The 120,123-nt window shown below is 32.5% G+C and overlaps 4 protein-coding genes and 1 long non-coding RNA gene across 8 annotated transcripts; 2 read left to right on the top strand and 3 right to left on the bottom strand.

Moving 5' to 3' along the window:
• Window positions 1-3,779: 3,779 nt before the first annotated feature.
• On the top strand, window positions 3,780-50,800 carry LOC126743568 (aromatic-L-amino-acid decarboxylase-like). 2 transcript variants are annotated; one of them, XM_050450718.1, is made up of 11 exons: window positions 3,780-3,941; window positions 17,881-17,962; window positions 18,037-18,157; window positions 31,535-31,648; window positions 37,871-37,973; window positions 38,024-38,170; window positions 38,371-38,519; window positions 44,789-44,928; window positions 44,981-45,141; window positions 45,196-45,465; window positions 50,462-50,800. In XM_050450718.1, the coding sequence occupies exons 2-11, from the start codon at window positions 17,883-17,885 to the stop codon at window positions 50,599-50,601; spliced, it is 1,425 nt and encodes a 474-aa protein (XP_050306675.1). In that variant the 5' UTR covers window positions 3,780-3,941; window positions 17,881-17,882; the 3' UTR covers window positions 50,602-50,800. The 2 variants fall into 2 exon arrangements, with proteins under 2 accessions (XP_050306675.1, XP_050306674.1); XM_050450717.1 differs by lacking the exon at window positions 3,780-3,941 and adding an exon at window positions 12,158-12,174.
• Window positions 50,667-70,905, bottom strand: LOC126743566 (spermine oxidase). 3 transcript variants are annotated; one of them, XM_050450715.1, is made up of 11 exons: window positions 70,742-70,905; window positions 70,465-70,689; window positions 64,830-64,988; window positions 64,625-64,770; window positions 64,378-64,569; window positions 57,852-58,109; window positions 57,671-57,793; window positions 57,500-57,610; window positions 56,775-56,999; window positions 51,081-51,208; window positions 50,667-50,917 (listed from the first exon to the last, which is right to left on the bottom strand). In XM_050450715.1, the coding sequence occupies exons 1-10, from the start codon at window positions 70,798-70,800 to the stop codon at window positions 51,108-51,110; spliced, it is 1,599 nt and encodes a 532-aa protein (XP_050306672.1). In that variant the 5' UTR covers window positions 70,801-70,905; the 3' UTR covers window positions 50,667-50,917; window positions 51,081-51,107. The 3 variants fall into 3 exon arrangements, with proteins under 3 accessions (XP_050306672.1, XP_050306670.1, XP_050306671.1); XM_050450713.1 differs by lacking the exon at window positions 51,081-51,208; XM_050450714.1 differs by lacking the exon at window positions 50,667-50,917 and having other exon boundaries at window positions 51,007-51,208.
• A 5,701-nt stretch (window positions 70,906-76,606) lies between these two features.
• On the top strand, window positions 76,607-85,775 carry LOC126743569 (3,4-dihydroxyphenylacetaldehyde synthase-like). Its single transcript, XM_050450719.1, has 3 exons — window positions 76,607-76,747; window positions 76,938-77,292; window positions 84,732-85,775. Exons 1-3 carry the CDS (start codon window positions 76,668-76,670, stop codon window positions 85,728-85,730), a joined length of 1,434 nt encoding a protein of 477 aa, XP_050306676.1. The 5' UTR covers window positions 76,607-76,667; the 3' UTR covers window positions 85,731-85,775.
• A 1,695-nt stretch (window positions 85,776-87,470) lies between these two features.
• On the bottom strand, window positions 87,471-88,608 carry LOC126743573 (uncharacterized). The gene is made up of 2 exons (XR_007662926.1): window positions 88,414-88,608; window positions 87,471-88,348 (listed from the first exon to the last, which is right to left on the bottom strand). It is a non-coding gene; the product is annotated as an uncharacterized LOC126743573 (long non-coding RNA).
• Window positions 88,609-91,998: 3,390 nt separating this feature from the next.
• On the bottom strand, window positions 91,999-113,750 carry LOC126743567 (aromatic-L-amino-acid decarboxylase-like). The gene is made up of 5 exons (XM_050450716.1): window positions 113,438-113,750; window positions 105,326-105,560; window positions 94,540-94,828; window positions 94,077-94,202; window positions 91,999-92,873 (listed from the first exon to the last, which is right to left on the bottom strand). The coding sequence occupies exons 1-5, from the start codon at window positions 113,515-113,517 to the stop codon at window positions 92,092-92,094; spliced, it is 1,512 nt and encodes a 503-aa protein (XP_050306673.1). The 5' UTR covers window positions 113,518-113,750; the 3' UTR covers window positions 91,999-92,091.
• Window positions 113,751-120,123: the final 6,373 nt, after the last annotated feature.

Below are 120,123 nucleotides of genomic sequence, written 5' to 3'. Positions count from 1 at the left end.
AAAAAGCAGACTTGCGGGAGCGGACTTGCGGGAGCGCCTTCGTAAGACATGACTTGAGGAAGCTGGGCAACTTTGTTTTTGCTGGTGCAAGTGATATCGGTTAAATATTGCAAGGTCTGAAAGCTAAATTGCTGGAAAATTCCGCCAACCCTGGCGGTAAATTGATGGAAAATTCTGCAAAGAGGGAAGAAAATTCTGTCATCCTGGAAGTTAAATCGTTGGAAAATTAGGCAAACTTGATAGAAAACTTTGCCACACTCAACAATTTAAAAAATCAGCGTGGGAAAAAGCTAAGGATTTAAACATTTTGGAGAACAAGCAAAAATGAAAAGAAGAAATTCTGGAAAAATCTTGTACAATGGAAAAGCGGATTCTTTCATTAATTGATTTCATTTCAAACAGAATCTAGGAAGTTCCAAACAAAATCGCAAAATTTGACAACATTGGCGACCTGTATTCAGCAAGCCGTAGAAAGACGACTCTGTCCGGAGGACTGCAAGCAGCAGACAGAGGAGAAAGATGCTAAGTTGTTAAGAACTACGATCGACGTTGATACTTGGCAAAATGGGGATCTTATAATAGACCAAGAGGAATATCTCAATATCTAAACAGTTCTAACTTAAGGGAAGATAAGAAGCCAACTTAGAAGAAAATTGCCAAATATTTTCCCAATGTTAAGTCATATTGGGGAGTCACAATGGAAGTCCGTAATTTTGAAAGATGGACTCTTCCTTCAGTAAACAGTTGACCACGACGGTAAACAGAGAAAGAGGCAAATCGTTGTGCCTAAATGTCGGATTTTGGAGTTGCTAGAGAAAATCCATGTCAGTATGTTAGGAGGACATCTTGGAGTAAGAAAAGTGACGGAAAGATTTCACTGGGTCAATAGCAAGGCAGACGTAAGAGACTGGTGAAAGAAATGCATCGTATGTGCAAGAAGTAATGAGTCGCATAGAAAGCAGAAGGTTTTAATGCGCAAGTACAACATGGAAAGTGCCTTTAAAAGGATTTCTATTGACGTTACCTGTCCGTTTCCCAAATCAGACGCAGTGAATAAATACATCATGATCGTGATGGACTACTTTAGCAAATGGGTTGAGCCATACCCTCTACCAAACCAGGAAACCTCCACTATCGCCGACGCTTTAATAAAAGAATGGATCTGCTGATTTGGTGCACCTTTGGAGCTTCAGACCAATGGCGAAATTTTTAATCGAGCTTGTTCCAGAAGATCTGTATCAAGAAAACCAGTACTATTGCATTACACCCGCAGTCAGATTGCATGGTGAAACGAACGAATAGAACCATTAATCGGTATTTGGCTAAAGTAGTTTCTAGCCACGAACGAGAGTGGGCTAGGTTTCTTTATTTGTTCCTGCTGGCTTATCGATCGGTCATCCATGAAAGCACATGAGAGTCTCCGGTTCAAATGGTGATGGTAAGCTAACTCCGTCTCACATACGATCTCTGATTTGGTTGCCTGCCAGGAAGCGATGTTTCCGGGAAGAACTACGTTAGGAGCTACGTAGAAGAATGGATGTCAAGTGCGCATTTCCATTCAAGATGGCAGTGATCGAATGAAGGACGTATATGAAGTTAATGCGAAAGACCTGAAGTACAAGAACGTTGATTTGGTTTGGCTTTATGACCCTAAGAGATGGAAGGGTCTGTCACCGAAGCTTTAAATATCCTGAGATGGGCCATACAACGTGCTGTAAACTTTCAACGATTTTCTTTACAGAAGACAAAGGCCGTCAAGGCGTAAGACTCGAGTTATTCATTTTAACCGACTAGCTGCTTATTTTGGAAACTAAGATGACGCTAAGCTGCGCCAAATCCAACCAGAGTAGGATTTGACATTCATGGCCAATCATTCTCGGCGTGACTTGTGAAGTGCAGCAAGTTTACTGCTCCAGCTGAGTATGCTCTGGTACATTATATGATCAAATGTCTAAAGGAGTAGCTGAGGTTTTCCGAAGAAATTTCGGAAAATTCCAAGGGCTGCGTCGATCTATCCCCAGAGATTCGGACAAGCACTCAAGAATATAGATGAAGAGATTGGTAAAAAGATCTGCTACATAGTTACCACAGAGGCGTCACATCAGAAGATAACTGGTAAGGACGTTTGGAACGCTTTATATTTTCTAAAGGAAAAGTTGTTTACCGAGGATCTGAGAAGTCTAGCCATGCCCAAACTGAAGGATGATTGGCAGCATGTTAGAAGAGATCTTCAGGTCTACAGGCGTGCAAGTTCTGGTGTTCGAGACGAAATGAGCTTAGGGATAGAGCAGTGTGACGATCTTGCCATCGCCGCAAATACCAGCTGATCTTCGTCATTCCGGAATGATGTAAGTGGAAATATCGCATGCCATCTCTGAAGACTCGTGGAAGGTTAGTAAAAAAAAAGTCCGGAACAGTGGTCTGACGAGTATATAAGAAGCCGCGTCGCCGCCTGGAGGCCACTTGAGAGTTTAGTTCAAGTTCAGTTTGGAATATTGGCGCGATATTTAAATCGGACATAAATAGTAGTAATACGATGTAAGTAAATATTTGTAATAGTTGTAAGTAATCGTGTTTAGCAGTGTAAGTAAGTAAATAAATCAGTCAACTTTTTTGTGCATCAAGTATTAAATTCCCACCTTCACGAATGGTCAAACTAGACTAATTCACATCTTCTCCTGAAGATGCTGATGCGAAATACACACAATAAAATAAAGAGTTTTGGTTAAACTTTCCGTTTTACAGAAGAATTAAAGAATATTAATAATTACCAAATTTTGAAAAAAGCGTGCGAAACTGTATAAGTGTCATTGCGTATTTAATTAAGTAATTCATGTTTTAATTTAAAAAAAATTTCTTGTATATTATTGATTATTAACCTTAATGAAGCGCTTCTGATTTAAGTAATTAAGTTAAGTAAGCTGCCATTTAAACTTCCCTAGTATCTGTCTTGAAATTTTTGATGAATGAATATTCCAAGCCAAAGTATTCCAAGAAACTTGGCACATCATTATTTTCAGTACACATACTAGCCTTAAAGAAACATAAGATTAATGGTCATATTTTGTTCTAAACAATCTTTGAGTTAACAATTCTATTAATATTTAAATAATTTTTCATTTCTATTTATTTGTGTTTATTTGAAGTAACTTAGAAGTTATAAAAGCTTATTTATTAGCTTAAATATTAGGCTTTACTTTAAACATACTGAGATACACCTCTGCCTTTTCCTTCATCCCTAAAAGGCTCTTTTTTACGTCCTTCTCTCTTTACTACTAGAATTACAAATGACCATTCTCTTTATACAGCACATTAAAGTGAAAGCATTGAGCTTAAAAATAAGGCGTATACGGGTTGAATCATAAGCCACCAATCTATTTTTTAAATTGAAAAAAAAACTTAACCTAAGCTAATGATTACATTCCTTTTAATTATTACAAGACGTGTGCGTTGCCCATGCATAATTTCAAACCAGGACAAGGTCTTGCTTACTGAAACACTCACCAATCTATATCTATTATAAGTATTATATTTTGTAAGTAAAAGACTTTTAATACCTATAAATTGGTATATATGAAAGTCAAAAGAAATTATGTACGATTAATTATTATACGTATTTAGGTGCCTGGTAAAATCGCTTCAGTATAAAGTTCTGTGCATGGGGAAATCCTAAATGAATGAAACCACTTCTCTGACGTCACTGGCCCATAAAAACCCCATATTATCAGAATTTTTATGCCCGGTATATGAGGAATCGATGGATTGTCCCCCTCCCTCTCCATCGTGTTGCTGGCGGAGATTTCAGCATCACTCCACTCCATTTCATTACAACAGATTTATTCGTCCTGCTTGGCGGGAGAGTTTTTGTTGGTTATCAAAAGTTCTTAATTGGTTTATGTGCAATAGTATTTACGCGTTGTAGAACAGTACTAAATTTGAAGGTAATTAAAAAGAATTAATTTAATATTTTAACAAATATATGTTTTTTACTTATTACCGGAGGTCTTTTAAAAGTAGTTTACTATACAGGGTGTGCATGGATGGAGTTCGCATTAGGTGTATATTACAAAAAAATATAGGACATTAAATTGAAGCTTTTGAGGATTAGTACTGCTTGGTTTTAAGTTATAAAAAAATTATAAAACTTTTAAATAATTTTGTAAAATTTTGAAAATATTAACTCTCTGTGACTTTTGTCTTTTTACTTAATATTATCAAAGTTCTTGTAGTCTGTAGATATTTCCATTTTTCTGTGCTTAAAAAGTAAAAAGACGACCTGCATATGCATATCCATGTATATCGATCACAAATATAAATTGGTCAAGATTGATAGGAATTGAGATTGTAAATTTATAAATCTAAGTTAATAATAGTTAATAATTAATAAGTTACTTCAAATAAATTAAGTCGAATTTTTATTAGATTTAGATCAATCTTTATCAATGTCACATGAAGGTTTGAAAGCTCATTACGGTGACTTATGTTTAAAAGAGATTTTATTTTTTTGTGATTTTAAAATTTAGATACAGTGAACCTCTCTTGAGCGGACACTCATGGGACCTTCAAAAAGTGTCCGCTCAACGGAGATGTCCGTCCAAGGGAAAAAGGCCACACAGAAGCAAAATTAAACAGCATTTTATTTTTTTAAACAAGTTTAATATTAATTATTTAATGACAATAAGTATATAATTAGGGTTACAAAATAATTATAATTATGCAAAAAAATAAACTTAAAAAACAAACCAAAACAAAAACTTATGAAATAACAAACCGAAAATAAACTAAACTAGTACATACATACATATAAAGATTTTTGTAAGAAATAATATGTAAATATTTTGGAAAACATGTACAAATTAAGATCATTGTTTATGTTTAAAATATTCTAATAAATACGTTTGTCGATTTTTTTTGTTGAGCAAAGTATCTTGGAAATGAAGATCAAGCTTAGATAGTAAATCTAGAGCAGATAGGTCACCTCTAGCCTGAGTGAAGCGTTTTAACTGTTGCGTCATATTAAAAGCCTGTTGATAGGTAGTCAATTCCTCTTCTTCCTCAACGTGTTCCTCTTCTGACTTATCGGATGATACCACTACTTCCTCTTGATTCGAAACCTCCAGAGGAAGGTCATCAATTTGCTCCAATATTAAATCATTGTCTACATTAAAAAATTCGTTGATATCATTATTGTTTATCATTCCAAAATTATCCTTATTCCTCAACATTTGAGCTAAAAGTGACAATGGAATGTCGTCTTCATTTTCCCAGATTTCCAGGTTTTCTGCTCTATTTTCTGAACTATAAGAGTGTGTAATGCCAGACTTAATAAAGCAATTTTGAACCGTTTTCTTTGTCACTTGGTCCCATGCAATGTTCATAAAGTAAATTGCATCTAGGACGTGTATTTTTCTGGCTAATTCTTGGGCTGATTCAGCAGTATTTATGGCTAATAAAAGTTTTTTAATATTGATTGTCCTATAAAATGTTTTAAAACTCTTAATAATGCCCTGATCTAAAGGCTGTACAATAGAAGTGCAGTTTGGAGGCAAAAAAATCAATTTAATATTTTTCAATCTTATATCCTTTGGCTGACAATATGCATTGTCGAGAAATAATAAAATTTCTCGTTTTTCACGCATCATTTTTTTATCAAATTGATTTAACCATTCGGCCATTAGTTCACCGGTCATCCAAGCTTTTTTATTCCACCTATAAGTAACTGGCAATTCTTTCATATTAATATTTTTAAATGCTCTTGGTTTGGCCGTTTTTCCGATCACTAGAGGTTTTCCTTTTTGTCCCTCCATATTTACACAAAAAAGTATAGTCAGTCTCTCTTTTGAAAATTTACCTCCAATACATCTTTCTCGCTTCAAATTCTGAGTCCTGTTTGGCACTGCTCGGAAAAATAGCCCAGTCTCATCAGCATTATAGATATTCTTGGGAGCATAGTTCTTAATTATAGATGGTACTTTCTCCCAAAATGTCGTGACATCGGCAGAGTTTACACTTGCGGCTCCCCACTGATAGTTCTAAAAGCAATATTGTGCCGGGTACGAAACTTTTGCAGCCAACCTTCTGGTGCACTGAAAATTCTATACCCCAAACCATCAGCGATTTCTTTGGCTTTCGTTTTAACAATTGTACCTAAAAAGATAATAGGCACATGTAAAATATACAGTAATATGTGTAATAATTGAAGTATGTTACCTGATAATGGAATATTTTTGCTTCTAGCTCTAATGAACCACTCATAGCACTGTCTGTCAATATTTCTGCCCTCTTCTCTTAGGAAGCTTCTTTTTTCATTCACATTTATATTTTAGTGTATTATAACTTACTTAATAAAACATCCTTATTTTTAATAATCTCAGCTGCCTGTGTTTTTCCTATTCCAAACCGTTTTGCTAAGTCGCGTACGCTTAGTTTGTCTTTATTAAAAATCTCAATTACGTCAACTTTTTCTTTAAGAGTTAGCACTTTATGTTTCGACGACATATCGGTTGTTACGCTAATAACGTCAGAAGATACGACAATAAACTAAAGCCAAATGCATTAACAAAACAGTCAAAACACAAAAACATCTCAACAAACCGGCGCCATGCTAGGAGTACCGTCGTATCGGGGAAAACCCAGGCGTCCCAGGCTCTGGCGCCAATGCAACCTCCGATTGCGTGTTTAAGTTTTTTCTGCGTCCGCTCAAGAGAAGGTTTAGCGGTTCTTCGGATATCGGACCACTTTTAGGTGACCGCGTCCGCCCGAGAGAGTGTTCGTTAAAGCATATGGGAATTTAGTGTATTTTCAATGGGACCAAAAAAATGTCCGCTCAAGGGAGTTGTCCGTCTATTGGAGGTGTCCAATAGACGGAGGGACACTGTACGGTTTGTACGGACTGTAGGTACTGTACGGACACACGGGAGGTTTCACTGTACCTATTTGATTGGAAAGATTAAACAAATAATTAAATTGAAAAATAACTTCTTGAAAAAAATGAGAAATAAATAGTGTATGCATAAAAGAAAAAATTGAAAATAACAGTAAATATCGGATTTCTGATAAAAAAACCTCATTTGGATTAAATTTCTTTTTTTAATATTTAATATTAATAATTAAGTGAAATATATAGGGTGTCCCACAAATAATTGTAAATAATTTTTCAGAGCAGATTCCTTTTGAAAAAAATTAAGTTGTTTAAAATGTTTATGTGTAATGTGTAATTTTTTTGAATTTTGGTCATAAATTTAGCATTTACCCTTTGTTTTTAACACAATGTGAAAAATGTTTTTTGTTTTATATGGCAAATCTTAAAATTAACCTTTTTTTTTAATTATCTCATTAACTTTTTAGGCTTAACATAATTAAATTTTTTATTTGAAATATGCATTAAGCAAACAGTTTTGCTTAAAAAGGGCATACTTTAAAAATCTCGCTAATAACCCTTCGAGATATTTACATTTAAAGTTTTCAATGCACTCAAAATAAAATTTAATATTCCTACTTCAGGTTAAAATATTTGTTCAGTAGCCTGTATCTGACAAGATGAGTTATTATAAATATCATTGTCACTGTCACTAAAGTCTTGTCAGTTACTTTGATGAGTGGTTATAAAACATCAAAATCGCAGAATTAGTAACATTATCTATTACCTTTTTATTCTTATTGTTAGTTCTGTTAGTTATTGTTATTTATTGTTACTTATTGCGTATGCGCAAAAGTCGAAGACCTTGGCCCGCACGAAGTCCAGACTTTAACCCATTGGATTTTTGCATATGGGGATACATAAAATTAATTGTTTATGAAAATACAATAATTACAAGAGAGTGGTAAAAATATTAATTGCTGCTGAATCTTTTCTAAATGAGTAATTATTTCCTAATATTCGGATATCTTTCAGTAAAATAATTTTAAAATGTATCAGATAAATGAAAATAATATGGATCACTTACTGGCAAATATTCATAATTTTTATTTTTTATTTATCTTTTGTATTTTATCATTCATTCGAAATGTAATAAAGCAATATAAATAGTTCATGAACGCGTTTGTTAAATGCTTTGAAAACTTTAAATGCAAATATCTCGAAAAGGGTTAATGCCATTTTTGAAGTATACCTTTTTAAGTAAAACTGTTTGAACAATACATATTTTATATAAAAAATTAAATTATGCCAAGCCTACGAAAATTACGAAATAAAAAAAAAAATCAAAATGTTGCCGGTGGCGCCCTCTATGACATAACTTAAAAAAAAGGTTAATTTTAAGACTTGCCATATAAAAAGAAAAGAATATTCTAAATTTTGTTAAAAACGAACAATAAATGCAAAAATAAAGTTTATCACCTATATCTTGGTTGTCTTTGATATTCCTACTACGAAAATTTAGTTTAACCTCATTTTTTTCTTAAAAGGAATCTGCTGTTAGGATATTTACCATTATTTACGAAACACCGTGTATATAAAATGAAATAAACGAGTTATATTCAGAATTAAATAAGGAAAAACTTTTATAAAATATTAAAATTTGAAGAATATGAAAATGATGAAAATGTTATATATTCTTTGATTTTTCTTTTCTTTGATTCATTTAATTATTACTCTATATACACTCACCGGCACTAAAAAATAGAGCAATTAACATTTTATATATTTTTTCTTTTTAAATTTTTTATTTTTTTTATGTTTTGTGATTTATTGTTCTTATAACTTACATACAAATAAAATAACCTTTTTAAGTAATTTTTTATAATAATCAACTTTTTATTTCTTTTTTAACACTTCGAAAACATATTAATTGGTTTTCTAACGAGACCTTATTGAAAAATTAAACGTATTGCTAGCAAAAATAAGCTGAGTAGCATTTTTAATATCAAGTATTTCCTCCACGTGTTGAATCATTGCTTGCATTCTTCTTGGTGTGTCTCAAATCAAATGACGAATGTCTTCTTAAGAAATGAGCCTTCATTCCTCTAAATTTAGCGTATTTAACTCATTTAAGTTAAAAGAGACATGACTCTTCACACGTAGTCTTCGCGCAAGCAGGTTCCAAACATGTTTACTTGGGTTCGCATCTGGATTTAACGTTGGCTACTCCAAGATGGGAATTTCTACATTATTTAAATAATCCTGAGTAATTCTCACTGTGAGGGGTCTGGAGTTATCATGCCTTAGACATATATACAATTATTTCTAGTAAAATCAACATAATGGACAACAAAATCTTGCAGAATTTCATTAATGTACCGAACGGTAGTCAAGGTCCTCTTGAAATGATGTGCCAGTCTTTGTGTGAATCTAGAGAAATTCCATTCCATACCAAAAATGGATGCTCTTTACCAAGTAGGCTACCGCCTACCCTAGGACCACGGAAGATATATTCTGCTTCTGCAAAACTTTCTTGTGGGATTCGCCATACCCTTTCAAGACCATCCGGAGATGGTATGTGAAATCTCGACTTATCCGTAAACAAAAGGCACCCTCATTCATTTTCACCCCAGTGTTCATGATTCGTGGTAAACTGAAGTCGCGTAACACGATGACGTCTAAGAAGCTCTGGACCTATCGCGGATCTATGTCTAGGTTAGCTTCATCAAAATTGACGAAAAACAAATAAAAACACAAAGTCACGGTCTCACAACATGTAATTAAACGGGCTACACGTGTTTCGCTCTAGTTAGAGCATCATCAGGCCTAAAATTAAAATACTACTTAAATAAAACTAAAAACTTACATAAAACAATAAAAAACCTTTAGAAGCCATCCACACACTTCACAGTTCATAAATAAACAATAATTTTAAGGTTATAATTGTACAAAGCAAAAAATAAAAAATTAAAAAGTGGAATGCAACAACATAAACTCAACGAGCATCGAATCCGGTACAACAAGGTTATAAGTATAAGTGTAAAACCTATCGGCTATACGGACCTAATGCTAAAATAACTTAACACGATAGCCAATGTAAATTGAAGAAAGTGATTACAAGGAAAATGTTAAATGATACTTAGCTAAATTAAATTGTTGAAAATTAAATTAAGTTTAAAAGTAAACACGTCATTCACACACACAAGAACAGGACTCTTTTTAGCTTTTGTAATTTCTATTTTCTCCAGAAGGTCAAGCTTCTTACCTTTAGGGCATTCATGAAGCATTTCAGCTCCCACCCCCGGAGAAAAATTATGAGTAGAGGCCAGCAAATGATTCGCAAACGCTGATTTGGTATCACTGACATTGGTATTTTTAAATTTTTCAAAAAGCGCTACGTGTTCTTTAATGCGTGTAGAGATTTCTCTTCCAGGCTGGCCAATGTATACTGCGTTGCAATCGTCACATTTTAAAGAGTAAACTCCCGATTTAGAAAGGATGCCTGCTAATACTTCCACTCTACTGACCAAGTGGTTCTTTAAATTATTGACTGTCTTAAACGCGATTTTTACATTTAGGTATTTAAAGAATCTTACTAAATTTACGGAGATAGAACCAAAAAAGGTCAAGGATCTAAAGGAACTTATTGAGTCGTTATTATGAACAATATTGTAGGTCAATTTATATTTATTTAAAAATTTGTAGTAAATTTTGTCTATTAAATGAAGGGGAAATCCGTTGTTGAGAGCAATATGTTTTATAATATTCAATTCTTTAGCGAAAGCTTCTTTTGACAAGGGGATATTAAACAATCTATAGAAAAATGAATTAAAGAAGGCAAATTTATATGAGTAGGGAGAATTTGAAGAGTACTGAATTATATTATCGGTAGTAGTGGGCTTACGATATATTTCAAAAATAAGTTTATTGTTGCATTTCTTAACTAGAAGGTCAAGAAAAGACAAACAACCATCTTTTTCTTCTTCGACTGTGAATGAAATGTTAGGGTGTAAGGAATTTACGAAACTAAGAAAATTTGGTAGGTCTTCCTCCCTGCAATTCCAGATTATAAAAATGTTCTCTTCTCTTCTGTGAAAACTATTTCTCTTTCTAGATGACTCATGAAAATCTCGCTTAGCAGAGGGGAAAGAAAAGAACCCATGGCCAAACCTGAGACCTGCCTGAAAATTTTATTGTCAAACTGGAAAAAAATTTTGGTTATGGTATATTAACGTTGAAGCAGGTATATTAAGTTGAACAGCAACATAATGCTGTCTTCTTCTGACTTAAATCAACGCAATCATAGTAGCCGGTGTTTCAAGACAAACATGCCTGCTGTTAGTCCCAAAATAGCCCTAATCAAAAATAGTCCTGCTTTTAGCTCAAATAAACGTAGCACTTGTAAACAACTTGCTGAACAAAGCAAGACTTTCATACATTAAAGCAAAACTTTGACAAAGGTCAAAAGAATAAAAACTTTTGACCAACTATGCAGTTTTTAGTGATAAAATTTCAAATTACGAAATTTTTAATTTAATATACTTTTTATTAAAATCAGTTTTTTTTGTTCAAATAAACGGATGATTGCTGCTAGAAATTACTTAAAACATGTTGTTTTATTTGTGTTTAAGTTAATAGAGCAATAGAACATTACAAAACATTAAAAAAAAAAGCTTGTTTTGTGTTTAATATTTTTCCGCTTTTCGTGCCGGTGAGTGTAGTTAAAAATTAAATTTAAAAACTATTTTAGGGTTCTATTTTTTTGATCTTTGCAGATATTTAAAAATCACTTAAAATCAATCTCTGATAGACAAAGAAAATTAACACTATTGACACTATTTATTACCTCTTAAATATAAAAAGATCCCGTCCTTTTAACATATACTAAACATTTCGACAAGCTCTCTTTACTTATATATTAGTCTACTGCCTATCAATAGAATATGGCAGAAATGTCTATTGATGTTTGAAAGATTTCTCCTAAACTGATCTTAACCAATTCTTCTATTTATGGGAGGAAATCATATTCATATATAATCATATTCACTTATGTCCAGCAGTGAACGACTCTAAAGAAATAAAGTTAAATGTGACTCTATAATTTTTTCGAGTACTAAATATGCAAGTTTTAGTTGTTTAAAGTAAAAATGTTAAAAGTATTGGCATTAGTACTTTGAGATTCTTAATATATGTATATGTAAAAATAACTCTAAATAAACCACTTTTAAAAGACACCCACTGTACTTAGTATATATTATTAATTTAATTTTTTCTTTTCTTTATTTCGGATAGCAGCTATTCTACAAACATGGATGGTAATATGTTATCCTTTTCTATTACACTGTAACTCTACAATTTTAGGCTTGATTGCGTACTATTAAATACTATCCTGCGAGTTAATAGTGTTTAACTGCGGCCTTAATGGCATTATGTACAGATGAGTAACACTATACATATACTTATTAGCTCCAATTGTATCATATTGTTATGTTACTTATACTATTATTATGCATTTATTCCATCTAATTCGCACAAATATACGCCAATTGTAATATATGAATGCAATTTGTTATCGCGATACTTTATAGAAACAAAATAATTTAAAAAAATTACCATTATAAATAAAACAATTTGCAGAACATTCACTATAAGAAAAATAATCATAGGTTGGATCTCTGTTGAGTTAAGTGACCTTTTCTTTTACAATTTTTTTACGTTTTTAATTATCAATACACTGATATTATATATTGAAATAGGCAGCAAAATCGACGAAGCTGAACTAAAAGTAGGCAAGCGCAGACTAGGAGATAGAAACGAGAGAGGAGATACATTATTAGAAGTTCTTCACCAAAACAACCTCTTGGCAATGAACACCTTGTTAAAAAAAAATCTCAACAGAAAATGGACCTGGGCAAGTTCGGATGGAAAAACCAAGAATTATTACATGCACATAGATTTCATAATTAGCAATAAAAGGGATATTGTATACCACATAAAATGTTAAATATATTCTCATCGGGCAGCGCTCATCGGCCAGTATGAGCAAAAATAGCAGTAAATCAAACTAAAGAAGGAAATGGTTGGAAGGAAAAACTACATAAGACGTAATACGCCAGAGACAACACATGAATATGAAGATGAGATAACAAGCTTATTAGATTACAATGACAAGATGACAGTCATCATCCATGAAACGATAATCAAAAGTGTGAAAACTGCAGCGGAAAAGTGCTTCCCGAAACAAAAAAAAGGTCAGAAAATAAATCAAAGAATAAAACTCCTAATGAAGTAGAAGAAAGAGATTTAAGGCCATGAAAAATATAGGAACATAAATAAAAAAATAAACAGATAAATAAGAAAACACAAAAGACATTAGAAATGTTATAGAAGAAAACAGAAGTTTAAAAGTCCTAAAAAAGGGACGCGCGATAGGATAGAAAACAATATATAAGGTAAAGAATAGGGAAGGGGAAATAATAAGAAACAAGATTGGCATTATAAAAACAGAAATTTTTTACGAAGAATTATATTCATCTTTTATGGACAATTATATTTCAAGATGCAAAAACAAATTTAAATACTCCAAAAAGTTTTAAATCAAGGGTCCAAAGATATCCCGGAGATAACCAAACAAGAACTGTCAAGTATGCTAAAATATGTGAAATGCAATAAAAGCCCTGGCGAAGACGTACTTATAATAGAAACCATTAAGAAGGGTGGTCAAGGCCTTATAAAAGCCCTGAAAATCCTTTTTAATAAATGTCTCCTGAAAGGGACGACCCTTCCACAATGGGAAAATGCGATACTTTCCATTTTACACAAGAAAGGTGACAATGCAGCAAATTAGAGACGTAATTATAGATGATAAGTCTTTTGAGTCATATACAAAAATCATGACTATAACTGTCTGACTAGGAAGCTAAAGTTCCCTCTTTCGAAAGAGCAATTAGGTTTTCCCATAGGACATAGCTTTCACATCAGCTAAGGTTCTTATCGAAAAAAGTGTCGAATACAACAAACCACTCATATTAACATCCGTCCACTTCGAAAATAGACGGAGAAAGACTAAATCATCGATGCTTGGCAGTTGACATCATGTCAGATATATTCAAGAAGTCCAACTAATGAAAGTATAGAACAAATTAATGTAAGCATATACATTTTTAGGACACGAAATTAACATTGGACGAGATAACCAAACACACAAGAGTTGACGAGGGATACGTTTAACATGGGCGGCTTTTGGCAAATTAAGTACAGTTTCAAGAGAAAAGTCTTTAACCAGCGTCATCTCTATATTGACATCAGGCATGAGAAAGTTAAGGGAAACGAAAAAGAATTTTCTCAAAATACAGGTGATGGAATGAAAAATGGAAAGAGCTATGCTAGGAATCAAACTTTCTATTTAAATCCCTAATCGAATTATATGAAACAAAATAGTAGTACGAGACGCTGTTGAGACTATTCTACATCTAAAATGAAACTGCGCAGATCACGTGGTTAAAATGAGAGATGGTGGATGGGCGAAAAAATTATAGAAAGGGGACCGAGATCCGAAGCTTTTTGAAGTAGAGGCAGACCATCCACACTCTAAACAGATTAAAAAAACGGATTAAAGGAAACTGGTTCCAATATACACAAGATCGAAATACGTTGCAAAATTTGAGAGACTTTTATTCAATAGTTTGTGAATATTAATAAGGCACATAAACCTTGATATCATTCATCATGAAAAAGTTCCAGAACATCTGTAACTGATTCTTGATTTATAAGAATATTACTGTCTTGAGACCATGATGCAAGGGGATCAAAGTAAATTACATCGAATTCGTTGAGGCTAACTTTTAGTCCATTTTGTTATGAATAGTGGTGTATAGTATCTAAAGAATCATTTAAGGATTCAATCCTTTTTTTCAAAATCTTATAAACTTGGGTATTGTCACAATAAGCTAAATTACAAAAAAATACTGAATAATTTTTTTGAGATCATTGATATAAATTATAAAAAGTAAGCGATCTAAAATAATAAACTGCACCAAAATCGTTGGTTAAGATAGCTATTACTAAGTTTGAAAACCATAACATTTTAGTTTAGAGTAAAGTAAGCGAGTATAGAACGCTTTAGAAAAGTCCAAAAATAAAAGGATACACACAAGACTTTCATTAGATGCAGAAACAATTTTATCTAGCACTAAAGCCAATCCCGATTATGTATTATATGCCTTTAAAAATCTATATAGCAAATGAGTGGGACACCATGTATAATCTTTGTCATAATATAAAACATTTTATTGTGATAAAGTGATCGAATACTGATAGATTGACCTCAACAATTTTCAAATGGCAACTGTAAACAACAGAACATAGAGAAATGGTGGTTTCGCACAAGAGGATAGATATTCTTCTGACGGAGCAATTAGCATCCTCTTGCTTGGCAACGAAAACTGTTGAAACTAATTTGACACTTCGACAAGCCTAATTTAACCAATCAAAATAGTAGAAGGGTATAGCCAAATTAAGGCGGGAAAATCTTAATTTTAATTAAGTACCTTCAATTTTATTTAAGACGAAATTCCATAATTATATTATTTAATACTTAAGGAAAACGCCTACTCAAAAAGGTTACTGATAAATATTTATATTTTTACAGCTCATATTTTTTCGGTTAATTAACAGTTGTATAACATATTAATAACTCAATATTTTATGGATAATATAAGAAGAATTATAAAATATATACGAGTATGCTTACACATAGGTGTAATACTAGAATTAAGAAATACTTGTGGTAGGCTCGTGGTAACAGTGGCTAACAAATTGATCAAATTGATATTGTAACTATATTACATATGGTATATTTACAATTAAACTTTTTTAGCCTACATTTAAATGCGAATCTTAAACCGGCTTATCATGAACCACAATAACTGTTCATTTACAAACAGTTTTTACTTCATCTATTTTCAATAAAATCTGCAGAAGAAATTCCATTACCCCCTAATTAACAACTGAAAGGATTAGTACACATTCTTCATGCCTACCCTAATGTATCATTTTGAATCCTTCTTTTGATATTTCTTTACGAGTCAGGTAAAAAAGAACTTTTATTAAAAATAAAAAAAAAGACTTAGGCACTCTAAATTCAATTATATACCTATCTCTTTATTACCATTAGGGTCAAAGGAGTGAACATATTTATTACTGGGTTTATACCAGACAAATAACTGAAATTGCAATATCTGATCCTATAACATCTATAGATACAGGAATACACAAAGAATTAGAAAAAAAGTTTGACCTCTTGAAGGTCTCTGACCTCCTCAATATGTTAAAAAGGATTTATGGATGATTTCAGGACTGGCATACTAGGCGTTGACTATAAAGTAGAATAGTACAATTTTTTTTTCAGGGGTGAGTATGGTATATTAAAATATGCTACAGGGATCCATTTTTGAAAGTAAGGATTTTTACATGTATGGTCGAACCATTGATCTGTATTCAGAGGTAGATTCTATAAAGTTTCTTGATTTACACATTAATGGAATTCTTAACTCAGGAAAAATCACATTTTGAGTTTTCAATCAAGATTGAGCGGTAGGTTCATATACATATACATAAATTGTGCTATGCCATAACTCTTATTTAAAATAGTATTATTTTGGTTATGTCCAATCAATAATAAAATGTGGCATTATTTGTGTACAAAAACTATTAGACCTATGCTTTGTCTATATCTTAGGTCGTTATTTCTATGCTAAAAACCTTAAGACTGTTTGTTCATTAGATTTTTGTTTACCAGATATCTAAAACCAAACAGCTGAGAAAAAGGAGGAAAATGAGAAAAAAAAATATATTGAAGTGAAAAACAGATTCAAAGACAATAGAAAAACAAGAGGTATAGCTGAGAAAATTTTAATTGCACTCTTATGTTGCACGCGAGAAGAAGGTGCACAAATGTAATTCTATCACTATGAACTTTTTGCCTACGGGCATTTGTGATGCACACTGGTATGCAAATTTAGTTTGCTTGGCTTGAAAGATTTTTCATGTTAGCTCGATGTTCTCCAGTTAGATTTCCTTGATATTTATATTTCAAGGCTTAAAACTTTAAAGCAGAAAGATAAAAAGGTAGAAAAACTCATAATAAAGCAATTAAAACATCTCGCGTATACCAATATGCTGACGACAATCAATTGTATATCAGTGTTGACAAAGAAGAACTACCTGAATTTATAGAAAAACTTAATAACGATTTAAATTCCATATATTCTCACTCAGCTAACAATGGACTAAAATTAAATCCTAGTAAATCGGCAGTTATGTTTTTTTGGGCCTAACAAGGACTGGGTTAATGTTATAATAACTTCAAATAATATTTTTAATAAAACCATTGCCAAATGTAGACAAAAATAAAAATTTAGGTATTATTGTTGATGACAGCCTAAACTTTTTTCAGGTTGTGAAGGTGGCCCAAAAATCTTTCTGTGCACTGAAAAAATGAAGTTAACGGAATCGCTTGTTTGATCACACTGCAATTATGGTCAGTTATTGACCTTTTCAGACAGTTTATTGACAGTTTATTATCGGTTTATCTAAAGTAAACCAACCACTTCTTGATATTTATTTATTGGGACAGCCATTTAAAAAAGTAGTTGTAAAATCGCAAACATACTTTACGTGTTTCAGTTCAGGTTCCATTATCATTTCAATGATCCACCCTGTTTATCAATTAAAATAGACAAATATGTTAAAATCAATACATAATTCAAGGCAACAATTATTTTCGCTTATCGCATGCATCGATTACATTTTACATAATTAACTTAAATTGGGGGACATATAATTATATAAATATGAAAGTTTCTTAGAATCATTGTTGGTCATCATTATTAAATCAGGTTTTATCGTTACTAAACCAGTAGTAGTGACGACGATAAGTACTATAATTAAATAATGCCGAACATTAAAAAATAAACGATAACAAAATTACTGCGTTATAATAGTCCCGTTTTACATTGCAGAAATGGAGGCAAATCAGTTTAGGGAGTTCGGAAAGGCCATGATAGACTACGCGGCCGAATATCTAGAGAATATAAGGGACCGGTAAGTGGATTATTAAAGATGAACTGAAAAGCAAATTAGATTCGTACTTTTGCAAAATTGAAATCGTGTTTCAGTCGAGTTTTACCGACGGTGCAACCGGGGTATTTGAGGCCCTTGATACCAGACAGCGCCCCTGAAAAACCGGAGAAATGGGAGGACGTGTTAAAGGACGTAGAACGGGTCATTATGCCTGGGGTAAGTGTGTAAAAATTGCATTTTTAAAAACAGCGGTTAAAGGATATAGCAAAAGCCTTTCAATGTTCTAAGTGCACATGCCAATTAGTATGTTTAAGTCACAAGTTAAGAATTTCCGTAAAAATTGGAGAAGATCATACTAGTTTCGATAGAAAAATTCAATTTGAAAGAAAAAAACTCATAGTTACAGTTACTGACGTTTAATTCTCCTGCCAGCTTCTTCAGAGTGTAGTCTAAAACAATTAACGGCTGCTACTATCCTATTAGTAGCAACCTAAAACAGATTGAATCCAGAAGTATTTTATCAAATAGCTCAATTCTGAGGGTAATTAAAAAGGAACATTTTAATATAAATATAAATAAGATATAAAAACTGTTATATAAAAGTTGCATAATAAAAGGCATAGTAAAAAATTATTAACCTTGCCGTTTATTAAAATTTGCGTTATTGTATGGTTTTCAGTACGAATCTTTGGTTCGATCAGTTGTAACAGTCTTTTAGTATTGCGTATTTCATTTGTATGATTATTTTGTGTGGAAAAATGGCCCATGTTTCTGAAAACAATGAACTAATGAACAGATTAGGTGCACATACCTATGGCTCAACCTGAAATGTTATAAATCCAGGAAGACATTTTAGAAATGGTCGAAGACGACTCAAGAATGAATACTACAGCCATAGCAGCTCAAGTTGAAATTTCTTTTAGTAAAGGGTGAAATAGCATATGACAAGAACAGTATTATCCTTTTCATTATTAACGGTTACATTATTACGGGTATTGCAACCTGAAGATCATCCTAGGAGAGTTATATTTTGTCAGTGGCTTTTAGAACATTTCGGCAGAAATTAAGAATTTTTAAAATTAATTTTGTGTACAGACGAGCCTACATTTACACGATATGGAGTGCAAAATTTCAGTAGAAAATCCGCATGGTATAAAAAGATCAAATTTTCAACCCTTATTTAGATTTTCTTTGACACAATCTGCCATAATCATTAGAATATATTCCTCTAAATGTGAGACAGAATATGTGGTCCCTACATGTTAAGGCTCCAACACATTTTAGAGAAGAAGTTGATGAACATCTAAATAATGAGTTTCTGAATAGATGAATAGGGCACAATTGGTTTCCTCGTTCTCTAGATTTAACGCCTTGCGATTTTTTTCTGTGGGGCTATTTGAAAAAGTTAGTGTATCATGATGAAGGACTAAATAATTTGGAAGAATTACAAGAAGGCACTGAAAATGTTTGTAATTTAATTCGTAGAAACCAGCATTTTATTTTTAAATTTAAATTTAAATTTCATTTTAAATTCGCCGAGCAAAATTGTGTGTTAATAGAACAAATATGAACAATTTTGACCAATTTTTGTAAAATCGCTAACCATTTAACTTAATAAAGATTAAAAAAAAATTCAATAATGTGAAGTAATTCTCATATTATGCAACTCTTATATAGGTGATTTTCGTTATATTAACGTCTTTTGACGAGTTCTACAAGGTGTAAAATAAATGACTTAACGTTTAAAATACCCTGTATATAATTTGTACTAAAGATTTTATATAAAGTGAATATAAAAAATCTCCCTTTCATAAACATTATTTTTTGAGGAGTTATGTCATAAGTAACCTTTATGACACTAGATGCACGAAATTTGCGAATTATAATTCTCTACAATTTGGGTGCTATAGTATATTCAATTTACGTAATGTATAAAAATCCTTATTTTAGAATAACAAGGAAGAATATTACTAGAATAGGTTAACAAAATAGTATAGTATAAATTAAAAACAAAAAGATATTATTTTAAAAAAACTAGGGCCATACTTACAAAGAAAAACTAACGATAGCTTCTTTTTAGACAAAATATTCATAAAATTACTAGAGGTGAATAACAAAATGGCAACTCTCTAAACTCAACTTTATTGACCACAAAAATGTGCAACTTTTGTTACAACAACAACTATTCTTATTCAAACGATAATCTGTCTCTTACCCTTTTCAATATAGTCATGGTGGTAAACCACTTAATGTAAATCACTTAAAACGGATAGTCTCTAAAACGGATAGGAATTTTCAAGAAAAAGATCAACACTAGTTTCAGGCAGTTATAGTATCTGGCCACCTGCCTCATCAAAGGCATGTGAATTCTTGTAATAATGGAAGTGCTTGAAATAAATCCTGATATTATTCCAAATAACTTGTCAAAAGATTAATCTAAATAAAATAAGCTTATTTAAGATCAGCTTAGAGGTCTATAGATTTGGTTTAAAAACTCAGGTTATACTGGCGGGACCAACAAAGGTATTGGGTGCGGAAATCAATGTATTAATGAGGTTAAGTTACATATTAAAAAGATAACGATAGCGTTTCTTGTACTCCCTCTCTCCTAACTGTACAGTTTGACCTAAATTGAACGTAGATGTGCAGCGTGTTATATTTACCCTTTCAAAGAGACAATTGCAGGTGAGAATCGGGGATTGAATAAGGCATTGTCGTTCTCTTTTTTCCTCAATACTCTGACATTCAATTTCTGATGCATGAGCAGAGACAGCGAATTTGGTTGTCTCTGGCCGCTAGCATAAGTATGTTATTGACACTAATTCCAGGCACTCCGATTTATGCCATAGAAATATGTAATCAAAACGTTTACAGAACTTGTTGAACTGTTAGATATCTTGTTTTCTCCTTTTGCAATTTCTTAATTTGTTAATTAAATTTGCTCGATTTGGTTTCATTCTTTTGCTTGGTATTATTAGCTTATTTATTATACCTCCCATCACGTTATAGAATTTATACCGTTTTCTTCAATTTTGCTGTTATATAATAATTGTTTTTGCTAAGTATATTTTGATATTCTTTGCATCTATTTTTATTTTCTTGAGTAGGACAACGCATTAATTTATTAAACAGCTGTTGTTTTTTTGTTGGCTGAGTTTACCAAAGAATCAGTGTTCCTTTCTTTGCTTTTAATTTCCCTGTGTTTGATTTTAATACTCGTGGTGCAAGTTTCTAAACAGGATGCTAGGATTTCTATAAAACAATTATCTGAGATATTTGGGTTCGAATTATATACGTATGTTTGATCTATATTTTAATTTTTAATATGTCACTTAGTACCAGATTTGTCATAAACAGTATTTTTGTTCGATTTATTTTCAGCTCTATTTTGCTTGCCTTATTGTTTAGCCTTTCTAGCATTAGATGGGCTTGAATATTCTCTGATAGCAACATGATGTCATCTGCGAAGCAAAGGTGATGGAATATTTCTCCGTCTAAGTTTATCCCTGTATTATCCTCGTTTATTTTATTTAGCATACTATCCAATAAAGCTACGAATAGTTTGGCAAGAGAGCGTGTCTTCTTGCCTAATCCTCTCTAGATTTAAAATTTGTCTGTATACTGATTTTTTATAATATTTACCTTTGCTATTGCAATCTTATATATACAGAGTGTTTCACTAAGCTATATCCCGGGAAGCGTATTGGCATTCTCTACTACGATAGGACGCAGGCCTAAAAATTACAGCGTCGAAATGCAGTAGAAGATGCCAGACATAGTACGCCGAAAAACGTTGGTCATACTCTACTGCGATTGGACGCATATCTCAAAATTTGAGACGTCGAATTGCAATAGAAAATGCAAAAATCGGCGTAATGTTATATCATACCTAACTACAATAGGATGCAAAAAATTTAAGACTCCAATTTAATTATAAAAATGAATGCTGTAGCGAAAGACCTGTTGACAAAGTGATTTTCATCTTGTAAATAGGGACAGTGTTTTTGGAAATCTTATTATTAAATAAATTTAAAAAAACAACTAATTTACGCTAAAACGATTTTTTTTTATGTTTTATTATAAAATGGTCACATAATTTGTTTACAAGTAAAAAAATATTATACCTTACTACAATAAGACGCAAAAAAGTTAAAGACTCCAAATTAATATTAAAAATGAATGCTATAGCAAAACACTTGTTGACAAAGTGGTTTTCGTCCTGTAAATAAGGATAGTTTTTTTTGGAAATCCTGTTATTAAATAATAAATAAATTACCCTTTTTTGTGGCACAAAGCACAGCGAGTTTGCTTTTCTTGGTAAGCAACCAGATGATTCACTCGATCATATTTGGAAAAAGCATGTGCTTCTTTTGGAAGTTTACTTGTCCTTCCTTCCGATTTCTTTTTGAATGATTCCAGTATTCCCACCGCAATGGACCGTCTGAAACTAAGATGATCCATTTTTCCATCATTGAATTTGTGAAGACGTCACGAGTTTTGTAGAGCCACATCAACAAAATGACTAAAAAGGGGGAAGTACCATTTTTTGCCTCGAATGGATGTTCTGTATAAACTTATGTTTTGGTCTGCCCTGTCTACTCCGCCCATGTTTTCGTTATATATTTTGATAATATGCGGCTGTGGGACGAGAATCACCTTGTTATCTTTCTTAGAAAATCTTTTGACTTGGGTAGTTGGAAAAACCATAGAATAATTGGAAGCGATGTTGACAATACTATTGTCATGCCACTTGCAGACCATAATTTCATTCTATTCTGTTGTAGCATAGTCAAAATTACCAGGGCCGTATCTGGACCAAAATTTTGGGGGGGTTAGGCCAGTGACATTTGAGATATTAGGGATAAAAAAAACCTTAATTTATAAATAGGTTTTACTAAAAGAAGATACCAGTTTAAACTAAAAAACACATTTAACAACGTTAAAATTTTAAAAATAGTAATTATAATAACAACTGAATATTTCTTTGCTTTTCCCTCGCAAAACGATTTAAGACCTCTGCGGTATCAATTATAATATTTCTATGCACGCTTAAAAGGGCAAGTCCTGTTAGCCGCTCCTGACCAGTTGAATTGCGCAAATAGTCTTTTAAACGCCTTAGCGATGAAAATGATCGTTCTGATGAGGCTGTAGATACAGGTAACGTAGACAGAATTTGCAACAGAGTATAAATATTGGGAAACAAAGATGGATTACATGCTGATAATGCATCAAGAGCATTTTTTGGCCTTTCTGCTTAAGGCAGCTTAATCCATTTTTGTTTCCACAACTGTAGTTCTGCAGATAACGTATCTAGGTCCAAAAATTCCTCATATGGTAACAAGTCTTCCATTTTTACTATGTGTGCTTCGCACATATTTGGTACTAGACAATATAACAATGAAAGTGATTTTTCGTGATTTGCAAACCTGGCATTGCATTAGAACGATTCTGCTGTCGTGAAACTATTCTAGGCATTTTTATGCATTCTTCATCATCTATAGACTTTATAATAGCTTCAGATTTTTTACAAATATTTTTGAATTCTTGATCTATATTCAGTCTCATATTCCTGACCTGACTAATAACAGTATTCACATGCTCAACAGCGCTAAATAGATGAAAATCCACAGTCTGGAGAATTCTGCATAACGGTAGAGTAAAAGCAAATAAAGTGGACGCTGTTAACATACTGATAATAAACTCACTGGTCATAATAGCTCGAAGGAACTGCAAAGCTTTTGAAGAAGTCCTGACATTGCCATGCCTTTTTATTTTGGAGACTGTTTGTAACAATATAGCTATTTTTGACTTTGACTTTGAAGTTTCGATGTCTCTTACTTGTTTTAGTTCTTCTAATGTTTCAATAATGGGTTTAAAAACTTCAGTAAGCCTAATTAGTCCATCATGATTTTCCACCCACCGAGTTTCACACATGGATGTTAACTTACTCCATTTACTATTTGGAACATGTTCTTTAATTTTATTTTTTAATATCTCAGTGCGCATAGCTGATATTTTTATAAAATTTGCAATAGATTTTATTGTTCCAATACGATTTCTGATACTCTGAACCTTACAGGAATGGGCAAGAGCTAAATTTAAAGAATGAGCACTACAGTGCACATATATTGCTGCTGGATATTTTTCTCTAATTATAGCCTGGACACCTTTAAAACTTTAAAAAGTAAACTAAAAAAAAGAGTTATAGTTACCAGTCGTTTCAATTTTATTTTACATTATAAGATTTTCGGGGGGGGGGGGGGGGGGGGGGTTGAACCCCCAAAACCCCCCCCTAGATACGGCCCTGAAAATTACCACGTAGTTGTTTCTTTATTTCACTGGCTGTCACTATTGGGCAATTTTTCGGTAAACGATTTTCCCGAATTGTTCCAGTACGTTTTACGCCTCTAGATTTTAATTCAGAAAGCAGCGGCAACGACGTAAATAAATTGTCAAAAAATATGTGGTAATTTATGTGTTTTTGAAAAGCCTTTAAAGCATCTACGAACTCAAGGACAATACTTGCGCCCATTCCTAAAGGTTTATATTCATCTGACAGTTTAGTATTTGAGCCTTGATATGGCTTAAAACACTCAATATATCCTAATCTGTTGGTTCCAGTACATATTTTATATCACCAGCGAATGGGTTTCCCACGAATGAATTGTTTCGTTGGATGTCTTCCGTAGTAGGGCACCATCGACTCGTCTACACTGTGATGCTCGGCTGGAGGGGCCATATCCATAAACTTTTTATTCAAAATCTGTCATCAGGCACAAGATTAGCATTGTCGCAACAATGTAGATTTTGCATTATATGACGATACCGGTTTCTTGACATTAAATTAGTGACCAAGCTATTGTTAGTATCAGGAGAATTTTTCCAGTACATTTCCCGACGCGAAAGACAATTGTAGCCACTTAGTAACAATATTCCATTAAAACAACGCATTTTATCGTTTGTTACATCAGCATTACGATTATTAATACTGGCGTACAAATTTGTGTAAGTGACCAGCAAGTTTATCATTTCATCGTCAAAAAATAAAAAGAACGTGTCCACTGGCAACCGTTGTTGTTTTGGTATACAAACAGCCTCTCAAGTAGTTAAATCAGAAGTGATGTAATTTTTGGTCCACGAAAATTCATTTTTTGCTTTCGCTGGCTTGGACATTTTTTTCTTTTTACAAGACGAGATAATGGTAAGCTATCTTCACTATCGGAGTCGGATGTACTCTCAGGATCAACATTTTCAAAATTTACTTCAGCATTATCACATATTGCGTAGTGCTACACAAGTATTTATAAGATCACCAACAAAGTTTGGTGAGTATCTTGCCACTCGCCTTCTCAATAAACACCTAAATCATGTTTTTAAAACTCCAATAGCTCTCTCAATAACATTTCTTGCAGCAATTGTGCATGACTACGACTCGAGACGTGTTGAGAATCACCTATTCGCTAGGTATCGAAATCTACTTCGAGTAGTCGTGACCTTCCGAGTCGCCACCTATCGAGAAGTTGAGAATCACATAATTCAAAAATAACTATATACCCTCTACTTACACTTTATAAGCGATAAATAAATACTAACACGTTAATTCCTGTCTAGCGTGCAAATAAAATCACAGCGTTGCCGCCAAATGCAACAAACGCACCAAACGCCGGCAAAGACATTTAAGATATCTGGCTTCTGGATATCTTTTTATGTCATTTAAGATATCTGGCATCTTCTACTGTGGTTCGACGCTGTAATTTTTAGGCCTGTGTCCTATCGTAGTAGAGAATGCCAATACGCTCCCGGGAATTGTCAATCTGACATCATTGAATTTTTTCTTGATATTAAAAAAGTGCTTACGTGAAAATGCTAAAAAAGAGTTTCTACTACAGTAGTCTACAAATATCTTGTAAATTTTTATTAGGGAAGTTATTTGGCTACGTGCTTCGTACTTAAGCTTACGTACTTCAGTTAAAGCAACAATAAACAAACATATAGTCAGATATATCTACATTATATATTTGACAACCCTATATAGAGTATGTACATATTAAAAAAAATAAATCAATTAAGGACATTGTTCTTTTTGATTCTCTCGTGGGATTTTACAGAAGTTACAAGTTGTTGTATCACAAGTAACACAAACCCACTTCACATTTTAATTTATCGCAAAGTATTTAATTAAATATCTTAAAGTAATATAATATGATTATAATGATATATATAATAACACGTTTATAATGGACTATTAAGATACATTTTTATTTCCTAAAGTTAACATTTTCAATATATTTAAAGTAGAATATGGCCTTCGAGGGCCTCAAAAATTAATCTTTAATATTGAACACTCAATACTACGATGATGAGGGCTTCTCTAAATTGTTAAAAGTAAACCCTTTCTTTCCCATAAAATTAAGTAGCATGGATTTAGGCCTTGGTTGCTGCGAGGCCATTAACCGGGCATATAAAATTTGCAATTTGTTCATATAGGCCCCGTTCATTGGAATTTTATTTTAGGTAATTTAAAATAAACCATTTACTTAAATGTATTAATTAAAATATATAAGTTAAAATAATAACTTTATATTCTCTGCAATAAATTATAAAACTTTTAATAGGCATATGGAAAAATTGTAAAAAACATTATATCTGACTGTGCCTAGTTATTGATATTTCTAGGCCGTTTAAAGTGTGGTATATCAGTAAAGAAAAAAATGCGGATCTACTTACGTCTTGAAGGTGAACTGCTTTTAGATTAAAAAATTCATACATAAACATAAAATAAAAATATCATAGATTTATTGTCACAGTAATTATATTCTATTATGTAATATAGATACCAGTGGTGTCACATCATAGAAGGCAAAGAAGGCTTAGAAAACTTAATAAAATTAAATCATATGCATTTTTTAGGGTTTTCTTTCAAAACCAATTTTGTACCTCAAGAATTACGAGTGATGAATCTATGGGTAGATAAAACCAGAGCTTTAAAAATAAGTGAAAAAAATCATTCATAATTCTCAAATATATTATTCATTTAATAAAAAATAATATAAAAATATAAAAAATAAAAATCTCTAGATCTAAAGTATCAAAATTAAAAATATTTATTTAATATTAACAAATTTTGATGTTTGGTCCTTATAAGGGCATCCTCAGACCATCAAAAATATAGTTTTATCGATCTAATAATAAGAATTAAAATACTTTTTATTATTTCTATAATTTAAAGTGTAGTCAAAAACTTATCTTAAGCATTTTATCAGATTTGACCTCAAAGCTAAAAGACGAATATCAGATACGAAGAATATTTGTACCTCTAGGATATTTTATTTAATTATGATGGACGAACTTAGCAAAAAATTAAACCGGATTTTTTTTTGTAGTTTAAGTTATAGCAAAAATCCTTATAAGTAATTTTTATAATTTTTTGCAATTCTATTATATTTCAAAACCAATCTTAGACAATTACGTATAGTTTTAACTTAAAGCGTAACCGATTTCTAATAAACAGCTTGTATTAAAAAAATTGTTGTGTCCCAATCATTTTTTGATTCAGTCTCACATTTATTAGGAATACATTTGGTCAAGGATTAAATCATCAAATTTAAAATGGTTTTATTTGTCACAATTTATATTACAATATAAAATTACAAAATATTAATTTTTCTTATCTTTGTTGCCAAGTCCTATTTGTCAACAAAGCTGTTGATTATACAAACCGTTACTCCATGTTAAGCCTTCACATAACATGGGTGAGAAAGCCATTAGCCTAGAACATACACCAACTGTGAATGCCTTAAAAAATGCACCTTACACTATCAATATCTGTTGCAATGAAATACAGAGACAACTGAGCTTTATTTGATATCGCTTGAGAGGCAAACTTAGATTGCACACACAGATTGGAGAGTTATTTTCTCAGTAACAAATCTATTCTTAATCTAAGACTTGTAGCTGTAGGGCACACATTAATGTTAAAAAAACCTTTAAAATGTATGATAATTAGAAATGTATAGGCATTTTCATGAGGTTTTGCGTTAAAATTAGAGGAATTGAAAGGAAATAATATTTTTTTAACTAAAGAATTACCTCAAGAATTTCTTAAGTGGTAGGATAAATTTAAATGAGATTTAAAATCCTTAATATAAACTAGTTTATAGTTTTGAGTAATAATGAATGTGGTTATTGCATAGGTCACCCTTTTAAATTAAATCTAGATAATGTGATCAAATAAAGACCAAATTATCCTAAATTTATCATTTGTTATTTTAAATTGCACTGTATATGTGCACAGTAAACCATCTAAATTGCTTTTAAAATTCTAATATCCACGCGCGGCCCCGAGCGTTCCCTAATTGGCGTGACGTCAAAAGTTAGTTCGGTTCAGGTAGGAAGCCATATTATAGCAAGTATTAATAATTGGTGAGGGTGTTATTTTTGTTTTTCTTGTGCTTTATTTGACTTAAATGATGTCAATTTATTTTAAATTTTAAAATGACTAGTCAGGGTTAGGTAAAAGCGAATAGATTATCTGATAATCTAATGAGAGTAGACTCCGTGATGAATGCAAAGTTCCAAGACTAATGCAATTTCAGTAAAACAGTAAAAATTATAGGATAAAAAAATAAAAGTTAATTAATTATAGCGTATATTTTTTGCTGTATCACCTAGCCTACATTTTTGCTCTATTTTAAGTCTTAAACAGCTGAAAAATCGCGTTATATTGAACAGCAGGGTCTTCAAGTTTTAGAGATTATAGAGCCAAAACTCTTTAAGATAGAGAAAATAGTATCTTATGTATCAAGTCTTATATAATCTCTTGATCTACATGTCAAACTTTTATATCAAAAGTTCTGTTGTTAAGAGTTAATCTAGAAAAGTGAAGTCTATTTTCTCTATCTTGAAGAGTTTTGGGTCTATAACCACTAAAAGCTAAAAATAGACCGATCTATTGCTTATAGATTCAAAAGGGTTAAAATGAAGAATGGCCTGAGGTCCACCAACTTATTTTATATAGAAAGTAAAAGTATAATTATATACATGGTCTGGTAATCAGAATTTCTAAGATTGTCAAAATATTATATCTATCTACGTTTATCTATTACGTTTTTAAAATTATATTTTTACCTATCATTGTTCATATTTGGTACCGTGTACTCAGGTACGTGTGTGTACTAGTGCTTAAAAAAATAGACATATTTACTTCTCAGGTAAAAAAGAAACATTTGATAATTTTGTAATGTAAAGGATTTATTTTGTTGATATTTTTTGCTTACTATTTATTTATTTGTCGTCCTTATAGATGTACTGTATATTGGGGCGCTATATACCAATAGTGCTTTGAAATGATGATGATTCTTTTTTTAACATAAAGCTTAAATACAGGGTGTTTCAGAACTATGGGATCAAACTTCTGGGGATTGTTCAGTGCAACAGAAAAATCCATTCGAGTATAGGAACCCATGTTCGGAAATGCGGCACTACGCCACTACGGCCCTAAGACGCATGAAAATTTATAAAAAACATTAATTACGTGAATAGGATCTGCTGCATTTATTTTTACCTTTTGTACATGATACCATAACAACAATTGTTTAAAATCAACGCTTATCAATGTCAATTCTCAATGTCATGTTTAAAAACTTTATAGCTTAAAATTTTTAAACATTTATTGCTAATGGAAAACTTTACCAATCAAGAATTGGCGGATATGCATTTGGCATACGGAGCAACAACCTGCAATGCTTGAGCAGCATCGCGGTTGTATCATGAACGTTATCCCGAACGACAGCATCCTGGATAGAAAAAGTTTATTGCGATTCATCGGCGGCTCGCTGAGAGAGGCATGTTTAAGACCAAGATGCATGATGCTGGTGTTGCTCGAACCGTAAGAACGGTCGAATTTGAAGAAGAGGTGCTTCAGCGAGTTGCCGATGAACCATCAAATAGCACACGTGACGTCGCTAAGAATATGAATACGAGTAACGCTTCTGTCTGGCGGGTACTACACGAGCAACAACTCCATCCTTCCCACTTCCAGAAAGTTCAAGGTATGACTACAGCCGATTATCATCCTAGAGTTCTTTGTCGATGGCTTCTGGATCACATCATTGCACAACAAAATTTTTTACGATATGTTTTGTGGAACGATGAAGCCTCTTTCACAAGAGACAGTATTTTTAATAGTAGGAATAGCCATGTTTGGGACGAAGAAAATCCTTATGCAATTTTTCCAAAAAAACATCAGAATCGTTGGTCTGTCAACGTATGCGCAGGCATTGTTGATGATTATTTAATTGGGCCATACTTTCTACCGGAACGGTTAACAGGACCTATTTATCTGCGTTTCTTGGAGGAAATTCTCCCAGAACTCCTTGAAAATGTTCCACTAAACGTTAGACAGCAAATGTGGTTTCAGCATGATGGAGCGCTGGCTCACTTTGCTGTACAAGTACGCGAGTATTTGGTTCAGCGGTTTGGGCACCGTTGGATTACCAGAGGTGGAGCAGTTTCTTGGCCTCCTAGGTCACCCGATTTAACGTCGCTCGATGTTTTCTTGTGGGGACATGTAAAGTCTTTAGTCTACGAAACTCCAGTAGAATCAGAGCTAGACTTAATTGGACGAACAACAGCAGCATTTGAAATCATTCAAAACGAGGATCAAATTTTTAGTGTAGTCCGCCGAAATCATGTGCGGCGTTTAAATCGGTGTATTGAGGTTGGAGGAAGACATTTTGAACAATTGTTGTGATGGTATCATATACAAAAGGTAAAAATAAATGCATCAGATCCTATTTAGGTAATTAATATTTTTTCTAAATTTAAACGCGTCTTAGGACCGTAGTGGCTTAGTGACACATTTCCGGACATGGGTTCCTATACTCAAATGGATTCTACTGTTGCACTGAACAACCCCTAGAAGTTTGATCCCATAGTTCTGAAACACCCTGTACAACGATTAGCAGGCGTAACGCTTGATGGTCGTGCAAAAGAATGGGTTAACTAACAAGTGACGTCACAGCCCGTATCGCTTTTGCGAGCAGCGTTTTGCTGCAAAATTCAAACTTCAAAATAATATAAAAAGATATTGAAAGCTGATTGAATTTTGGGTGGAATTGATTTGAGTTTTATCATCGGATAGGCTATTAAAATAGGTGTTTTCATTTTGTCTGAATTACAGAGTTTATTATATTTAAAATAATATAAATAAAATATATACATATAAAATAGTATATAAATTATTTAAAATGCTTCGGCAGTTTTATGAAGATTTTCTTTTCACAATTATTTAGCCTTTTACTGTAATACTTCTGAAAATACGATAAGTATGTTTATAGAGCTTTTAGTTGAATATAAAGGCATTTCTTAATGAGTCATTTTATACATGGTCGATTCTTGATCATTTTCCAACTCAGCGCCAGGTCTACGATGTATTAAAAGGCTAAAATGAAAATATTAATAATAGATCAATAACACCTCGAATAAAATATTTTTAGTACTAATCGTAAAAGTATAGCTTCTCTAACGCTCACCAGCCGCCATTGCTGCATACAGAGTGTAATCAATGTCTTAATTTTTTTTTATTACTTGCAGGTAACTCACTGGCATTCACCTAGATTTCACGCCTATTTCCCTACGGCCAATTCATATCCCGCTATCGTAGCGGACATTCTTAGTGGGGCCATTGCTTGCATAGGATTTTCTTGGGTAAGTATAAGTTGTTAGAGACTATTTTATATTAAAAAATTCTCCTCCTAAACGAGTCGCATCCTTACTCGAAATACTCCTCCATCATTAAATTTAGCTCCTTTAACAATCGGCACGCTCGAGAAAATCCTTTTAACGGACGGAAATGTGCCGTGGAAAGTCGGGAGCAGGCTTTTCATTTTATAAAAGGAGGAATTGTTCCAGGAGGGGACTTGTTGAGTCAGTCGAAATCGATATATCACTTGTGTGCTTTTGACATATTAATGGGATACACTAATTAATTACTTTTTGATTGAGTGTGTAATATGTCAGTCCGAAAAAAAATTATATAAATAAATGTTTAAATAAAAATGGTAATTTTTAGCCTCTCGACCTCTTTTATGATATCCCATAGATATAAAAAACTATATAAGATGCGAAAGAAAATCATAAATAAAAAAATATAATTGAAAGCTTATTATTCTCTGTTTTAAAGATCTGATTAACCAAAAAATAATATCTGATCCCCTGGCATCCCAGAACAGCGATAGGTGCGATTGATGCTCCTCTTCATGATCATTATGAATGATAAATAGAGGGCTATTTGTCTGTTTTATCATTAGTTAGTTTATTACTCTGAACAGGCATATTTTTAATATACCATTTTTTTTGGCATATATATATATATTTTTTTTTTAAATTATTTTTGGGATTAATCAATAATCTCGAATATCCTTCAGCTTTATTTTCCTTACCTCAATATATAAATAGCAATCGCTATACCCAAGTGTGCTCTTTGCTGCCTTCCACTAGTCTCTACAGGTTATTTGCTGAGCTACTTAGTGCTGCTTCTCTCAAATATTTGGCATCTTTTTTTCCGTGCTTTCGTTCAGTTTTAGATTTCTTATTGCACAGTCGCCTATTTCTGTACCTATTCTTCTATTCCTATTTCTATTATCTTTCTTCAATTTTTAGATTATTTCTATTCCTATTATAATGAACTTTTTGCTGAATCTAATAATATCTCGAAGACAGCATGGCAAGTGATTAAGAATAGTATCAACAATTCGGAAAACAAATCGTTCCAAACAATCGGAATATTTTATTAACGAAAACGGTTCTAATTTTAGCGATATGCAGGGAGCCAAAGAACTTTTTAACCATTTTTTTATTGAGTCTGTAAACAAAATTGTAAATGATAGGAATTTATCCTTAACAAATAAATCGCCAAAAACATTAAATAATAAAATAATTTTAAATGAATTATTTTTATGTTCGTATGATGAAAGTGAAATACGTGAAATTATCTTATCTGTCACTAACAGAAATATAATGTTAGATATAAGGATGCTCTTTATTTGCCAAAATTTAACTTTGTTTATTTTAAAAAGACTCCCTTTTATGAAGGAATTAGCTTATTTAATCAACTTCCTGCTTCGTTAAAACAAATAGGTAACTTCAACATATTTAAAAATAGATTAAAACGTCTTATTATAAGTTCTGTTGTCTATGATATCAACGAATTTAGCAACATGCTAAAAGTCACTCCTGCCTAGTCAGTATCTGTACTTTGTTTGTACTGTTTGTTGGTACTTTTGTGGTTATTATAGTTTTTAAGTTTTAGATGACTGTAATTAGGTTTTTTTATAATAGTTTTTATTAATAAGTTAATTAGGATTATCAGTTTCTTTCTCCTGACTTGTCTTATTCTATTGTATATGTAGTATCAAATGACCAAATAAATCAGTAATCAGTAACAAACACATTAAACAAGTTCTTGAATTTTTGGTCACACCGATTACATATCTGTCATTTGAGGAGGGGTATTCTATCGGCTCTGAAGTACTCTCTTGTTGTCCCTATCCATAAAGGAGGTGATAAGCATCTGATATCCAATAATCGAGAAATTACACTCTTATCGGTGTTTTCGAAAGTTTTTGAAAAGTATTTCTCTAAACGTTTGGGGTCTTTTCTACTCAAAGAAAAATTTTTTTTAGTAAATACCAGTTTGAATTTACGACGGGTCGCTTTACACAAGATGCAATTTTGTCCCTATATTCATATGTTTTGTCTAATTTGGAATTAAACAATAAATGTGTAAGCCTATTTTTTAATTGAAAAAGGGCGTTTGATGTAATAAATATTAACCTAATATTAGATAGATTTAATGACTGTGGTATGCGTGGTCTTGCCAATAAATGGATTAAATCCTACCTGACCGGTAGATATCAAAAAACGATATTAAAGAATGGAAATGTTTCAGTTGCGTCTGAGTCCGTACCAGTTGTTAGTGGTGTCCCACAGGGTAGCATTTTGGAGTCTATTATTTGTTATATTTTTTGATAGCATCTTGAACCAATCTGGCAACCATAAAGCTGCGTTTGCAGATGATGTTGTTATATCAACGTCGAGGTAGTTGACCAAATGATAAGTATCAGTAGCAGAAACAGCCTAGTGCTTAATGAGTCAAAAACTAAAATGATATTTTTTAGTTTTACCGATTTGAATAACAGCTTGTTTGTTAAAATGCATAACAAAACCATAGAACAAAATAAGGTTGTTAAGTACTTAGGAACATTAATCGATGAACATCTTAGTTGGTCTTATCATGTAGATATGGTTTTAAAGAAATTATCAATTTATGCCTATGTGATCTGGCAGTTACGTAATAAAATCGATATTGGCCTGATACTTCTTTATTACTATGGTTATATCCAGTCATGTTTGTCATATGGCATAATGTGTTGGGGTAACTGTTCTAGAAGTGGTGAAGTTCTTACGGCCCAGAAAAAAATAATTAGAACTATTTTATTTAAGCCTTATACATTTTCTTGTAGAACACTCTTACCAGACTTGAAAATTATGCCATTTCCTCGGTCATGCATATAAAGCGTAACCTGTCTGACTATTCTTTATCTAAAGGTACCCACTATGAAGGGTTAACCTAAAATTGGATTTACCCAAACATAAATTAACCAAAGTGGCAAACAGCCCAGTAGTTTTACCAATTAAATTATACAATAATCTTCCCATTGAAATAAAAAAAAATTGAGAACGTTAATAATTTCGAAGCTTCATTGAAAAGAATTTTAATTAAAAATCCCTTTTATACGGTAACAGAATATTTAAATTGTAGCGTCTCATCCTTACTCCCATAATTCGTATTTGTTTGTGTGTTAAAAGCTGTAGTTTTCTTATATTCTTAGTTCCTTAGTTAATTGTAGATATTTTATGACATTATCCGATACTTATTTGTATGAGTCTATGGAAATAAATATTTGAGTATTGAGTGTTGAGTATTCCTATCTATTCCTGTTCTCTAGCATTATTGTTGTACATTTGTTGTTTTACATTTTCCCTACAAAAAGTCTGTTCTCATTTATAATAGATTTTATGAAAATATTTTTTTGTCTATTGGGTTAGATGTTGTTTATCTGCTCGGGAATTAATTCCTCTGCATGCAATGCTTACCTCAGAGCAGGTTCTGGTCCAAAGTTCGGAGTAACAGATCCTCTTTTTCAGGTTCAACTAACCAGCTTTCCCATTTTCTACCACTTCATGGTGTTCTGGAAACAGTATAATTTTTATTATCCTTTTTAGTTGCTTTAGGTATTACCATATCAGCTTTGACGTCATGATTTTAGGACTGCCTAGTTATCCGATTAAATTAAGGTAATTCAGGCTCTCATATTATTTTTACGCAGTCATGTATTTCTGAATGCCGTAGACAGATTTCTGAAAAAGTGGAAGATCTATTGTCTTTTCCAAAGTTTTCTCAAAATATTCGAGCTCCGTTGTCTTCATTAGTTTCGTTCCATCTGTGTTCCATCAGATCCTCATGATGCTACTGACCACTCTTCTTTGTCTGGCAATTTAAGTTTGAAATGGCATAAGTAAAAGTATTATTTAGGAGCCATTTGATTTTCTATTGTCTCAATCTTCCAATCTACGTAATTCTGCTGATCTAGATCGATTGTCACCGTTCAGCCGTATTTAATCTAAATCTTGTTTCTCCTTAAATTCGCGTAGTGCAGCAGTTAGAGATTCAGAAAGTCTTTCATGTTTCGACAATTATCTTCAATTTGGTTGTAACCTAAAACCTTCAATATACCCAGAAACCTCTGATCAAGGAAAAAACCAAAATGTCCAATTTGGCAGAGAATAAAAAGAGCCAAATATTTATCCAATTGGAGATAATTTTTACCCTTATATAACCTAAGAATTTCTTGAGTTACGATTTTTGAAGCTTTTCGTTTAAGTTGAATCCAGACGAAAATGATTCTTTTTTATACGCGATTGGGAGAAACAGATAAAAAAATGAAACCCCGATGAGTGTGTTGATCTCCCTGATTGAAGTGCAATGCTTAAAAATCGTGATATTCTAAATAAACCAAATCCTACAAAAAGATATGTAGAATAATACACATTTAGAAAATGATTTAAAAAAAATGTTTAATAATGTCTTTCTCAAGAAAAGGCATTTAATTAAACAAAGGGTAAATGAACAGAAAACGCGATTGGCAATTAAGATATTTGCTCTTTTATGGTACTAAGGATTTCAAATTCAGGCCAAGAAATAGTATTTTACTTAATAGACTTTATTTTTGGTACACCTCTTGAGAGCAGTATTTCTACAGCCACTCCTATTCAAATCAGGTGTCGCTGTAGATACTGACTTACAGTTTTTTAACAGGGCTTCAAGAAACATGGCACAATGTCAACAAGAAATCAAAATATGACCGGCCAATTTCCACTTAAGTTTTGCGATGATTGTTACAATATCGTCGACGCCAGTTCTTCTGCGTATTTCTTCGTTTCTAACCCTATCTCTCAACCTCACACCAAGCATCGACCTCTCCATTTTACGTTGTGTTATTTGTAGTTTTCTCATACTTAGTTTAGTGAGAGTTAGTGTTTCTGCGCCAATATGTCAAAACCGAAAGTACACATTGATTAAATGCTCTTCTTTTAAGGTGAACTGGAACATCATTTTTAAATATATCACTGAGTTTACCTATATCCTTCTCGGCAGTTCGCTAGTCTGGTTATCTCTGCCAATTTTTGTTTCGTGGCCGAGGTAAACGTACTTATCCACGATCTCAATTTTGGTCTGATTGAAACACTAGGTACCAAGTTTGTCTGTCAAAATGATGACACACTTGGTACCCGATACGGTATTGCCAGGCACAAATAAATAATTAATATGTCTATTTTCATTTGTATAAATTTGAATTTCTAATATAAATTATCCTTTTAAATATACACGAATACACACAGATCTAGTACATCACCGAAAACATTATATCTTCTCTGCATTCTTGATACGAGAGTAAGAAATCCATAATTGGTATGATAATTAAAATGTTGTCGAACACGTTGACTAGTTACTTGAGCATTAAAATTCATAATGACGAATCCATTAAGCCGTTAACAGTTTCGTAATAATAGAAATTCACGCAACAGACTTGGTTTGAGTGATACTAAATGCCTAAATATTATTATCATACTCTACAGTCTAGACAAGAACAGTAATCCTAAAGTAATTTTTAAGTTCAAGCTCCTACAATGTAGCAGAATGAATGCTGCTAATTTTCTGCGAATATACTTTTGCAATTTATGAGAATTATTAACAATTTGATTTACTCTTGCTGATTATATAGATTATCAGCAATTAATAAACGAGTTTAAGTTGTGACTCATGAGTGAATAGCTTGGAAACTATTGGATCTTAATACCATCACTGTGAGACATCAGAAAAAACAGCAAATTTGCTAGAGAAAATTGAAATTTTATTAAATTGAAAAGGATAAATAAAAACATTTTGCAATCACTTCAAAGTATTTCTTCCAACTTCCATGGTGATCAATCAATCTTATTAAAAGCTTTAGAGTATTCTCCATTGGATGGAGACTTAGAGACATCGCATAGTTCTCTAAGATGAAAAAGAAAATATATAATACAGGTTATAATTATACATTCTGCCATTAAACAGATCAATAAAAGCATGCTTTATCTTAAAAGAAATTAAGCATTGATGCCTTTTCATGGAGTATTAGTATTACGTTATTATCCAATTTCCACTGAGGGATGAATACATTTTAAAAACACTATCACAACATGAGTCACAAGCTACTAAAACTGGTTAAACTTCAATCGTAATGAACCTGGTTATTTTCTTCTGATATAAAATTGAAGTTCTGCACTCTTATTAATATTTGCAGTATAAACTAAAATTTATTCTAGATCTCAAGTCCAGCATGTACAGAATTAGAGGTGGTGATGTTGGACTGGTTAGGCAAAGCTTTAGGACTTCCAGAAGAGTTCTTAGCATGTTCTGGAGGCAAAGGTAAATATATTTATCCCTTTTGACTGATTTAATACGATCAATGATTTTAGGTGGTGGAGTAATTCAAGGAACGGCTAGCGAAGCCACTTTAGTAGCCCTTTTAGGAGCCAAAGCGAAAATAATGGCGACAATCAAGAAGGAAAAACCGGAAATGAAAGATTCAGAAATTATATCAAAATTAGTCGGGTACACTTCAAGTAAGTTGATTATTACATTTTTAATTGGGACAATTTGCATTTTCGTGGTCAGTTCTCTTTGTTTTGCTTAACGTTACAAGAACAATGACTTTGACCTGAAATTGGTGAATGGTCGTGTTAGTACACCGCTTGCTGATTTTGTCATATTAGATGTTGAAAAAAATTGCTTGGTAAATAAATGTTTTTAATTTTTTTTTTAGTGCAAAGCCATTCTTCGGTAGAGCGCGCTGGATTATTAGGTGGAATTAAATTAAGAGCATTACCAACTGACAATGAAAATAAAATGAGGGGTGAAACTGTGGAATTGGCTATTAAGGAGGATAGAGAGGCTGGGCTTATACCATTCTTTGTAAGATATTGTGAATTAATGATCATATTAAGGGCCAAGTTTCTTGAAAAGCATTTAATCTACATTTTGTGTAATGTGGCAACCGTTTTTTTTTTTGCTGTAATTTATTATGAGGTTGGGGAATTTTTTGTCATAAAAATTCCTACATAAAAATTAATTTATATTATAATTAAAAAATATTAAAAATTAATATATTTTTTTAACTAGTAACTTTCACCATGTTAAACAACCAATTTTTTCAAATAATAATAATAATAACAATAATAATAATAAGACGTTTATTAGTAACCCAAAAAAACTTGCAAAAAATACACTGTAAATAAAGGTGTTTGTTTTTATCAACCACACGTCTCAGCTGCAGCATCGTCAAAGCTAAAATCTCTTGATAGTAAAGATTTAAAAACTTAAATACCTTCTTCTAAGGGTGTTACTAGAGGATGGCCCACTATCAGATTACTGTTATTATTAGATCACTGTTAGATCACTGTTATTTCATGGTCGCCACATTTTGCGCTATTATGCCACAAAAAAATTACTTGTTTAAATCACTTGCTTACAACAATAGCAATTTAAGTTAACTCATAAAAAATACCTTATTAGAACTAAAATTGTTACACTTAATTTCTTCTTATTTATATTAGACCCTAGGTAGGTAATTACAGACGTAAAGGTAGATATAATACTTACATACCTAATATCACAAGTTTTAATTTGGACTAAGCTTGGGCTTTGAACATTTTTTGCTATTATTCATCCCTACTTAATATTTTGCAATGCATGTAAATATTAAATTTCTAATCCGGTTTTGACCACAAATATGATAATTTTGGGTCTTTTTATGACCCTACAGAAAATAAGGATTTTATGGCGCTTAAAAGATCAACGGTATATCTTTGAGGGCACGAATGTTTCTTAACTTGTGGTTTCAAAGTTTTTATCAAAGTAAATAAATACAGTCAGGCAACTAAAAGGCCTATGAAGCAGATTTCCAGGAATCTTCTACAAATGAGGAATCCTGGGTTCTGTTGAGGCCTGCCAATATTAAAATATAAATTTTATAGTAAATATAGCTAAATTATAATAAATACTAGTTAAGCTATAATAAATACACACTGAGAAAGGGATAGGGTAAAGGAAGGTGCAGGAATGTAGCATATTATTATTATAAGAGTAGATAATTAAATTTTGTATCCATTAACTGCGAAATTTCTTTTATTTCTTTTTAAAAGCTCACAAAGATCAAAAAATGCTTGAGGCCTGCCAATATTAAAATATAAATTTTATAGTAAATATAGCTAAATTATAATAAATACTAGTTAAGCTATAATAAATACACACTGAGAAAGGGATAGGGTAAAGGAAGGTGCAGGAATGTAGCATATTATTATTATAAGAGTAGATAATTAAATTTTGTATCCATTAACTGCGAAATTTCTTTTATTTCTTTTTAAAAGCTCACAAAGATCAAAAAATGCTCTATCATTTAATTTTGATTTCTTTTAAGGAGTTTTGCAACTATTAAATTCACTACTCTAATAATTTATTTTATTCTAAAATTTGGAAAACCCAAAGATAAGGTGCTTCAAGAAAGAGTCAAATTTTTTATCATGGGATCTCGAAAACCATAAACAATATGGAGTATATCAAATATTTAACAGTATCTTCCCGCATTGCTTATAAATACCACTTTTTACACTACATGGATAGCAAGTTAACATGGAAAGTCTTTGGAAGTTTACATACATACTAGCGGATCTTCGTATTTTGACCTGGAAGCTCTGTATTAGAATTTTGCGACATGCAAACATTTTTGTCTAGATGCCAATTTATTTCTTGTGCCGCAGAGTTTAGGTCGAGAAATTGGAAACTGTACTCATTCTCAACTATGCAAAATAAGGAAAGTCATTTTATATCAAATTTAAATATATTATATCAAATATCAGGATGAAAGAAATATTTATGATCTGTATAGCATCATACTCGTATATGTGGCTGATGGTAACCGCTCCAATAACTGTTGCCATCTCAAAGCTTGGCCCTTAAGACAATCGTTATAAAAAGTTCTACTAACGATGCGAAGTCCTTATTAGAGACATGTAAAGTTAAATTAAAAACAAATTCATTCACGCTATACAGTGAGGACGCGCAAGTTGGAAAAAGTTCATTTAAAATTCAGGGGTGTGTTCGAAAAAAAACGCTCGGACACGTTAATTTTTATTTTCTGTCGCGATTTTTTTGACAATGAATTCATGTATGGACCAAAAATGAGCTACGACTATCAACTTAATTTTTTTAAATAGAAACACCCATTTTTTATTTTATTTTTTAATTCTGTATAAAATTTTAAGTATATTTTGTATACCATGTCCTATACCTAACCTCAATATTTATTAAGACGTTTGCAATTAATTTTTTTATAAATAACCATGAATTTCTGGAACAGTAAAAAAAAAACAAAAAAATTCAAATAAATGTTCAAATTGTTGACAACTTCCTGACAGTAACCAAGTCGATATTCAAATTCTTGTAATACTTTACTTACTGTTTTGTTGTAGTTTTGTTGTATTTCGTCTTTAACTTTTTAATTCTTCTAAAATTTTAGGCTTATCGAAATAAACTAGATTTTAGATAACCCCACAGTGAAAAATCCAATGGGGTTAAATCTGGCGACCTTGCTGGCCATTAAATAAAACCTCCCCTTCTCATTAAAAAAAACATCCCTATTTGGGAAAATGTTGGTAAAGTAATCTCCTATTGTTCGCGAATAGTATGGGGGGAGGGGCGCCATCCTGTTGGAACCATATCGAATCTGCCGGTATAAATGGGTTTTCACCATTTGGATAAAGTGCAATTAAACTAGGTACTATATGATTTTGAAGCAACTCCAAATATTTTTCAGAGGTAAGTGCGCCCTCAATAAAATAGGGACCCACAATTGACGTACCCACAATTCCTACGTATAATTACCATGCGTTTAACTTCTTGGGAAATTGTGTGTGACTCCAGTGTGGATTTTCTGGTGCCCAATAACAAAAGTTTGCCTATTTACAGAACCACTTAAAAAAAAACTTTCTTCGTCAATTAAGACCTTTGCTACTGCAGTACTTTGCTATCTGTATTCGTGTTGATATGGCGTTTTATTTATTTTGGCTTTTTTGGATTCTCCATAGATGAGATGCATGTAAGCATATTCGCGAGCAGTATGATGACCTGGCATGGTTTCGTTCACTTACTAAACAATCACATGGTTATTGATAATTTAGAAAAAATCCAAATCAAGTTCAGAAATCAATTTAAAATAATCATCCATTATTCTCAAAGAGACTTAGATATATGACCAAAGGAGGAGAAAGTATACTCAAAGTCTCACAAATCAAGAGTCAAGAGTAATTAACAGAAAAACCATAAAATAGTTTTTAGTAGGCAAACTAAGTTTAAAGAAATCAGCCCGGGTAAATTAGAATTTGCTAGTAAAGATTCCATTAGGTCAATGCAGTCAGTAAGTGGTATACTGAGAAAAAAAAATTCACATCTAAGGAAATTCACGTTGCATTGTCTGGTATATATATGCCTTTTGAAAAATTAGCAAATTCGACGGAATTCTTAGTGTAAAAATGACTTCGGAAGCCTGTTACTTCTCTTAAAACCCCATTCAACCATGAAGAATGTTTAAAGCAAGGAGAATCCACGAAAGATGATACCACTGGTCTAATTGGCTGTCTTTCTTTATGAACTTTAGGTAGCCCGTAAAGAAGAGTTCTAGGGTTCATAGAATAAAGAGCCTTTTTCCTAATATTAAAAAACTCCAAGGTTAATAAAGATCTATCGAGAACACCTTTCATTTTTGTAAAAAATTAAGTTGTGGGATCCCTAGTCAAAGGTTGAAACTCATCAGTATCAAGAAAGCTCACAACCATACTCACATAATCTGTGCGTTTCATAAAGACTGAGCAAGATCCTTTATTGGCCTTAGTGGCAATTAAGTCATGTTATTCAATTTTAGTTTTTAAGGATCTTACCATTACTTCTTCAATCTTACTTAAGTGCTTACCATTATTAATAAAAGTTTTGTTTTTGTCCAATTTAGAATTTAAGAAAAGCATTTTTTTGTTGGTAATATTTGTAGTTTGTAGGATATTTTCAGCCTCGACGGCTAGCTTTTCTCTAATTTTTAAATCAACTTTAGAAATTAAATTATAAGTTATGACCTAGAATATGTTCTTCGTGGGCTAAAAATGAAACGTCAGATAAATTAAAAAATCCTTTGTGAAAATCAAAATATGAATTACCGCCCAAGTTCTATCTAAATTCAGGTAAAATACGTTGTTTTAATTGTGTCAACTTAGACTATTTAAGATTGGAAATTTTCTTACCTAATCTCCTAAAAGTTTCAGATCCAAATGACTTAACTTCGTCCCTAAATTTTAAATCTAAAATACAAAATTCTAAAAAAGGTATCACAAAAGTTAGAGTTAAATAAAGAAATTTAAGCTTAGAGTTACCGGTATTTAGGCTTCTATAATGATTTTTTATTTCTTCTTTAATCCAAATAATCTGAGCTTTCTTTACCGCTGTAGTAGAAGCCCTTGTGTGTGTTTTGCATCTAATGTTTATAAATTTTGGAACTAATTGAAATAGTAAACATTGTTGAAAAAACGAAATTTTCATCAGTAAACTTTTCCGTGCAATTAGGTTCTTCCTGTAGGTTCGGATAAGTGTAGCCTGGCTGGTATATCGTAATTCAAAATAATTATCCATTATTCTCAAAGAGACTTAGATATGTACTTAATTTGTGAGATTATGACTTTGAGCATACTTTCACCTCCTTTGGACAATAAACCAAGCCAAATTAACGAAAAAATCCAAAAAAGCCAAAAAAAAAACACGGTATCAATATGAATACAGAAAGATGCCTACGCTATACTCCTAAACATAGTATAGCAGTATTTCTGAAAAGAGAATACACGTACAGGTGGATAGTGCGGTGTAGAAGAATAGCCTCGCGTCATGTTCATCCAATTTAAATAAATTATTTAAAATTACCCATTTTACGGGGAAGAATAACAAATAAAGAGTGAGAAATTAAAATTAAGAAAAAGTGTACCCTAATCCAATTTAAAACGTCGTATCAGGAATGGAGGCAGACAATTTGAACATTAGTTGCGACTAACGTAAAGTTTTATTTAATTTATTTTAACTGTACAATTATTAATTTAGATTAGAGTCTAGAGATCTAGTGGCATACATTTGACTATGTACTAAAAAAAATACACCCCTATTAAATTAGCCTCGTCGAAAAAAACTATCTTACTTAAAAATTGTGGGTTTGAATTACATTTATTCATCATTATTTCGCAAAACTCTATTCTGCGGATGTGATCATTTTCAATACGCTCCTGAATTAAATGAATTTTATATGGATGCCATTTATTCCTATGCAAATATTTTAGATGATTTACTAACCGATTACTGACTAGAACACATGATTTACTAACCGACTGATCTGCAGCAAGTTGTCCAGTTAATTTATGTGGATTTTCTTGTAAATCTAGCAAAATATCTAATTGTCTGTTTTCTGGATGCGTAGGACGGTCCAGGTCATATTTGTCTGTAACATGACCAAATCTCAAAACTTTTTTTCAATTTTGCTTACTACCGAATGTGTAATAGGCCTCTCCGGGTACTTATTGTTAAACAGATCGCAAACTTCAGCCCGTGTTCGGGTTTTCTCGCCATATCATACCATCATCAAAATTCCAATTCTTTGTTTTTCAGTTAAATGCGCCATACTTTTAAATTTGCCACTGCACTTATCACTTACTGAAATTTACGCAAAGTAATATATACTGTTTCCATGCGATTAAATGGTGACAAGATGTCAACAATCAAATATACCACATGTATATAAATATACTATGAAGAAACATGTTTGAATATGCTCAAATATCTCAAACAGATCCAAATTTATTAATAATGTTAGTATTAGGTATAAGACATGGTATACAAAATATACTTAAAATTTTATGCAGAATTCAAAAATGGAATAAAAAATAGGTGTTTTCATTAAAAAAATTGAAGTTGATGGTGGTTGCTTATTTTTGGTTCACCCTGTATACATGAATTCATCATCAAAAAAATCGCGACAAAAAATAAAAATCGACGTGTCCGAGCGTTTTTTTTTCGAACACACGCCTGTATTTTAAATGAATTTGTTCCAACTTGCGCGTCCTCACTATATAAACAAAAATGAATAAATTATTACTTTTTAGTGTGTGGCTACTCTTGGAACAACTTCGTCTTGCACCTTCGACCGCCTAGACGAAATCGGCCTAGTTTGCAATGAAAACGACATCTGGCTGCATGTGGATGCCGCCTATGCAGGCTCTGCCTTTATTTGTCCAGAATATAGGTATTTTTTTAGATAATTTCAAATATTATAGCTGATTTAAATGGTATTTCAGATATCTAATGAAGGGCGTCGAAAGAGCAGACTCGTTTAATTTCAATCCTCACAAGTGGCTGCTGGTGAACTTTGACTGTTCTGCCATGTGGCTAAAAGACCCGTCCTGGTTGGTGGATGCTTTTAACGTTGATCCTTTATACCTCAAACATGAGCAGCAAGGTTTAATATTAAATACCTTATAAAATCATGATGATTAAAATGTAATTTTTCCAGGTTCCGCTCCAGATTATAGACACTGGCAAATTCCTTTGGGACGTCGTTTCAGATCTTTAAAACTCTGGTTCGTGTTAAGGCTTTATGGTCTCGAATATTTACAAAATTACATTAGGAATCACATCGCATTAGCGCATAGATTTGAAAATTTCGTACGTCAAGACGATCGGTTCGAGATCACCGAGGAGGTGCTGATGGGTCTGGTGTGCTTCAGGCTTAAAGGCTCTAATGAGATTAACGAGGATTTATTGAAGAAGATTAATGGACGCGGTAAGTAAATCAGGTCGTGTTTATTAGGAATGTCCTTTAAAATTAAATCATAATCAGCAAAATTGCATGTTTTGCTCGAAAGATATAAAAGGTCTCATGCATTCACCATTTTATTTGATAGAATTGAGTTTCCTGGATATATATTACATTAAATATAAGGATGTATTTATTTAGGATTTACATTTGTTAACATTTAAAAAATAAATCCTATGTTTTCTGGGAAGAACTATTGATAGTTTAGAACTTATTCCTAACGGATAATTATAGTTAATTAATCATACTCTAAGGTTTCGTAATAAAACGCATTATCTCCATATGCAGTAGATTAAATTGTCCATGGAGGTACTGCCATTCAAATTTATTAAACAAGTTCGAAAAGTTATTTAAACGACTGTTTATTGGTTGAATGTAAATACAAAATTTCAATGGCCTTTACATCAACTGAATTTTCTAGTTTACTCATGGATTATGTGTCTCAATTTCTCTATGAGAGTGTTAATACCAGGGCCACTACTGCTTCTCATTTAAATCATGATTCTGTGATGTTTGACGTTCCATTTGCAAATAGAAAGCAGAAACATCCCAAAAATGGGGAGAATTTATAGTCGAAGGAGTTAAAGTAATTCTTAAATACCTTGCGCAGATGTTAATTCACACACTTCTTTGCAGAAATATCTTTATATTAGTATGAGTATTTAAGTATTTCATGTAGACTAACCAGTATATTCAATTAAACTTTTTGAGTGACTTTATTACAATGGTTATACTTTTGTCAGGCAAAAATCTCAGATTGCTTTATAGGCAGCAAAAGTTTTATTCTGTTTCAGTTTTTCTTAATTATTTTATGAGAGGTTGAAGAATTTATTACTCAGTATTAACTAAGTTGATTTCTTGTCAATGTTAAACCTCGTGAGCTCAATCGGTGATTGAATTGCTCAGTCTTTCTATTTAGCTCGTACAGATTCATTTCAAATCAGAAAGACTTTTGATTATATTTTAACGATCTTAACTGCCGTGAATATACCAGAGATCGAGCTGAGCTGCTCAAATCCAATCAAAGCCCGATTTAAAATCCGATGAATTTATGGCCCATCGTTCTAATGGCCGAAAGAGTTGGTACGGCATGACCTGTGAAGTGCAGAAGACTTGTTTACTGCTCCAGCTGATTATGCTCTAGCACATTGTGTGGCTGAGGATTTGCAAATGTCTGAAAGCACAACCGATGTACGCAAAAATTCAAGAGCTGTATCGGCTTAATCTCATTTAAGATAACTGGTAAAGAGACTGGTAGATTTTCTATCTGGTTACCAAAGAGGGGTCTCATCAGAAGTCAAGCTATAAGGATGTTTCGGTCGCCTTGTATTTTCTAAAGGAAAAAGTTGCTTGCCAATGGCCTGAAAAGCCTAACAATTCTCAAGCTGACATGCGGACTCGATAACTGACAGGAGAATGATTCTCAGCATGTTAGAGGTGGTCTTCAGGCTTCAGAAGTGCAAGTTCTGGTGTGCTATTATGCTCCTCAACGTCGTTTTCTGGAGAAAAGCGTGGAATGTTATTTCTACAAGAGATCCTGCTGCAATAAGGAAACCTCTTCTGCCGATATCGATATCCCCCATCTTTGCTAAGCTTAGGGAGAGAGCAGTGGAACGATCTTAACTGCCGAGAATATATGAGCTATTCTCCGGCAAGTGCTTCTAGTAGTCTTAAGTCATTGTGTTTAGTGTACAGGTGTATAATAAATCAACTGACTATTTTTGTACATCGAGTGTGTTAATTCACACCTGAATGAAGGGTAAAAGAACTCTACAAGATCGAAATAAGAAATGATTTGTCAGGTGTGGATGGTGTGTCTGGCAAGATGCCAAATACTGTCTTTGTCTCTAACTTTTTTCCTAAATATCTTATGATGTGTTATTCCACTTCATTAAGGACGAGTTCTTGAGGATTCATGCAATTTCAGATTATTCTCTTTATACCAGCACAGTTCAAGATTATCGATCAGTTAGTAAAACCAGAATGATAGTTTTTTATGCCACTACAATATCTTAACGCAAGCTCAGTTTGGTTCAGACTGGAAAAAATACTACTGATGAGACTGACTATTTTTACTTTTCTGTAAGGCATATATACAAACAAAAATTATGCAATGGCTCCTCTTGCTAAATTTTGTTACTTTGGCAGACGAATGGCTTGGCTCATATCCTAATTGGTGATTAGATTTTGCTTTATGGATAATATCTAACAATTTATTCGCTGCTGTTTTTTGAGGCTTTTGCTTTAAATTTGTTATCTATAGTGTACCGTAGGATCGTCAGATAAGTTTTCAGGTTTTAGGAAGGAAGATAATTTCGTATTTGATAGTCTTATAAAGCACCTTCTCACCTTCAGGTTACACCACTTTGATATATCAAATACAGCTGTTTCCATATTGTGGCACATTTAACCGGGGCAAAGAGAACGGGGTAACCCACAAAAAATAGTATTTTTTTTTATATGAACGTATGTCCTAAACTTCTTACTTTCGGATTTAAAGGGTGTTAAAAATTACAAAAAAAAACTTTTTTTTAAAGAACTTTACTAGCATTACAGATATTTTTTTTTTAAATTTGCAGATGTGCTTTATGCATCAGAGAGCATTTTTTGACGTACAAGAAAAAAATTACCAGTGGTGTTCATAAGAGGTTTATTGTAAATATTTTTTATTAAAAAAACAATACGTCACTGCATTTTTCTAAAATACATTTTAGTTTATAAATTGTTGTTTAGTTTTAAGCAAATTCGAATTCTTGAGCATTTTTATTTGAGGCGCAGTTTTTGCGTAAATTAATAAAAACTATTTTTGGAATGTCAAATAGATAATATTTACTTAACAATTATTAAAATCATTTTTCTTAGGTTTATTATTTTAAAATGAATTAACTTTATCTTCTTGGAAAGTCAATTCACTTTTTCAGCATTTTATACAATAATTGGGAGAAAAAGCAAACCGTAAGTGATTTTGAAGTGTAAATTCCTAGTAATTTAGATATTTCTGGGCACTAAATTCTAGTGTTTAAATAATTTTATTTATTATTAGCTTTAAGCTAAATAGAAATCGTTATTTTACTAAAAAAAACAATAACAACAGCCACAATAATAGAATAAATCAAAACAAAATATTTACATTAAGTGTTATACATGACAGCCACCTGATTCAATACATCTTGCTCTTTTTGATAAGGAACAGCAAATTCTTTGAAAAATTCCCACTTTTTTTCGGCTTTCTATGGGAACGGCATAAACTTCCGATTTTAAATACCCCCAAAGGTGAAACTCACAGGGATTAAAATCCGGAGATCTAGGAGGCCAATTAATCGGACCACCCCTACCTATCCATTTATTTTGGAACGTTTACACCAAAGTGTGCGGGACAGCCATCATGCATGAATTTGGATGTCTTATTAAAGGCATTTCATCCAGCAGTTGTTTTGTAATATGATTTATAAAAAATTTAAATTAGTTTAAGCGACGAGCCCTTATAAAATATTACCAATTACTGCTATCCAAATATTAATTTTTAATCCGTGTTGATGATAGGCCTCTTAAAAAACGAGAGTATTTTCTTTAACATATGAATAATAATGGACGTTATAAATATTAAAAATTTAATTCTTAGTAAAAGGGATTCATCACTAAAAACAATCTTAAAAAAACTGATTGTGGTTTTTTTTATTTTGCAGCTAGTGGGAAAATTTTAAGCGGGAGGGGAAAGGGGTAAATCTTGTTTGAAAAACGCCTGAGCTTTTTGAAAATAAATAATGACTGATCCTCTCTCGCAACCGCTGATAAAGTGCAGAACGTAGAGTGCAATGGATGTCTTCTGTTAGGAATTTCAGCATACCTGCGTTGAGCTAGTCTAGCATTATACTATGATTCGCCATAAACTAAATGAACAGCAGCATATTCTTTCTACTGACAAAATTAAAAGAAACTTTTAATAATAGTGAAATACGTTGCTACGTGCTTATTTATTGAAATGAACATTCCTAAAAAAAGGTTTTTATTTACTTCAAACTAAACAGTGATTAAAAAAAATAAATTTATTTCAGAAAAATCCAGTGTCGTACTGTTATTTTATTAAAAAATATTTACGATAAACCCCTTACGGACGCCACTGGTAAAAATGATTTTTCTTTCTTGTACGTTAAAAAATGCCCCCTCATGGACAAAACACATTTGCAAATTTAAAAACAAAAGTATCTAGTTTTTTTTGTAAATTATAATCTTTAAAATTTGATGTAAGCATAGGAAAATAAGACTGCCTGTTTTACAGTGTTTCTTATTTAATGTTTTAATTTATTTATTTATTTATTTATTAATTTGTTTATTTAAATGTAAAGTGTAACGTGTCATTTCCAGCCCCGAAGATGGTTTAAATAAAGGCCGAAACGTCGGAAATTCTTCTGAAATAAAATCAGTTTTATTTGGAGTCTTAAACCTGCGACACATTCTTTCCATTTCACACTAAGGACGGAAAATTTTTATTAAAAGTGTCTACTGGTAGAAAAGATATTAAAAAAAAAAATTTCAATTTTTAACACCCTGTAGATCTAAAAGTAAGATGTTTAGTACATACATTCTTATAAAATTTTCTTCTAATTTTTGTTAAAGAATCACCCTGTAAGATTGTTGAAAGAGCTCCTGGACACCCGGTATGAACTGGTTATATCTATCCATACACTTTCATATCTAGCCTGCCAATATTTTTGTTTTCATAATTATGTTCAAATGTTAATTTTTTTTTGTAAATAACTATGGTTTCCTTGAAATAATTCTCTTGCCAGTTTGCTGGCACATTCGCAAGAAAATAACAAATTTTTATGGTCTAGTGGACACACCGACTTCTTCTGCCTAGAACTTTTCTATTGTCTCCTAAATATTATATTTACAATTGATATATGTATGGATTTGTGCCTATTGACAAATAAATCAATTGCTTATTTACTTATTGTTCTAGGTGTCATACATTTGGTTCCATCAAAGATTCGTGATACTTACTTCCTCCGAATGGCTGTTTGTTCAAGATTCACCGAAGAAAAAGACATTGACGTTTCTTGGCAAGAAGTCAAGGAATCTGCCGACGAAGTATTAGCATAAAACTCTAAATAAATCTACTCCTAAAATGTTGTTTTTGTTGTTGTGTTAATGAATTTATTAAGACGCTTGGTTTATATTTTTATTATTGTTTAATACTGCACAAAAAAGACATATTTATAATTATTTTTTTTGATTATAACGTACTTATACAATATGTAATAAATAATAAATTATATAGATGTGTGTGGAGGCAAGTAAATGTCTGTTTTTTATTATACAGTAGGTGGTGGTCCGCCATATTTCTTTGTAAGTTGTAAAATTCTCTCTGCTTCTCTGATTCCGCTGAGTCTGGCTCCTTGGACTGTAGAGTGATGTCCTAAAATAACCAGATTATAATATAAAAAAATAATTCACCAATATCACTTTTTAACTAAAGCTAAACAAAAAAAAATCAAAGAAGGGTAATTTTTATTTTTCATAAATATATTTTATTGTAGCATAAAAAGACATAAATATAAACAAAAGGTTAACTCTTATACAGAATATAAAACTCCACTGGTGGCAGTTTATTTGGGAGGTGGGCCTCCAAATTTCTTTGTTAACTGAACGATTCTTTCGGCCTCCCTAATTCCGCTAATTCTTGATCCGTGAACCGTTGAGTGGTAACCTGAAAAAAGAGAAAATAAAATTCAATTTTTCATTAAAAACGCAGAATACTTACATTCGAAATTAGACGAATATAAAGAATTAATATAAAACGTTTTATTCTCTCAAACAAGTATTTTTTTTAATAACATTTGTTAACCACACTTGGGAATTCACAATGAACAAAAGAAGTCATAAACTAATAAGTGCTCATTTTTTTTAGGTAGTCGTTCAGAAATATAAGGTAAAGAATATGAAACAGTCGCAAAAGTAAAACATATTCGTCTAAATTAACAATTGCTCGGCATTTTTTGACACTGCAATTGAACTATCAATATTTAATATATTTTTCAAAATTCGAAGTCTTTATAAGGGCGTGGATCAGCCATAGGCTGCTTAGGCCCAACCTGAAATTACGTGCAATATAATTAAACGGTAAAGAATAGTCGTACGGTTGGAACCTTTGGTGTGACACTCAAAACACGAGACAGTTTTACTACAAACCAAAACTCTTTATTTTACTCTCTACACGCGTTTCGCTAACGATGTTATTATCTTCGGGAGAATATGCTAACTTCGTTAACATCTTAACTAGAGGAAGAGCAAGAAGTAATTTATTAACTAGATAGGAGGGTTTCGGAAGAATGTGGTCTCTTCTCTTCAGACATGCTAAATGACGCATACAAGAATTCTGTAATATTTCAATTCTATACTTATCCAGTCCAAGCAAACAGGGCCCATAGACAATATCGCAATAGTCTAAAAGTAACATTATCACTTTTGGACTATTGCGATATTGTTTATTTCGTTGCCTTTCCAAGCCCACAAAAGAACAGAGCCACCTTTTTTCGTGGACAGTAGCCAATTTTCATGGACCAGACTCATACTTTTTCTAAATGTTCGTAAGATTTTTATACAAGTCAGCCGTAAAGAATTTAAATAGAAAAAATTACCAAAATTGACCACTGATTTTTAACAATGAGAGCAGTGGCGTAACTACCGATGTTCCATCAAACACGAGCCTTTCGAAGCCCCCTCCCACCCCTTGCTCCGCTTACTACTGCAGAATAATATCAGAAAAGTGTTGAAAAAGAAATTTTGGCTATTTAAATTGAATTCAATGAAATTTAATTTAAATTAGTTGTTATCTTTCAAAGCTTGTTTTGGCAACAGTGTAAAGAAAATGGAGTCAACGAAACAAATGTTAGAATTAATTTTGATTGAAAACTATCGTGTACTAGCTCCTCAGAAATAATAACTGCGTGTTACATGTTTTTGACTATTTTAGTTACTATTGCGAGTGTAGAAAAAACATTTTCGAAACTTAAGATTATCAAAAATTTTCTAAGGTCTACAATGGGACAAGAACGATTAAGTTCATTAAGTATACTGTCAATTAAAAATGAAACTGCACGAAACCTTGATATTTGTCAGTTGATAAAGGCATTTGAAGAAGCCAAAGCACGAAAGAAACATTTTTAATGAATAAGTTTAGTTGTACCTATTGTAAAATTTAATTAAGACAATCATCGTCGGTATTTTTGATTAATACATCAAAACCTATGTCATTTTCATTGTAAAAATATTTTTATTTAATAAATTAAACTATTTTGAGATTGAAAACATATTGTATTTTCACTTATGATTTGCAAGGGCCAAAAAAAAACAAGGAGGAGAGCCCGTAAGGGTTGGGGACCCCATACGAATTTTCGAACACAACAAATGTCGTTACGCGTTGTTACGCCATTGAATGAGAGGGCATTTTTATTACTGCTATTAGTAATTACATGCTTTATGAAATAGTTTTTAATAATGGATTTAAATATTCTGCCACTAGTTCATTCAATTAGCATACAGAGAATATGCATTTCTTAACTTGTTTGGGAATGATGTCGCCTTCTAAGAATCAAGCATTAAAACATAAATTAAGGTATCTAGAACCCAAAAGGTAAAGTTGCAATATGACAAATAGTAATTGAAAAAACAAAGATAGCGAAATCTTCAACAATTCTACTCTTGGGAGATTTTCGGAACTCCAAGTAAATTATAAATTTTCAGACTGTAGCAAACCTGGTAGTCTGTCCACGATCATCATCCAACAACTAATTAACCAAAAAAAAATAAAACTTTTTAGCAGATTTGTTTTTTTTTGGAAACTCAATGATATCAGAACAGAGAGTTTCAGAACAAGCTGGATATAGCCTATACCTAGATGTAATTGACATATAGACAAAATAGGATTCATTCGCGATTATATACCTGATAGCAACAGAACTATTTAAATGTAAGACCTATTGTGAAAAAACCTTAAAAATTATTTAATATTTCAAAAACAAACAATGAAAAGAACTAAGCAAAAGAAAAAATATTCACTAATATAATTATATTCACTAATATAATATATATAATTTTTTGAAATCACACATATAGATACGCAAAGCTTAAAGTTGGATGATGCTCTTGTAATAATGATTTTTTGATAGCTCTTAAACTTAAGAAGTGATAAAGTTTTTATACCCTGTTGTACCTTATTACACATTTTTATAGCAACGTATCTGAAAGGTTGTTCATATGTAGGGGTTTTATGTAATAGCACACCAAAATATTGAACATTTGCTAAGTGCCCAAATCCTATCTGAATTTTAGACAGTGTAACAAGTTTTTTCTTAAGTATGAAGGTTGACCTGTATTTATCACTTTATACAGTGTGGCCCAAATTGGGTGTACATGTATGGGTATCTTGGAAACTATAAGAGATAGAAAATTGGTTAAATGGGGAAAGTTGTAGGGCATTTAGTTACCAATTAAGTGCCGCTTTCAGAACGATTTTATCTTTTTCCGATTTTTAAATATTTGAAAAAAATCAAAAGGTTGCATTTTTGAAAAAAGGCTGTATTTTTTTTATTTCAACGTATTTTTAAAATCTGTAAAAACATTATTAGGAGAACTTTTTAAGGACAACGCATACCTGAATTCAGTTTTTGTTTTCGACGTTTCGGTTCTGAGATTTCATCCTCAACTTCTTTTTTTCTTATGGCAGCCATTTTGTTTTTTTGCTAAATTAAAAAGATCTTTTTTTTCCCTTTAAAATGATGTATAACACTTTATGAAAATATTTCATTCTTATGTCAAAAAGTTACAAAGTTCATTTTTCGCGGAGTTGGCCATGAATGCGGAGGCCATGACTACGGAGGCGATTTGTCATATAAACAATTATTATTGCTTAATGATTTAGCGTCATTTACTGACAGTTTTGCAAAATATTATTTATTTGATTTAACTTTTTATCTTGTTTAGTAGTTCTTATCTTGTTAATTTTTTGTTCTTGTTCTTGTTAGTGTTAAATGTTAAACAGTTTTTTCGTATCTAGTTGTTTTCGTTTGTCTTTAGTGAGTTTTGTTTAAATTTTTAATTTCCGAAAATAGCCATGCGATATACCAGTGAAGAAAAATTTGACATATTGGAATGTTATATTACATGTAATAGAAATGCAAATCTTGCAATCGCTAGGTATTTGGAACTGTATCCTGAGAGACAACAGCCAGGTCCAAGACTATTCGCTAGGCTTGTCATGAACCTTAGAACTCATGGAAGTTTTGAAATACCGACGCCAGAAAATTATCAAAGGGACAATGAAGCTCGCGATGAAAACATTTTAGATCATTTTAATGCCAACCCGAAAACATCGACCCGAAAAGCTGCAACTGATATGAATATACCAAGGACTACCATTCAAAGAGTCCTTAAAAAAAAATAAATATCATCCATATAAGCCTACTATTGTTCAAGGTTTAAGGGATACAGACTACCCAAGACGATTAGAATTTTCAAACTGGTTTGTAAGGCAATGTCAAGAAATACCTAATTTCAGCAGGAAGATTATTTGGACCGACGAAACGTTTTTTAGCAACTGCGGAGTATTTAACAGGCATAATCGTCACTTTTGGGCTACTGAGAATCCTCATGAAGTAGCTGAACGTAGACTACAAGTAAGATTTGGATTTAATGTATGGTGTGGTATGTACGGTAAGTTAATTACCCACTCCACAAAATAATTTTCAAGTAAAATGCTATAATTGTTTTTAGATAATCACCTTATTGGGCCCTTTATTTATAACCAAACACTGACGGGTCAAAGATATTTAAATCTTTTGGAAGAGCAGATATTACCTGCCGTGAGAGCTAAAATACCTGAAGAACAAATATGGAATGATGTGTGGTTTCAACAGGACGGGTGTCTCGCACATAATACTCGGGACGTTCAAAACTTGTTAACGCAAGCATTTAATAATAAACTTATCGCGAACCGCGGTGCTGTAAATTGGCCAGCTAGGTCTCCAGATATTACACCCCTGGATTTTTATCTTTGGGGATGTGTTAAAAATGAAGTTTACGAATTTGAACCTCCTGCGACACTCAAACAACTAGAGGATAGGGTTCGGAATGTCTTAAATAATATAAATAGAAACACCCTGCGCAAGGTAACTAGAAGTGTTTTAAAGAAATGTGAAAAATGTTTTAACAAAAATGTAAATACAAATTACGTAAAAGTATAAGTTAGCAAGTTAGTAAGTTAATAAAAATTGTGTGTATGACAAAATGCCAATAAAAGTCGTGGCCAACTCAGCGAAAAATAAACTATCTAATTTTTTGACTTAAAGACAAAATATTTTCATAAAGTGTTATACATCATTTTAAAGGGAAGAAAAAGATCTTTTTAATTCAGCAAAAAAACAAAATGGCCGCCATAAGAAAAAAAGAAGTTGAGGATGGAAACTCAGAACCGAAACGTCGAAAACAAAAACTGAATTCAGGTATGCGTTGTCCTTAAAAAGTTGTCCTAATAATGTTTTTACAGATTTTAAAAATACGTTGAAATAAAAAAAATACAGCCCTTTTTCCATAATGCAACTTTTTGATTTTTTCCAAATATTTCAAAATCGGAAAAAAGATAAAATCGTTCTGAAAGCGGCACTTAATTGGTAACTAAATGTCCTACAACTTTCCCTATTTAACCAATTTTCTATCTCTTATAGTTTCCAAGATACCCATACATGTACACCCAATTTGGGCCACACTGTATATATAACTAAACATATGCTGTTTTTTCTTATGAAACAAAATGGCCAGATATTAAATTTAATTTTTAAGATTTTTTGTTTAATAAGATAAGGTGTTATGCTGTTTCTAAAAAGAATATTGTATAAATGTTAATTTTATGAATATTGTTGTATATTCATACAACACAACCTTAATTGGTATGTATATAGAAGACAATAAGAGTATTATAGTGTATATCTAAAATAATGTATACTTGAAGAGTACCTAGGATAATTTCAATGGCAAGATCAATATAATTTTATTCAAAGCCTTAATAAAGCCACATAGGTCCAAATCATTGAATTTTCTCTTAATACGGTCAGTATAAAGGGTGCTGGAATGGGTTGTGCTTAAAAAATCCAATAAAAATGATGATTGAATCATGATGAAAAAATCATGATCTTTGATCTAAGAGCTGTAAATGTAAACATTCTTAGGTGTCTCTCGATATAATTAACGATATCTTAAATACATTTAAAGGGTCTTACCAGCACAGGTTGCTTCTCCAGCAAACATCAAAATCGGCGGAACAGGATCACAAGAGCCCGGCACTGGACAGCTCAAGTCACACTGGTGACCCACATTAGAGTTCAAATTCATGTATGAATAAGACCCACAAAAGTATGGATCTGAGGCCCATTTTGAACGTAAAATAGTAGAGGGATAAGGCAAGGAAGCATCTCCGGTAAACTGTCGCAACACTCTCGTAATACCTGTAAATTAAAGAAGTGAATCTCGTAATGATCATACCTAAATGCCAAATATGGGGGCGTGAGCATGATATATCATACTATTGAAGTGCTGATGGATTCAACACTATTAGAGCAAAGCCTCTTATAATTTCTGAAATTTCAATGAAAAGTTTCAACTTAAGCGCTTTGGACGAAAAGTAGTAGTGGAAGGTTCAATCCTATTAAAAATTTTAGATCAATTTTTTTTAATAGTATTTAGTATTTAACATGTAGTATTTCATGCTTTTTCGATTGTGTTATGAACCCTAGATTTATGAATGACCAAACTGAAAATGATTTCTTGACTTCTTGTATGCAATGTTAAATTGATCCAGTATAAATGCCTTAAATACTAAGAAGACTAACTCTACATATTTTGAAGAATAATGCCAATCTTATATTAACTAAAATTATAGGAAATTTAATTAATTTCATGATATGAAGCTTCAATAAATAAACTGTTTCTTGAACTGTCATTTTACCTTCTGCTACTTCTTCATCACTGGCATGTTCCATAACAATTGACTCTGGCCCGCATATAAAGGCACATAAAACATGTTTGCTTCCTTCTACCTCTTCAATTGAAACTAAGCCTATAAAGTACAAAACAAACTATTTTCACTTATTCCTTATTCCGTTAATAAAATGAATACCTTTAGTCCAGTCAGTTCGATGAGAGAGCTCATCTGGGGACCAAGCAAACTTAATTCCTCCCTCAGACCACACCCAAAAAGGTTTCTCATAGTCCAAAAAGATCTTATCAATGTTACCATAGCCTAAAAAAAGATCCTCGATTATATAATTAACATGAAATTAATTAAAGTCCTAGCTTACCCAAGCAATTAATGGCCTCCATTTTATTGGCGGGCAAAGCGGGGCAAAACATCTTTTCCGCATGCTCTTTGAGTACCCCCAAGGATACTGTTAGTACTACATAATCGGCACAGTATTCTTCACCATCGCAACATTGAACTACCGCCCTTGGGCCGCCCTTTTTACGCCCTTGTACTGCGCCCCACCTGATCAAACCCACCGGCTTACCAAATTTCACGCTGCACTCTGGAAGTTCTTTAAGTAGAGGCGAGAGGACACCTAAGAATTAAAGAAACTTATGAAGTTTGTAAGATTTACATAGATTAGGTACACACTCTATTACAGGATAAGTCTGATAGTAATCGGACAAACTTTTTGGGAGAGAGTTCAATGGCTTAAAATACTCCGATTTAAGCAAAAATACATTAGTACAAAAATTGTATTTCGTTAAAAAATACAACTAAAAGTTGAAATATATCTTTTTTTATTATGATTAGAAAAAAAATAAAATGAAGTCTTATGATATCAATCTAAGATTAACACATTCTGGTCCCATTTACGTCAACCTTTTTATCAATGATATATGCAATGCCATTTCCCACACTAGTTTCATATTCTTTACCGACGACCTTAAACTCTATTTAAAGTCTTAAAGTTACCATTTGATTTCCAACTCTTGCAAGAGGATCTATATAGTATTGTCTTGCGTTCAGTGAATAATAGTTTAAGGCTTAACGTAAAAAATGCTTAAACATTTCATTTGGTCGTTCCTCAAATCTAGAAATCACTTCTCTACTACCCGCTTTAACATTACAACTATAGTTGTAATGTTAAAGCGGGATTTAATGTTATTAGCCTTAGAAAAAAAAAATTTCCCAAAGTTTTAAATGGCATGTACTATTTTCCGTCTATTTTATCGTGAATCCCCTTTAATATCAATTATACAGGGTGTTTCAGAACTATGGAATCAAACTTCTAGGGGTTGTTCAGTGCAACAGCAGAATCCATTTGAGTATAGGAACCCATGTCCGGAAATGTGTCACTACGCCACTACGGCCCTAAGACGCGTTTAAATTTAGAAAAAATATTAATTACCTAAATAGGATCTGATGCATTTATTTTTACCTTTTGTATATGATACCATCACAACAATTATTCCAAATGTCTTCCTCCAACTTCAATGCACCGATTTAAAGGCCGCACATGATTTCGGCGGACTACACTAAAAATTTGATTCTCGTTTTGAATGATTTCAAATGCTGCTGTTATTCGTCCAATTAAGTCTAGCTCTGATTCTACTGGAGTTTCGTAGACTAAAGACTTTACATGACCCCACAAGAAAAAAACGAGCGACGTTAAATCGGGTGACCTAGGAGGCCAAGAAACTGCTCCACCTCTGGCAATCCAACGGTGCCCAAACCACTGAGCCAAATACTCGCGTACTTGTACAGCAAAGTAAGCCGGCGCTCCATCATGCTGAAACCACATTTGCTGTCTAACGTTTAGTGGAACATTTTCAAGAAGTTCTGGGAGAACTTCCTCCAAGAAACGCTAGTCCTGTTAACCGTTTTGGTAGAAGGTATGACCCAATTAAATAATCATCAACGATGCCTGCCGATACGTTGACAGACCAACGATTCTGATGTTTTCTTGGAGAAATTGCATAAGGATTTTCTTCGTCCCAAACATGGCTATTCCTACTATTAAAAAGACTGTGAAAGAGGCTTCATCGGTCCACAAAACATATCGTAAAAAATTTGGTTGTGCAATGATGTGATCCAGAAGCCATCGACAAAATTAAACTCGAGGATTATAATCGGCTGCAGTCATACCTTGAACTTTCTGGAAATGGTAAATATGGAGTTGTTGCTCGTGTAGTACCCGCCAGACAGAAGCGTTACTTGTATTCATATTCTTAGCGACGTCACGTGTGCTATTTGATGGTTCATCGGCAACTCGCTGAAGCACCTCTTCTTCAAATTCGACCGTTCTTACGGTTCGAGCAACACCAGTATCAGGCATCTTGGTCTTAAACATGCCTGTCTCAGTGAGCCGCCGATGAACCGCAATAAACATTTTGTATCCAGGATGCTATCGTTCGGGATAACGTTCATGATACAACCGCGATGCTGCTCGTGCATTGCAGTTTGTTGCAAGTTTTCCATTAGCAATAAATATTTAAAAATTGTAAGCTATAAAATATTTAAACGTGACATTGATAAGCGTTGATTTTAAATAATTGTTGTAAAATATAAAATTAATTATAATTTTATTTTTTTATTTAATTTTAATTTTTTAAAATTAATTATTTTTTTAAATTAATTTTAAAAATATTTTTTGGCTCTGCATTTGAAATAAAATAAATTAAATTATGTAAGTTAGAAAATTCATAAGTTGTGCAATTGTAAGTATAAGCTCTAACTTTGGCTAACTTTACACGACAGGAAATTACTTTTTTATTTGAGTTATACCACAAATTCACTGCAAGAATGAATAACTTCTTTTACATTATGTACCAAAGTTCAGAAGATATAAGGCGTTAGATAAAGGCGTCCTTATAATTTTCCAAAGTTCGCCCTACGCTTTATAATTAAGTGAATTTTACTTGTAGTTTTATGTTAAACTGTTTAAAGCAACTTGCAATTTAATTTTAATTCTGAGACCTTGAATAAAAAAACGAGAATAGTCTTTTTTTTTACTTGTCTAAGGCATTCGACACTATCGATCATATTTTCTCATTAAAAATACTCCAAATAAGCGTTATTTGTGGCTCTTATCTGATGGATAGAGAGAGAGGCGATATGTTTATGTTAAAGTTAAGAGTACTACTCACTTTCCATGTTTTTTTTACTATCCTACATAAAATTTAATTCTATAAGGGGTTCCAAAACATTTATTTTGGGCTTTTACTGTTTGTTTTTTATATAAATGACCCCTTTCATAAAGGTCTGTTAGTATGTAGACCTGTGATACATCTTTCAACCTCTCGGTTGGATCTATTTGCGAACATTATAGCCGAGGGATGTTTACGTGCTGTTCGAAATATGTAGGATTATGATTTATCATAGTATATTTTGACCTTAACTCTGATCCAACCGGTTTAATATGATTTTCTAAAAAATATCACTAACAGCGTAACCTTGTTGAATTCTTACAAAGATCTTGTTTTGGGGTATAGTGGTGCGTTTATTACACCGAAATGAATAATTACAGGCATGCTAAGATTACACTGTAGAACTTTTTACTGGTGGAACTCGTTGGAAGACGATTATACGATTGGGAGACATATTTGCTTTCTTAAAAGTACTAGTTCTATATGCATTTTGTTCCTTATCAAACGCTTAGTTATAAACAAATCTTGTTTCTTATCTAGATTTGTTTCATGTAAGAACTCTATTTAAAAAAGCACCCTTATTTATTGCTTCCTTACACTTTCCTTTGCACCCTTACTTTACTAACGTAGTTATATCCTATAAGTAGCCTTCTTCAACGCTTTATGTGATTGGTCAGGTTTATTTATTTCACCTTGGAATAATATCGGCCGTATCAGTGAAACAAAAGGAAAAAGCTTTACTGCCTTTGCCAATTTTCAGCGTCAGTTGCTGGTTGTCTTTGAACTGTCGTGTGACTTAGGTCCACGATACAAAACTGACACACAGTAAACATACTTACAGTAGATTTATTATCAATCAAAATTACTTCAAATTCCTCAGTCTCAGAGTACTTAAACTAATAGAAATACAATCTTTCATTATGGAAAACAAATATACAGTGCGGCTCTTAATTGTCCCCCCCCTCTTCTCTTTTGAATGTGTTTATATAAAAATTTGAAATTTGGCACACATAATTAGCCACCTAAATTTACTTAAACATGTTGAAAAACGCAGTAGAATCACTGATCCTTAAAATTATTGAAGACAATGCTCATGAATTTGCGTTATAAGCAGTTTTTCAACAAGATGGGGCACCGCCTCACTTTAACAGAAATGTTGGAGAATATTTGACTAATACTTGCCCTAATCGATGGATTGATCGTCAAGGGCCTACCGAGTGACTAGCCAGGTCGCCTGATCTTACTCCTCTGGACTTTTTTTATTGGGCTACTTAAAACAAAAAGTCTACGTCACTCAGCCAGAATCTATCATCGAACTACGTCAAAGACTAATTGATGCATGTCGCAATATTGATGTTGCCACTTTTCAAAATATTCGTGGAGAGTTCTCCAATAGATTATTTTACTGTCTTGAAGTTAATGGTGCACATTTTCAACATCTTTTGTAGTGAATTAGTTACATTTTTGTGTTACGTTTAATGTTACGCAAGGTTTAATTATTTTAAATGGAAATAAAAATGCGAAAAATAAGATGTAAGGGTTGCTATTTTGCTATGGGTAGAAGTAATGACTTAATATTCTAGGATCATAAAACATTCAGTGGGGGCTTTCAAACAATGTATCCCTTTCTATTTAATTTTATTTTTCACAATGGCGTCCCGCTGCCATTTTGAAGTTTTGCAAAATGAGCTAGACCACCTTAAATACTAAACCTTAAATACTACCAAACAGTAGTATTTAGGCTGCTAATAATGTGTGCCAAATTTAAAATTTTTATATAAACGAATTCAAAAGATAAGGGGGGGGGGGCAATTAAGAGCCGCACTGTATAATTTAAAACCTCTTGATTCGACATTTGAATTTCTTATAAATATTTTTTATTGAAATCCGCCAATTTATCTTTTGATGAATTTCTAGATACGTCATAAGCCGAAAATGTGACTTTAAGCGACGATAATTTAAAAATTTTTGAAGATTGACACATATATTACCCTTTTTCCTCTTAAATGAAAATTAAATTAAAAAAACCTTCTTAAAATAATAGTAGTAGTAGTAGACCCTACATCAACTTCTTGACCTTATTCCCAATATTGATTTTTGACCTATTGCGCCACCTTAGAGGTTTTTGAAACTAATTTAAAAGACGACGAAATTTCTTTTAGGTCTTTAGACATCTGTTCATGTTTGTAATCTCCTTGGCCCAATATTTAATGTGGCTGCCTAGTAATTCCTTTGACCAATTTTTAGCCCTGTGAATTTTATCGTTATCGGCTCTCTCGTTGCCCTTATAGTCCTTTATGAAAATCCTTTATATCCTTTGTCTAGGCAATGAAGATTACATTACTCAAAGCTAGTTCATTCAAAGTGTGTTTAGACTCATTGGCCAGGCTTTTTAAAATAAAATATTTAACAGTAATATACTAAATATTAAGCTTTATTAAACGGCATCTATCTCCCAAACCACAAATTGCTCTAACCCAGATGCGAAAGTTCCGATCCGACTTATGTACCTCTACGTCGCGTTCTTCCTACTATACTGTTAAGTAGCAAGATTGCGTATATTATGGGGTACATAATAGGCGCAATCTTATGTTAGGTGCGAGAATTGATTATTATTCCAGTCTATGTTCTCATAGACCGTGCGACTAATAATTTGGTATTCGAAAAAATTCGTTACGGGAGGGTATACTCGAAAAATCAAAAATCCCAAATTTTGGAGATCGATCTCTCGGCTTCCATGGGTATTATCGGGAAAACTCCAACGGTTTTGACTTAGTTTCATCCTTCCGAATTTAATGAGACCATCCGCAAGGTCTTGTTGTGGTCAAGGTTCTTGCAAACAAAGTCTAATATTAGCCGAGATATTGTATTTTTAGGATCAATTTTTGGGCTCAAAATCCCGTTATAACCCGGTGTTTTCGTGATGTTGGTGATGGGAGCAAGCTGGTATAGTTAGTTCGATTTCCAAAGTAATTATTATTTGGTGAAAAAATTTAATATGGGGGATATATACTCGAAAAAAGAAAAATCCCAAACTTTGGAGGTGTATATCTCGGCACTACCCGAAAAATTCCAAATGGTTTTGGCTTAGTTTCGTCCTTCCGAATCTAACAAGACTAGCTCTCATATTAGCCGAGATATTGCATTTTAAGAGCCCATTTTTAGGCTCAAAAACGAGGTCGAAAAATGCATTTTCCTATTTACTCATATATCATATAATAAAAACAATTTCTCACTATCCATACGGATCTTAGGTCATTTTTGCTGAAATCACAGAAATAGATTAAACGTGAATCGGCGGACTTTCGCATCTGGGATAGAGTAATTTAGCACTAAATTATTAATTAACCTTTGAGTATTTTTAAGACTCACTTTCAAGAACACATCGTGAGGTAGCAACAAAAATAATAAGAGCGGTTAAATTTTGCATAAAAATTGAGCAGCTCATTTCATGCCTTAAGACATCGTAGACACCCTTCACAAAAATAAAGGTAAAGTTGGACATCGTTTTAAAGGTCTTTTAGTCCTCTAACATAAAAGTAACTCTTTAAAATAATGTATCACAGGACCCGTCTCTTTACAAAATGTTTATCTCAGTCTCTGTTTATGTCATTATTGGTCATTCTGATTACAAAGTTAAAAGTTAGCTTACCTTAAAAATAAACTTCGGGAAGAATGTATGATACGTATTATGACAAAAAAAAAACTGCTTACCAACAAATCCCAAAGGTATCTGCACACTACCCCCTGGCAACGGGATAAAACTTCCATAATTATCCGCACTGACTTTTGTCAGGTCATCGCCTGCGTGATATCGCATTCGTTGAGTTAATCCATATAAGATACGAGAAACTTCGTATCTCTGCTCCTCCGGGAATTTTTGCAATTCTTGTTGGATTCTTAAGCCTAAAATACGCAAGTAAATTAAAATAAAAATAAAAAAAATATCCAATTAATTTACTTATAAAGTTCAATAAAGAGCCGTGTTCCTTTCCACATCCCATGGTAAACAAATTGCCCGCCTCCCGTTTGATTTGACCGAATACGTGGTAGGCCATCATGGCGGTACCGTGGTCAATGGCCCTTCCATCGCTGGTCAAATATAACCTAGAAAATACATCTACTAGAGTTTTTCAAGATTACATGAACGACAGGTTAAAAATTACCCTTTTGAATTATCTATTCTTTTTACGGGTGGCTTAAGCAGTCCTTCCTGGGCTGCCAAAGTGTATACAGGATTGCTGATGCAGGCTCCGTGGATCCATTGACAACCCATTTCAGCGACTACATCTCCTAACCAACATGAATGAATTCGTCCTCCTGGTCTAGTTGTTATTGAAAAGAAGTAAATAAAAGTTATGCCTACCAAGTGGGTTGAGTTAGCTAATGGATGAGTGGCAAATAAACGATACTATTATTAACTGTTATAAACTGATGTAATAGCTCGACCACATAATTCTTATTAGATAAATTACTAATCAAAAGATAAAAATGTTGATTAATGGAAGAGATTCAACCAGAAAAAAAAACAAAGTAGATTAGCGGAAGTTTCGCGTCCAACAAACCGCCTTTCGCCATTAAATCAGGAATCCAAATATTATCGATTGCGTAGATTTTCAGAAGAGCCCTGTTTTTCTTAGCCTTTTAAAACTTTTAGATTTTACCAAAAGATGATTTTTTCCAAAACAAAACTTTGGACAAGGCACATTGAGCAATTGGCAATTTTTTAAATGGAGGTACAAAGAAGGTTCTATCAGTTTAATTTTATTGAATATGCAGTGTGTTAGAAATAAGGTAAATGAGTTAGAGTTATTTATAGATTCTCTGGGATTCCCAAATAGCGTTATCCTAATCAAACATTGGTTGAAGCAAGATGAGCCTCTGGGGTTGGCAGATTGAAAGAGGTCTATTGTCTCTAAATTCGCTCGAGGGGAATTCCGCCATGGTGGCACTATGATATTGACGCATAATGATTTTATTTTTAGTTATTCTTTTCTCCCAATAGCAAATTTTGATTTCCTTCTTAAAGGAAAAAGTATTTGAATTTTCAACAGCCTATTGCAAAAAAATTAATTTGTAGTAATTTTGCAGGTATACAGATCCTGCTCTAAAAGTTGTGATCTTTTTTTGAAAAAATTAGAATCTTTTTTAACGTAGACTTTCTGAATTAGTACGGTAATCACAACATGTTATTGTGAAATCTTTTGCGGGCCTTTAATTTGAACATGCATGTTGATCTACCAACACGCATTACAGGTCATTCATCTTTTCTACTCGATTATGTTTGCTCAAATTTGGGCAGTGGTGTCAAATGCAGGACTATCTGACCAGGAAGACTATATACTAAAAGTTTGGGTCTCTTTGCCAAAGAACCAATTGGAATAGAGTTTTGGATGCGCATAATAAACTAAAAAGTTTCACGTTTTTATGTTAAACAAATTCAATGAAGCCTTCCTATTGTTAATAAAAAAATTAAAAGGACAAAGCCATGGTATACTATGTGGTATACATTAGTGGCTTAAAAGTTTTAGGCAAAAATCTAAGAGGGTCTATTTTAATAATTATAGGAGGGTTTCCAGGAACACTATTGCTGTTTCTAAAGCTATGTACTATCGTAGAAGAATTGAATATTCACCAAATAAATCAAAAGAATTATGGCATATTGTTAACGAGTTGATGGAATGCACAGCTCTTGAATTGGAATCCAATTTATATGCAGACACACTGAATTCTTACTACTGTTACATTGCTTCTGAACTCACCAAGGATGTTTTTGTAGATATACAGCTCAGGATTATATGAGACATGCAAATCTGAAAGAGACATTTTTCTTTAATCCTTCTAATATTTTGGAGGTCAGAGATGTTATGAGAAAACTTAAAAATAAAACATCAGCAGGTTGGGATCATATCTCTTTAAGGATATTCTCGGCATTACCACCCAATGTCCTTCAGGCGTTTGTAGATTCATTAAATGAATCTTTCACTTCAAATATATTCTCGATTACCTTAAACAAGTAATTATTGTTCCGGTTCATAAGGAGGGGGGACTGCAGCAGTCCTTCTAATTTTCATGTGTCCGTTACGTTTGATCGTGTTCAAAGGGTTAATTTTGGTGGTCATTGAAATCTCTAAAAAACTACAGGGGTAACAAGGTTCTGTACTGGGACCGTTATTGTTTCTTCTTTATGTTAACGACCTTCCTTTGCTCCCCATAAAGGGTAGGGTTACTATGTTTGCAGATGACACCACCATCATTTGGCATGGAAACACATTGACTAACTGATGCTGCTGTTCATAGTATGAGTTGTTGTATTAAAAAATATACAACTGGAAGGTACAGCCATGGGTAATTGCCTCTCTCGCTTCCTAGCAGAGCTCTTAATGAACCATTTTGAGTTAAATGCAAAAAATACATTCCAATACTTTCCACGAGTTTGCCACACGTGTTTGCCATATTCGACAAAAGCAAATGCATTATTGATAATTTTGTAGAACAACTCAATAACTGTTTTCCATCTATTAAATTTACCTTCGAACAAGAAACAAATAACCAACTTCCATTCTTAGATACTCTTGTCATCAAAAGTAATAATAAGTTAGAATTTGATATTTATAGAAAAGAAACAAGTACTTTTAGATACATAACTAGTGACTCTGACCATTGTTAAAAATATAAAATGGCTTGCATGCATTTCTTAGTACATCGTTTGGTCTCATTTCCTCTAAGTTATAATAGATTTAATAAAGAAAAAGCAATATAGTTATGACGATAAGATTATTGATAAGCTGATTAGAAGATATAGGTGTAAAGCTCTTAAAAACTCTACCATATTTTAAAAAGATAAAATAAGCAAACGTTGCGTTCGTTGCCATACCATATGATCCTATCTTGATGAGAGGCTTTCATAGGGTTTTAAAAGACTTAGGTTTAAGAATGGTCTATCAAAGTTCGGCCAAATTACGAATTTAATAAATAACCAATGAAAAATCCAGGATCTATGAGATTAATTGCAACGACTGTAAAAAAATACATAGAACAAACTAGAACATCAATTAATGTCATAATTAAAGAACATACATATAGTAGTGAAATATGCAAGAGTTGAAAAGTCAAGTCTGGTTGAATATGTGTTAAATACTGGTAACTTTGTAGGGAAAGATAACTCAAAATTGCTTAAACCAGTTAATAACAATAGAAAATTAGACGCATACGAAAGTTTAGCAATATTCAAAAATAAAAAAAAAACATTCTTAACAGCGATAAAGGTACCATTCCTTATAGTCAATTATATAGTTTAGTTAGTGTTTAAGATTTGTTCGGCTATGCCACAGCATAAAGAAACGAAAAGACATGAAGTTTCTTTATGCTGTGGCTATGCGGCTATGTATTTTCCGCTCTATTAGTTATGCCATTAGTATACAGTGTGTGTCAGCCAAATGGAATAAATTAGCTAATAAATAGATGGGAGCGTGTTGGAAAAAACGCTCGAAAACATTGATTGGTTTTTATAGTTGCGCATTTTTTTTCATAAAAACTTATATTATTATACAGGGAGTATCAGATAACGGTGGCCAATATCAACTTGCTTAGTTTAAACATAAGACCCGTTAACATAAGTAAGTTAATTGATTTTTAGATTCCTCAGATCATTTTAGACATATTTTGTATACAATATCCTATACCTGACTGTTTAGGAAATATTAAGTAAAATTCAAAAAATAACATTTAGAAAAGAAAATTATTTATTTGCCGAAAGTTGTTATAACATATTTAAAAACTTATATATAATACAAATCTAAACAATAATGTCAATAAAGTAGATGTTCAAAATGCTCGCCACGAACTTCTTGGCAACACCCTAACCGTAAATAAAAATTTCTTCTAACGTTACTCAACAGCTCAGGTGTGATCGATCTAATTGCCAGGGTTATTCGTTTTCGTAAGTCAGCTAAGTCAGTGGGTTTAGTTTTGTATACAATAGTTTTCACATATCCCCATAAGAAAAAGTCTAATGGCGTTAGATCGGGAGACCGTGCCGGCCATTCCATCGATCCTCGCCTCCCTATCCACCGATCTGGAAATATTTGGTTCCTGCCCACACGTTAACCTTTTCAGGGTATTAAGTATTGTCTTCTCTCGTCCAGCGACGATTTTCTCTGGACCAATAACGGCAATTTTGACGATTGGCATGACCGTAAAGAGTAAAGGTGCATTCATCAGAAAACATAACGTGTTCTAATTGGATCACATTGCTGTCTAACATTGCCATCATTTGTTCACAAAAATACATTCTCCTGTCAAAATCGTCTTCCGTGAGCTCCTGGGTGGGTATAATTTTATAGGGATGCATTTTGTTTTCTTTTAATATTCTAATAAATGATGAATAGTCTGAAAATAATGACTAATATCGAGTACTGGGGCTGCTTTCCGAGTAGATGTGTGTGGGTGTTTTATCAAACTCAAGCATAACAGCCAATTTGGTATCCTCACTTATTATTTTTGTGAAATAAGCGAGCTACTTCCATTTGCGTCCGTGTATTACCTCCATAGCCAATCATCTGTAGAATTGTTATTTTGTGCATTTCTGTTAAATGAACCATTTTTCTGGTCCAAGCCAAAAAGCCTATTAAAGGTTACGCGTTTCGCCGCATTAGGGCATCATCAGACCTATCGAAATACATTGCATGCACGCACATACATGCATCGTTATTGACTTAGAGTCAATAACAATACACGATGGTGTAAACTTATTTTATTTTTTATTTTTTTTTATTTATGTTAGTGTGAGTCAGTGTGTGGTTTTTATATTTCGATAGGTCTGATGATGCCCTAATGCGGCGAAACGCGTAACCTTTAATAGACGCTACATTTATGAGACTTGGACTTTGAGTTTACTTTCTCCCTCCTTTGGTCAGTATTAAGTGAGTTGTAGAGAATCTTGAAAAATAAATAATTTTCTTTTCTAAATGTTATTTTTTGAATTTTACTTAATATTTCCGAAACAGTCAAAGATAGGTATGGGACAATGTATACAAAATATGTCTAAAATGATCTGAGGAATCTAAAAATTAATTAACATAGAGGATTTATTTAAACTAAGCAAGTTGGTATTGACCACCGTTACCTGATACACCCTGTATAAAAAGTTTTTATGAAAAAAAAAATGCGCAACTATAAAAACCAATCGACGTGTTCGAGAGTTTTTTCCAACACGCTCCCATCTATTTATTAGCTAATTTATTCCATTTGGCTGACAAGCTGTATAGGCTCATTTGTAAGTAGTTTTAGTATAGTTTTCTTCTCCCGAAGATGCTAACATCGTTAGCGAAACACGTGTCGAGAGTAAAAATAAAGAATTTTGGTTAGTGGTAAAACTCTGTCGTAATTTGAGCGTCACACCAAAGGTTCCAACCATAGGACAATCTAAATTTTCAAAAAATGTGTAGGAATATTATGAAGAAAAATACATAACAAATTATAAGAGTGAGTATTTCTTATTAAAAGAGCTCTGATGGTTTTAGTAAACATTAAGCTCCAAACCTTAAAAAACCTGTTTAATTAAAAAGAAAATTGCACATTAAATAATGAGCACGAATAAGTTTCACTACAGAAGCTGTAATTGTGGAATGTTTTAGAGGGCCCACACTTTTAATCAGCTTGTAGAAATAAGAATAAAAATTAAATAATATCTTTGGAAATAGTGAATTTGTAATTTAATCTCATCGAACCAAAAAATAATCCCTAACTTAACTAGTTATTTCAAATTATGGTGTTCCTAACATCGGCATATTTTCATACCTTTCAGTAGCCTCTAAGACAGTAAATTTACTGAGTCCACACTGAGCCAATCGTTGCGCAACACTCAATCCTGCTATTCCAGCTCCAATAATCACCACAGCTGGTTCCGGTCTGCAAGGATCCACCATATTGTCTGTGATAGTACATTGCTTATATGTATCTTTCTCCGACTGTTTTTTTGAGGTACTGAATTTTCTTAGGATGTTTTGTAGTATTTGCCCGAACCTACGAAAGATTAGGATCAGTATCGATCCCGGGAGAGTTAGATTAGACTCACCGGCCTTTCTGGCTCAGCAAGAGTGACTTGATTGATGGTGATAGAGTTTGAACGATCATTTTTGTTGCGTAACTTGAAATTTTGATGAGACTTTTTTAATGACGTTTGAAAGCGTGGATGATTCATTTGACAAATCAGGTAGAAATGACTTAAAAGGTGTTAAAGATATTGGGTAGATCGAACACAAATATACTCGACAGTGTAGTAATTGGTTCACAAAATCAACTGCTGATTAATTAGTAGGGGTTCAAGAAGGGAGGTGATGATGTCACATACCAAGCTTTCAAATGCTTTGGATACTGCGCTGAGTATACTGATCGGATGATAGTTGGTACCAGAGGTTTTGTCGCTTGACTTATAGGTTTTAGAAAATTCTCTTTCCAGTAGTACGGCAAAATTCCAGTTGAAAGGGAAAGATTGAAGATTTGGTACAAGAATCTGAAGAGATTAAAGCAAAATTTTTTTAGAAGTAAAGTAGTCACACCGTTTGGTCCAGACCCCTGGAAAAAACCAAAGATGAGAATTAATAAATATATTGGATATTTTAATGTTAAGGTGAGGGATATGGGTATCGAAAGCAAATAATTGATGAGTGGGGGCGTTACAACATTATGATGTGAGGATACTGTAGAAAAATAATCAGCAGAAATGTTCGAAAAATAGAAAATATCCACAGACACCTTCGTTGCAATGGCGCTACTTATGATACTCGAGTATCATAGGGTTTCCCCTTTTGTGCCAGTGTATTCCGTAAAAAAAACGGTTTTTAACAAAGCCCCAAGTGAAGAAGATTAGAGGAGTTAAATATGGGGATTGCGCTGACCAAAAGATAATGGGGAGACTAGGGAGAGCTGATACCACAGGAGGTTTGACAATCTTACAAATTTACCTAAAATATGAATTTCCCAGAGAATTGGCATCAGTGTAATGCTTTCTAGTCAACTGCCACTTGATATTTGTTTGTTGTCGTTTAAAGCACGCTTAAAAATTTTGCCGGAAAAAAAAACGGTTTCTCATACAAAAGTTCAGCATTATTCAAAGTAAGTGTAATCATCTTATTAAAAACTAATTCAGATTATCCCTTTATGAAATCATTATGATTATCATGTAGTGATGGGGACTTGTGTAGTGATGCCTTTTAAGCAGACAAAAAAGTGAATGGAAAAAGCTGTGCTTAAAATTGTAGATGGGTGCAAGCTGAAAACCACGGCTACAAAATACCACCTCGACAAAATGACCCTAAAAAAGTATATTTAGTATTTAGCCAAACTTTAGTCCAAATTTTGCCAGTTTACAAATTTTTACTTGTGAGGAAGAGAAGAGTTTAGCTTAATATTTGCTAACCGCCACTAGAATAAATTATTAGTTTATATCGATACATGAAAATTTGCTTATCGGTATGCCAAAGAAAATTGGTCAAAAAATGGAAGTTTCATATAAATGGCTTTGGTGCTTTATGACTGGAACCTGGAGTTATGGCTCCGAATTCCGGAACCAACCAGTCTTTCTCGGGAGACAGCCTTTGATCAATATACCATTGGGAAGTTCTACAATTTACTGAGAGAGGTGTTGACTCGAGAAAAGTTCACACCAGATTCTATATATAATTGTGATGAAACAGGAGTGCAGACTGTCCATAAACCCTGAAAAATCATTTCTAAAAAAAGAAAAAAGCAAGTGGCCAAAGTTACTTCACGTGAAGGAGGCCAAACCGTCAGATCTTTGGCACGGTAAATGCAATTGGAAATTCAATGCCACTTACCTTCGTTTTCCGCGTATTCGTGAATATGACAACTTGAGCACCACCAGAATCCAGAGCTGTAATACAAGTGGCTTTTCGAACTTCGAATCTTTTGCATTTCATAAACTTTGTAAAATTTAGCCTAGATAAAAAGGTTTTATTAATATTAGACAACGACAGTAGCCATTTATCTCCCAAAAGTCTAGGTATTTGCAAGCAAAATTGGATAGTTGTCCTAACAATACTACCACATATAAGGGTTACAACCAAGCATATATGGAGCTTTCAAAATGTTAACCAAGCTTGTGATGACTTTATGATTCAAAATCCCGGACCAACGATTTCTTTAAAAGGTATGGCAAAGCTTGTTGGTGTCGCATATTAGCGAGCTTTTACTCCGCTAAATACTACCAAAGGCTTTTCTAAAAGTGGTATATACCTCTTTTAGTCTAGACAAATTTCTGGAATATTTAAGTTTTAGAAGCATTTCGTATTACTTTTTGGCAAAGAGTGTTTTTTTACTAATTTGACTTCGCTGAATCCAAAAATGCCGGTTGCCAAAGCGAAATCGCAACCGGAAGTGAGATATGCAACATGGCGTCCGAAATGGCCTTAAAACCGTTTTTTTGTCGCTAAAACTCCCTTGTTTGAGGTTGGAACGCGACCAAAGTGTTTTTTTAATATGTTTTCAGACATAAGGTATGCAAAAACACATAAACTAAGCATGTTGGTCAAATATATTTTCTTAAAAGTACATAACAAGCGGTTAAAATTGCACTTTTTGGCTTTTAGCAAACTGTGCAAGTATACTAGGACTAATGTTAACATTTAAAAAAATAATTATTTGTGTAAAAAAAACTGTTTTTATTTGTTTAAAAAAAAAAGACTTAAGAAATATTTATTGAGTGTCTCCAGAGTTTATGCAAGAACGTTTACAAGGAGTGCACAGTTTGAGGCAAGACACATTCGCCCTTCGGCAACTGCAATTTTTTGTATTGCAATGTCCTCTTCAATGACAAACTATTATTTTCTCGCACTTCTTTGGAATGGGATCCAGAGTCATTAAAAGAGGGACAACTTGTTCCCTCTGCACAATCCAGCCACACTCCTGTAGCCTAGGGAGTGACGGTTTGGGGATATGGGCGTTTTCCCAAACACAAACCTGTTTTTAAAAATATAGTTTATTTTTGTCAATTGTGTTTTTGGTACGCTTACCTGATAGTTGCATCTTTTGATATGCAGACGAAGTGCATCGGTTGTTGGAGGGAGGAATTCTGCCTTTTTGACAGCTCCAAACAAAAAACTCCGGGCATCTTTTGAGCTTATTATGCTGGGATCTACCTATATAAAAACAGGTTTTCTGGGTGTAGTTTATTTTAATCTAGCTGAAAAATCTTGTATGTGCATTCTTTTACCTTATACAGTTTGACGACAAATTTCTCGATGTTTGTAAGGACGTCCTCCTCCAGTGGCCCCTGTCCAAGGCGTCCCAGAAGCTCGCAATTTGTCTCATAAAAAGCCTTCCATGCTCCAACTTTTGTAATAGACGCCAACTTTGACGTCGAATCGCAGCCCGTTATTGCGTGGAAAGCAAGAATATGTGAAACTTGCTCCGGCATAAGCTTCCTGCATATATCATGTACAGGAATATACTTAGTATCACGTGCAGTACTACTCATTACCCACAAATGCGAGCACTTCATTTTAGCAAAGTGGTAAATAAGAAGAAGCACAACGTCTATATCTTTCGTCATCACAACAATTTCATCTTCGTGTGATGATTTCAGGTAGTCAACATTTCGACTCGCATTTGTAGATTGGACATGTTCTTCCTCAGTAAAGCCCCCGGAGGTAACTACTTCAAGATCGTTAAAGTTATGCTTCCGAATTCTCTCGGACAAAAATCTGCATAAGTCAGCCTTGTTTTCGGATAAAAACAAGAAATTACTCCAGTCCTTTGGCAACGGTACGTTACAGTCTGTAATATTTCTGCGCAAAGGAGCACAACCTTTTGATCTTTTTTTGTCTGGTTCCACCTTTAACTGATTGTGCACGGTATCTATCAAAGACTATGTGAACTTCTTTATATTTGTATCCATAATATAATATTTTTTTGATGAAGTAGGCAGCATATTCACCAAAGCTTTCAACTTGATTTGGACGGCCCAAAGATAAGACAAATGCCATGCCATCAATTATGAGAACAGTGCCTGTTTTATCATTTTCAGGCAGATATTTTACTAAGAAGGCCCTTTTACTAATTCTTTAACTAATGATGCTTTTTCAGCTGTTCGAAGTTCACCATCCAACGAAGCTAATGAAATGAACACCTTGCAGAGCTCGTGCTTCAAAATTTTTTTTAGGTCTATTTTTCTTCCGCCGTCATATGCAGATATTAACAGTCAGAGAAAGTCTCTATCCGCTTTCAATACATGCTTCTTATTAGCTTCCTGACTTGTCTTTTTGGTGTATAGTATTGCCACTTTCAGGACTTTTGACAAGCCTTTGACGAACGAACTCTCGAACTAATTCTATGCCTCGTTGCTTTGAAGTCAAAAGGGCATCAGAAATTTCTGGTGTAGCTACATCTTTAGTCGCAATATTGTTTAGCACATTAGATTCATTTATAGTGGCAAGGTTATATGTTTCCATAACCTGTAAAATTGAGTTTTCATGATGTGCATCTCTAGAACGTCTTCCACGTATTTCTTCTTTATGACATATTTCACTTGGGGGTTTTTTAAATAAATTGTATGTTTGCTTCGATATTTTGCTTCTCCAGTGAAGAGACAGAGGCCATTGCTGTAGTGTTCTGATGTCTTGAGTTGAGTTATGTGAACTAAGTTTATGTGAACCGGCATTTTCGGATTCAGCGGGGTCAAATTAGTAAAAAAACACTCTGCCAAAAAGTAATACGAAATGCTTCTAAAACTTTAACAGGGGCTTTTTTAAAATTTTTTGACTAGACTATTTGATTCTTACTTGTTTGCAGACGATGACTCTCTCACGGTGAGGATTATTGATCGACCTAACCCTTATCACCATGAACAGACATCCGACGCAACTCCAGTACTTCCTGACGATGCAACTCCATTACTTCCTGATGACGCAACTCCAAAACCTTTAGCTGATAATAGAGACGTACCCCAGATTCCTCTTGCTCAGAAAAAAAAACAAACATCAGGAAGCAAACCAGCAAAGACAAAAGTTCTAAAAGACACACCGAACACGGAAGAGATTAAAAATAAACACCAAAAGCGAGAAAACCAGTAAAACTGAAACAATTTAAAAGAAATATAACAAGCGAAAAATCAGCGGAAATAATCAATTTGAAAAAGAAACCTGAATCTCCATCTGAGGAAAGTTTTTTGCCTGTCCGAACTTTGTCGGATGAGCTGATAAGTTTTGTTGCAGGGTAAGTAAACGTCAATGATTATGAGCTAGTTTGGTTTATGACAAAAAAATCAGTAAAATACTACTTTGAAAAAGTAATGAAAAAATGAACGAAACTAGAGCCTCTTTGATCAATTTCTTGCGCTGGATGAAACCTGGTTTTAAATTTGTTTATCTTGAGGTTGAAAATAAATCAATCTCTGGTATCAGAATATGTGAATGTCATGAAGTGTCATGAAGTGTCACAGAAAATGTCATGAAGTTTTACCTCCATATCTTATTGGTGAAACCGCCCGATTTACAAGAAAATTTGCTTTTTCTGTATGATTTGAGAAATGTTAACTAGTTAGTAATTTCGCTTCCAAACACTGTATCAAACCTCCTCTGCTATGGAAGAGTTGATACACTTGACAATTAAACTTGACTTAAAAAAATTATGTTGTGTTATGTTGTCATAACGCTCAAACGCTCTCGTCTAATAAAGTATTACAATTAATGACCACATTCTCATCTTTTACCAATTCAGGCAAACATAATATTCATACCAAAAAATTACCTAACCAAATTCTATAGTACTCTTAAGCCAAAACTTTCTGGGTCAAAAAAAAAATTATTATGACATCGACCAACGCAATCGCGTGTAATCAAAGTTATACTGGTATGTTAAGCGGAATATGAGTGATTTAATCAGGTAAAATTGGAGAAAGTTATGTTTTTACAGACGCTTCTCTCACTACCTAGCGAATTTTGACTTGTCCGGACCATTATTTCGGTCGGGGTGGCTCTTGCAAGATGAACATACAAGAGTTTAAAGAGTTCGCATGTGCCTCTATTGATTACATTGCTGATTATTGTGAAAATATTAGAGACATGTAAGTATAGTTAAATACTTAACTAAAACTAAGTTAGACAAATAAAATAAACAATTTTCACAAAGTTGATTAAATATAAATCGTTAAATGCACTCATTCTTTTCAAAAGAAGGTTCTGCTTACAATGTTTCTCAACTATTGTCAAACATTTTCGAATATCACAATCATGAAAATTTTTTTATAATTTTAGACCAGTATTACCCAAGGTTGAACCAGGCTACCTTAGCCAACAGCTGCCTAAAAGAGCCCCAGAAAAGGGCGAACCCTGGCAATCCGTGCTCGAGGATGTGAACAAATCGATCCTTCCAGGACTCACCCAATGGCACTCGCCCTATTTCCATGCCTATTTTCCTACCGGACAATCTTATGCCGCCATTATTGGAGAGCTATTTATGGCAGGAATCGGGGCTGTCGCCACCAATTGGGAATCCAGTCCAGCAGTTGTTGAATTGGAAATTAGAGTGATGGATTGGTTGGCGAAGATACTGGGATTGCCGGAGGAGTTTTTAAATTGTTCTGAAGGACCTGGGGGAGGACTGATTCAGGTATAGTTTTGAATAACAATAAGAATAAAAATAAATTAGAAATGGTGTTTTGGGGATAAATTGGTCAATTGCTGAAGAAAACTTCTTCTTGCTTCTAGCCAATCTTCTCTCGCGTTAACCACCACGTTATTAAGTATTTTTCAAAGTCATCTCTTCCCCCCTTCTTTAAAGTCTATATCTGTCATATATTAACATTTACATACATAAATGTTAACTCATATATCATATTCTTCTAAAATAAATATTTAAAGAAAAATTAAACACCATTTCCTTATATCTATTGCCCTGAAAGATCCTAAACCCTGAAGATGATTTAAATATAATTCGAAACGTTGGCTAGAAACAAATAGTTTTCTTCAACAATTGATCCATTACGATGAACGGACATCCGATGCAACTCCAGTACGTCCTGACGATGCAATTCCATTATTTCCTGATGACGCAACTCCAAAACCTTTAGTTGATAATAGAGAACCAACCTCGGAATCCTCTTGCTCAGAAGAAGAAAACAGGCATCAGGAAGAAAACCAGCAAAGACAAACGTTCTAACAGACATACCGAACACCGAAGAGACTAAAAATGAACACTAAAAGCGAGAAAAGCAGTGAAACAAGAAACAATTTAAAAGAAATGTAACAAGCGAAAAATCAACGGAAATGATCAATTAAAAAAAAAAAAGTTCTTTGTCTGACTTATCTTTGACGGATGAGCTGACTGATATAGAGGATCAAATAAAATATGAAAGAGAAGAAGAAAGTTTTGTTGCAGGGTTAGTAAACCTTTATGAATATGAGCTAGATAGGTTTATGATAAAAAAATCGGTATAATACTACGTTGGAGAAGTAATACGAAAAATGGAAGAAAATAGAGACTATTTGATCAATTTCTTGCAGCGTGAGAAACCTGGTTTTAAATTTGTTTATTGTGAGGATGAAGATCAATTTCTAGTTTCAGAATTTATCCACAAAACACCACTTCTAATTCACAATCTTTGGTCAACAAGAATAAATAATAATATTAAAGCTAAATACAATTTAAGCATCATTAAATAAAAATATATTTTAAGTACTAAACACTATTATTACTCTGTAAGGTTGTAGGACTCCAATTTCATAATACTTTTTGGATGTCTCTTTTTAAAATTTTTTTAAGACTGTCAGGAAGTTCATTATCCAAGGTAATGCGCATGTAAAGTAGACTCTTTTCTGTTAAACTTCGATATCTAGCATACCTAACCAAATTATCATTATCATTATATCAATGGGTAATGTTACAATAAATAATTCTCTATATTTTTAATAAAATATTAACTATTTATAAATATAAATACACCTTCAACTCTGCATGTATTTAATTTTTGCTGTAATCCTACTATCCTTTTATATACTACAAAAGTATTATGGATTTCACTACCAGCACCCCAAAAAATAATTCCTTACCTAAGAACTGCCTCAAAATTTGCAAAATAGATAATTTTGAATTCTTTATCATTAATATATTTCGAAATAACTATTATTCTAAAGCAGTTCAAGAACTCATTCGTATAACTCTCAGAAACTCTATTACAACAGATATCTATATGTCTTTTCCAATAACACTTTACCTTGGTTTAATAATAGTAGATCAGTTTGTTCTAAAAATTAATGCTCTTGTTTTTTTCCAATTCAAGATCAGTTTGTTTTCATGAAATCAGTTTGTTACGTGTAGAAAGTAATTTCAAACCTTTACAATCACTTCGTCAATGTTTGTAACAACTATTAATAAATGTGTATCATCTGCATAGTTTACAATACTTGTGTTTAAAAAGTCGCATTAATTGGGCTAAATCATTAACAAATATAACAAAAGGGATCAGGCCAAATTGCTTCCTTGAGCCATTCCTACTTTGCTTTCTCTGATCTGATTGTGATACTGTCTTTTGTTATTGTTACAGTTTGATTTCTTCTAGCTAGGTTTAAGCCAATTTATTTGTTTACATTTGACCTTTCTCTTTAACAAAATCATGTTGGGACGTATTAATAAAGTTAAATTTATTTTAAAATTCTTTAAGTTATAGCACATTTAAAGTACTTAAAGGAAAAACTGGGCAGTAAACTAATTGGCTGATAATTATTAAGATTTTCATCATCGCTTTTTTATATAAAGGTTTAATAAGTGATATCTTCAGCTTATCAGGAAAGAAACCTTGGGTAAATAAATTATTTATTAAGTAGCATAATATAGTTTTAATCTCATTAATAACAAACTTAATAGTACTAGTTGGAATATAATCTGCCCCACAACTGTTACGAATTAGATTATTTAATACTGATTACATAAATTACATTAGATTTTGATTTAACAACATAAGATTATAATATAGATATAGACATATATCTCCTAAGCTAATAACTATCTCCCATTTGTTATAACTCAAAAAAACAACACAACTGCATTATTTGATTAATTAACATTTTTTCATATTTGACCTAGAGAAAACAATTTAAGTTTATTAATTTTTTAGAGAATCTGAGTTCTTTCTAAGGACTTAATAGATAGAATAAGAGCAATAATACAGATATAAGACTTAACTAAACTTATAAAAAATGCCTTAAAATTACTTCAATTTGGGAAATAAGGGTCGCCTTTTAAGGATCCATATTATGTAATACTATCGTTGATGGTATTTTGAGTTTTAGACATCGAAGTTGGAGGAGGACTATATAGTACATAACATTCTAGAACTTAAAACCTTCATTTTTATGCTTTTTTTTATCCAACTACTAAATAAATAGCTAATAATTCATCTTTTGCATCAACGTAACCTGTGCACCACAATGTAATCCTCATTATCTTGAGTCTTCTTAGCCTTTTCTCTTCCTTCGTTGCTTGCCAGGCGACTATACTCATTTTTGTATGCATGCTGTTAAGTCAAAATTTAGTTTTATTCAGGCTCATAATATAGTCTTGGAAAATTTGTTATTAGGCTCTGTTTCTTGCTAAACCTAATCACTTTTTGCTCTATGCTTTTTTTGAGCCATATGCCTAACGTTAACTTCAAATTATAAAATTATGACATTTATATTGACTTTTTTAAATTTATTTTGCAGCTGTTTGAGTTTTTCGTTAGGTTTTTAACAAAACTTTCTTTTAGCAAGCATTTTAGGCCTTGGTAAGCTTCTTAAGCAGCGGCTCATAAATTGAACTGGTTCAAAAATAGAAAAATAATAATAATAATAAGAATTATTAAAGATTTCCACGAATATCCCTTTTTTTAATTGACGAGATATCGAGGTAGGGAGCTTTTTTGAAACTTGATACCCTAAAGGAAACGTCTCTGTTATCGCTTTTTTTCGCTCCATATACTTTCATATACTTTTGTTTTATTCAATTAAATGACATTTCAGAATCTATGAATCGATTATGTTTAAAAAGGAGACGTCGTCAAAGGGTTTGGCAATAAATTACTGTAGCTTAATTAGGCCTCCATAAATCAAAATAGGAAGGAGACGTTTAACTAAAACCTAATTGTTTGAATTCTTCTGATATCCTATAGTCATGGTTTCCCATATGACATCCTTATATTTTTTAACCACTTACTAAAAAACTATTTCACTATTTCCGTTTACCTAAACCATGCTTATTCTATTAAGTGTACTTTGATTTTTCTTTATTCATTCGTTTTAATTTTCATTTTTTTCGTCAAGTGACTACTGATAAGTATTTGCAAATCTGGCTATAGACGAAAAATCTTGGATTTAATCAGGCTTATTTTTAAATAGAGGTATTCAACTGGTACTTGGCAGCATTTTATTGAAAAATCTACCTATTACCACAGATTTAACTAGCTAACGCAAGCTTGCGTTAGCTAGTTAAATCTGTGCTATTACGAACAAATACCTTTTCTCAAAATTGTCATTTATTACTGTCCTAGGTAGATTAATTTGTAATTACAAAGTAAAAAATTGTACCTATATAACATTTTTTGTCCTCGTACTTGGCATATTTAGTCACTCGTTCCATTGGTTAACATTATAATATTAAATATAAGTCGGATACTCAGAAACACCCATGTGCCATCTCGATCGTACTGTGGGTGATTCACTCTTTTTGAGTATTAGGAAGATATTCGAATCCTTCCACGCGGAGGGAAAGTGACACAGTTTTCGTACCACATTAATTATTGTTGCCAGGTCTGGCGGCTTCGATGGAGGGCTGAGTTTCAGGGCCCCGTTGCCAATGCCGTTCACTCTTAAGGATCTTTCTGTTGTGTGTTAACCGGATATATCAAACACCATTTCTGGTAGCCACAGAAAACAAATATATAGAGAAGTGAAGAAATTCTTCTGACAAATCTGTTAGCGCCCTCTTTCTTGACAACGGAAACTATTGTAACTAACTTGACAGTAAACGTAACTAATTGGACCAATCAAAATGGTAGAAAGGCGTGGTCAAATTGGGGCGGGAAAATTCACATTTCATTTCTTAAGAAATTTCATGTTATTATTTAATCGCAATATCCATAGCAAACACCTAATCATAAATGTTACTTTTGATTAGGTGTTAGCATCAGATATTGATCAGGATAAAATAGAATTCTTTAGCTTTATTTCACATACATATCTAAATGAGTTAATGTACTCCAATAATCGGTTAACAATAGTGTACAACATATCACCAATTTCAAAATGGAAATTAAACAATGTTTTTCTTTAATACATTTATTATTTAATTTTTCTGAAACCTAATTATTTAAAAATGTATAATATAACATAAAATTAAAATTAAAATTATATTCATAATATACAATAATTCATTATAACAGATATTATATGAATTAGAATTAATCTAAAATGTTTAAAAGTATTTTGTTAGCACTGAACTATGCCAACCCAAATAGATTAGAAAATATTGTGAAGATTTTTGTGTTTTTTTCTTATCATACGTGTAAAGACATTACCATTAGGTTAATAATATCCCTATTTACAAACACAAACAGATTCTATAGAAGATAATAATATATTAACAATAAATCTAGCAGTTCTAGTCTTCAACATTGTGACCCGAAAAAAAACATTTTATAAAGTATCTAGTTCACCTAGCAGACAATTAAGATAATCTATTCGGATAATACTTAGATGATAAGAATAATGACATAAGTAATAACATCCATGTACTAAACCTACACAAGTTAAATAGAATAGATACACTAGAATAGAATACATAATCTATATTACTAAAAATGATTTAAAAACAACATGCTAGACCCAGCCATAAAGAGCAAAAAAATACATACATAAAATTCTATAACAGAGTATTATCTAAAAAAACAATATATCTATCTGCAATACCAAATAAACTGAGAGAGAACTGATCAGAACAAATTTTATAGCTCAAAGTCAATAAAATTTACATTGCATATCTCTCTCCATGTTTTTCTTATAATGGGGACTGAAGAAAATTGAAAAATGTTCTATTACTATGTATCCGAACCATTCATACATGAAGGATACTTACCTGAAAATTTTAATTAATTTTTTAATTGTCGAAAGGAAATAAGAGGCTAGACATTTTAAAATATGTATCAACAACCAAGTTAAAAATTAAATATTTGAAAGGTGAAACATCTTAAATGAAACCAACTGAATTTGATTTTATTACAGACTAAAAATTGACGATACAAAAAAATAGGCGTAATAAATAAAATCACATTTTCTTACCGGACACCTGGAATCACTGCAAATCAATTAAAATAATTATTGATAATAACTTTTTAGGGGAAAAAGTGAGCAATTGAGGCAAGCTTTTTATCCTATACTTGCGAGTTGTGGTCTTCCACTAGTAATCGGACTTTTAATTAAATACAAATTCAAATACATGAGTACAAGGACCTTTAAATAAAAGTCTTCAGGTTTCCGAATATCGAGTATTCTTGGAGGTTGCATATAAAATACACTCTAAAACTTTAAAAGCAAATCATAAGTGGCTTAGGTGTTTTTATTTCTTGGATTATTGAAGAATTCTCCATTCTCGAGAAGATTTTGAAATGGTATTTTAGATGTAGAAAAAAGCTCTGTTAACACAGTATATTTTCAAAAAATTGAAGTTTTCGTAACAGATGACTATGACTGACTTAATTTAAAAATTGTTAAAACATTACGACATTTTCGACTTTTCTTTCATATATCTTTTTAGCTTTAACAGCTTTTTAGCTTTTTGAATAATCTGCTGATTGTGTCTCATTTATTCAGTTAATCATTGACACACTTTATTTAGTACAAGAAAAAACTGGCACAAATCCTAAATGCCTTAATGCTTGACTTCTATACCATCTCTTCTTTGGTCTTTGTAAGGTAAATACAAACAAATCATGATAAATAGGTGATGCACGATAATTAACATGTTCGCTTTCTAGATTACTGTGTTTTTAACTAAGCTAAACATCGTAAGAATTAATTTTTCTTATTTATCAAAATAATTAGAAGCTAAACAGTTAATAACTAACTCACTTACTCCCTATTTTAAGAAAATATTTTTCCAGAAGTCGATTTCTTTTTAATAACTTTTCCCTTTCAGTATTTATTCTTGGCTCAATAGAGCTTTTACTAACTGTTGTACAGATGCTAGTTTTAATGTTTGTGACATTTATTTAATCACTCTAGCATTATTACAACCCATATATATCCTTTATATTTTTTTGTATTTTCTTCATCGCTCATCTTATCCTTTTCCACTAATCTCATTTGATCCTTGATTCAACTTACCTATAGAAAGTGAAAATATTTGTTTCTGGATGCCGTTAACTTATTAACTCAAAATTTTGCTTTTGTTTAGTGTTTATATCATCCATTAGAAAACAACCTATTTCACAGAACTCACAAATCTTGATGATTATCTTTGCAATTGAGTCCTCGTATCTTTTAAGATCACGGATCTTTGTGAAAAAAATTCTAGAAATATGATTCTACATCACATAGACCACTCTACCCTGCTACTTTCTCACCTCCGCCAATATCTGTTGAATTTATAAAATAACTCTCTTTTAAGCAGAGAAAATAACAGATATTTTTTCATTTGTATTTAATTTGATCCAGTATGGTTCCAGGTCTTCTTCAGAAATCAGTTTTATATTTTGTTCTTGGCTGTATTTTATTTTTGCAATACTTTTTCACGTTTTCTGTTATAGAGTCACTCACCAATATATTTATTTTATTTTACTTTGTAGCCGAATCCGAATACCCTCCTCAAAAACCCATGATAGCTTCTAAATTTTTATCAAAATAATTTACGACTACAACAACAATCATGATCAATCCGCTTTAGCATTACACAATATTTTTATACAGCCTCTTAAGCTTTATGTTGCCTATAAAACATTAAGACGTTTTCTAACCTCAAAAATGTCACACCTTACGATGATTTTTGACTTTTTATTAATGAGACATTTTTTATAATTTTAGAATGCTGCTAGCGATTCAACTCTTGTGGGTATTCTCTCAGGAAGCCACAAAAAAATCGAGCAACTGCATCAAGAAGCCACCCCAATGACGGACTCTGACATCCGAGGTAAACTGGTGGCGTATACTTCCACTGAATCAAACTCTTCAGTAGAAAAATCCGGCCTAATCGCCTCTGTAAAAATGCGTCTACTACAACCAGATTCTGAGGGAAGCCTCAGAGGCGAAACTTTAAAAAACGCCATCGAAAAAGATAAGCTGAATGGCCTGATTCCGTTTTGCGTCGTGGCTTCGTTAGGTACCACAGGTACTTGTGCCATGGACAACATTGCTGAAATAGGCTTAATTTGTGCTCAAGAGAAAATGTGGTTGCATGTGGATGCGGCCTACGCTGGTACAGTACTAGCATGTCCGGAATACCGATATCTTTCAAAGGGTATCGAGCGAGTTGACTCGTTTAATTTTAATCCTCATAAATGGATGCTTACCAATGGAGATTGCTCAGCAATGTGGTTCAGAAATTGCCGCTACGTGGAAGAAGCTTTTAAAACTAAGGCGTCATTAAAAGTACCAAAATTCATACCAGAAGTGGAAAACATGCAAATCCCTGACGTAAGAAGATTTAGGGCACTAAAACTGTGGTTTGTGATCAGGATTTATGGTGTGAAAGGTATTCAAGAGCATGTAAGACATCAAATTTATATGGCGAAGTATTTGGAACATTTGGTAAACGCGGACCAGCGTTTCCAAGTAGTCATTTCGAACTTAGGCGTGGTTTGTTTTAAGTTGCTCCAAAATGATTGTGTCACTAAAGAGGTGCTAAAGAGGCTCGCAGCCAGAAAGAATATTTTTATTATGCCGTATTATTATAAAAGTGAGTTATTGTTTAGATTTGTGGTGTGCAGTAGGTTTACTAGGAAGGAGGATATCGAGCGTTCCTGGAATGAGATCTCTGAACAAACGACTGAGGTGCTGAGAGATTTTGCAAATATCCATTGTTAATTAGGTTAAGGATTTTTATTAATAAAATATATTAGGAATAACCAAGTTGATGTTTTTTTTTACATTAAAATATATAAGTAAATAGAATTTGGCGATCGTAATAATGAGAATAATAATTTTCGATCCTTGACACGAAGGACCGCTAGGAATCGATTAATTTTTCTTACTTGTTTTCGGTTCAGAATTTCATTAATAAATAAATATATGATAATTAAATTTTATTGGAGATTATTGGAGATATCTGAGTTAGAATTGCAAAAATATTTAAGATTGTGAAATTGGATAGATTAAAAAATCCTTAATACGTACTCAACTCCAGACGAATAAGGGCTTATTACCATTATTGTAATTCATTAATATCATTTTTGATAATCACTAAAACACTAGAACTCTAATTCAGATGAAAGTCTTATTGAAGTGGAAAGCAAATTAGAAAATATAAGATGGCGTACTGTAGGAGTTGGTGAGGTCAGAAGGCAAGGTGTGAAGGTCTTAAGACCCTAAAATCCGGTTACTTATTTTACTACCACGAATAACAACATGAGTCAGTGGAAGATGTTGCGTTCGTCATAAACCATAAGGTAGTGGGAAATCTTAGAATGGTCTAATCAATTTCCACCAGAGTAAAAGTTTTTCAAGTCTATACTCCAGCAACGGAGCGTACAGACGAGGAAGTAGAACTTTTTTAGGATAACTTAGGTGCAGTTCTCTCAAACAATCCTACACATTTTACCTGTATATGCGCCTATAACGAACCTATCAAAAACGGCTCTTGGTAGTTTTTGTAGTACAGGGCGAAATAATCGTGGAAACACTCTTTTAAATTTTCTGTTACAAATAAATCTATTTCTAATGAACAGCTTCCTCTATAGGAAACACTACCGCAGATGTAACTGACAACACACATATATTTTAGGATGTATGTGTTTTGTCCTCATGTGCTACGTCCTCAATAGATTTGCAACATCAAGCCAACATCGAATGGCTATAAACGACAGAAAATGGTTAAAAAAAAACGAACGAAGACATGGACACGCCCAAATGATAAATGGGAGTTCGAGGAACACCTCAGCTGAAAGCAAGCTGGTTTCCACTTGAAGGACGGTATCAACAACCACCTGCAGTGCTTAAAAACCTTGGTAGACAAGGTCATATGAATATAACCGACTCGTAGCATTGAAATTTGATGTCTTTAAAAAGGCTTTTAATTGAGTAGAGCATTGTTTGTAGAGTCGACTACCTATATTGCGAAATAATTATTAATAAATGTATAAAAAAATACAGTGAACGGCAAAAATATGGGACAAATTCATTAAAAAACAAACAAAAGCGTGTTCGAAAAAACGCTCGCACATTTCAATTAATATTTTTGATTGCGCATTTTTTTCAACAAAAATTTTGTATATAGGGTGTCTTATGTATCCGTGGTCAATACAAACTTTCTTATTTTAAATAGAATACCAGGTTTGTGATTACATTTTTGAATTCTACACAAAATTATAAACATTTTGATGTATCATATACCATAATTTTATTCTATTGTTTCTTAGACACGCGGTTTTGAAAATTACTGTTTTTATGAATTTAAAAGCATCTAATACTTATTCTACTAAGAATAGAACAAAATGAATTTCATTTTGCTATTCTTACTTTTTAATTCCTCTTTTCTCAAAACATAAAAAATATGATAAATGTAAAAAAAAATCAATGTACGTAAAACTATAAATCAAACTCAACGAATTAAATATTTTAAGTATTTTATTAAGTGTTCAAAATGCCCACTATTCACTTTGTGGCAAAATGCTAGTCTATTTAAAAACCTATTCAAAACATTGCTAAGAATCTTTTCATTAATTTGACTAATCTATCATCTAAATTGTGCGGTTTCTCTTTATAAACTTTTGACTTTAAATACAATACAAATATATAAACTTTTGAATTAAAATCCAAATGTGTGAGATCTGTGAATCTTGCAGCACATTTCGTAGGACCCCTCCTACCAACCCACTGTCCGGGACATACCGCATTCAAATATTCGCGTACCTGACGAGCAAAATGGGGTGAGGCACCATCCTGTTGAAACCAAATAGATCTATTTGGCATATTAAGCTGATTCGGATTTGGAATAGAAATTGCAAGAGCTGGAATGAAGTTATTTTAAAGAAATTTTAAATATCAGCCTCCGATACGAGTTTGATCGAAAAAAAAAGATCCAATAATTTTATTATTTAACAGTCCTGCCCAAACATTTAATTTTTGTGGATGCTGTGTATGATTTTCTCTTTTCCAATGGGGATTATTCATGCTCCAATACCTAAAATTGTGCTTATTAACTATACTATTTAAGCAAAACGTGGCTTCATCACTAAATAGTATCTGCCGATGGAACAATGGATTTAAGTTACATATTTCTAAATTCAGTTTGCGATCAGGATTATCATCGTTTAGCTCACGCAGTAATCTAAGTTTTTATGGATTATACTTTTCTTTATTCAATACACGCAAAGTTGTTCGTTGGCTAACAACATTATTTAAGACTTCAGAAGTCGAAATATGGGAATTATCTTCCATTTCTAATCAAATATTGAATCTTGTATTTTCAATAATTTTGGGACGACCTGGAAATATACGATTTTTCACGATTTTTCCGTGGTTCTCTAAATTTTCTTTTAATTTTACTTACTGTAGTTCATGCAATGGGCCTTCTGGATATTTTACATTAAACAAATTACAAACTTCTTTTTGACTTCTTTGTTTAACTCCGTATCCAGTAAAAATTAAAATTTCAATGAGTTTCATTTGAAAGTACCTTATTTACTTTAAATACGCACTGACACAAGTCATATTTGACAATTTACTTACCATGGCAATATACCTTTTATAACTTAAGTAATGCTTGTTTTATTATTAGATACTTAAACAATTTTAAGTGTATTTGTTCCATATTTTTTGACATGTCTCATATTTTTTATATTTCCAGAAAAAAAGAACAAATAGGTAAGAATAGAAAAGTGAAATCAATTTTTTTCTATTTTTAGGGGCTTTTAAGTTCATAAAAACAGCAATTTTCAAATCCGCGTATATAGCATGTGATACATCAAAATATTTACAATTTTGTGTAAAATCCAAAAATATAATCACATATAGGGTGTTAATTAATAAGAAAGTTTGTATTGACTACGGCTACATGAGACACCTGTATACAAAATTTTTGTTGAATAAAATGCGCAACCAGAAATATTAATCGATGTGTGCGAGCCTTTTTCCAAATACGTTTTCATTCATTTTTTATTGAATTTGTTCAATATTTTTGCCGTTCACTGTATATATTATACAACTGTAAATGCATACCCTACAACCAACAAGATCAAAATGGAAAGGAGAGTTAGGCAAGGTGACACCATGTCGTTAAAGCAGTTATGACTGTCCACGAGTATGCATTTAAGAGGTTTACATGGCAACAAAAAGGAATATGCAATGATGGGGAGAGACTCAATGATCTACGCTTCGCGGATGATATCGTTATTTTTTCAGGCAACCTGGGAGTGGCGAAAGACAGGCTCCAAGAACTCAATAAAAAAGATCGTAGAAGAATCTGTACTAACCTTATTAAAAAGACCAAAATCATGGTTTCCAGTGATTAAATATAAATTAATAACAACAAATTAGAATTGGTTGACAAGTATGCATATGTGTCATGAAATTAGATAATAACGAAAGAACCAAACCTGCGAACTAAACAGAGGAATTACCCTAAAATGCACGGCATATGGAAAAATAAAGGATATCCTCAAAGGAAATATCTTAATTCACTTGAAAAGAAAATCAGTTAGCCAGTGAGTATTGCCGGTTCTGACCTATAGCGCAAAAACCCTAATTTTAATGAAGAAAACGGCAGAAAATCTAAGAGTAACACAAAGGTAAATGGATGGATCGATGCTTGGACTGATCCTGAGGGATCGAGGGAGAAAGAACTGAAGAGATACAGAAAATGAAGAGACACAGAAAATGAAGAGATATGGCGACGTACTGGAGTACATGATATTATACAACGAATCACTATACGGCAAAAAGCTGAGCTCCTTGCTAGAATGGAGAACGGGCGATGGACCAAAAAAAAACTTTTGGAATGGAGACCAGTAGCTGACAACCGTAGCCGAGGCAAACTTCCCACTTGATGGATGATCTGAAGAGGATAGCGACAGTTAACAGCCAGTGACAGATAGAACTGGACATGTTTGGAAGAGGTCTATGTCCAACAATAAACATGAAAGGGCTACTTCAGCTAGATTTCCAACATCAAGCTAACATCGAATGGTAAGAGTCACTATCGAACCAAACACTAGCTATAAACGACAGAAAATGGCTAAAAAAGAATGAACGAAGACATGCACACGCCCAAATGATAAATGGGAGTTCGAGGAACACCTCATGTGTTCCTCGAACATATGAGGAATGATGTCAATTCATGATGACTTGACATCATTCGTCAAGTCATCATAAATGACACAAAATCCAGTCATTCATGATGACTGGATTTTGTGTTTTTGTTCTGTTTAATGTTATTATTTTAATAATGCGGTAGTGAACCTTCAATGATTTTTTTAAATAAAAAAATGTGGAAAAAAAATTGAGGATTGTAACATGATGTTTAAAGTTATTTTTGTATTTCCCAACTATATTTTGTTACTTTGGATATAGTTTAAAGTTAAAATTTTTCCAAAGATCTCATTTTTGGTTAAACTGGCCTCGTCGCGCCAAAGGAGTGTGTCGATATGGTCTAAAAATCCCTAATCGGTTGCTATGGAGAAATTAGAATCGCGATTGGACACAGATCTCGCGTGCCTCCACCCTCTATTTGATTGTGTTTAAAAGTATTGACCCATATTGAAATATTTAATGGCGGAGGTTTTCGTTTCGTTAAGCGCCCCTCACACGGTCAGTATTTCAAAATACTGTCAATAATACTGATCGTGTGAGGACAAATACTGATAGACTGTCAGTCGTGAATGAATGACTGATGTGATTTTCGGGATCCCGAAAATCAGGTCAGTCATTGGGGGCGAAGCTAAAAGATTGATGAAAATACTAACCGTGTGAGGGCGACACTATCAATCATTCTAACAGTCGTCACTCGTCAGTCTGAATTGCATCGTGCACCGTCCAGAGACAGAGGCAGAGATAAGTTGAGTACCGTGCACAATGGAAGAAACTCAGGAAACGACCGCTCTGAGCTCGATAGCTTCACCTGATTTGTGTGAAGCAGAAGAAAAAGGAAAAAAATATATTTTAACGCAATTTATAGACCTATATAGGTCTATGCCCGAATTGTGGAATTCAAATATATCTGAATGTTGTGACAGAGATAAGAAAAGAAGAGGATATGAAGCTCTGCTTAAATTTTTTGTGCAGTACAAACCGAATGTGACCATTGACGATGTAAAAAAACAAATCAATACGCTAAGACGCAATGTAATCCTCGGGGTCTGTGTCTTTAATAAAATGTAATAAATTCAGATGGGTATATTTTTCTCGTTGACTAATCCACTGCTTAATCCAGCGTCTCGTTTGCTTATTACGTTTAGCACTTGTTAAACGTAAAATTATAGTAGCAGAGCAAGCTTTCTTTTTATAATCCATAGCAAAATAACTAACAGATTAATGACGCGAACGAACACGCTTTAACTGCTTTAAGCGGCAGAGGATTGAAGCAAATCAGTAGATTGGTGACTGAACACACTTCAAGAGACGATTCGAGCAGACTGATGACTGATAGAAAATACTGATCGTGTGAGGTCGCGAGAAAAATACTAACGAAATACTTCAAGACTGTCAGTAATACTGATCGTGTAAGGGGCGCTTTAAGTGTTCTTTTAATGAAAATAATATTTTTATTGATTTCTGATCAATTGCACTTATGATGAAAAATGAAAATAAGTTCACTGACTCGAAATTGATAATGATATTTTATAATAACCATGTCGATCATTTAATCTGTAGTAAAAATTATGTTAATAATTGTGTGAAAAAAAGGCTCAGATTTAAAACAGAAAGAATCAGATTTAAAATAATTTTCAAAAGATTTTATCTGAATTGGATCAAGGTGTCCATTGATTACAAAAAAAACCATTTATTGCAAATTTCATTTTTTTTATAATCCTAATACTGCTTCTTTTGAATTCAATTATTATCTTTTTTTTGACTGAACTAAATAACTTCTGCCTAATATTTCAAGTATTCAAGGTATCCAAAATAAAATAGAATCAAGTAAATATATAATATTTTATTAAACACTAAACTAATATACACATAATACTGTCTGTACAATAACTAATCTAAAATCTGCTATAACACCAATTATCTACTTAGACTTTTCTATATTACCACTTAAGTTGCATTCGATATTCAAAGCAGCTGGTAAGCTCTGTTTGTCAGCTACAATTTTCTTTATAGAAGGAACAATTTCCTCAGCAGCATTTCTAATTTCATTCCAAGAGAATTCAACATCACGCCTCTCGGTTAATCTGCTGCACAGGGCATATCTTATTACAAATTTACCATTTAAATGTCCGGCTATCAAAAACAGCTTTTTTTCGTCAGTGATTTTTTGCAAAAGTTTTTCAGTAAGGATATCGTCTCCTTTAAGCCTGAACGTAACCAAACCCATACTGCAAGTGCAACTTTCAAAACGTGCATCGCTCTTGACCAGTTGTTCGAAATACTGAGCTAAAGCGATCTGACCTCTGACATGTTTCTGAATCCCTTCCACTCCATAGATTCGTAATACGAACCAGATCTTTAACGCTCTGAATCGTCTACCTAAAGAAATCTGCCAGTGCCTGTACTCCGGTGCCAAACCTTTGTGTTGATCTTTCAAGTAGATCCGTTCAACGTTAAATGCCTCCACCAAGTACTTAGCGTCTTTGATCCACATGGCTGAACAATCGAAGTTTACCAACATCCACTTGTGGGGATTAAAGTTGAATGAGTCTGCAAGTTCAACTCCTTTCATCAGATGACGATATTCTGGACAAATGAAAGCGGTGCCTGCGTAGGCGGCATCCACATGAAGCCAAATATCTTCTTTGTTGCATATGGGTCCTAATTCTTCTAGATTGTCAAAGGCGCAAGTGGGAGTGGTACCTAGAAAATTTAAAGCGGTTTGTATATCGAGGTCCTTTTTTGATTACTAAAATACCTATCATACGAACTAAAGTTACTAGAGAGGAAATTGAAGACAACTTATTTTAACTTGGGACATAGATTTAATTTTGCTATCTAATTAAGTTGATCAGACGTTCTATGTTTGTTTATATCAGAGCAAGATACATTTTCAGGAAGGTAATCAAGAGGCATATTACAATGAAAAAGTTTAAACATGTTTCAAACTTCTAGATCTTTCATACATCCTAATAAAAGGTATATTTCAAATTTTCTAAGCTACGATTATGCGTTACGGGCCTAACATTAATTATGGACCGACGGTAAAAGTCTAAAATTGAAAAATATATTTATTAAATTACATTAAAATTTTCGACGAGGAGGATTTTAGCTGTATTAATATTTTTTCACGATAATTTGTATTAATCGATGAAGAAGAAGGAAAAGAAGAAAACCCGTCAAATGCTTTTACTGTCTTATATATAATGTATTGAATAAATAAGTTTGAAGTAAATTACAAAAGGCAACTAGAAAAACCTTATAGAATTTCTATTTAGTTAGTCTGAAAAGGCTTATACAAGAGATATAGTAGTACTTCATTAAATCAAATGACTTATATAATATATATAACCATTACTTATATAGTAAGTAATGATACATCATTTCATGAACAAAAGAAAAGATTCTTTCAGAAAAAAACTTCACATAGACAGAAACTTCAGAAATGCAGACAATATGACAAAGTATTAGGCTATTAAGACCAAAGCAATTGATGTAAATATCAAAGAGCATCAGCAGAAGCATAACATGAAAGTTTCCTCAGCTAGCAAGATAGTTGTCTTAAGAGATTGCTTAAGAGATTTGTCTAAAGAGCACAAAACTAGTTGTATATAAAATGTTTCCTATTAACGCATAGTTAGATCATTGCTACCACTAACTCTAAGAACTTTCGAGTAGGGTATTCTTTACATGTTTTAATACATGTAAGTTCTCCCGACGTATACCTGAAAGAACAGATCAATAAAGCAGGTCATTTTGATTATATTAAGCAATAAAGTGTTACGTTTCTAGAGTTATTATAATTTTTCCGAAAACTTATTTTGCCTTCATCTACATCTCCTTTAATTTTATTAAACTTTTTTTATTCTTTAGTTAATAAGCAGTTCTTACTAATTGCATACTGACCTAAATTAGCAACCAAATAACAAGGAATTAGGCCAGCCTCTTTATCTTTTCTGACCGCTTCTGCAAATGTTTCAGCTATCAGTTGTCCTTCTTTATTTGATGGTAATAGTCTCATTGTCATTGAACCTGGAATTAAAAATTAAAAATAAGAAGAATAGTATAAATAATAATATTAACATTCTGTTCGTATAAGTAAGGATTCCCGTGCTTTGCCTACAGTTAGAACAATCTCTTAAATGCAAAACGAACTATGATTTATTAAAATCCTTAATAATTATTCTTCAGCCTTGAATTATTTTTATTGCAATTTTACTACAATAAAATTACCGGAACGAAGCTAATTGACACTTTTATTATCTTTGTTGTTTAACATAACAATTCCCATTTTACTGCATTCGCGTGTTGAATATTTACATTCAAATAGAGTGCGGAGATTTATGTTTTAGTTTATGCTATTTCTTACCCAATAATCCAGCTTTTTCCACGGAAGAATTGGCTTGGTTGGACGTATAAGCTACTAATTTTCCTTTAATGTCAGCCTCCAATAAATCAGGGTTTTTCTCTCTTAAATCTTTGACTTTTTTTTCTTTGGCTGCCAGTAAACCTACGTAGGTAGCCTCACTAGCAGAGCCCTGAATCACTCCTCCTCCAGGACCTTCTGAACAATTCAAGAACTCCTCAGGGAGGCCCAGCATTCTTCCTAACCAGTTCATCATTACTACCTCTAGTTCGGTCATTGCTGGACTCGCAATCTGAAAGAAAAACATATTTTTTAGAGTTCACCTACAATAAATTATTGTGACTTATATATTTACTTTATAAGTTTTATTAATACTCAGTATATTTTAATGTAGTCTTATTCTTTTGATAAGATTTGGGTCATAAAACTGAAAAGTTGTTAATAGAAGAGTTAAAACATTTTACTTCAAGGCATTAGAAATTACTCCTATTAAATGAACTTTTTGCAGAGTTACGAAGGAAAAGTTGAGTTTAGAATAGCATTTAGTTTAGAAGACCATCACTGATATTGAAATATCCATGAGGCTTTTAGAAGAAACTATAAAACATCCACTGATCAAATATCCACCATAAATTCAGCCTAGGAACACTCAAGCAAAGAGTATTCAAAATGGCTTGTGACCATCCTGGATATGGATGTTCTTTCAAGTTTATTCAATGTTTATTTAAAGAAGTTCATGAGGAAGTATTTAAATGGAATTAGCAGTTTATTACAAAGAGGAGAATGCATTTGAGAGAACTTAAAATTAACCCTTTTGGAGTAAGTTATTCCTCTAGAGTCAGCCTTCAATTCAAAAGGGATTTTCAGACTGACAAATTACAGGCACCGAAAAAGGGTAAAGAGAAAAAAATAAAGTGTCGTTTAGTGCTGCTACAAGTCTTGGTATGTAAATCTTTAATTTTCGCGTCAAATGAGTTGAGCCTAAATACTATTGCTATAAGCATTATAGATTTATTACTATTCAGATTTAATGAAAAATTAAAAAGTTTAATTGGTTTAGGGGTCAATTACGTACTTCTAGCGGGAAAGGTATTGGACTGATGATCTACACAAACTTTCGACCAAATCCTGCTCCTAACAAACTGGTTTTTTGCATATATTGCATGTTATAAGTTCTTTAACAATAATACCACAAGTGTTAAAGACCATGATTTTCCTAATAGAATCGTAATTATTTCTTGCAAAGTCATTCCAATATGAAAGTCAAGTTCAATATCAAACGCTGCAAGTGTGAATAATTAGTGATTCGATTGTAGTTTAAGGTCATACAAATTCTATAGATGAATGGCAAAGTGCATTTGTTCTCCATACAATAAAGAAAATCAAAAATGTAGATATAAACCAGAGGCCAACCATTGACCCAGAAATTTGTCTCACGTAAGATTAAGGAAGTAGTACGAAATTTATATGAACGCTTGGGGCTTATTACATCGTCGTTACATAAATTCCGAGATTACATTTCATATTTGTGTGACACTTTCTTTCAGGTTATCGAATTAAGAGTACCTGCCGTTTATTTATACAAGAGAAGTTGAAAGCCGACATTTTTTAAATCTCAAGTTCTTTTAATTAATGGGTAATTGATTTTAAAAGTATTTAAGGACTAAAAGTATTTTCATAAATTACATCCTCGGTAATTTGCTTGATATATACTAGACAAATACATACAGGGTGTTTTAGAACTATGGGATCAAACTTCTGGGGGCTGTTCAGTGCAACAGAAGAATCCATTTGAGTATAGGAACCGGAATGTCCGGATGTCCGAAAATGCGTCACTACGCCACTACGGCCCTAAGACGCGTTAAAATTTATAAAAAACATTAATTACCTAAATAGGATCTGCTGCATTAATTTTTACCTTTTGTACATGATACCATAACAACAATTGTTTAAAATCAACGCTTATCAATGTCAATTCTCGATGTCATGTTTAAAAATTTTATAGCTTACAATTTTTAAACATTTATTGCTAATGGGAAACTTTACCAAACAAGAATTGGCGGATATGCATTTGGCATACGGAGCAACAAACTGCAATGCACGAGCAGCATCGCGGTTGTATCATGAACGTTATCCAGAACGACAGCATCCTGGATACAAAAAGTTTATTGCGGTTTATCGGCGGCTCGCCGAGACAGAGTATGATATTGGTGTTGCTCGAACCGTAAGAACGGTCGAATTTGAAGAAGAGGTGCTTCAGCGAGTTGCCGATGAACCATCAAATAGCACACGTGACGTCGCTAAGAATATGAATACGAGTAAAGCTTCTGTCTGGCGGGTACTACACGAACAACAACTCCATCCTTACCAATTCCAGAAAGTTCAAGGTATGACTGCAGCCGATTATCATCCTAGAGTTCAATTTTGTCGAGGGCTTCTGGATCACATCATTGTACAACCAATTTTTTTACGATATGTTTTGTGGACCGATGAAGCCTCTTTCACAAGAGACGGTATTTTTAATAGTAGGAATAGCCATGTTTGGGACGAAGAAAATCCTTATGCAATTTTTCCAAGAAAACATCAGAATCGTTGGTCTGTCAACGTATGGGCAGGCATTGTTGATGATTATTTAATTGGGCCATACCTTCTACCGGAACGGTTAACAGGACCTATTTATCTGCATTTCTTGGAGGAAGTTCTCCCAGAACTCGTTGAAAATGTTCTACTAAACGACAGCAAATGTGGTTTCAGCATGATGGAGCGCCGGCTCACTTTACTGTACAAGTACGCGAGTATTTGGCTCAGCGGTTTAGGCACCGTTGGATTGCCAGAGGTCGAGCAGTTTCTTGGCCTCCCAGGTCACCCGATTTAACGTCGCTCGATTTTTTCTTGTGGGGACATGTAAAGTCTTTAGTCTATGAAACTCCAGTAGAATCAGAGTTAGACTTAATTGGACGAATAACAGCAGCATTTGAAATCATTCAAAACGAGGATCAAATTTTTAGTGTAGTTTGCCGAAATCATGTGCGGCGTTTAAATCGGTGTATTGAGGTTGGAGGAAGACATTTTGAACAATTGTTGTGATATGCACATATGCCTCTGAGACTTGGACTTTAAAAATAGCTAATCGAATAATAATATATGCTTTTGAAATATGAGCGTATAGAAAAATGCTGCAATACAGAACATCGTACTAACATGTCAATCAATAAGAAAATAAAAATCACCATAAGACCATTAACCATACCTACGGCATGTTGGATACAGTTCAAGAAAAATGAATGGGCTGGAAAAACTTTGTGGAGGGGAAAATTAATGGTAAACGACTAAGAGGGAGATTTACAATGCGATAATTTTTAAAAGAATAGTTGCTCTAGATGTTTGATTATCATTTAAATATCAAACGATACACTTCTTGAATAAGTTTTGAAAAAATTGTAGGAGATATCAATATTAGGTTTGTTCTAGCAGAAGTTTCACCAATACACAAACGGTCCGGAATCTGCGCAGACGAAAGTACGCGTTCTAGCAAAACTAATCTGAGATTTTGACTGCCCATCAGCTGTTCCAGCAACAACAAAGTTCAGTTTGGAAATTGGTTTTAAACCACTGAAAGTAGTCCGTAGAATTTCCTAGGGATTCCTGTTTCCTTTTTTTGTATGTCATTTAGATAATCAATAAGAAATTTATATCAGATTTGGAGTTTGATCTTGTGGTTTGATCACGTTTCATTGTGGGATAATTGAAATCTGATTTTTGCTGCTTTCAAAGTATTAGGGCTGGTTTTAAAGTTAATTTACTACTGTATTTATTAAATATCTAAACGTAAATAAAGGTATATAACTCTGTGTATTTTTACATTATATATTGGGTATATAAATATATCCTAATTTTTATTATTACGGGTTTTAAGAGAATCTAGAATGTCATCAGACTCTTCAAGTTCGGATTCAAATCATGTATTTGATTCTAATGTATCGAGTGATGATGAACTAGTAGATATCCTATTCCACAAAAGATCAAAAAACGAAGGCAATCTCAAAGTTACTGTACCACTGTACAGTAACCAGGAATTTGTTGAGCATTTTCGTGTTAGCAGACAAGTGGTTCAAGATATTGGCCATAGATTTGAAGAAAGTGAGTTTTTAAAGTCACAATCTGATGGAAATGGCAAGCTATTAGCCTATGAACAAACATAGATTTTTTTTTGGTTTGCTGGTCATGAAGCTTCTTCATCTAGAGATAGATTTGACATCACAATTAGCTGCCGTTTTTACGTTCTTAAAAGGATGATACATTTCATAAGTAGAATGTCACCAAATAGCCATCTGTTCTTAAAAAGACAACTATTGAACAACATTCCAGAGAAAATTGATTCCCTGGGGCCATTGAAGCTATTGATGGTACTGATATAAAGATTAATAAGCCTAAGAATGATCCAGACTCATATTTAAATAGAAAGAATTTTTAGTTCATCCAGGTCCGTTAAATAAGAAATACCTATTTATAGTTTTTACATTTACTTAGAGTTTTACCACTTAAACCTCTAGCATTTTTTTGATTTAGGAATATTAAGTCTGAAGATTTTATTTTTTGACCTAAAAAACTATTTTGTTTACTCAACCTTTTAAAATTATTTTCAAATGCAAGTGGTTTGTGATCATGATTTATTGATAAGGGATATCTTTGTTGGATATCCTGGCTCTGTTCATTATAGCAGAGTTTTTGAAAATTCTGCTCTACGTGCTGAATTGGTAGAGAGGTGTCAAGATTTTTATTTACTGGGAGACAGTGGCTATCCCTGTTTAAGAAATCTTTGAACTCCATATAAAGATAGAGGAAACTTTACAGCCATAGAGAGAAACTTTAATTTAAAGTTATCAACAAATCGATATGTTATTGAGCATTGTTTAGGCTTGCTGAAGCAAAAATGCCGACAACTGTATCACATCAAATTATCAATTATCTAAATACACAATTTATCTCTAATGGGAAAAAATTCATTGCCGCAGCTGAAATAAACATAGAACTACCTTTACCCCCCAACGATGCCGGACAAGATGACGATAATCAAGATAGTAATGATTAATTAATGATAATAGGGATGCTGCTGACCACAGAAATTTTGTTGCTAGATAAGTTTTAAGACAGCCTTGGCATTAAAAGAATCTGGGTGGTGAATCAGCAAACTTGGCATAGGTACCCCATGAGAAATGTTTGTAGGAATTGGTGTTTGAGTATTTTCTTGGTTAGGAACTGTTGTTGATGGTGAAATAAGAAATTTTTGGACGCCTACAAATAAAAATGTTGGCTATTTAGAGAAAGTTCTTACAGCATAATAGCAAAATTACCATTAACATCAATGGTATGGATTTAAACAAAATATATTTATTACACTTATAATAAAATAATTTATTTATTTACGGAATCCATTTACAAAAGTGTTACATAGCATACCCATACAAACATATATATTCAGATACAAAACTATCTATAAATTAATGAAAGGTGTAGATGAATTAATTAATTAAAGCCCCTGTGAAATAATATTCTTTAAATGCCCCTTAAAAGATGCAGATAAGCTTTTTTGACTCTAGGATAAAGTCAAAAAAGCTTATCTGTCCTGACAGACCATTAGCACTTCGAGCCATTCATGTAATTGGCTCATTAATACCATAAATGGTATGGTGAAATGGGACTGAAAATATTTCTGATTGTCTATTCAATCTGGAAGGCACCCTAAGTTTAAAACGAGACAATAATTCGGGACAATCTATAGTAGCATTTAAAACTTTATGCATAAAACATCAGTCGAGTAATGTTCTTCGTGACTCTAATGTGGGTAAGTTCAGGTTATCCCTGACCCGCTGATAGTAATACCCCTGTCTCCTTTACTTTTATTGAAAAATATTTAGATGTTCAAAATAAATAACACTAAACCTAACCAACAAACATATTACATAACGGTTTTGAGTTGCGAAATGTCAACGACATGTCTAAAGATGTTCTAGCACATATAAGTCCGAAACCGTTTGCAACGCGGTTTCAGTCTGGTCATGCGCAACTGCGATGTACATCAAACTAGTTTCAAACCATCCCAAATTTCCTGCTAGAACAAACCTTTTATCTGGAGTCCAGGACAAGAGTTTGTTCAAAATAGGATCAAACCAAATATTAGTGCTATTTATTTATTAAAAGAGGCTTTTAGCTTGGAAGAAATTCTGTTGATAAAAAGGGACAAAACTCCAAAAAAAGATTTTTTGTTTAAATATTACTTAAACTATTTGGAATTTAATTTTAAGACACAAATAGATTTCCAAAAATTATGAGCATTTTTATAGAAAAACATCGTGAGACTAGAGATTAAGAGATCAAGATAATAAAGTAATTACAATTACAAGATTAAAATTTAATCTATCATTCTTTAAACAAGTCAAATGCATAAATAATTTTTTACATACAGTAACAGTTTTTCCTGTCTGCGTTGGCACACAATATTTAACGTTAAACGAGTGAGGTTTAACTCGACAATTTTCTTGATGTCTATGTTTGCAACTTTCCACGAATTAACAAGGCATCACCAGGACGAACTTTACTGCATAAAAAGCGTGCTGAATTATGAGTACATCCCACAAAAACCTTGGAACCCAGAGGTCTACAAATCCGCGCTTTTTTTGCTTGTTCTCGCTTTCTTTCTTTTGCTTCTTTCTGCTACTTTAGAAAAACGTACTAAATACGACGTACTGACTACTGTTTCAAAACAAAAACACGTGAAAAATAAAAACATCAAACGAACCTCTAGCCCCAAAGCGCGTAAATCAAACTTCCGTCACCTGATCAATTTTACCGGATTCTGATTGGCTGGTAACATATGTTTGCTTTTGATCGGGCGCTACTTGAGCATTTGTTCGTTTTTGCTCAGGCCAGCAATGTTTAACATATGAAATGGTCCAGATTTATTTGCTTTTGGTTAGGTTACTTTTAAGTTTTGTGCATGTGGCTGCCATTACTAAGCGATCCAATATTTAACTCATTTTTTTTAAATTTGATCATATGTTTGCTTTTACTTGGGCGCTTCTCATTTAATCTATTATTCTTTAAATAAGTCAAATGCATAAATAATTTTTTACACACAGTAACAGTTTTTCCTGTCTGCGTTGGCACACAATATTTAACGTTAAACGAGTGAGGTTTGACTCGACAATTTTCTTAATGTCTATGTTTGCAACTTTCCACGAATTAACAAGGCATCACCAGGACGAACTTTACTGCATGAAAAGCGTGCTGAATTATGAGTACATCCCACAAAAACCTTGGAACCCAGAGGTCTACAAATCCGCGCTTTTTTTGCTTGTTCTCGCTTAGATTCTTTCTTTTGCTTCTTTCTGCTACCTTTTGCTGCTTCCCTTACTGTCACTAAAGCCTCGTCAATCTCCTCCATGCCAAGAAACTGAACACTCACACTTTTATTTACTTAAATAGGTACTTTAGAAAAACGTACTAAATACGACGTACTGACTACTGTTTCAAAACAAAAACACGTGAAAAATAAAAACATCAAACGAACCTCTAGCCCCAAAGCGCGTAAATCAAACTTCCGTCACCTGATCAATTTTACCGGATTCTGATTGGCTGGTAACATATGTTTGCTTTTGATCGGGCGCTACTTGAGCATTTGTTCGTTTTTGCTCAGGCCAGCAATGTTTAACATATGAATTGGTCCACATTTATTTGCTTTTGGTTAGGTTACTTTCAAGTTTTGTGCATGTGGCTACCATTACTAAGCGATACAATATTTAACTTATTTTACCATTTTTTTAAATTTAATCATATGTTTGCTTTTGCTTGGGCGCTCCTCAAATATTAAAATAATATGTAATCTGACAATCTCTACAGAAACGAAACTGGAAGGCATTGACCTAAAAAATAATTTTTGATGGAATTAACAACAAATATTAATTGATGGAATTAACAAAATACACATGTATATATTTTTAATTTCGATCCTTTATGGATTTTGTGTTTATATATTTTTTTATATTAAATTTGTATTTTATCTGTATAACTTACAACTTTTCCACTTAAGTCAAAATAATAATATATTTCTAATATTTTGTTTGTAGTACCTTAATACTATTTTTCTATGTAGCAATTTGATACTACATGGAATATTATTACTGTAAATATTCAATGCAAACTTGACGCAATTAAATATAAGAAAATTAGTGAGTCTAATAAAAGAGCATAAACGCTCTTAACAGGACAAAATATCTATTAGTGACAAATTTTAAAAAGAATAACCTAAAAAGTATGTAAAAAAATTTATATTATATTCAAAGAAAAAAAAATCGTAAATATGAACATAGTCCTAGCCCTCACTGCAGACAAAGAAGAAGAGGAAGTCGAAAGCCTCTACCAAAGAATAGAAGACGTAATACGACTCCCAAAACAAGAAATAAATCTTGTAATAGGCGATTACGAGAATCAGATCATATACCTTTAGTTATAAGAGTGAAACTAAATAAAACTAAGAAGAAAATGACTCCTTAATATTTACAACAACCTCTAATCAACTAAAAAGCAAGCGAATACGTTAACGCAAAGGTACAAAAATAAAAAGAAGCGAATGACATTGCAGGCGGAGATTAACGAATTCACCAAGATAATAGATCCAACAAAGAATTGTTAAAAGCAGAAAAGGAAACCAAAAACAATTTTTGGATGACTAGGGACATTTTAGTGGAACTTAGGGAAATCGTGTCGAGAGTAAAAATAAAAAGTTTTGGTTAGTGGTAAAGCTGTCTCGTAATTTAAGTGGCACACCAAAGGCTCCAACCATAGGACCGATAAAATGAATGAAAAACATAAAAATCAATGGGACCACACAACATAGAGACTGAATTTCTGAAACTGATGATGAAGGAATAGCCTGGATTAACGACATCTTTAACCGAATCTATAACTTTGGAAATATCTGCGAAAAATGGCTTCAATCAGAATTTATAGCATTGTCCAAAAAACCTGGAGTAAAGAAGTGTGAGGCATACCCGACCATCAGTCTGATGCTAAAATTGTTTCTTGAAAGTATCTATAGAAGAATTTACAACAAATTCAAAGGACAGATATCCGAAAAGCAATTTGGAGTTCAAATCCTAATTCAGAGATGCAGAGACGTGAAATCTTTTCTATACTCATGTCTTACTGATTATGGAAAAACATTTGATGGGCTTCAGCATTATAAAATAATCAATGGAAGAGCCGGCTTGAACGATAAAGATATCAGAATAATTTCAAATCTTTACTGGAATTAGACAGCTTACTTAAGACTTGAGCGGAATAGTTGAAAATATAACGTGGAGTCAGAAACCTCCACCTTTGATTAATTTGAAGCACTGCAAACGTAAATGACCATATCGTGCAGTACAGTCTACAATACGGTCTTAATATAAACGTAAAAAATGAAACAAATAATCATCAGCAAAGGAGATTAAATGAAGATCACCCATATGTCGACGGAACTCGAATTGAACGTGTTCACCAATATTACTACCTTGGAACCATCATAAATTAACAATGGTACAGTGCACAACAAATAAAATGTCATATAGGAGAAGCAAGGCAATATTTCACAAATTGGGTGCCCTCTTCAAAAGTCACAACATATATCTTAAAACGAAAGTAAAGCACTTAGGATGCTATGTCATTTCTGTTTTACTGTATCGCGTAGAATCCTGGACACTTGCAGAAACCACTACTAATAATCTGTAAGTCTTTGAGATGTGGCGGTATAGGAGAATGCTTAGAATATCATGGACATCTCATATTACAGGCGTAGAAGACCTAACAAGAATGAAAAAAGATCTAGAAATCATTAAAAAAAACACCATTAAAAACGGAAACTAAAAAAAAAGAAAACCTGGGGCATGTTTTGAGAAATAGAGATCGATCTCTCTACTGCAAACCATAATAGGTATTGGGTAAAAGAGGTCTCGGAAGAAGAAGAACATCATGGTTGCGAAACCTACGGACTTGGTTTGGGAAAAGCTTAGTATCTAGGATACATCTAAGAGAAAAAATACAAATTAATACAATTGTAGAAAAAAATATAGAATTAAAAAACACAGTACAGTACTTTACATTTGTTTTTTTTAATTTGTCAGAAATGTAAGACCGGAGATTTTACATTTTTTTCCTATTTTTTTTTTCTTTTTTTGGTTTAAATTTTTTGAAAAAGGCAGGAGAGATCAAAATATGGAAATAAAAAAGAAAGACAAAAGTCAGAAAATCACATATTAGATAAAATAGGTTATAATAATTACGAAATCGAAATAGTAAATACGATAATATAATAACAAGCATTCCATAATAAGAAAAAAAAACTGCATTATTTGGTAAAAAAAATTGCTAAGGAATTTTTCCGTACATTTTTCATATCGTCTCGTATAAAAAACTAAAGGATTATCAAATTAGGATTTTCTCTTTGGAAAAAAATTAAGAAAAGTTGAAAAAGCCAACACAAAGAGTTGAATAATTACAAAGAATCGAATAAAGCTAGAAAAATCCAAGAATATAAAAAATTATCAAATCGAAAAATAACATAAAAATTGTAAAGAATAAAATAGAAACACAAACATTTAACGAAAAAATTATGATGATAATGGCTAATTAGAATTTTTCTACATTTCCTCAACAATTATCTAATTACCTTAAAGTTAAAAAATTCATTTTATAAATATAACAGAAAATCTAGTTTGAATGCCCATCAGTATCAATAGTTACAGCTTACCCAGCTAAGTCCCACTACACCAAATCCCGCACTCATAAGTTCACCCACAACACTAGGAAATGAATGGGCTGTCGGATAATAAGCGTGGAAATGTGGGCTGTGCCAATGAGTGATTCCAGGCATGATGATTCTGTCTACGTCCTGGAGAAGGTCGCGCCATGACTCCCCAGACTGTGGAGGGTCCTTTGGGAGGAGGTCGCCTAGGTAGCCTGGTTGCACTCCTGATAGGACCGGCCTAAAAAAGTTTGTTTATTAGGATCTTGATTGTGCTATAAGAAGAACGTTGGCAAAAGCTAAAAGAACATAGGTGGGACAGATTTAGGGATGCTGGGATTTAATTTAATTAGGATTCCAGGCGGGGCTAGTTACTGTTTTGGTGCGATATTTTTTATAGCATTATGGCTATTTGATATCTCGATGTATAAAGTTTTAGTTTTCCTTGCCAAAAGGAGTTGATATACCAAAAACCACCTATATAAAAGTTGCATAATAAAAAAATAATACTAAAACATTAATAATAGTAAAACATTAAAAATTTGAAAAAATAATTAATTAGTCTTTGAGTAATGCGTATTTGAGTTGTGCGTATAAAAAATGACCCATGTTTACGAAAACAATAAACTAGTGGACATAATACTTACTACTACTATACAGAATATTTAAAAGAACAACAAGGAGGCCACGCTGAAAAAGCTGCTCAATCTGAAATGTTACAAATTGAGGAAGACATTTTAAAAATAATCGAAGACGACCTAACAATGCATGAGCTGCTATGGATCTATACTATAAGTTGAAGTTTCTCATAGCAAAGTGTAGAACACAATACGACAAGAACAGTATTATCCTTATCATTATCAATGGGTATAAGCGTTACAACCTGAAGATCATCCTAGAAGAGTTGTACTTTGCCAGTGGCTTTTAGAACAGTTTGACAGAAATAATGGTTTTACGAAATTAATTTTGTGTATAAGCGCGGCCATATTAAAACGAGATGGAATGCAAATTTTCCACAACAATCATGTTTGAGCATCAGAAAAACCGCATGTTGTAAAAAGATTTAATTTTCAACATAGATTTTATTTAAATGTTTGGACTTGCGTAATAAATAGCATGCTTATTGGACCGTACTTTTGTTCACCCTACTGACCTCATAATTATTAGAGGATGTTCCTTTAAATGTGAGACAGAATATGTGGTTTCTACATGATGAGGCTCCACTTCATTTTAGACGAGAAGTTCATGAACTTCTAAATAATGAGTTTCCGAAAGATTCGTCGCTCCCTAGATTTTTTTCTGTGCGACTATTTAAAAGAGTTGGTATATCATAATGAAGCAGTAAATATTCAAGAACTTCAAGAGCGTATTGAAAATGCTTGTGATTTAATTTGTGGACACTAGAATTTTATTTTCGAATCTTGTAAAGACTCAAGCAAGATTGTGTGTTAATCGAACATTTCAATTCAATCTCAGGTCAATCTGGAACATTTTTTATAAAAACGGTAATCATTTAATTTAATAAAGATTTTTTTTTAAATAGTTTTTAATGATGTCAAGTAACTTTCTTATTATGCAACTTTTATATAGGTGATTTTTGATGCATTTGGTATACTTCTTTTGTGTAGTGCATAAAACTAATATATTCGTGACATAACTATAATAATATACTTGATTGAGGAAGCAAATTTTCAGCATATCATGTCATTTAAGATATCTAATCGTGTTTAAGCTTCCAGTGCGTATGCTATAGTATATTATTGGGGGTTATTAGAATATTTATATTTATTTTCTAAACATCTTTTTGATATACAAGGCGTGAAAATGTAAGTGTTAATTCTGGTGCTTTTAAAGAAAAAATGTATTTAAAACTTAGTCTTAATATTAAAAAACAATAATAAGCCTATTTTTAATATTTAAAACTATAGGTGTCATAAGAAATCATCTGGAGTACAAATTTAAAGGTTGCCATCCTCAGCATGAAGGTCGATTGAAAGTGAAAAATAGAAATGGAAACTATTGATGGCGCATTAAAATATTATTAGAAATAAATTAATTAATACAAATTAATTGATTCTGGTTAATAAAGAGAATAAAAATGAATATTTATTGAATAAATTAATTGTCTGGTTTATCTAATTGCTTTGATATAATACACTGACTAAGTCATGTACTTTCAGTTTCAGTTCGCTTTCTATAGTTTACCATAGTTTGTTTTAAGATGTATTTTATAAAAATGTCATGCTTATATTTACATCGAACGGTTTACTTGGCCAAATTAACTTGCATAAGTTAGATGTATGCTTAGAACATTCAAAGGCTAGAATTAGTAAACAACAACAAGTGGAAAAAAGACGATTTAAGCCGATCTTTTCACAAGTAAATACCGATATTGTCATAACATCATAACCGATTCCAAGGGGTCTATCGGTAATTACCGTTCCTAAATGGTATTAACCAAACACGTCCAAGCGGTTATAGCTATAACCGTTTGAGATACGTGGCGTCACCAATTAGCCCTTATAATAAGTCATCAATTTGGGACGTGGGTAGTCCGGAGCTGTTTTCTAAACGTCAAATGTCAAAGATATTGAAATAAGTGCGGGAAAAAAAAAACAAACAACAAATTATTTGCTTATTAAAAATGACACAAAATTTATTATGGCTAATAAGTGTTCTTTTTTGATATTTATGTTTAAGAACTAATTACATATAATATTACTGGCGTCTGGGGTATTATTTAAAAACAAACAAAATTATGATAGTGACAGCTGACAAATTACGAAGTTACTTCAACCAAACACGTCCAAGCGGACACGATTGGTTATGTTATAAAGGGACTGTTCAAGGTGAACCAAGGGCTAAACCGCGGTTAAAACCGATAGATCGCTTGGAATCGGTTCATATTAAGGGACAACCGTCGTCATAAACGTAGAATAATCAGAACTTATTAAGAAATCTATAATTATTATAAAATATTTAATTTCCATAAAAATGCTTTTTATTAGATAAGTACCTTTACTCTAATGAAGTACGTTAAAAAAACGTATAAAGAGTTCATAAGCGGTAATATTTTTATTATTTAAAGCGTAATCTATTAATAATAAATATCTTGTAAAATATTTTTTGACGACGTCACTGGTAAAGATTACTTGGGTCGGTGGAATTAACAATGCACTTGAGCGGCGTTGCGAAGTTGTTGCCTTTTTCTCTAATATACGTTATCTACATTCATTTAACTTTAAATGTTAACTTTTTTATAGAGTATCTTATCATATTTTATGAAAAAAAATGCCTCATATTTTATTGAAGATGATTAATATTTTTTTGCGCCTGTCACAATAAGTGACAAATTTTTATAATATTATAAACAGTGTTTTTTTGCCTTTTCTACGTAGGCATTTGGCATCATTGCATCAGAGAGGTTGCAAGACAACAAACTGTCTATAGTGCCATAGCAATGCTAATTTTCAATGGGATCTCCTATATGCAGCTAAAATACTCAAAAAATATTATTTTCCATATTTCACTATTATTTTCCATACGTATTCGTATTCGTATTCGGCATTATTTTCCATTCCAAAGTGCTAAAATTGGTTAAACTAGAAAACATTTTTTTTTCATAGTACCAGTTAGTTTTTGAGCCGAAGGGAAAAGAATTGAATGCATCAATACTCTTAATTTTAGTGAATTTAACTGATCAGGGCGTAGCTTAAAAAAATCGAAAAAAAAATTATAACATGGTAAAAGGATCTTGAATGAATATCAAAACCAACAAATTTTTTTTATTTTACTGATCTTGCAGTATTTAGCATTTCTGAGATAGCGATAGTTAAGAAAGGAAGAATATCAGTATAGTTAAGAAGAATATGAAGAGGATGAATAGCAATTGGTCACGTACGTATTCGTAAAATTCAGAGCATATATACAATTATTTGAGTAATCTTATTATTATATAATTGTCAACATTTTCGTCAGTTAAATGCCTAAAAAACTTTAAAAGTAGCCAAATTTCATATCATATTAAAGCAAAAATTATAATTTACTTTTTTTTCAGATCCATAAGCATTTTTCATTTTAGAAAAAATTGTTCATAAACCTAATTTCTATATTAATTTTCTTAAGATTCTACCAAGTGAGTTTAGGTGGGGATATAGAACCGTATCAACTTTGTCTGATATGACCTATGATTTTCTACGGATAATGAATTATTTACTCATCAACTTCAGTGATACTATTACTTGATTGCTTAAGGGCATTTAACTCTAATTACAAAGTTTTGCTAGCCAGACTGCAGTTCCATAAACTTCAGCTAAACTGAACAAACTGAAGACAGTTTTAACATTAATGACGATCTATTTAAAACCAATATTAGATCGCAGTTTTTCTAAAAAAGTGTTACTGGCAGAAAGCTGCAACACGCTTGAAAATGTAGATTTCGCGATTGGAGAAGTTTACTGCTAATATTGATTTTAAACAAAATGATGTACCATACAATCAAAGCCAGGACATATTTTTGTCGCGAGAGCTTTATTTTTACCAGTGGAACCTTTTAGATTAGTATTATCAGCTAATTCAATTAAAGCATCTAATACATTGCTCAGTTGAAACAGCAATCAGCAGCATCATTAACTACAAGATTTATCGAATGCGAACTACATGGAATAAAAGAAGTTCTCGAATCGAAGTCTAATATTTTGCATTGCACTGCATTGCAATTTTCAATCGACAGACCTAGTTCTTCTAATTTCTTTATAATAGTTTTAGATATTCTAACGCCAGTGGTTTCATCTAAAGATACAGAGCCTAAAAAATGCTCTTAATATTTATCACCTTCTAATATCACAATCATTCTTCATGGCTAACATCTAGCATATATTAAATAGTAATGTAACAGTACTCTAAGTCACAGGTCTCAAATGTATTTTATTACACTATTTCTTGGAATTTAGCGTACAGTCAAGAATGATGAAAAATATTTTACATCTTTAGCAGAGGCAACAGTTTCATTCCGTACAACAGAACCAAAAAGGTTTTTCTCAAATAATGGACATGAAGATCTTTACTATGAATTTTTTTAAGGTGTTCCTCTCATAATTGGTTCGAACAAAGCAATATATTCGAGAAAGTTGCTACTACCTGGCTTATATACAAAGTTTCTGTTGCTACAAATTGTTTTCCAATGCTCATTCTGTTTTTGGATGATATTCAGATTTTTCTGATAAATAGTAAAAATTTGTTTAAGCCTTATTTTGAGCTGCTTTCGCTTTTAAAAACTGACGGGATGAAATTTGCTGTTTTCATGCCTTGCTAAAGTAGCAGCTATATCACTCCAATCATTTTGTTCAGTAGTTGATAAAAGAGAAGGTTAAGGAAAAAGCTTACAGGAGAGTTAAAAGATAGAATCTTTAGAATAGGAGTATACCAGCCACTGTCGATGCACACATTCGCCGTTTACAAGTAATCTATTATAATGAACAAAAAAAACTTTTCTATTACCGGTATTTATTGAAAAAGAGATATCTTTAGTTTGATGAGAGTGGTTCCGAACCAGAATTTCACAAAAACTTTTGCAAATACAATTTTCCTACAAACCTGGATCTTTTGACTTCTTATTTAGATGAACTGGCTCACCTTGAAAAGAGTTTCCACTTGATCTGATGTGTTCAGTTCATCAATTTTTGATTCATTTTGAGTTGGTGATAATAAATTTGCTGAATTTATATCCGTCCTCTTATTATTGGAATCTTTTTTGTCTTCCACATGAAGGACAGGTTGCAAATTTCTATAAACTGGTTGTACAAACGTAAATGTGTTGTAACTTTTCTGAAGTGAAGGTAGGGAATTTTAACAAAAGAATGCGCATTACGGCACATGTGCTTCGGAGTACAAGACGTTTTATCTTGATGCGCTTTGAATATGGAAAGCTAACTTGTTTTTACTATAGCACAACAGGCACAGAGGGCGCGCAGAGTGATTGGCTGTAGTTGTAATTGACAATTGGAGAATGGGAACCTTCTTATGTATATTTTATAAAAGTAAAGTGGTTCCCGTAAAGTTACCTTAGAAGCTCCGGTAATTTTTTTTAACGCCTTTTTAACTTTTAACATCAAATTTATTAGAATTTTAAGTAGAAATGTATATTTAAATAATAAAATTATCATCTACTATAGGTATAACAGAAATGCATAAAAAGTATATCCTCAGAAATCCAATGCACTATTGTGTTAAAAAATATATACAGAATGCTTCAGATATGAACTATAATAAAGTTGCATAATTTAATACTATTGGCATGATTTAAAACTGTAGATCAAACTAAATAAAACTTTTTCATGGCCACTCGCTTCACCGTATATGATTTACAATTGATGATGTGACTTAGTACAACAGAAAGAATGTATAATTTTTTTTTGTTTTAAAGCTTTAAATAACTCCAGGATTGTTTTTTTAAATATTCAAAATTTTTTGGACACTTTCGAGTTTGGAATACTCTGCATACATGGACATACATTTAAATGGATTCATAATTTTTTTTTAAAGTACGAAGTAAAATAAATTTGTAATAAAGATATTATACGTTCTATTTGCTAAAAAGTGAAATAGTTTTATTTGAATTGATATAAAAGGGCACCAAAAATATTTCAATTTGAGAAATCAGCAAAAATTTATTATAAAAAAAAATAAAAAAAGAAAGATACGTTGCGTATTTCGTATAAGAAAATATACAATTATTATGTTTGTTTGGTATAATAATCTATAGGCGTACAAAAAAATATAATTTTTTATTTATAGACAGTAACACAAAATTTCAACAGAAATTTAATCAAACTTTGGTGAACTTTTATTAAATTATTACTTGTTGGCCTAAAAAATATAAGATTGTCAAATTAACAAATAATCGCAATACGCATAAATACATGCTATAAAATGATGCACTTTTAATATTTACTTTATTTATTTTTTTTGTAATTTTTTTAATTCTCTTAGGGTAAGTTAGTTCAAAATTAAGATAAATTTTGTATTTATATACCAATATGTACAACATATTCCATCTAAAAGGAAAAACAGCATACCCTTTGACTTTTTCCGTATTTAAAAAAAATTGAAAATAGCCAATTGATGTTGAAAATCGCAATAAAAAATATTTCTATAAAAAATAAAACACTAAACCATAAATTAAATTTTTTAAATGTAACATTCCTTTTTTTGTACCTACTGCTACAAAAAATCCAGTAAATAACGTATAGTGTATTTCATTTAAAAACGTTGAAATACGCACCTTTTATTTTGTATTTTGTGTTCAATGAATTATATTTTATTACGATTTTCAAATTCGTCGATATAAAATACATCGACTGACTTGAGTCTTGAATTTCTTAAAAAATACGGGAAAAGTAAAAAAATATGCCGTTTTTCCTCTTAAATGGAATATCCTGTACAATTATTATTATATTAATTGTAAATATATGTCTGCTCTATTAGCTAAAAAAATACAACTTAAAGCAATATTACATTTTTGCAGTAAAAAAAAGCATAAATTGTGTAGGAAGTATATCAAAATATATTATAGTGAGCAAAAATAATGGAATTTTTTTTTGTTGTCGCAGGATAAGTTTAAAATGTAGATACTTTATTTGTATATAAATAATAACACTACATATTAATTTTATAATAATTTCTCTAACCACAAAAAATGTTAAAATATTAAAGAGCGTCGATATTTAATATAATAAATAAACATATCAATTCTAAAGAAATATAATTTTTTTGAATAAATCTTTGTCTAACTTTTAGTAATATGCTGAGACTTTATTTTTTTAAACAAAGTCTTGTAGTTTTATATAGCTTTTTACCTTTATGATGGCGGTAAAAAAGTCAAAACATTTATTTAAACATAAATTATATCTGTGTTGACTTTTAAATTTATCATGCTTTACTGTACTGAAATTAATACTTTAAATTTACATCCTAGTAAATAGTAGATCAATTTTTTGTAAATTTTTATTTCTTGAAAATTTTAATTTATGTATTTCTGTATTAACAATCTTCACTTTCTCTATAAAATATAAGAGGAATCATAAAAAATACATAATTAATTGAATTAAAAAATCCTACCTGTCTCTAATAGTCTCAAAATAATCCGCGATATAATCGACGGCCGCCTTCCCGAACTCCCTGAACTGTTCGGCATCCATTACGAAGAAAAAAAAAACAGAAAATTAAACAAAACTAATAAAAAAAATTAACACTTTCTCTTTCACTAGTATAATATAGCGGTGGTCGACGCGAATCTGAGACACGCGAAGAAGTAGCTCATGACACCAAAAGGACCACTTTCACTGTTTCTTCTTATTCTTCTTTGGCACCTTCCTTTCTGTTTTATGTATATAAGTCAATCTGTCAAATTGTCGGTCTCGATTAAATGGCCAGAGACCGCGGGAATAGTATTTATACCGGGGGAGAGAGAGGTTTCGCTGAAAAATCAGTATTAGATTGGCATGTGCTTCGAATCAAGGTCTTTCGAGTTGGTAAACTGAGTCTGGGTTCTGGCATGTCCAATTGGATCCTAAGCAATTATACAGTTCAATTGTTTTTTTGTAAAGCTTCCGTTTTTTGTAACTATTATTATTAATATTAATAAATTAACTGAAGCAAAACTTTACTGCATGTTTTTTTAGATTTAACTAAAACTAAAGTGGATGAGAGCTGGGTTTATGATATTTCTGGTCTTAAGTGGATAAAATTATTTAGGCTTTTAGGTGGGAAATTATTATAGGAAAATATGAGTAATTTTAGTAAAGTGATCTTAGAGGGGCAATTGAATGATCAACATAATCACCTGACTTAAAAGCTTAAGATGTTGAATATTTGAGATTCCTCATCAGTTTTTACGAGACTAACGCCATAAAAATAGTTGTATTCATAACTATAATAAATTATTAAGGAAGAGCATCTACTTATTTAAATATTTTACAAATTTTTGTGCTAAAATGTGTATGTCTAGTAAAGCAAATAAAGCTAAATTTAATAAAACTAAACACCATAGTACAGGGTGTTTCAGAACTATGGGATAAAACTTCTGGGGGTTGTTCAGTGCAACAGAAGAATCCATTTGAGTATAGGAACCCATGTCCAGAAATGCGTCACTACGCCGTAAAATTTATAAAAAACATTAATTACCTAATAGGATCTGCTGCATATATTTTTACCTTTTGTACATGATACCATAACAGCAATTGTTTAAAATCAACGCTTATCAATGTCATGTTTAAAAATTTTATAGCTTACAATTTATTGCTAATGGAAAACTTTACCAATCAGGAATTGGCGGATATGCATTTGGCATACGAAGCAACAAACTGCAATGAACGAGCAGCATCGCGGTTGTATCATGAACGTTATCCCGAACGACAGTATCCTGGATACAAAAAGTTTATTACGATTTATCGGCAGCTCGCTAAGACAGGCATGTTTAAGATCAAGATGCATGATGCTGGTGTTGCTCGAACCGTAAGAACGCTCGAATTTGAAGAAGAGGTGCTTCAGCAAGTTGCCGATGGACCATCAAATAGCATACGTGACGTCGCTAAGAATATGAATTCGAGTAACACTTCTGTCTGGCGGGTACTACACGAGCAACAACTCCATCTTTACCACTTTCAGAAAGTTCAAGGTATGACTGCAGCCGATTATCATCCTAGAGTTCAATTTTGTCGATGGCTTCTGGATCACATCATTGCACAACCAAATTTTTTACGATATGTTTTGTGGACCGATGAAACCTCTTTCACAAGAGACGGTATTTTTAATAGTAGGAATAGCCATGTTTGAGATGAAGAAAATCCTTATGCAATTTTTCCAAGAAAACATCAGAATCGTTGGTCTGTCATCGTATGGGCAGGCATTGTTGATGATTATTTAATTGGGCCATACCTTCTAACGGAACGGTTAACAGGACCTATTTATCTGCGTTTCTTGGAGGAAGTTCTCTCAGAACCCTAGGTCACCCGATTTAACGTCGCTCGATTTTTTTTTGTAGGGACATGTAAAGTCTTTAGTCTACGAAACTCCAGTAGAATCAGAGCTAGACTTAATTGGACGAATAACAGCAGCATTTAAAATCATTCAAAATGAGGATCAAATTTTTAGTGTAGTATGTGTAGTCTGTGTTGCGATGGTATCATATACAAAAGGTAAAAATAAATGCATCAGATCCTATTTAGGTAATTAATATTTTTTCTAAATTTAAACGCTTCTTAGGGCCGTAGTGGCGTAGTGACATATTTCCGGACATGGGTTCCTATACTCAAATGGATTTTACTGTTGCACTGAACAACCCCTAGAAGTTTGATTGATTATAAAAAATTGTAAGATGCCTACAATGATAAGTTGGGCCAAAAAACGACTATAATATCTAAGATAACATAATTATTACTTGTACAAATACCTAACAAGTGCTGTTTATCAGCCCTAAAGGAAAATTATTTGTCCATACTCTGGCACCCTGGACTCACTTCTCTTACTAACAGAGAACGCATCACGACAAAACAAAGAGGATCGTTGTAATTCGGTTTCAACTATCCCAGTATATCTTCTAAATCATGATCCGAATAAACTTAATCCTATCTTGTTTTGCTATCATTTATCCTGGTTCAGAGCAATTTTTTTTTGTTTGAGGGTTTCCTAAACTTTCTTTAGAAGAAATGAGTTTGTATCTTTTGTTTTTTTTCTTGTAGATTATTTTTGAAACTAATGATATCTCAAATTGTGAAACATAGTATTAAGTTGTCATTTAAAAATATGTGTACTACTTCTAAGACAGAGTTTCCATCTTGGCCTTTATTAATCGTTAAAGTTTTAGAAGATATAAGTTTAGATATTTTAAGATAACGCAGACAATATGGCTTTCTATGCTTCGGCAAAATTATTAAGTGGCCTACGTTTTAAAACAGGCCTAAATCTACAGAGATGGTGAACTTTTTTTTAATGAAAAACAAGATCCCTGTACATCTGCTTCTTGTTAGCGTATATCCGATTCAGTTTTAGAGGGTATTATAGAGAGAGCTTTTGGTAGATATTTATAAGATTCTACTCCATTTATAAGTAATAAAGCAGTAGATGCCAATTCTTCATGATGTGCTCTGCCCATATTGTTGTATATCTTCTGCCGCTAGCTTGCAATATATATATATAAATTAAAATGTGTCTTCTAGATAAAATGAATATAATAATATCCTAGATTGCAAGAAGCAACCGTTTGCTTCAAAAATGTAGGTCCTTCTCAAAGGTAAGTTTGTTTTTAACGTATTGTCTTTCTTTGTAGGTCTCCAGGCTACCTCGCATAGAGAACTTTGCACTTCAGTTATTTTTGAAATTTCTTCTCTAGATCTTTATCAGTTTATGTATTATGTCTATACCTCAATATTCCGAAACAAAATGCATTTGGGGCTACTAGTCAATAGCATCATTAAAAAAATCATTCAAAGTCAAGTCATTAGTCGAAGTTGGTAAAATTTAAATATTAACAAAATCTATTTAAATAATAAAATAGTGTTATCCTTATTTACAATTAATTAGGAAAAATAAGCTATTTATTAGTTACCTTTTCATTTCAGCCGAAAAAGCTAGTGCGAGAATTCCTGGTTTTGATAATTGTCGTCAGTAGTTTTTAATCCTGTATTAATAGGTCTAAAATATTTCGTTAATTAGTAACAGTGAATTCAACGAGAAAAAATAAGTTTTTTTACTTTTATTTCATATTCATATTCATATCATATTCATTCTTTATTACTTTCAATTTCTTCTAAAATCTTTTCGTTAATATTAATCAAATATGTCAAATAAGATCAATCGAACAAACTGTTTTCTAATTTCTTTATCAGTTTCCTATGTATGCTTAGTTTATTTTCTTAATTTCACATTGACTAAATAAAACAAATTTTAAAAATTAAAGTTAGCTTAAAAAATAAATTAACTTTAGGTTAGATTTGTCCAGATATTCGGTAAGTTTTCTGTTTCTCTTTCTCTTTTTACATATTTATCAATCTATATCTTTGTTTAGTTATAGTTTACACCACGAAAAAATATTTCCGTAATTCACAGTTCTTAACTCTAGTCCATAAGAGTTGTTTAATAAGCACAGAGCTTAGAAAAGTTTTTGAAATTCAATAATATATTAAATAAATATTAGTCTCCAAGAGTACAAATAATTATATCTTTCATATGATCCAAGAACTTCACCTCAGACTTGAGACTGAGCAGAAAGTGGTTGCAGTCGTGATTTGTAATTTCATCAAAGGGTTTAATTGGGTTAGGCATGTTTAAAGATCTACCCCAAGGATATAAGCGAGGCCCATTTCTCTTTCTTTAATTTTTTTTTAACCAGTAGTGTAAGCCTAAGGATACTGTGGTTAATAAAGTTAACGTGTTAAAATCTTAAGCTTTATTTTTGTTCCTTAGGGCTGGTATAAAAATATCCTGATTTTTGACATATATTCTGACAATTATTTTGAATATAACTTAACACTGAAAAAGCTTCTATTCCTCGACATATACAGGGTGTTTCTTAACCTATACGCATAAACTTGGGAAATTATTGCTAATGATAAATAATGACTCATAGTGAAAAAAAATTTAAGTAAAATATTTTTAGTTTCTGAGATAATTCTTTTTTTTCACAAAAATGTAATAACTTTATTAGGTGGAATTTTGTTTTCAAATTAAGAAGTAAACAAGTCCGGATGATGTTTATTATGTTTAGTAGTACCTACTCCTTCCTACTATGAGTTTCCTCATAGGTATCATCCGTCGCGTGAAGCTTTTTTTCGTGTGGTTCAGCGGGGTAGAGAAACTGGAATTTTGCGGCCGAGGCCATGGCAACATGGTGGAGCCATTAGACCTAGGCGCATTTTAAATCTGGAGAATTTGATTTTGGATATCATCGAAAAGCATCCTGATATAAGCACTAGAACAATTGCAACGCAATTTGGATTATCACTAGTCACAGTTTGGCGAATTTTAAGGCATGAATTACTGTACCCATTTCACGTCCAAAGGGTACAAGCTTTACTTCCAAGGGATCATGCGCCTCGAGTAAACTTTTGCGAGTGGTTGTTACATCAGCAGCAGTTAAACCCAAACTTTACCAGGAACATTTTAGCTACGGATGAAGCAATTTTCACACGCAATGGTATTCACAATTTTCGCAACACGCATTTTTGGGCAGTTGAAAATCCGCATGCCATTCGGCGAACAAACTTTCAACAACGATTGTCAGTAAATGTGTGGGCTGGAATTGTAAACGGAAAACTTATTGGCCCTTTCATTTTGGATAATCGTCTAACTGGTGCTCTTTATTTACAATTCTTGCGACAAAATTTGCCGGTACTCCTTGAAGAAGTCCCTCTTCACATTAGGCAGAATTTGTGGTTTCTTCACGATGGTGCTCCACCACATTTTGCGCGACCAGTGCGACGGCATTTGGATCGAATGTGCCCCGAACGATGGATAGGCCGAGGTGGTCCAATTGGATGGTCTCCTCGATCACCCGACCTTAATCCGCTTGACTTTTATTTTTGAGGCCATCTAAAATCTCTGGTGTATGTAATCGAAGTTGACAATGAACAAGAATTAAGAAATCGGATATTTGCTGCCGCCGAGGAAATTCGACTACAACCTGGATTAGCTGCTGTCTGCAACTCTTGGATTAGGCGTGCTCAATTATGTATTGAAAGTCATGGAAATAACTTCGAACAGTTACTATAATAGTTAAATAAACATTTATTTTGGAGAATTTACGTTTTTTTTTAAATTTTAATTAATAAGTCGTTTATCTCCGTAACTAAAACTATTTTACTAATTTTTTTTTCACTATTAGTCATTATTTGCCGTCAGCAATAATTTCCCAAGTTTATGCGTATAGGTTAATAAACACTCTGTAGATAGGCGGTAAAAAAAACGAAATTATCTCCTCGAGTCTACCGGACTGTCAAGCATCTGATATGTCATATAAAATGTCGCCATTTTTCATAGAACTTTAGCTTGTAGAGGGTTTCTTTGTATAGGTATATCTACGGCCAAGCTAAGCCAAAATAAAAACACAAAAAATTCATTTTCTGACAGACTGAGAGACTACCGGACTGTCAACATTCTGATATGTCATAATTTTGCCGCTATTTTTCATAGTTCTTTAGCTTCTAGAGGCTTTCTTTCTAGAATTATATCTATGGTTTTGTTGTCTTTATTTATTTTGGTATCGCAAATCGCAATAATGTTGGCAAACGACATATGTAATCTTTTTGAAGACCTATTATCCGACTCTCTAAATATTGTTGAAAGGCCTCGGCGGCCAAGAATATTCAGAAATCGGTTAGATCATTTCATTTTGTTGAATAAAACAGAACTCAAAAAAACCGATTTCGATTAACGAAAGACGAAGAAGAAGAAATGAGACGTTTGTAAAACTGACATTTTAATGCTAAGGATAACCTGATGAGTAAGCCCTTAATCTAATATTTTCTTAAATTTAGAATAAACTTTATTCAATGAACCTTTCTTGAGTTCACTGCCCTTCGTACTAACTAAAGTAACGCTGGTTTTAATATCTCAATGTAAATGATACCATATGAAATAATATAGCAGGTATATGTCTAATATATATAACAAAGACTATATTTAGTTCATATTAAAGGCAATAAAAAACAATAGGTAACCAATATATAAAATGTATATCAGCAATATATATGTAAAATATTTTCATTTTAATAATGTTATTTTTTTCTGACCACCTTCATCTTGGCCAC

Source organism: Anthonomus grandis, chromosome 13, assembly GCF_022605725.1.
Source record: "Anthonomus grandis grandis chromosome 13, icAntGran1.3, whole genome shotgun sequence".
NCBI classification, from domain to species: Eukaryota; Metazoa; Arthropoda; class Insecta; order Coleoptera; family Curculionidae; genus Anthonomus; species Anthonomus grandis.
Note: the sequence above shows the minus strand (reverse complement) of the source record. Positions and strands in the feature narration are given on the sequence as shown.

Bases quoted from the DNA above. Each gene is read 5' to 3' on its own strand.
- LOC126743568 (XM_050450717.1), top strand. The intron at 37,974-38,023 runs GTAAATATATTT...CAATGATTTTAG, and splicing joins AGCATGTTCTGGAGGCAAAG to GTGGTGGAGTAATTCAAGGA. The intron at 45,142-45,195 runs GTTTAATATTAA...TAATTTTTCCAG, and splicing joins CCTCAAACATGAGCAGCAAG to GTTCCGCTCCAGATTATAGA.
- LOC126743566 (XM_050450713.1), bottom strand. From the start codon at position 70,800: ATGATCGTTCAAACTCTATCACCATCAATCAAGTCACTCTTGCTGAGC. The intron at 64,989-70,464 runs GTATGAAAATAT...AATAACAACTAG, and splicing joins GTCTTAGAGGCTACTGAAAG to ACCAGGAGGACGAATTCATT. The intron at 58,110-64,377 runs GTAAGCAGTTTT...TTTAATTCTTAG, and splicing joins GATACCTTTGGGATTTGTTG to GTGTCCTCTCGCCTCTACTT.
- LOC126743569 (XM_050450719.1), top strand. From the start codon at position 76,668: ATGAACATACAAGAGTTTAAAGAGTTCGCATGTGCCTCTATTGATTAC. The intron at 76,748-76,937 runs GTAAGTATAGTT...TTATAATTTTAG, and splicing joins TGTGAAAATATTAGAGACAT to ACCAGTATTACCCAAGGTTG. The intron at 77,293-84,731 runs GTATAGTTTTGA...TTATAATTTTAG, and splicing joins CTGGGGGAGGACTGATTCAG to AATGCTGCTAGCGATTCAAC.
- LOC126743567 (XM_050450716.1), bottom strand. From the start codon at position 113,517: ATGGATGCCGAACAGTTCAGGGAGTTCGGGAAGGCGGCCGTCGATTAT. The intron at 105,561-113,437 runs GTAGGATTTTTT...AAACTTTTTTAG, and splicing joins TTTGAGACTATTAGAGACAG to GCCGGTCCTATCAGGAGTGC. The intron at 94,203-94,539 runs GTAAGAAATAGC...TTTTAATTCCAG, and splicing joins GGAAAAAGCTGGATTATTGG to GTTCAATGACAATGAGACTA.